General features: G+C 43.2%; 1 protein-coding gene across 1 annotated transcript; it reads right to left on the bottom strand.

Moving 5' to 3' along the window:
* Positions 1–47,694: 47,694 nt before the first annotated feature.
* On the bottom strand, positions 47,695–118,486 carry ABCG1 (ATP binding cassette subfamily G member 1). The gene is made up of 15 exons (XM_006262215.4): positions 118,366–118,486; positions 114,521–114,764; positions 79,301–79,418; positions 78,348–78,480; positions 74,866–74,916; positions 68,966–69,111; positions 67,897–68,020; positions 65,890–66,004; positions 65,153–65,301; positions 64,123–64,224; positions 61,001–61,169; positions 60,122–60,222; positions 59,455–59,613; positions 58,563–58,681; positions 47,695–57,648 (listed from the first exon to the last, which is right to left on the bottom strand). The coding sequence occupies exons 1-15, from the start codon at positions 118,405–118,407 to the stop codon at positions 57,420–57,422; spliced, it is 2,001 nt and encodes a 666-aa protein (XP_006262277.1). The 5' UTR covers positions 118,408–118,486; the 3' UTR covers positions 47,695–57,419.
* Positions 118,487–144,179: the final 25,693 nt, after the last annotated feature.

Here is a 144,179-nt window from a genome sequence, read left to right as displayed (position 1 = left end):
TTCTTGTTTCCTGCTGTACAATCATCCTCATCAGACAGGCCACTGAACAAGTCAAAACTTTGAATTGCAGTACCTCACAGAAAAGAAACAAATACTGTATTTCCTTACATACAGTATACCCTAGAATACAATAAGCACCTTCTTTTTGAAAGGCAAAATGAAGAAAAAAATATTTTTCCAGAGTTATGGCTACATAGAGCTGGGACAGAGCCCAATCTTCACCTCCATTTCTTGTTTAGACTGTGAAATAGGAGGAGAAAGATGAGGAGCATCTATCAGGCAGCAAAACTGCCCAGAGAAAGTTTGGCTTGATTAATGGAACATCAAGACATCTAAAAAGAGAGATGGTCATTAGCACCTGTGAAGAACAAGGAGCCATTCAGTCAACTTACTCCCATAGCTGCCTGAATAGTAATGCCACAGCTGCTGGACTGCAGAGAAGGAATCAAGGCAAGGTGCTTCTATCCTGGGCAGAAAATTAGCTTCCCCACTTAATATATACACTCCAGGTTTGGGAGGCTGATTTTGAGGGGAAAGATGCATTTTGTATGTGAGAAAATACAATAACCCAGGAGAATGTTTTCACACCAACGTTAGACGACTGAGCTGCTTGCCTTTCTGATAGAATAGTTCAATCCTTTACCAAAATTTATTTTGGGTATTGGCCTGTGATACTGAAACGGTCTTACTGGATATAATTGGGTAAAATGTCATGTCCCATAGTGTCAACTTGTTTTGTCACATACTTCTGAAACTGTTTCCTTACGGTAGACCTAAGGAATTTTAAGATCTCCATCACCTGCTCTTCTAGTTAATGCAAAGATATTAAAACATTCCTTTCCTTATTTTTGAAGAAAGGACAGTTAATTTCAAAGAAAAGCAAAGAAGTTGCATCTTCTAGATATTTTATCTGCTTGTTCATTAACCCCCTCAAGGGATTTCTAAAACTACAGAAAAATAGTTTTTCCTGTATTCTAGCTCTCTACTCTATCATTTGTATATAACGGGTTTACATTTCTCTCCAAACATTTTTAATTGATTCAGTACAGAAACATTTTCTTCCTGATCTGTATTTTAAATCAGTCCTGCTTGAAAATAGCAACCACATTAGCTAAACTCCGGCCACTTGTAGAGTAGCTAATTTCTCTTTTAAAGTGCAGATTGTTATAATCCGCTGAGCCAAGTCACCAACAAATCCATGTCACTAGTTTCTCTCTACTTTATCCCATTGTTCCAGCGTTCACACACCAACCCCATCTTCAGAGCTAGATTCAGAGCTAAAGTTTCAGATCCTGAGGTGTATGGATTCAGATTTTGGGATGACTTCTACCTTTGTGGTATATATTTGATTAACTTAAGGAACCTATTTTTTTTACATTGTATCTTACAGATAATTGCTTTTCAAGGATGATAATAGCCTCCACATTGTTTCAAAGACTCTGAAAAACCCCGTGATGGACCACCTATTATTATTAAGAGGGCTTCCAAAACAAGTCTACAGGGTCAGAGTTAGTCGGTTTGGATACATCTTATGCAAGTACCCTTACCTAAGAGATTGCGCGGGCTGTTAACCTGTTGGAGTATTTTTCTTTAAATGTTCATTTCTAGGTTTAAAATGTGTGGGTATTTTTTTATCTGTATTGTTGCTCTGTATATATACATACAGAACCTGAACAGACAAAGCCTCTAGAACATTAATTCTTTTGGGGTAAAAAATATACCCTCACATGTTTTCTCAACTTAGATCAGGCACTTCAAGCTTCCCCCAGCAATCTCTGCAGTGTCAAGCTTAGGAGCATGGTAGTGCCCCCGGCTTCCCCTGCCCATGTTGTCCTTGATAGCCCATGAATTCAGCAAGGCTCCTCACTCCTCCCCCTAACCACTGTACTACAGGTTTTAGTTGCCCTGCTTCATATTTAGGTCTGATCTATACTGTGTTTTGACAACCAATCTATGTTGGGCAAAGATTTGAAAAGTTTGCACCCCAGAGCTAAAACTGCCTTTGCAGACAAATTCCCCCATCTCGACATAGCTAAGCTAGCAGAATAAAGCAACCAGTTTTCAGGCAACAAAATCTGAGATGCAGATCTACGTGCTCTGAAGCAGGCCTCTGAAGCAAAGAGTAGTGGACATCACTTGCTGTTCTGGTTACTGTAGACACTATGCAGTACTGCGACACATGAATTGTTTCTGTTGAGAGGCAGAGTTAATTATCCTAAGTGCAGTGCCACTTGAACACTGCTGTGCTGCTTTCCATTCAGGCAGTAGCCTGTGCCTACTTCTCAAACTGGAAGCAGTACGTATATATTCACATAGCATCAGACACCATCACCCTGCAGCCTTTCTGCAGACACGGCAGGAAACTGCTTGGTACTGATTTGGGACAAGTTTTTCAAATATTCATTTGTGTTCCAATATATACCCATGATATTCCCAACAGGTTTCTTTTAGTCACCGGAAACTCCCATTTCTAGATGCATTCAGGATAGAAACAAAAAGAGAAGAAGAGAGAAACTTCTGAAGGACAGCAGAGAAGACTGGGAACTAGTGCTTCCAAAACTTGAGGCATGCCTCCTGTCATCATTAGAGTTGCTCTAACTTGTACCCAGGATCAGGGACAGAATTAGATATGCCTGACCCACCTCCCATCATTAGTTGTGGAATGGCTGTCAAAAATGTATAGGATGTACCCATTAACATACTTAATTATAAAGAGCTGTACTCGTTCAAATTATTAACAATAGAAGTGAGAAAATACATCCCCTCAGAGTGATATATAGTATAAGTATAAGCCATAAAGAAAAAACATGGATACAGAAAACACAAGCAATCCAAGAGATATCCCCAAATGTGATTAGAAATCTCCTGGACTTTATCTTGTACCCTATGCACAGCAAACAAAACTCAGAATTAAGGTCATGGCATGTGAATAAATGTTAGCTCATCTACATAGCTCTGTCCTTGGACCCATACTGTTCAACATCTTCATTAACGATGTGGACACTGGAGTCAGAAGCGGACTGGCCAAGTTCGCCGATGACACCAAACTTTGGGGCAAAGCATCCACACCAGAAGACAGGCGGGTGATCCAGGCTGACCTGGACAGGCTCAGCAAGTGGGCGGATGAGAATCTGATGGTGTTCAACGCCGATAAATGCAAGGTTCTCCACCTTGGGGAAAAAAACCCGCAGCATCCTTATAGGCTCGGCAGTGCTGTGTTGGCTAGCACTATGGAAGAAAGAGACTTGGGGGTCATCATTAACCACAAGATGAACATGAGCCTGCAATGCGATGCTGCGGCTAGTAAAGCGACGAAAACGCTGGCTTGCATCCATAGATGCTTCTCAAGCAAATCCCGGGATGTCATTCTCCCCTTGTACTCGGCTTTAGTGAGGCTGCAGCTGGAGTACTGCATCCAGTTTTGGGCTCCACAATTCAAAAAGGATGTGGAGAAGCTTGAGAGAGTCCAGAGAAGAGCCACGCGCATGATCAGAGGTCAGGGAAGCAGACCCTACGATGACAGGCTGAGAGCTATGGGGCTCTTTAGCCTGGAAAAGCGCAGGCTCAGGGGTGATCTGATGGCCACCTACAAGTTTATCAGGGGTGACCACCAGTATCTGGGGGAACGTTTGTTCACCAGAGCGCCCCAAGGGATGACGAGGTCGAATGGTCACAAAGTACTACAAGATCGTTTCAGGCTGGACATAAGGAAGAATTTCTTTACTGTCCGAGTCCCCAAGGTCTGGAACAGCCTGCCACCGGAGGTTGTTCAAGCGCCTTCATTGAACACCTTCAAGATGAAACTGGATGCTTATCTTGCTGGGATCCTATGACCCCAGCTGACTTCCTGCCCTTTGGGCGGGGGGTTGGACTCGATGATCTTCCGAGGTCCCTTCCAGCCCTAATGTCTATGAATCTATCAATACTGATGTCTATATTAACTGTCCCCACCCCTACTATAACTAATACAACATCTACAGTTCTTGGATAACCACTTATACATAAACACTAGTTGTACACTTCCATCATCAAAACATTATTTGTTCACTGTTTCTCTCTGTATAGGTATATAATGAACTGCGTACCAAGTATATATCTTCCTATTCACCACTGCTACAAAGCCACAGATAAACTGTATCTCCTTTCTCCCCTCCACACGCATATATGGCAGGGGGTCAGTGTAGATACTGAAAAGGCATGGCTGTAGATTCCAGACTACTTCAGTTGACACCTTTGCTTTGGTCTGTTTGGGACTGGCTGAGTAATACCTTCCACAGGGGAAAGGAAGATGTTGAAGCCTCAACATCTGCCCTGTCCTCCTGCCATCCCAAGTGACTTCGTGCCAAGGTCAGTGTTCCACGTATAAATTTCATATGGCTGAACTAGAAACTCCTATTCATTAAGTATCCCACATCACTATTTCTATTGACTAGATTTTTATATCCTTACTCATGGCAAGTAATTTCCTTTGAGTTCAGTGGGATAACTCATAATGTGTTATTATGGAAAGGATATCAATATCTGGTCCTACAAGAAAGGAAATATTATTACCAGTGTCTTGGTCAAAATCTAGCTTGGGTAATTGTACTGAAGCTAAAATTCTCAACTTCTCTTCTAGATAAAATGCTGATGTTCATTTTTATTTAAAATTGCAAAGGCGAGAAGCAGTGTTGTGTTGGCTCTTATGATGAGAATACGGGATCTATTTGACCACGACTTGAGTCAGGTTAGTAGGATGAGATGTGAAAGCTCAAACTGAAATTCTATGTAGCCCAAAAGTGGAAATGCAGACACATTGCCTTAAAGCACCCTGCCCATAGGAGTACCAGGCATACTGCTACTGGCCTTCTGAAGGTGCAGCCTATTCTGCTGTATGGGCCACCTGCCCAATACAATAAGAAAAACAAAACAGAACAAATGAAGCAACAAAATTATGGTTCTCTTTCTCCCTTCCTTTCTCACTGTTGTCTTATAAAAGGATCCTCTTCAGTGAATACTTTAACACTACCAAAAGTGAAGCTCATTCTGTGTATATTAAAGCTGGCTAAATAATAGACTTATCAGTTTGTCACCAATATTGAAAAAAAGTGGGGGTGGAAAAAACAGATTAGTTTGAAACTCAGAGTATTTTGTTTTTAGCCTATCAGGAAAGTTGGAAACATTAAAATATCAAAGTCAAACTTTTTGACAATGTTGTAAAAAAGCATTATGATCTTTTGTAGCCCAGGAAAAAAGACAACTGGTGATAGTTTTGATTTTGAGTTCCTTTGCTTCATACTTCCATGGCTATATTACTTCCAGTGCCCAAGCTAACTTGTTTAAAGCTAACTTGGATACCTCTGCACTGCAACATACAGCACGATAGACTTAAGGGTATTTTTCCTCAGAAAGCCAGTGTTTACTCATTCTGATAAATGAAATCTTCTCCAAATACATGCACCTCTCAGAGACTATGGCAGATACACCAGACATTCTGAATATGTTACTTGTTGAGCAGAGAGAGCGAGGGCCAGCTCATGTCATGCTACCCCACACATCCATCTTCAGATTACTTACAAGAGGATGTGAACTGATGGGCACCAGCCTCCTATCCGGAAAATATCCTTCCACTGTTATGTCCCCTGCAGCAGCAGCAGGCCCTATCTCCTCAAGGTTAAAAAAGGCAGGTTAAACGATACATTTTTAATGGATGCCTTTTACTGTCTCCCTCGGGGGTACTGAAGCTGTTACTCTGCCATATTGCCTCCCTGTGGAGATGACAACTCTAATGATGCTGGGCAATGATTTCAATCACCGGTAAAATCAATGAAAGAGTAAAAAAGATTGTCTCGGTCTCCTTTTCAACTGTATTATTCTCGCCTCAATTTTCCCTGATTATCAAAGAGAACCTACAGTACCTTCAGATTGGGAGACTAGATATCTCACCGCATAGCAGTGGTCCTTCTCCCTGATGCTTTCCAGATGGCAATTTCCTAGCACAGACAGCATGGCTCACCCCAGTGATGTCTGTCAACCTGCTTCTAAAAATAGGTCTGTATGTGCTTTAGTTTTCTCTTCAATCCCTGCCACATCATCGTTGCAGATTAAAAAAATGCATGGATTTGCTTCTACATGGGTGGTCACTGGGCAGGTGCAGTTTAGAGACTAGTGCCTGACTGTGCTTGCATGGACCCAGGAAGGCTGAATGACAAAAGTAAGTCTCTGTCCCAGCATCGTACATCGTGAACTTCCACCTGGACAACCCCAGCTTCATCACTCACTTGTGTAGCAGGTTGTTTTGAATCTGGTGACATGCTGCACAAGCCTGCCATAAGTGACTGCAGATCTTCCTGACTGTTGCCAGTAGTTCTAGGAGCCACCATCATGAACTTTTTTTGTAATGTATGCTCTGTTGCCTATTGCCACTAACCCGGCAGAGAGCATTAGGCTCTTAGCCACACATCCATGACATCATGCAGTTTGTCCAAGAAGATACTGGCATTTTAATGTTTTCCAAGGCAACACAGGCCCAGGGTGATGCGCTGTTGACTGCAGCTGTGCATGTCTCCACCGCCAATGCCGCTGGTGACCTTGTGGGCTGTAACAGATATGTACTCAGTCACCTGACAGCTGATCCAAATGTCAGTGCATCCTCACCTCTGCAGCTATGCAGGCTGTGATTTACTGCATCAGTTCCCACAGCACACAGGTAAGGCATCACGTGCTTAGCAGAATAAGAACAGCTGGGGAAATCTCTCACATGGAGGCAGCTGCAGCCACAAAACATCTGAAGCCCTCATCCTGTGTTGGAGAATGGACACAGATCCAGGGCCATCATCCTTGCACGTTCTGTGGCGAGTTTCAGATTAGGGCATTTGGCTGCTCTGAAAAGACTCCATTGAGGTCCATTGTTCTGCTGCTGAAACCATGGAAAGGGCTGGTGGTGACAAGCTAGCTCTCATAGACTCAGTGACCATTAGCTTTTCTCCTGACCTCCTCTATTGTGAACTCTTTGCCCTTTAATTGTGTTTCATGTGTTTTATCATGACAGACACTGCCAGCCTTCTGCAGTAACAGCCCAAACTAACTGAACATGTACAGAGCTAGCCAGTAGAACTGTTCCCAGCATCAAGTAGGAAACGGTTCCAAACCCAGGAGCCCAGGTTTTCTTTGCTTTTGGCATTGCAGCTGGTGATTTAAATGCAGGGTGGGAACACTACCAAGCGTGCATCTAATTCCCTGCCGTCTCCCCCAGGCATCTCCAGGTGAAGCTGAGACAGTGACCATTTGGAAGCTCTAACAAACACCTGCTGTCCAAAGCTGGAAGCCTGTAGCTATAGCAGCTGAAGGTAAGTTAAACTCTTCCTCTTCCAGTTCACTATCATCACCACATCCTGCACCCAGAGTAATCAATTGTGCTCCAAGGTCCTCTTCAGAAGCACTATGTGCTTTGATCAAACAGTAGCTGCAGCGGTGGCAGTAGGCCTGAGTGGACTGATGCTCTGGGAAAGCCAAGATCCTGGGTACAAAGTTGCAAGCAAGCCTGACACTCACCAGCTTCTGCACTTACCAAGGTTTAAGGAGAAGGGGACTATATTCCCACTCTAAGGTGCCCAAGAGTCATACCTCAAGAATGGCCTTGCTCTACAGCTCCACTAACAGGCTCTTGGGCTGTGGTTTTGGCTGTGATGTGGCAATAGTTACTTGAACTGGTTGCGACATCAGAAACATGTTTTACTTGTCCATGACTGAGGAACTGCTTGCTTCCTTCATGTGCTGGTGGGGAAGGAGAGGAATTTCCATGTGGGAGTGAAATTAACTCGTCTGAAAACTGTACTGCACAACCAGCATAAGTATGGGAGGAATCAGAGAAAGAGAACACATCACCATCTGGCCACTCCTAGAAAGACTTCTCCCAAACCTGCTGCTTCATATGCGTTTCCAAAAACTTCCGTCTGCTGTGATCCAGAGCTGTAGACAGGCCCAGCATCAAACACGTGAACCAACCAGTCCCCAGTCACACAGAAAAGCTGACTTGAAGTGTGACACAAGAGCCAGTCAGAAATAATGCACAAGTGACAGAAGCAGAATATTTCAAAAGCAGCCTGAAATGAAATGGCAAGGTTGGCATGAAATAAACTTGCAAAATCTAAATTAAAGCAACACTTGATATATTTCTCAAGTGAAAACCAGTTTTCCAAAATCTGCAAGTATTTCTCAGATAATTCAGCTTTCATAAGTCAGCATTTTTCAGCAACAAATGGATTTGTCAAAAAGAAACAAATGGCTTGCTATAATATACACTTAATCTTAGCACCAATAGGACATAAATGTGCAGCATGAGTTTAGTGCTTAGAACTGAAAGGTATAAAAGTTTGAGTACTCTCTCCACTCCCTTTATGAAACTACACTATATAAGCCAGGGTATTTCTTGAGAGTTAATACAACTTTGGGCCTAAAACTATAACTAATAAGCCATCTACATGAATTTGTTTCTTTGATGAAAGGAAAAGTCCTTAAATGAACTATGAGATAACTTACCTGATATTAGAACAAGGAGCATAAGTAAGGATAATTAATCAACGCATTTGCAAAAAAAAAAAAAAGATTAAAGCCTGTTTCTTTCAGGCTGTTTGTATAACAGCCTGAACCTGTGGTCTTTACATAGTGAAAACCTCATTGTGAGATTTGCCCATTGAGTGGTATTGGATCAATGGGCGATGGCTCAAAGATAAGAGACTAAAGTATTTATTAAAAGGCAGGAGTGACAACTTTTGTTGATAATTTTTATGAGTCACAGCAAGATCTAGAAGTTTAGGTAGAAGTTCTGCACGGCTCTGGAGGCAGCAAAGTTCTACAATTTGGATATATTTTCTGCCTTATAAAATGACTGTTTCAGATATCCAAATCTTTCACATAATCCAATGCTGGGATTGGACTCATGGGATCTGTATCAAATTCTGAGATTACATTGGCAAAATTGTGTATAAGAAAGACCATTTATTTGACAGGCAGAAGGGAGGGTAGACTGGCATAACTCTTTCAGAAAGGCATAAGCTTTTGTAGGTGACAATCTACTTCATCAGATGCTATTTATTTGACACATGAAGTGTAACCCTAGCTACAGTGCTACCCATGGCCACGTCCAGATTCAGGGTCCTGGGGTGTCAAGTAGCCTTGGTCAACCTCCCAGTCCCTAAGGCTGGGGCCACTTCTCCATGGAGTGCTTTCTTGTGGTTTCTCCATGCACTGGAATACATGCAGTTTAACTATTTGCACAGTTCATCATTTACAGGACAGTCCACATATGAATGAGGTTAACAGCAGAACAGGATATCAATAATCTAATTGTCAAAAGCAGGTATCAATGTACACTCTGTACAAATTGAATCAAAGACACCCTCAGTACATCTCCCCAGTTTAAACCTTGAGACTGCAGTGCATTTCAGCAGCACACAGGGGTAACAAGACATCAGCTCTCCTTGACACTGGCAGTACAATGGCTGGTGCTGCTGCTTTAGAAAGCCCTGCTCACAGCTAGAGCCTGCATGGGGAGGAGCAGCTCTCTTCTGCTTTAGCTGTCTGTGATATCTGCAAAGAAACACACACTGTCCCCACTCCCCAAAGCACCTTTCTCCAGTTCCCAGACACGGCCCCTTGTGCTGATAACTGAAACAGCCCTGGGTTTATCACCCACCCAGCCCCAGGCTGGTTCTCAGTTAACTCTCCCCAGAGCCTTCCCAGATCAACACCCTGCCCTCCTAGGCAAGTCTACCGCACCACCCTTTTTCCTCCACATGGGGGTCCCTCTGCCTCACAGAGGAAAAAAGGATATCGGGTTATCTTCTCCCCATCACTAAGGGCAGGTTCACTTCACAGGCGGACTGCAGGGTGGTTCCTCCCCAAGCTCTATGGTCCCCTGACCCCTTCCCTTCTCTGAGCCTGCTTGAGTCCGTGGGGCTCAGTTCTTGCCCCTCTCCTTCCTCAGGAGCCAATCAAAAGCATGCATATGCTCTTGAAAGCAACAACTTTCCGCAAATTTTCCTGCTCTGCCTTTGCAGAGATCCTGAGCCCTCCTGCAAATCTAGCAGCAGCTGTTACAGAAGTTTTCTCCATTGGGAGGTAGGAAGACAGGTCTCTCATGGATGTTATATTGCAATACAATCTACTTCTGTGTGCATCTAGACAATAATAGACAATAATAAACAAAGCATGTATAAGAAGGTAGTTAACTGAATCAACAAGGAGCATGACTTCCAGTGGATCATTCCATTAACACACTGAGAGTGAGCAAAATGAGCTGCTGTAGGCCTGAACACTAACTGCAGAATCAATAGCATTTATCAATTAATGTTTCCCTCAAAACAAAAGTTGCTCAGTCTAGAAGAGTGTTTTGTTTTAATTCTGACTTGACAGGACTTTGTAGAAATCAGTTGTTGCACAAGGCAAGGTATCATACAATAAGAAAAGATATTATTATACTAGGCCAGGGATTTTAAAATTCACTTACCAGTTGCTAATGGCTAGTAGAAAGTATTCACTGGTGAGCAGGAAAGCATGGGACATAAACCTGTGTTGTAGTTAAGTTGTCTTAAACAAAATAATGAAGGCGGCGAACATGGGCGACTGGTGCCTCTTGAGTCGGGGGGCATGTGCCCCCCCCTTACACCAGTCAGCAACTGGGGGGCAGGGGGCAGGCCCCAGCAGCCGATTGCTTGCGCTGACCAGGAGGGGGGGGGTTCCCTTGGCGGCCAATCTCACTGCCCGGGGAGGGTCCCCTGCAGGCGATCTCACTCACCAAAAAGTGCCTGCGAAGGGGGGGCACCAGCACTCATGGGAGGGGCACCAGCACTCCCTCCTGCCCCCTTGCTCATCACTGAAACAGGGAGCATGGCCTGACAGGGGGTGCATCAGCACTCTCAGGGGGTGCATGTGCACCCCCGTGCATCCCCTATGCATTGTCACTGGCAGCTAGAGCTGGTCAGAAAAATTAGAAAACTGACATTCAATGAGTTAAATTTTTCTTGAAAAAGCATTGCTTCCCGCAGAGAATTGTCCCAAAAATGGAGGATCTGAAAACTAAGAAATGTCTGATACACAGAAAAGTTTTGATTCAGAAGTGCTGCCATAGTGCTGCACGGGAGCTGCAGTTCAGCTACTTCATGTCCCCCTGCCCCTCCCAGCCCTGCAGTGTCTTCCAGCCACCCCCCCCCCCCCCCACCACACACACCCACCGGCAAGCAAGGGCACCAGCCCTAGTGCCACTGGCTGGGCCACACAGCTCCCTGCTGTCCCCAAAGCCCCCCCACCCCCCCACACTCTTTCCCCACTAAAGGGGCAGGCACCTCCCCTGCCCCACTACAGCCTCGGCACCCAGACAGCTTCCCCCAGCACAGGCAGACACCCTGCCCCCCCAAACACACACACCCATTCCCTCCACAACCCTGCCACACACACACACACACACACACACACACACACACACACCCCTCTGCAAGTCCCTAAGCCCTAGCTCCCCAACCTTGGCCCCCCCCCAGACTTACCTGTATCCAGCTGCTGGGTTGCTCCCATGCCCTGCCTGGCTACATGCTGGCCACCCGTGTGTGAGTCCTGCCTCCAATCATTCTCCCCCCAGCCACAAGCAGCTCCTTGCTAGGGCAAGCCAGAAGGTGGCAGGAAAAACTTTGAAGCTGAGCTGACCAAAATCCTGGACATTTGATCATGTTTTAAAAACTTCACAGACTGAGATTGAAGGAACTAAAAAAGAAAATATGTCTGGGAAAACCCGGAAGTATGGTAACCCTAGCTTACATTACATTTATGGAATAGCTAACATCAGTCCATCAGATGAGCAAGTCTTCACTATTATCCAGTCGCCCTACATGAGCTACATCTATCACGATATGCAGGGTGCGAATTACGGGGCAGGGGGGGCCTTGGGAGGGCTGAGCCCCGCCCCCGCTTCCCTACCCAAGAGACAAGAGCCCTCCTGCAAGATTTGGAAATCATAACAGAGGAATCAGATTGCTCCTTCACTGAACCTGTTTAATATTTTTGCACCCTCCCCCCGCCCCAGGAGTCAGTGTAATTCGAACCCTGATATGTCCATGGCTAGGGCTCCCGTAGTGCACAGTAGCAACAGCAAAAGGGGGAGTGATGGTGTCTGGCAGGAGATGTAGCTCATCCATATTCTGACCAGCTTTACTTACCTTGTGGCAGTGGAGCTGCACTGTGGTGTGGAAGAAGTGCCCTGCCTACGTGCTAGGGTGAGGAGGGCATTCTGCCTTTGTGAAGCATTATGCATCTTGAATTGTTGGATGAACTTTGCAGAATCCTACCCAACCTGCCAATGCCTCCCCTCCAGTCTCCCTTTGGCAGCAAGATTCCCAATCAAGCCTGTATAGTAAGGCTGATTGGACTAGCACTTGCCTTTGCTTAAGCTCAGCAGAGTGATTGAGAGTAGGAAGGCGAACAAGCCAGAACAAAGAAACACGGAAAGCTGAGAGGTTGCCAAGAGAATGGGGGTTGCTAGAGGGGCAAGCCAGTTCCTTTCTGCTCATTAAAAAGGGAATCCTCTGCTTTCCTGCAAAAAAGAATGTGAAATGAATATTTTCCTCCTCAAAAGGTAATAATGCACTTACTGTAGAGACTGAACTCAATATTTTTTCTAAAAACATGATCTCCAATTTGCCCAAGATAAAGATTTGGGTTATATTCTCAGGTACAGACTAACATAATTCCACTGTCTGAGTACTGATCTACCTCCTAATCTACTTTCTTGGAGGCAGTAGCAGGTTCATAAATCTTTTTCTGTGGTCCAGCCAACTAAAAAAAAAAACCAAAGATCCCCATTCTGTCGGGATTACAAGTAAGCAAAACATGATTTCCCCTTGGCCACTAAAGTAGCTAGGTGAACATAAACAGGATAATGGGACTTTTTTTTTTTTAATAAGCACAGGTATCAGAAGATCTGTTTAACTCACGCAGATAAATCCACAAATATATTACACAGATCATTTCAAACAAATGCCAGTAAAAACCTTCTTTGTGCCTATTATACACCACAATGTTTTCTACCCACGCCACAGGTTACATTAAAATATTTACTTCTTTTTACTGCTACGAGTTGTGTATCTTTCCACTCTATACACGTTTGTATCCTATTCAGTAATACTGATCTCAAAGACAGTGCATACGAGCAAATTTCACAAATTCTAAAAATGGTCTTGAGTAGAAGAATTTCTACAAACAGCAGTATAATCATTTTAAGTTTTTATCATGATTCGCAAGCATCACTCATTCCAAGGTACATCTATTTAGTCTCAAAGTCCCCTCTGTGCGTCTCAGTTTCAGCATCTTTGGAGCAGAGGATACTGAAAGGGTCATTAACTACAAATGGATGAAGTCAGTAGTATGCCACATATCAGAGTTGGAAACAAATTACTTTTTATCATTTGAAAAGTAGAATTCTGCTAAATAACCAAGTTTTAACAGACTTACCCCAAATCATTAGTTCAATTGTTAGAAAACAGATGAAAGTTCATAAAGTTCAGTTTTCTATATTAATAAATGTTAACAGGGAAAGGTACAAGAAGGAAACTGGAAGAATGGATTAGTCCAAGCAGAAAGTTCTGCTCTACTCAAACAACCTAATTTCCTCATATAGGAGATTTTGGTACACAGAATAAGGGAAAACAACCTCTCAGGTTGAAAATTGTCCTTGTGCAAAAGCCCAACAAGGCTTTTCACCTGGTTAGGAGACCACCTGCACTATGCAGCATCCACACAATGAACTGGGATGCCCCATCCAAGTCTACCTGGTCTAGAAAAGAAACGAGCCCTGCCCAGGCAGCAAGATGCTATCCTAGACTAATCACTGCAGTGTCCACCGTGCCATCCACAAGCATTTCTGTGAGTACTTTGTGTCCTGAGAATATCAGCAAAAGATGGATTTCTCCAATCTTTAATTTTCTCTTCTCCCTGTTATGAAAATCTATTTTGCCACAAGGAAGAAAACTTTTTGCAGAGATCAGCTGAATAATCTGCAGCAAGACAAACCCTTTCTTCCCAGCTAAGAAGAATTATATGGCAACATAAGAATATCTGTTGGAATCTCTTTCTTCTGGCTTGGTTTTGATTCTTTTAATTTTCCATAGCCTAACTAACACATTAACAAACATTGTTCTTAATTTTCTAGTGTGCTTGTCATAGGACTAAGAATGCCAAAGTTGCTGTACTCAAAATCTTTAACCATGCTAGGCTCTTTAGTGTTTTAATGTGATGCCTCTGAGTCTCTGGGGCCCTCATTCCACTTAGTACAATAGTTCTGGGCTTCTTAAAGTTATACATTTTCTACTTCTATGGCATTTGTAGGTTGTGAGATAGCAGCTTTGTTCAGGACAGATTATTACCCAATCTGGGCCTTGGGCCAGTGATTATGAGACAGAAATCACATATGTGGAAGGAAAACATATATTTGGCAGGCTGATTTTATTTTAAAAAACATAGCAACACCTAAAGCTGCTCAGAGGTTTGGAATGCCACACTGGATATGAACTTAGGTGAGGTAGTTAAAGGTCTATGATAACGCCATTTTTCACAGGGCTTTCACTGTGAGAGATGTGGAAGACACATATTTACATTTTCTAATCAAAAGAAAAAGGAAATCCTAGGTGGAGCATAATTTGGATAAATGTTATCTGAGCCTACTGCACAAACATAAAAGCGTATAAATTGAGTCCCTCTGAGTGTGAGAGCTACTTACCCTAGATCTAAGTTCTCATTCTTCTTTTCCGAGGACCAAGGCTTACAAGTCAGAATGGAGCAGAAGGGGTTCTGGTTACTCTCCATCATCCTCATTGTCGGACTCAGTGGCCTGACTGAAGGAGAAGAACTTGCATGTAAGTATACTTCTTCGCTGTTGCATTTCAAAGTGCTTATATAGGCATGATCTTACTGGCTTCCATGGCAGAAGGAAAGGGCTCAGCAGCCAATATTTCACCCCAAGGTACTATTCTATCCAACTGAACCTGCTGAACTCAGTTATAACAGTCCTACTGACTTTGGTGGGAGTAAGATTAACTCTTATAGGCCATAAACAGACATTGCAACTGATGCAGGTCTGATCATCCTGGGGTTTGACACGGATCAAAATGGGCATGGAAGGACTACACTCACCACCCTTCAGAGGTGCATTGCTGCTTCTCTACCAATAGATGACAAGCATGAGAACACATCCAGGCCAGCTTGACCCTGGAATACACACAATAAATTTACAGACATATACCACAACATCCCAATAGCACATTGTATCCCACTCACTTCAGAGGGGCTTGAAGCAGGACAGCGGACTACAAGTCCGCAGGGTCACAAGACAAAATGCTTTCTTCCAGGAGAAAGGCAATGTCTATTTGCAAGCATAATTTTAATTGTAGAATAACCAGCAATCAGAAAATACGTAGTAATGGGGAAGCAGATACCCTGAGGGTGCATCCACACATGTGCTTTAATGCAGAGTAGACTATTTTACTGTGCATTGAATCATCACGTAAAAAAGTGACATTATGCTAATGTACAGTAAAATAGTCTACTGCTCATTAAGCATCACTAAAAAAGCATGCAAATGTACTATTGCGCAGTAGCACAGCCTAATGCACATTAATTTGGTACTTCCAATGTGAGACACTAAATTTAATAAGCATTAGAAAAGGAGCATTAAATTTAGTACTTGTGAGGTATGAAATTTAATGTGCATTAGAAAAGGCACAATAATGCGTATGTAGACATGCTCTACTATCTATTGTAGAACTAGAACTAGAAAGATCTTTACTCATACTATCCTACCACAGCTAATTGCACCTAAAAAGCACACTGTAAACCAAATTTACATCACTGTTATGTAAATGCAAGCTAAAAGGTGTTCATTCTGCATCATCGGACAAAGATATTTAATGAGACACAAGAATGGATAGATAATAACTAAGTATAGTATGTTTTGGAAGCGTTTAGTTGAGCTGTTACTGGTACATCTGCTGATTCAAATGTTTAAAGTACAGCTATTATGATTTGTATCTAATTCTACTACTTACCAATAACTTAAAAGTTCTGCGTTGGTTTTACCTCTTCACACCTATACTTATCGGACTGCTAAAAATGCCAGGAGGAATGAAAGGAGACAAGCAGTAACTTCGCTATTTTTGTATTCTCATCAGCATCCTGCCAGTGTCAAGTAGATCCAAAAATGAGAGAGAACTGTGGACAACCAGATATCACTGCTGAGCAGTGTGTGGCTCAAGGATGCTGTTTCAACTCAGCAGTCGCTGGTGTTCCCTGGTGCTTCGTTCCTGAACCAAACCAATGTAATGCAGCTCCTTGACATATACCTGATCTTTCTCAGACTTAACTAGGCATAAATGTGTACTGGTGTGGGGAGAGGGAATAGCATTGTATAAACTATACAAATGGCGACCAAATGGGTGCAGGATTCCATAAGAACACTGTAAAGAGTAACAACAAGGATATTAGCAGACTTGGGCAGCATTCAAGCCTTACTTTCAGGTCTCCTATATCTCTTTTTCTTGGACTCCTTACACCAATCATTTGCTTTGCCTTATGAGTGTCTGAGTCATAAGGTTAACAAACACCCAACTATGGTTTTCTGGCTAAGTTTAAGAGTATGTTATGGTTTATGTGAATTTGTTTTCAGAAGCTATACGGGACTTCAGATTTTGCATAGGAAACAGGTCAAAAACTCCTCACAGAACACGTTCAATGCCTGCTATAAGAGATCATTCCCATTCTAGGACCTTTTGGTCTTTTATTCTCCCCAGTCTCTCCTGATTCCAACTAATTATTTCCAGTGTCACTCATTTCCCCCTGTAGCTACCCGCTCTTGTTCCCCACTCCCCGCACCCCCCCCTCCCCTCCGGACTTGCATTCCCAGCACTTTCCCTGCTTGTGATCTTCAAGTAAATTCCCCATATGTGGAGCCTCAACTCTATTAGCTTCTTCCTTAAATAAATGATACTAGGGGGTCTTAGATCTGCTAGTAGTAGCTGTAGTATTTCCCTAAAAAGATTATCCCCATGCTTTGTCTCTAAAGGAAACCAGGCATCCATGAGTGAAAAACATAAGACCATGGCTCTGATCACACAATATTCAGGCACCCTGCTATGCTCACCTGCAAGACTGGGGCCATGGGTGTAACTCAGAGCACTAAGGATATGTTTGAGGAAACTGTTCTGAAATGATTCTGAGCTGGGGATAGTACCTACTACAAAGAGTTTACTCCTGTGCAAAATGTATGGAATAAGTTTGGCTTCAAATAACCTGTAAAATAGTCTGTTGTACCCTGTATCCTAGATTAGGAGCCAAATATTTACTTAGTAGTGAGGAGGCCAGAAAAAAAAATGTTCAAATAGAAAACCCTGAAATCTGATTCTGTTCTGAAAAGCGAGCAGACCAAAAGACATCTTCTTGGCAGAACTGTTCCCCAAATGTCCTTAGAGTTACATTTGTTGACCCAAAGGAAAGAAGAAGCCTTTATTCCCATTACCACTGAAAAGCCACAGGTGCATTTCATTCCTGCTGGTGCATCATCAATAACATTCTGTGTTAAGGGATGGATCCTCACGAGGACTTAGGGGTCTGACAGGCCACTGTAGACATGAAAGGACTCAAGCACAGTGAGCAATGTAGAATTTTATAGGCATCTTACTCTCACAGCAGAATGCACAGTCCTTAGAGAGGCATCTAGGCTCCCTATACAATACAGGAAAAAGATAGGTACTACAGAAAGTGGTCCACTAAAAGCAGTGCATTAAGGAGGGAACTGGTATCCAACGGGGAATACCAAAGAGATGGTTGTGTCTGATGTCCCTCTGCTTCTTAGGACTTAGGCACCTTATTCAAGGCTACAGAGAGAAACTACCCTCCATGTGGGAGTCACAGTCTGGGATCCTCTGTGGAGAGCAGACACTTTTGCCTGTAATACAGAAAAATGGAGCAGGGGTCACTCCTTTTCTTCAAAACCCGGCCAGATGAAAACAGAGAGAGCTTGAGTATGAGTCTAGCTTCCTGGTTAGGTGTTTCACCTTGAACAGTAAAGACTTTGGTTTCGGTCCCTGCTCCAAGGACAGTTTATGTAGTCCAAGGGATAAAGTATATAGACAGCCTTTGGAGCAGGGACTTGGGCCCAGGATACCTCTGTCTCCCAAGACAGTGTCTTGAGTACTAGGCTACAGTCATGTTCCCTCTTGCATTCACTTTCTTGGGACAGTCAGTCTTTAAATAAAGTGGAGCAGCTTCAATAGGAGGGAGTAATGGTACCTTCCTTCCTTCCTGCACAGTTTATGGTCTAGTGGTCAGGTTACTCCCCTGGAAGGTGAGAGATGGAAATTTAAATCCCCTCATATAGAATCCTCCTCTCTCACATCCTGGGTCAATGCTCTAACCACTTAGCTTTCAATAGACCCTGTCTACCCCTGGCAGCTATGTTTGGAAGGAAAGCAGTAACTTGCTTCAGCAGCCACACTCTGACAATGCCTTGCAAAGTGAACTGTTGAGAAGAATTGGGCAGAAAGCCTAATGTCTTGATTACAGTTGTGTACAGGTGTACATCAGGCACCCATGCTGATCAGCCTTAATGAGGCTGAGGTGCTTCTAGGCATTCCTAGAAGCAGGATCTAAGGTGCTTCAGTAACTGTTTAAACCCAAAACTGAGGAGTCTATAAACTAATGGTTCGTCCAGGGTTCCTCGGCAAGGGACTGAGGATTTTGAGAACCAGAAGTTTGGATTTAGATCCCTAAATCCTTCCTAGCTTCCATTTCAAGGACCTGGGTTGTTTGTGGATCTGGGTCTAGGTGCCAACATTTGGGGTTGAGGATTTTGCTAGCTGTCAAAGTGCCTTAAATTTAAGCACAGAAACTCTCAGCTTTTCAGAGTCTGAGTCCTTTTGTGGATCTGGCCCCGAGTCCCAATCAGTTATAACCAGTGCAAACACACTGGTGGCTACTGCAACTACATGGCTGTCACTGAGCACATCACTGAAGAGAATGGGACTGCAAAGCTGTGACAAAGAGCAGTTATCTATCAAAAACTTTATCAAGGGCTATGCAATACACTAGCTGCAAAGAACGCAGTTTAGCTGCCAGGACACTTTTGCCTGGCACAGTTTATGGTCTATTGGTTAGGTTACTACCCTGGAAGGTGAGTTTAAGGAACTCTGTGAGTGCACAGAGTTCAAGGAAGAAAAAAAAATCAATCTTCTTATAGACAGAATACATTCTTTGGAATGTATCTTCTATTTATAGGAAGATTGAGCAACTGGAGAACGAATCTGGAATTTACCAAAAACAGCGCATCAGTTAATTAAAAACATCTCCTCAATCTCTACCTACATTTTAGCTCATAGATTGAGCTTGATTATATCCTAAATATACTTCCCATGCTTGAAGGCTGCATCCAGACACAACTATTTGCCCCGAGCCTGATCTACTTCTGCCCTTTGCCTTTCCAAGTGAGCTCTTGAAGCTCTTTCACTTAAGGTAAATCTAACACCCTTGTTGAAGAACCAGCTTCTGTGGCACCCTAATGTTAGAATGAGTGGGGAGGGAAAGAATCTAGTCTTCCCCACTTCCACGCTCAATAATGATTGAGCAGGATTTCAGGCCATGTGATTTGGAGAGCAATAGGATGATCATCCTGAGGGGGCCTGGGGTACACAGTAAGCATGGAGATGGGAGGCATTAGAAAAGTACCTCCACCAGCCACTCTGGTTTCCACAAATCACTCTGCTCTTGTTTGCCAGGTACTTCTAGGAAACATTTCGTCTCCTGAGGCACAATTTTTCTCTCAGACCCATGGGACACCTCCCCCTTTTCCTTCATTATGCACATTGCTTAACAAGGAAAATTAAACCCCTGGGAACCTAGTGCCTGAACACTATTTACAAGAGCTCAGCATGGTTGTTATATTCAGTAATTGACCAAACTTTGGTGACTTACCATGCATCAAAACCTACTTTATGCTGCATCGCTATCATGTTAAGCATGTCCCACTAACAAGAGTTTTTAATGAGACAAGTAAAGACCACTGTTGTAGCTCATAACTTTTACCTTACAGTCATGAAGGTCTTGGCTTTACGATTCCTAACTCCTTTATATACTTGGAATATTTAAATTGGGCAGTGCCTGTGATTAACAAAGTATGGAGGAATCATGGGGCAAATCCTCTGCTCCCCTGAACTCCCTTTCCAGTAGGGCTGTGGAAAGCCTCGCGTGCTGATTCAATTTGGAGGAGATTCAGCACAATTCAGTGGCTCTGAATCCAAATTAAATCAGGGCACCATTAAAAAGGTCCAAAACGATTTGAAGCTCTCCAATCTTTGGAAAAGATTTGGAGAGGTTTGATGATTCAGGCAGCCCCCAGTTGCTGCAGCAGGGAACTAGAGCTGGACTCGGAGCTGGTAAGTGGGGGGGGGCACTAGAGGAGGAGGAGACCATGGGGGGGGGGGGAGCCCTGCCAGGCCCCATCCCCTGCCTGGTCCCCCAGCCCCTCTGACCCCTGCCCACTCCCCCAGCCTTCCCATGGCTGCCCCCCCACCCCAGCTACTGGCCTTTTAAAAAAAAGCCCCAACTCACCAGGTGCTGCCGGGTGGGGGGGATCCCTGCTGCCCCCTACTGCCACATGCTGCATGGGGGGCTCTGCATGAGCCCCCTCCAACCCTATGGCTGCCCTGCCCGCCCCAACTCCGGCCCTTTAAGGGGAAAAAAAAACCCTAAAAAAACACCCGAACTCACCAGCTCCTGCAGCAGCCTAAGAGCTTTGGGGGGCTCGGGCCAGTGGGGGGCAGCGAGGATTGTCCCTGCTGGGCAAGAACCTGTGAGTCTGGGGTTTTGGGGGGTGGTTCCTTAAAGAACCGGAGCTGGGGTGGGTGGGGCAGCCATGGGGGGGAGGCTGAGAGAGCCCCCCACGCAGCGCAGGGCAGTGGGGGGCAGTCGGGATCGCCCTCCCACCTGGCAGCACCCAGTGAGTCAGGGCATTTTTTTTTCTTCAAAGTGCTGGGACCTGGGGCAGGCAGGGCAGGCATTGCCATTTTGATTCGGATATTCAGCAGCAGCTGAATCTCTGAATCAGATTTGGCTGAATTGATTTGAGACAGTGATTCGCATCATCAAATCGAATCACTGTTCCCCAATCGGCCGAACGCAAATCCGAAGCAAATACTAGCCACTTTGCACAGGCCTATTTTCCAGTACTTATAAATTCATAGATGTTAGGGTCGGAAGGACCTCAATAGGTCATTGAGTCCGACCCCCTGCATGGGCAGGAAAGAGTGCTGGGTTCCTGGCTTTACTCACCAAGGCGCCCTTGGGGGTTACAAGAAATAATGGCCACAAGCTAGCAGAGTGCAGATTTAGACTAGACATTAGGAAGAACTTCTTCACAGTTCGAGTGGCCAGGGTCTGGAACGGGCTCCCAAGGGAGGTGGTGCTCTCCCCTACCCTGGGGGTCTTCAAGAGGAGGTTGGATATGCATCTAGCTGGGGTCATCTAGACCCAGCACTCTTTCCTGCCTATGCAGGGGGTCGGACTCGATGATCTATTGAGGTCCCTTCCAACCCTAGCATCTATGAATCTATGAACTTGGGTCTGAGGCAGATGGGGAATAGGACTCCAGCTGCTGCTGCCACTTTTCCCCACCTCTCAGCCGCAGGGTAGTACAACAAAAGCTCTCCTCCTCCAGAGCCCATGCCACATGACTGGCACAGCATGGGCAGAGCACCCCTCCACTGGAGACTGGAGGCTAGATTTTAGGGCACCCACTGAGGATGGGGGAGACCCAGGTCCAATTCCCATTCTCCTCCTGAGAAGATTTCGATCTGTAGCTTCCACCTCCTACAATCATCAGTACTGGCTATTGCAGGAAGGCTGTTCCCTCTCCCAATGCAGTGCCCTCACCACCAAGTTTTATGGTGATTATCATGCTCTTTCAAATGGACCCAATTAATAAGTTTGTTATACAAAGTGACAGAGTTTCATGAGGAGGAGATGAGAGGATGTCCGTTCACAATACCCAGTAGCCTCAGGGTAAGGACATTCTTTCATTAGGTGAAAGACCTTTGAAACGTGCAAGAGATTTGAATCTCTCTCTTCCACATTCCTGCCAAGTACCCTAACCTCTGCAGTGTAGGAGGGTTGCTATTTCTATCTCAGTTTTGTGAATGGTGGCAAAGTCTCATTGTGAACCTAGCCTAGGCAACTGAAAACTTGTGTTTCAGAAATATTGATATGAACCTTTTAGGATTTTGATGACTTTGCTTTCCCTTTTTTACTCTCTAAGCTGAATCAAATTTACACAAATTGGCAAATACTTATGGGTGATCTCAAATTGCAATTTTTGTGAATCTGTTATTCAGCAAAAAAATAATTTACCCAACTGTAATGTTAATATCTAGGCAATATATATATATATATATATATATATGAAGAGAGAGAGAGAGAGAGAGAGAGAGAGAGAGAGAGAGAGAAACAAAATGGCATGTTGAAAAACTGCTCCACATACATTTTAATATCTGCAACATCAAAATTCTTTGCATCACTCGAAGTATTTGATAAAAAATTTCAACTGTTCACCTGATTTCCTTTTTCTCCTCCTTCCTAGGTTGCTAAAAATGAATCTACCCAGAAACTGGAACCAGGATCCCCTCTGACAATTGAATCACTCAAGCAAGAACGTAACAGTCCTCACATCTTGAACTTTGTGATAATTTTCATTTCCAGGGCATTTTGCCTTGGATTTATTTCTTTTCAATGACATGGTTAAGCATGGCATATACTTTTCTTAGTAGGTTAGTACCAGGCAGCTGTTCAAAGAATAAAAAAAATATCAGAACACAATTTAAAACTGTTGTGTTGTCCTTTATTTTTAAATGGTACCTTGATGCCTTCCTTCCTGGAAGGTACATACTTTTGCACCTTCTAGATGTTTTATCTGCTTGTTCATTAACCCCCTCAAGGGATTTCTAAAACTACAGAAAGATAGTTTTTCCTGTATTCTAGTTCTCTACTCTATCATTTGTATATAACGGGTTTACATTTCTCTCCAAACATTTTAAATTTATTCAGTACAGAAACATTTTCTCCCTGATCTGTATTTTCAGTCAGTCCTGCTTGAAGATAGCAACCACAGTAGCTAACTTCCAACTACTTGTAGAGTAGTTAATTTATCATTTAAACTGCAGATTGCTGTAATCCTCTGAACCAAGTCATCAATGAATCCATGTCACTAGTTTCTCTCTACTTTATCCCGTTGTTCCAGCGTTCACACACCCACCCCATCTTCAGAGCTAGATTCAGAGCTAAACTTTCAGATCCTGAGATGTATGGATTCAGATTTTGGAATGACTTCTACCTTTATGGTATATATTTGATTAACTTAAGGAACCTATTTTTTACATTATATCTTTTAGGTAATTGCTTTTCAAGGACAATAATAGCCTCCACATTGTTTCGAAGACTGTGAAAAACCCCATGATGGACCATCTATTATTATTAAGAGGGCTTCCAAAACAAGTCTACAGGATCAAGTTAGTCGGGCTGTGTACATTTTATGCAAGTACCCTTACATAAGAGATTGCATGGGCTGTTGGAGTATTTTTCTTTAATTGTTCATTTCTAGGTTTAAAATGTATGGGTTTTTAAATCCGTATTGTTGCTCTGTACATATACATACAGAACCTGAACAGAGAAATCCTCTAGAGCATTAATTCTTTGGGGTTAAAAATATACCTTCACTTAGATCAGGCACTTCAGCTTCCCTCAGCAATCTCTGCAGTGTCAAGCTTAGGAGCATGGTAGTGCCCCCAGCTTCCCCTGCCCATGTTGTCCTTGATAGTCCATGAATTCAGCAAGGCTCCTCACTCCTCCCCCTAACCACCTTACTACAGGTTTTAGTTGCCCTGCCTCATATTTAAGTCTGAACTATACTGTGTTTTTGCAACCAATCTATTTTGGGCAAAGATTTGAAAAGTTCACACCCCAGAGCTAAAACTGCCTTCTGGACATAGCTAGGCTAACAAAATAAAGCAACCAGTTTTCAGGCGGCAAAATCTGAGATGCAGATCTACGTGCTCTGAAGCAGGCCTCTGAAGCAAAGAGTAGTGGACATCACTTGCTCTTCTGGTTACTGTAGACACTATGCAGTACTGCGACACACGAATTGTTTCTGCTGAGAGGCAGAGTTAATTATCCTAAGTGCAGTGCCACTTGAACACTGCTGTGCTGCTTTCCATTCAGGCAGTAGCCTGTGCCTACTTCTCAAACTGGAAGCAGTACGTATATATTCACATAGCATCAGACACCATCACCCTGCAGCCTTTCTGCAGACACGGCAGGAAACTGCTTGGTACTGATTTGGGACAAGTTTTTCAAATTTTCATTTGTGTTCCAATATATACCCACGATATTCCCAACAGGTTTCTTTTAGTCACCGGAAACTCCCATTTCTAGATGCATTCAGGATAGAAACAAAAAGAGAAGAAGAGAGAAACTTCTGAAGGACAGCAGAGAAGACTGGGAACTAGTGCTTCCAAAACTTGAGGCATGCCTCCTGTCATCCTTAGAGTTGCTCTAACTTGTACCCAGGATCAGGGACAGAACTAGATTATGCCTGACCCACCTCCCATCATTAGTTGTGGCAACGGCTGTCAAGAATATATACTTAATGAAAAAGAACTGTAATTGTTCAAATTATTAACAATAGCAGTGAGGAAATACATCACCTCAGAGTGACATATAAGTATAAGCCATACAGAAGGAAAGTGGATACAGAAAACACAAGCCATCCAAGAGATATCCCCAAATGTGATTAGACATCTCCTGGACTTTATCTTGTACTCTATGCACAGCAAACAAAACTCAGAATTAAGGTCATGGCATGTGGATAAATGTTAACTCATCTACGTGCTGATGCAGCCTGGGTACACCCAGTGGGGTGCCCTGTACTCCAACGCCAGTAGTGGTGGTCAGGCAGGGTGCTGATGCATTTTCCTTTCCTCTCTACAGACCCAGGCCAAGACCAAGTGCTTAACTATATACAATTTATTACTATAATAAATACATGGTGGTGGATGGGTCGTACTCAACCTGGCGGGATGTGAATAGTGGGGTCCCCCAGGGCTCAGTCCTGGGGCCCACACTGTTCAACATCTTCATCAGCAACTTGGATGAGGGGGTGGAAAACACATTGTCCAAGTTTGCCGATGACACCAAGATGTGGGGAGAGGTGGGCATGCCCGAAGGGAGAGAGAGGCTGCAATTGGATTTAGACAGACTACAGAAGTGGGTGGATGGTAATAGGATGGGGCTCAATGTAGATAAATGCAGGGTGCTGCACCTGGGGAGAAGGAATCCACAGCATACATACAAGCTGGGGAGCTCCCCGCTTGTGAGCACAGGGGTGGAGTCATTATTGACTCCAAGATGAACATGAGCCGCCAATGTGAGACCGCAGCCAGAAAAGCCAACAGCACCTTGTTGTGCATCCAAAGATGCATCTCAAGCCAGTCCAGAGAGGTGATACTCCTCCTCTACGCGACATTGGTCCAGTCTCAATTGGAGTACTGCGTCCAGTACTGGGCACTGCACTTTAAGAAGGATGTGGCCTGCCTTGAGAGGGTTCAGAGGAGGGCCACCCACTTGGCTGGAGGGCAACAGGGCAGGCCCTATGAGGAGAGGCTGAGGGACCTGAACCTGTTCAGCCTCAGCAAACAGAGGCTGAGGGGGGATTTGGTGGCTGCCTACAAACTCATTAGGGGAGATCAACAGCAAATAGGAAGGGCCCCAGCAGCCTTCAGCCTTCATCCCCCCAGCAGCACCTGGGGTGATGAGAAACAATGGCCAGAAGCTGCTGGAGAATAGGTTCAAGTTAGAGATTAGGAGGTGTTACGCCTCAGCTCGGTATTCTTGGGCAACCCTGGCACAGGATGCAGTCTGTCCAACTCACAAAGGACTCCCCCCCCCCCCCCCTCCCTCCCTCCTCTACATAAACGAAACTGATTAAGATGCAGTGAGAGACGCACCTAAAACTCTCCAGATAAGGGTGATAAGAGTGAACAACTGCCCTCGGTCTCATTTGCATCTGAGATGGAACCAGATGACCATTCATTTACATGAGAGTTGGAAAACAGAAAGCCTGAAGCAGAGACTGCAGTGAATTCTGGGACCAGAGAAGCAGGAGAGTGCTGCATGATGGGGAATCTGTGCTTCCAATGTTAATTAACCCATGTTCACACACACCCAGCTCAGCATTTATCAGACCAGTTCTAATCTGGATTTGCTAAGGACTTCCCCCCCCCCCCCCCCCCGACACACACACAGCTCTAAGTTTAATAGGCATCTCGGGCCGTACGTTCCCCGGTCCCACTATGGGAGGCCTATTTAAACTTGATTGACTAAAACTCGGTTGCCGGGTTAGGGAATGCTGAGGCAAGAGACCGAGTTAGAGGGGGTATGGGCAACATTTGAACAATGGTTAAGGGTTCATCACAGCATCCAGCCTGCTGGAGCCCTAATCCCAGGTGTTGTCGTATCTTTCCCAAGACAACTGGTGGAAGTCCTCTCCACAAAAGGTTATGAGCACCCCAATAATTGCTTTAGATCTGGAAAAGTCATGCTAAGCTGAGGCTTGTGCACAACAAGTAAAAATCCAAAATCCTGATGCTGCAAGCTATCTATTGTTCCTGAAGAAACCATGAGATATCCCATCAGGATATCTGCCATCCATAGGAATCTCAAGCTGGCTCCCAAGTATTTGGGTTACTCCCTAATCTTAAGTGTTTCCTGATTATCAATCAGTTTCCTGAGATGGTCCAAACCAGATAACCCCGTGTCAATAGAAAAGACAATGATTTACACTACTGAGGGTGCTTCAAAGCAGCTGAACTGAGGGTATAAAAATCTGTAAGTGTGTGTGTGCTTAAAAGAGAAAGAAAGAAAAAGAAGAAGCAGGAGGAAAGAGGGAGAAAAGAAAAGAAGAAGAAAACTCCTGTGCTGACACCATCCCCTGTCATTCTTGGGACGCTGGAAGAACAGATCGTCTCTCTCTTCAAAGATTGTGCTACAGACTGTGCCTGTCAGCTTTGCAGCCTGAGTACCGTGGACTAGGTGAGATCCCAGCGTTCTCTCTCTTCTGTCTAGGCATAAACTTCTGAACCTGAACTGTATTAGTTAAGCTTGAGCTAAGTTTCCCCAAATACTTGGTGAAACCAGGGTAGTATTGTCATTGTTTGTGTTTGTTTTTCTTTTGCATGTCTATTACTACTAGTACTATTATACATTTCATATGCTTAGCAATAAATAACTTTTATAGGCAAACTGGTAGTAATTGGGTGTATTTTTCCTTCTCTGCTTCTTTTTCCTCCCGTGCTTTGCAGCAACGCTTCTTTTACCTATGCTAAAGATCCCTGTGAAGCCTAAATTATTGTGGGGTCTGCTCATCAAGAGGCCAAAGATTGGGACGTGCTGAGTTTGAAACACGTAAGGGGATCAGCTTGTACAGGCTGATTGACCCAGTTTGACTCAGACGTGCCCTTATGAACTGAATGCTGGCCCATGAGGGTGTCACAGCTGGACACCCAGCCGGATTCAGAGGGATTCTGTTTACCTGTGTGCTTGTGTCTGACTGCATTTTATTGTTGCTCTTATGAACTGATTCTTGGCATATGAGGGTGTCAGCCTGTTCATGCTGATCAGCCCGGCCAGATCAGGCGTGTCACGTTAATTTGTGTGTGTTTGTGTGTATGACTGATTTGGTGACTGGAGGAACCCAGTCCCATCGAGATTGAGTCCTGCAAGATAGCTCCACTGGGGACGAGGGCTTGCAGAAGGGAGAGATACAGCTCTGTATAGTAACACAAGCAGCACATTGACAGAATCACCAAGACCCTAGAAACTATTCCTAATAAATGAGCACACCCCAAAGTAATGGGCAAATTTGGTAACAGAGGCACTATTTCACTGTCAGGGTAGCTAGGATCTGGAACCAACTTCCTCGGGAAGTGGTCCTCGCTCCTACCTTGCGTAAATTCAAAAAGAGGTTGGATGAACACCTGTCTGGGGTTGTGTGATCCCAGCATGTGCTCCGGCCAGTGCCAGGGGTCAGATTAGATGATCTATTTAGGTCCCTTCTGACCCCTAACTACTATGAAACATATACTTAAGATAAAACATGAAATATTTACAATAAAGCTTAGCATATGACACTACGTTATCATGAACATTTAAACCGGGTGGGCTGGCAGCATGCTTGATGCGTGCATGTTCAGAAACTCCCCTCTCCTGCCCTCGTGGAGAAAGGACACCATGCACCTGGCATGGAGGAAACAGTGATCTGCGGTGTCACCATTCCCCCAGTTATATTAACAGACGCTGCCTACCCCCTAAAGCTCTGGCTCATGAAGCCTTATGGAGGGAGCATCACCGACCCGCAAAACCTGGTTTTTAACTACCACCTGACCAGTTGCATTTGGCCAACTGAAAGGACGAGCGAGGGCACTTACATGCTGGCTCAAGATGAAGCAAAAAAATATCACACCCTTTGCAGTGGCAGCCTGCATGCTGCACAATATCTGTGAGAGCTGCGGAGAGGTTTTCAAGGAGTCGTGGGAAGAAGCAGTGCAACAGGCAGTGGCCAGACAACGGAGACATGGGGCAGCAGCACAGGGACCGAGGCAATATCCTCAAGGAGAGGCTGGTCAGGCAGCCCTTGTGTGTGATTGTCTGGCAGGATATATTGCTGACTAAACACCTAGTGCTTTGTTCTAAAATAAATTCAGTTTTTTACGCTTTAAATCTGTGTCTGTCTGCAGAGGTGTGCAGTGTTGCGGACAGGGAGTGGAAGGGAGGAAGGTCAGGGGAAGGGGGAGGAAATCTGGACTGGGCTGCTGCTTCCAGACTGAGTGGTTTGGGGGAAGGGGGCATTATGCACCATCACCTACATCTGAATGAGCCCCCCCCCACTGCACGTGGGTAAGAAGGAGGACTATATTATAGCTCTTGGCAGGCGAGATGGATGGAGGAACAAGCCAAACAGCAACCCACATTTTTAAATACATTACAGAAATATTTATAAAACAATTCACAACACTCCTCCAAAAGCTGCATGTGGCACTACACACACAGATTGACGGTGTACTTGAGCAGGGAACAGGAGGGTTCCAATGAGAGCCCCCATTGGAAACTGTATGAAGATCAATGAGGTCAGGAATGCTGGGAAATGTAGTCCAAAAACAAACAAACAAAAAAGCCAGAGACCTCGCTACCACCAACAACGATAGCAATCGCCAATCGACCAGGTGGCAACACCCACCTAACCATCCACCAGCTACTCTTATGATATCATAGCATTTATCATGTCAGTTATAGTAAATGAAAGAAAAACACACATATATTTGTAACATGGTGGGATGGGAAGGGAAAAGAATGGGAGGGGAGGATTAACGCAGCTTGTCTTTGGGATCAGGATGGGGTCTTTGGGATCATGTACTGACAGAGACCAGACTGACTGAGGATAGGCAGGTGCAAGTGACAAGGATTTGGGGGTGACCATGACCGTGCCCAGGAGAGACTCAGTGCGAGTCAGGACTGCCCAGTAAGAGTCCGGCCATGGGGTTGGGCAGCCTGGGTGGTTTACATGTGCCTCCTGCTGTAATACATTAGGAAAGACATTACAGGGGGGAAATTAGTATTTGACTCCCACTACTGAAATCAGCGGGGAATGGTACACGAGGCTTAACTCACTTGAAAGCACTGTTCGTGCAAACACAAACGCTGTATCCTGCAAACAAAAATGCACCACACCAAAAAAAAGCTGCATTAAAATTTTCAGGCACTCTACATTAATTCCCGTGTCATCTACACACGCCCTTAAGTGATACTGATAAAAATCCATTACCACTTATATAACCAAACTATGAAACATACGTGCCTTCCTAAGTTCTTCCATAGGGAGAGGAGCAATTATTATGCAACTGCTTACTAATTGCTTACTAATTATAAAATTACTAATTCACTTGACAAATTACATCATGTCTTTACAAGTAGATCTAGGACTCAACAAGTCTCAGACACATTGTTAGCCCCATCTAGTGGAAGACAGAGGAAATTTTTAAATGATCAATTCTTAATTATTATATTATTTAAGCAATCCTAGCAAGGTTCTTAAGCTAGCACCTGAAGCTAAACTAGCACCTTATTGAGTTAAATATACTAGGAGAAGGGTGATTTTAAAGGATTTACCATAGTACTGTTGTGATTCTACAGGAGTTTTCAGAGTTAAGAAAGCATGAAAACAGAACTTGCAGGCCTCGCTAGAAGTTATGATTTTTGATTGTGTGTGTTTTGTTTCAATAAGTTCCTTTTCTAATGGCCTTGGGAATTACTGAGATTTGACCCGACACTAAGTCTCACCACTATTTCCAAACAGTATCATGGAAGCTTTTACAGTTATAAGTTATCAGGATATTGGTTAATACCTCTCTGCAGAATTTATATGGTCCTGGTCCAATTACTATACCGTTTGAATACCTCACAATCATAGAATTATAGAAAATTCAAGTTAGAAAGGATCTCAGGAGGCCATCTAGTCCAACCCCCTGCTCAGAGCAGACTACCCCCAACTAGATCATCCCAGCCAAGGCTTTGTCTAGCTGAGTCTTAAAAACCTCCAAGGATGGAGAGTCCACAATCTCTCTGGTTAACCTGCTCCAGTGTGTTACTACCCTGGCAGTGAGAAAATTTTTCTTAATATCTAATTTAAACTTCCCTTGCTGCAACTTGAGACTGTTGCTCCTTGTTCTGTCATCTGCTACCACTGAGAACAGTCTGGTTCCATCTTCTTTGGAACTGCAGGTAATTGAAGGCTGCTACTAAGTCCCCCCTCTGTCTTCTTGTGACAGGATGCTGTTGGACCCAGGGTTAATTCCCTATTTAGGGACAGCACCTCCCTTGTCGCTGGATATCTAACCTGTCATACCTTGATGGATTTATTGGAGACTAGGAGAATTGTGCCTTTGGGGAACCCCTTCTTTAGCTGGTCCTCTCTTCAACTCTACCTCCTAGTGTCAGATAACTCTTTGCCAATCCTGGAATGCCGTTTGTCCAGGGCTCCTCCACCCCAACACCCCTGTCTGTCACTCACTCGGATGACCCCATCAGCAATGGCAGTCCAAGAAGGAACATGAATCTGTCTGCCTCACCACGTGCACTTCATGTACCATGAGCAGGAACAGTTGCTAGTCCCACTCAGTTCGTTTCATTCATAAACAAAAATGGAAACTACAAAGTCAGTAAAGTCTAACATAGTCCCCCGTCATCTTCCTTATATGCCCTCTGCTTATCTGGGACCTTCTTATCCTCAGAGTTGCTCCTCATTTGGCTTGCCCTCTACCCTGCTTGGCCTTAATGATAATCTTCACACACCCCAGTCCTAGGACAGCTCATCTATTCATTGCTGATATGCTCTCTTCTTGTTAGTTATGAGCCACCTTCTCTCCAGGCAGCTGACTCCCAGGGCAATTGGCCTGCTGGTTGTGCAGATGCCTCTTGATTTACAAAATTCAGAGTCCTTCAGTTTCCAGACCTAGTATCCAGAGATGCCTTCTGATTGACTACAGCAACCCTGTGTGCTGGGGGCGTCAGTCTATTCAAGCATGGACCACATCCTTCCCCCTATCCAGCTACAGGGGCGGGACTCTAATTTCCTTTAAAGGGGTTAATTCCCTGTCCTTGTAATAGGGTCCCCATTCATTACTCACGGGTCCTCCGTCTCAGTCCTCTTCTTTATTTTGCAGGAGCAGCAGCTTTGCCAGACTTCTGCAGTCAGCGACAGCAGTGACACACAATGCCTCTTTCGCCTAGCTGCTGTGGATTTCCCCATCTCGATCTCCCAGGCAGCTTGCCAAAACCTCCATGACAGTTCCAGGGAAGTCTCCTTGTCATTCTTCCCTTTCTAGGGGATACTTTCTTCCTGTGCCCTGACAGGCTTCTCTACCTCCTAATGGCCCAGAACTCCTGGGGTCTTCTGTGGCTCTGCCAGCCAGTTTCAATCCACCTTATAGTCCACTCATCCAGCCCATGCTTCCTTAGCTGGCTTGTGAGAACGTTGTGGGAGACCATATCAAAAGCCTTGCTAAAAGCAATGTACATCATGTTCACTACTCTTCCCACATCTACAGAACCAGTCATCTCGTTGCAAAAGGTAATCAGGTTGGTCAGGCATCACTTGCCCTTTGTGAATCCATGCTGACTGTTTCTAATACCCTTCTTCTTCTCTGAGTGCTTAGAAATGGATTCCTTGATAACCTGCTCCATTATTTTTCCAGAGATTGAGGTGAGGCTGACTGGTCTGTAGTTCCCCAGATCCTCCTTCTTCCCTTTCTTAATGGTAAGCACTATAGGCATTTATACATGTGTTCTGGCAGGGGAGGGGGGACTTTAATTAGAATGGCTCCACTCTAATTAAAATGCCCGGCGGGTCACATGTATCAGTGTCCCCACACTGAAAAATGGCGGTGGAGCCACTTTAACTAAAGCTTGTCAAATGAGCTTTAGTTAAAGCACCCCCACTGCCATTTTTCAGCACAGGGATACTGATGCACGTGAGGCTGGAGTCTGTTGGAGCACAGTAATTACCATGTTCCAGTAGACTCGATTAGTTGAGTCTGCATGGACATGCTTTAATAATAGCACATCAGAGCAGCCTTGCTACACATATATAGGCACCCTATATTTGCTCTTTTATAATCATCCAGGACCTCTCCCAGTCGCTATGAGTTTTCAAAGAAAATGACCAGCAGCTCTGCAGTCACATTGGCCAACTCCTTCTCCACCATCAGGTGTATCACATCCAGTCCTATGTACTTGTACACATCCAGATTTTCTAAGTAGTCCTAACCTGTTCTTTTGACACTGTTGGCTGCTTACCTCCTCCCCAAACTGTGCTGCCTAGTGCCATAGTCTGGGAGCTGACCTGGCCTGTGAAGACTGAGGTGAAAAAGGCATTATTTCAGCCTTTTCTGTATCATCTATCAGTAGGTTGCCTCCCCCATTTAGTAAGGGGCCCACACTTTCCCTGTTGTTCCTTTTGTTGCTGACATATCTGTAGAAACCCTTTTTGTTGCCCTTCACATCCCTTACTAGCTGCAATTCCAACTGCACGTTGGCCTTCCCGATGTCATTCCCTCATGCCTGAACAATAATCTTATATTGCTCCTTGTCTTTTGTCCAAATTTGTCCAGAATAATCTTTAATTCTGTTGCTTATACTCTGAGGCAGTTAACTGCTGCGTTAACCTCATGTACCTAATGCAGATGTATTTGCTGTGTTTCTTTTCTCCATTGCAGCCATGCAGCCAAGAAAATAGGCCATGCCTACCCATTCCCTTATCATGTGCATTGATCCTGGAAATGAATCAGTGAGGATGTCCTAAACCTCATTGAAATCAGTGAGAGAGAGGCACTTCAACATCTTAAAGTGTCTGTGTCTCAACAATTCTCCAAGGGTGACACAGGCAGTCTGGAGCAATACAGGGAACTGAACTGGGTTTCCTGAACCTTAAACTTGTGTTCCAGTCACTGGGTCATCCTTCCTACTGCAGCCAGATACTTCCACACAATCACAAATACTATAAGTCATGTTTATTCAAGTGACAAGCCCTCTATTTACTATGTTTCAGTGATTAGACTGTAGGATTTAGGCAGGCCAGCGGGAAAGAAGACAGCTATTCCTGTAAAGAGATTAGCATAATTAAACATCTAAACTAAATATGTGATCCAGGATGTAGATAATTTCAGCAAATAAGGCTGGCCAAAAAAACTGTAATGGAAAAAATAGGCTTCCAATATTTGATTTGGTCTTTAAGTATATGTAATGATTACGTGCTTTAGCAATTATGGAAAGATTACTGGAACAGATTACTGGACTATCCACAGCATGCTTTGTAATTTGGAGTGATTTATCACACCATAGGTGCATTTATGTTATGGTAGCTATGTTCTTGGGTAAATCAATTAGTTATAACAAAGTAGTTACAGCATTTTTAGCAGAAAGATGAGGTCCACACATTCTGATCAGAAGCTTTATGGTAAATGTGGGCTTGTGGGTAAACAGAGGTAACATGAAATCAGACATCTGAGTTAGATTGAGTTACCCTGCTTAGTTGCCCAGCAGCACAGAACTAATCTCCCCATGCAGCCTGGTTATCTGTGTAGGTCCCAGCTGCAACCTCTGCGCCTTTGGCGTCTCAGATCTAGGCCTGCCCATCATTTGGGAGGTGAGGAAGCCAAAAAATGATCTGGGGAAGAAGCAGGTCTGTTACTTTGTTCCATCCCTGCCTCAGGGAATGTTCTTAACGTTGTTAAGATTTACAGGAGATTCCTCATCCCCCATTCATGAGAAGTAACCTTGGCAGAGTCATCTGCTATTTCAGTTACAGTCTCTCTGTTATGACCTTCTACCACATTCGTTCTAGCATTTTGGCTTCAAAAGTTAAACTCTATCCTAAAGAGCCATCTGAGGAATAAATGTACATGTAGCCCAGGTGTACCCAGCGTATGTACTCCCCCTTTCTGATGGAAGGGTATTGGCAACAGGCAGAGGTGCTGTGGGAGAGAACTGCAAGCTAAGTGCAGTCTCCCCACTCCCTATAGAGCCAGGCCAGGACAATATTAAACTATATACAAATGTATTAATATCTACATAAATGGATTAAAATAGACATAAATATAAATATAGGTACATATATATGTATAACAGTATATATATACTCAGACATATAGCTATAGAATATGACTATAAACCTTATTCTCTACAATGTGTCACCCCACTGGGGTTTCAGGTAAGTGACAGGTAAACACAGGTTAGTGACAGCAAGGGGTCCCAGCGGATTTTGCAAGCAGGGTTATAGACTCTACTAAACTACTAATACACAAATAAAGAGCTACACAAAATATAAGGCACAATATTACATAATATAATAAAAATATAAAAACTAATACATATTTACATCTCTATGCCCAGTTCTTATGTGATGCTATATCCCAAGGATCTATGCTACCTAAAAAGGGCATCAGGGATATATATATATATATATCATGGGTAAATGGTTGAACTAAAACTGATAAACATAGGGGAATACAGGAGGACAACAAATAAGTACAGCTATATGTCGGTAAGTATAAGGAAACAATCACTAAATGCAAATAGTTGGTACAGGGTCCAGCAGAGGCCCAGCAAGGATCTTATAACTATAAATTTACAAATATAATAATATAGAAAATATGAGGCACAGCAATATCAGCAACCCATAACCCTTCAATGCTTCCCTAGGCCCCAACAAGTTCTCTAGGGAAGCCGCCCCAGATCACTCCTTGACCTAAGGAAGCCTTCCCCAGTCTGGGCTTCCCATTTGGTCTTACTGCCCAGGTAACTCCCCTTTCCCCTGTGGGAATCCCTTTCCCCAGGCAACTCACAATTCCAAGGGCCCTAGGTCGGTGGTTTTCACCTCAGGCACATTGCTTCTATCTGGCAGGAGTCTCCTGGGTCCTCACACCCCTGTGGCCCCGTACACCAAGGGCTCAGCCTTTTGTTCAGGGTCGGAGGCTCAAGCCACGTTATGCAACACTGGGGCTTGGGTCCCTTGCATGGGAACTAGCTGTGCACTGCTCATCCGAATTCCTGGCCACATGACAGGAGTGAAGGACCCAAGCCACCTCGAAAGGCTCCCAGGGTCTTAATCCCCACTCGGGATCCACCATGCAGAGCTGCCTGCACCAGGCCCTGGCTGCATGCCAAGGGTCAGAGGGCTGAGCCACATCATGTGGCTCCCAGGGCCTGGGCTCCATGTGCTGGCCCGTGCACTGTGCTCCTGGCTGCTTACCAGGGGTTGCAGACCCAAGCTGCCTTGAGCAGATCCCAGGGTCTGGGCTCCATGCACCAGCCCATGCACTGTCTAACCCCCGTCTGGAGCTGGTACCAATTGCTAAGTCTCTCTGGTGAAGGGGCTTCTTTGGGGCAACTGGAAATGCCCCCTGGGCAGCTTTCCCCAGGTGTCTCCAGGGGCTCCACCCCCAAATTCTGTCGGACCTGAAAAGTGCAGTTCACAATCAGGTCCGGACTCTCAGACAGGCTCCTCCCCATCCCTTCCTGATTGGTGGAAATGATCCACCAATCATGTTGCAAGTTTTCAATCTGTTGTTGGAAATGCTCCACCAATCATATTGGAGATTTCTTGAGCCTGACACGCTGGGCTCTGTTGGCGAGTCCACTAGACACAGCAGCACACTTTTCTTCAAACTGTGGGGAAAAGCCATATCACCTTGGATGACTTAATCTGGCACAGTTCCTATTGTGTTTACTTCAAGAATTGCAAGGTTTTCCCTCTTCATTGGTTTAGAGCTGGTCCAGCAGTGATGATGATATGGGAGTGGTTTGTCAACTCGCTCAGGGATTATGGTTTCTCTAAAATATAGTTGCTGGAGCTGGGAATCTTTTTTGGGGGGGTGGTGAATAAAAACCCTTCTACAAGCAACCCCCACTTAACGCTGTTTCACTTAGCACTATTTTGCTACAGTGCTCATTTTAAATTTATACCCGATTCTACTTAGTGTTCAGCAAGTTTCGTTATAGCACTCATGGGCATTGTACAGCTGGCACTGAAACGGACACTAATCCTGGCAGCCCTGATTCTGGTTATTTTGGTGGCTTTAGAAAGTGAAAAGTGAAAATGGGTTTCGTTTAACGCTTGGTTTCACTAAGGGCCCTTGTCTTTATCTATCTATCTTTAGCGACTAAACACTTGGCATTTGGTCACTAAAAATGTTCCTGGTTTAATTTTTCTTTCTTAGTTTAAGACGGCTAAATAAGTAATATGGATGTGATTTACCATGTAAGGGCTTATTATGCTATGACTAGCAAAAAGCGCTAGAGGGCACGTCAGAACAATTTTACCCTGATGCCCTTTCAGTCCTATCTTACTGCCAGGCAGGGCTTCTGGACAAGAAATGCCTAGCCACAGCACTTCTGCTACTCTCTCTTCCTGGGTGCAAGTTGCATAGGGTGCTTGGGGGGCTGAGGCACAAAATGTTTGTGTGCAAATCTAACCCCCAAGCAGGGGGCACTTGGGGGCTTTTTTTTTTGGCACCAAGCCTTTCCGTGCAAAGCCCCGCAGGGCTCCCCAAGTGTACACCAGTATCTCCCAAGGCTATAGTGCAGCTTCTTTAAGAATGCCCATTCTATCCTGTTCCCTTGGGTGCTTTCCCCATGGCTGGGGTCTCCCTCTCAGCATTCCTGGTTGGTGCTGGCAGATGCGCCCTCTCCTCTCACTATGGCTAAGTGCAGTTTTTCCAACAACTTGGAACACAACTTGCACAGTCCCTCCAAGCTTACTAACCACTTGACTACCAGGTATTTATTTCCTTTAACACACACACACACACACACACACACACACACACACACACACACACACTATTATCATTGTTTTAAAAAGCAAAACTGCCCAGTTGTCGCTGTAGGCCCATGCCTGACTTGGCTCTATATTCCACCACGAAGGTCAATGTGTGGGCTGCATGTGCTACCTCCCTCCCTCCCTCTTGCCTATGCTTCACCACTTAGTCCAATGGCATCCCAGCTTGCCCACGTGCGTGCACGCGCACACACACACACACACACACACACATGCATGCACGCACGGACACACACTTCCTTGCACTGCAAGAAATGCTTTCCTCAGGTCTGAAATCTGGTAAATCTCTTCCTCCAGCTGCAGACACACACACACACACACACACACACACACAGCACCCTGCTTCAAGCTGACAAAAAATGGGTGCTAAAAATGCTCAGTTCTTCTACTGCAGAGAGCAGCTTTCTTTTGTTTTTCAGGGGTAAAATCTAAAAAAAAGGGTTTTCACTAAAAATCAAGACCAAGATTACATGCAGGTTTGAAGAGTGTTGGTTGAAAGTAAATTTTGTGATATAATGTTATTCTTTTCACAAAAAAAGTTTTTTCAGCCAGTTTTTCACTACTAAGGCCATCCCAGCTTCCCCACTCCATGGTGGGCCTTCCACCATACAACTAAGTACCCACACATGCATTAACATTCCTGGGAGCAGTTTGCAGTTGGCAAGCTCTCTCCTTGCCTCTTGCCTTCTGGCTGGGGCTCTGTCGGGGGCAAAAAAACCCTTCCTCTGGGGTTGTTTTGGTGATATAATATAGCAACTTTGTGATATATTTGTGATCTATCTATCTATCACAAATATATCACAAAGTTGTTATATTATATCACCAAAAAAACCCCAAAGGAGGTTTGTGATGTAATAGTATTCTCTTCACAAATAAAAAAGTTTTTCAGTCAGCTTCACCACTTGAATACCGACAGCTGCTTCCCCCAGGGGTGGGGGCTCTCTCTTAGCACCCCTGGTTGGTGCTGGCCTACATGCCCTCCCCTCCTTGGACAGGCCCTCCTATCCTCTTCCCCCTGCTGCTTCCCCCATGTATGTAAAAAACATAACTGTCAATGCTTGGACTTATAAAAATGTAATGCAAAAATGTAAATGTAAAAATGTAACTCATGGTTTATCTAAAGCCTTAGTGGAAACAGTACTACATACAGTTGTATGTAAAACAGAAAGAATCCTGTGTCTTCTTTCATTTTTATTGTGTCAAACTGTAAGGAATTTTGCAGTGGTTGGGCAGTTGTTGTTATCAAGTATCATCAATTTCCTTGGTTACTGGGGATCCCCTTGCCCAGGACAGCTTCCCCCAAAGCGGTGTTCCAGTTCTCCCTCCCCCCTGCGATCAACGCAAATGGCCAGCATACCGTAACACCCCCACCAAAGTGAAGAAAGAAAAAACTGCCCAGGCACAATGAATTTCCTCCACCACTGCCCCCCCCCCCCCCCCCAAATCACCACATACTCAGTGGCCAGAATCAAGAGGCTGGATTCTGGGGGAAGGGGGTGGTGTTTACCAGGCTATTGTCAAATCAATTAATCTATTTGCATGTGAATCTTATTACAGTTTGCAGTCATGTCCCCAAACTGTTTTTAGACCTGCTTGTCTTCCCCAAGTCACCTGCCACCACAAATCCACGCCCCCACCACCTACCCAATGCGCCCCCTCCTCTCCATCCTGCATCCCACAGAGAGATCTCCCTGAGAAACTGTTATGAACCCTTTATACAAGGCAACTTTTTCTAAGATGGGCTTTATTCAATGAGAAATTAATATGAAATGGAACATTAATGATAAAAAGGATCAATTCACACAGTTACAGAGCACATTCCCTCTGCAGAGCAGCACCTATGTGTGCTGCCAGACAATTTCTGATCACAGCACCCCTCCTGTGTGGTGGCCAGAACCAGAGGGGTTACTATCATAAGCAATAAATATATGCTCTTGGAGACATCCAGGCAATTGTCTAGCAGTGAAGATTAGCTAATGCAAAGCTTGCAAGTTTGCAACCCGCAAGTGGATTTTGTCTGTCACAATTTAACCGAAGTGTTGAATCTAACTGTTTACACTGATCATGGGACTGATTGGGCCCCCAAAATAAGCAAAACTACAAGATTAGCTGATCTAACAGGTTTTTTAAAGGTCAGCCATAACAAGATCTGACTACCTAATATAATTAGCACGTTCTAAGGAATCCAAGGAATAAGAAACCAAGGGGTTGAGCTTGGGCACAGTAATGCTAATTTCAAACCTCAAAGTAATGTGGTGCAATTTGCTGATTGGGTGAACCTGAGTTCAGGCGGTAACCTTTCATGATAATTTCTAACACTTTTTAATCCCATAGGGTAACAGCTACAGATTGTGAGTGGCTCTAAAACCAACAGATTAGCATATGATAAGGCATAAAGGAATGCACATGTCAAGTAACCAGTTTGAAGGACGGGACAGAAGGACCATCGCTGTACCAAGCCTGGACCCTGGATTCCCAGTGTGAGCGAGGACCGGATCTTGACCAAGGGATCTTCCAGGTGACCCCTTGGACAGCGTTGATTGGGGATACTTGACTTCGCTGGAACAACTTGGCGCGCACCTGGCATAGAGGGACAGCCGATAAGTTGCAAACCCCATGTAGGAACTCTTTGTCATTTTGTCTGTCTGTTGTTATTATTTACTATTAGCTCTTTATTATTGTACTATTTGTTTGTTGCATTAACCTTTCTGTTAACTGTTGTATGCTAAGTTATAAGTAAATTTGCCTTTACTTCACTCCCAACTCACCTCCTCGATCCCGAACCTAGCAGCCTTATGGCTGATACACTCACAGCACCTCGCTGGCCTGTAACACTCCTGCTATTTGCCTGTATCTCTAGCCCCCGCCACGCTCAATTGCTTCTGTGCTAGTGAAGATCATGGCTTGTGTCAATTCTCTTAACTGATCTCTCCAGAGGTACAAACCAGAGGTACATCAAGTTGCTGAATCCCATCAGTAGAACCATACATCTGCGATGTGAATGTTCGACAGCCTTCAAGATTAACCTCTGCTTTCTCCTTAGTCCCTCAGGATTTGAGGGAGACATTGTCTTTAGCAAGAATTTGGCCTACTGAGTGACCTCTGTCTCAAATGTCTGCAAAAAGTCACTCTCCTAGATTAGCATGAAACCACTCCTGTCACTTACATGTCAATAGCTACTGAAACCATGTGCTCCCTGCAACTGAAGGTTGCAAATCACACTTCTTTTATGCCTCTCTTGATAAAAGGTTCACAAATCAGTCAAAAGAAAAGAAGCCCCAGATCATGATTTTTGCAAAAGACACCGTCACTTTTAGGCCTAATACTGCAGCCCTTATTCTGTCAGACTTCCAACTCAAAGCCTACAAGGAAGTTTATCATCTAGAAATTAGTAAGCCAAAATGAGAGCAAACACAAAAACCCAACTGTTGTCAGCTCTCACCATTTCAACTATGTACTTTCCCTAAAGCTGTGGTCCTGGATAAACATCACTAGAGAAGGAACATAGCTTTCTTCTGTCTTAAGTAAACTGCTAGATTTCCTGGTTGCAGGGGAAAAATACATGACGTTTGCATTGTGTTCTCAAGTAATATCTCAGAACCGAGAAGGCAAAGAAGCACCCTTTTTTAAATTTTCAGATGTTTTGGTTACTTTAATGAGCTTTTTACAGCCTAACTAGATTTTTGAACATCTAAGCTGGATCCACACATGCAGGCATGTGTGGCACTGCAAACTTCTTTGCAGCACCACAAACTGCACAAGTTGCACATTAATCAAGTCAGGTACCCAGGTTATAGCCATATTGGTCTAGTGGCAAAAGCAATCAGGACTTGTGGTAAAGGTGAATTCTTTTATTAGACCAACTAGATTTTTGCAAAAAAAATTCTTTAATTGCGAGCTTTCAGGCATAAACACCCTTCATCAGGCATGGGAGAAAAGATTGTAAAAGTTCTCCTGGGTAAAAATGAAAGTTCACATTTTATAGGAGAGTTGAAGGTGTGGTAAAATCTCTTGTTTGGAACAGGTTATTTTATATGCAGATTAGGTTCAGAGAAAAGTTGGAATAGTCTGTTTACCTTGAAGTTGTTTGTTGGTAAGCAGGATGTAGTCATATTTCCTTCTGGTTATGGTGTTTCATATTTCACAGAGGAGTGAACAGATCCAATGCTCTTCTGGGCAGGAATTTCTTACGTAGTGAGGAATTGCTTAGGTAGTGAGATGTCATAAATAGGGCTCCACCTTCCTTTCTTTTTGGTCAGAGCAACTGAGTCAACCCTGCACTGGGGACAAGGGAAGGTATGCACCAGAAGCAAGAGAGAAATAGAGAATAGATCTGTCTCAGCCAGGTGTTACAGAATCACAGTACCTCTTAGGATGATGTTTACATGGATCCAGGCAAACCTTTAATATTTTTCCTTTCTGGAGGAGATATGGTCTATAACTTCTTTTTCAGACTTCACATTCACAAAATAAAACTGTAAGATAACAGAACTGCAGGTGGACAAAAGACACACAGCCAAATGGTAGCAACACAAACATTTTGCAAATATTCTGCTTATGTAAATGTGCAAGGAACAGAAACCAAATGCAGAGGCAAAAACAAAGAGAGAGAAACTCATGCAATTAGGTGCTTCTGAATAATCCAGGGCTTTTTAAAAATAACAACATTTTACATTTCCCAGCCCAAATCACTTTTATGAAATCAAGATCAAAATCAAGTACATTTCCCAGAAAAAAAATCACTTTGTGCCCGCCTCTGCTCTATCAGGTGTTCTCTTGCAGCCTTAGCCTGGACTATCGATCTTGTTTGTCCCGGGCCTGCAAGTGGACCCCAAAGGCTACCCCGGCTAACATCCGGGGGTCCCCTTAACTCGCCTGCCACGACTTTGAATGGAACCTCAGTGGAGGGGTTCCCCTTTGAGGCAGCCTCCAGGGCCGTCACACCTCTCGGCAGGCACTCACGGGGCTCCGACCTCCCTACACCCTGGCCACTCACCACCTTCGGTCGTGGGTCTTCTGGCCGTTTGGGGTCCCTGGTTCCTCTTGGTCTCTACCCTGGCCTCCCGTAGCCCTCCAGCCATGGGCCCCGGTGTCCCTGGGCCGTGGCTCAGGCGTGAAGGCTCCGAGGCCCTTTGGTCCTCAGTTAGCCTATCCTGTGTCCCTAGGTCCCTATTCCAACCACACTGTGACTCAACGTGCGATCCCCACCATCGTGACTGCCGGAGAGATGTGACTGGCGGGCCAGGAGGCCACAAAAGAATATAGAGTGCCCCTCAGTCTATGGGCCCTGTGTTTTCCCAGTGCCTCAGTGCCCCAGACCCAGTTGCTTGCCCCACACGAGGCTCCTCTCTCTCCCCTAGGCTTGACCCTACTCAGAGGATGGCGTCCCAGTCAACCCAGATCCTATGGGTCGCGGCTGACTCTTCTTGGGGATGCTGTGGGCCCGTCTGCTGGCTCCCTTACTCCGTTAACCGGCCCTGCTTGGGGTCTTCTGCTGCTCACCCCACAGCTATCCCAGTTGGGGTTCCCTCCAGCCCCGCCCTCGTTACCTCTACTCTGGTCTTCCCCATAGTTGCTCCGGCTTCCCCGGCACTCATCTCCTCCTCAGCTCTCCCCACTCACCGCTGCTCCCTCCGTCAGCTTCCCTGCTGGCTCTTCTGACGGCTTCCCTGTTCTCAGCTGGCTTGCTGGTCAGCTCCTCTGCCAGCTAGCCAGTCGGCTTCCCTGCCGGCTCCTCTGCCGGCTTGCCAGTTGGCTCTGCTGCCAGCTTCTCTGCCGGTACCTCCAATGCCGGCTCCTCTGCTGGAGCCTCCGCCGGCTCCACCCCCACCGTCCCGGGCCGCCCAACACAGCGGCTGCGCCTTTCGGTCCATGGGCTTCCCCGTGGAACCTCCGCTCACTGGCCTCCCTCCTGCGCCCTTGGGGCCGCCTTTTGTTTCCGCTGGGTGGCGTCTCCAGCTGACGTCACCCAGCCCCAGCTGGATATGAGTGCGGCTGACGAACCACGTGGGCGGTTTCTCCATGTGTGTTTCCCCACACCTGCAGAAGGTAAGTTGGGGCTTTCTTCTATTTTGGCCTGGGGTTCTCCTGTAACCCCGGCACCCCTGGGACACACTTTTATGGAATTTCTCAACTAAAACATCACTTTGGGGGCTGTATATGACACTAAACTACTTACCCACTTGATAGCTGTGACGGGGTCCATCCCCAGGCCTGTCTAAAGTAGGCCTGACCCTGTCTCTGGGTTACCCACCCACCTATCTCGCTTGCCACGCCTTGATGGAAAAATAATTATGGTGTTACTCAGGTGGGAGGCTGCCCATTTACTACCCCAATGAAAGGGGGTCACTATGCACCGCTCCAAACCTCTCCTACACAGTGGCCCATGCCTCACAGATGGTATATAACTGTTGATCTGCACCCTAAGGCATTGGGTCAGCTCACTCCCTGTCGCTGTGCCTCTTAGCACTGTGGTCTGCCCCCTGTTCTCTCCGCTTTCTGGCACTGTGCCCCCGGTCTGATCATACCCTTTGTCACTGTGCCTCCTTGGAGCTGGGGTCCGATCACTCCCTTGTTGCTACATCCACCCTGGCGATGGGGCTTTGCACAGTAGTGTGCCCCAATGAGGCCTCCTCCTCCCCAAATGGCCTCAGCCCAGTCCACTGGATAAAACAATAACATAAATATGAGCCCCTGGGCTATAACATAATACAAGTCATAAAAGCCACACTCTGGCTCCTTAAAAACCCCAAACTGCTCCTCATGCATTGAGCACCCCCCCACCCCCCGCCCCAGCTCTGGGTACCTTGTTGACTCCTAGAACCTCATTAGCCACAGCAACAGTCTGGCTAGCAGCCACAGCGTTCCTGGGTACTTCTGCCATGCAGGAGCTTTCTTCCCCTGGCCGCTTGCTAGAGACCTCCTTCTGCCAGCCTTGGCCCTGGGGTTTATGTGCGCCCAGAGGCCTCTTCGCTTCCTGTCAGCTGACTGGCTTGGGTGTTTGGGCTATTAACCCCTACCCTCCTGGAGCTTCTTGTTCCTGTAGACTCAGGTCTTAAAGGGGCAGCCCTGCCTCTTAGTAACAGGGCTAAGGTTCCCTGTTACAATAGCAAAAGTTTCAGGACAACTATTATAGTCTTCAAAATGATTCTAAGAGATATGAGTTGAATGTTAACCACTAACATGACAGCCACTTCCTTCAGCTCTTCTGCTTTCTTCTCTGCATTATGCACCAGAATTTAAATAGTTAATTAATAGAAAATACAGCAAAGATGAAAAGCACAGAGAATCCTTTAATTAACATTCCCTTTGTTTTATTAATCTATATTAAATGAGTTATAAATGTAATGTAATTTATATTACCTCTTATATAGCTGCCATTGGCAGATTTATGTTTTGCCTTAATTTACAGCACTAAGAATAGAATCTGATACTGCAGTGGTGAATTTAGGTTGAGAGGAGAGCTAGAAAATGTTTGTGGGACCTCTTTTTCTTCTCTTCTCTCTTTGATTGGTAAAGTAATTGGTGGGGGAGGGAGACCATGTAAAGTCTATGATCCCTAAACCCTTACATTTTGTAGGCCTTATCTAGGATGTGCCATTGGGACATCTACTCTTGCTAACTGCTAGAATTGGTTAGGCAGAGTGGAGGCAACTGGGTGGGGCTTGAATCTCATCAGCAGGGTCTGGCTCATCAGGAAGGTGGTATAGACATTAGGGATGTGCAAAATGGGCTCTATTCAATTTGGATTTGGCCTGAACTGGGGACAGTGATTTGATTCATTGATTCAGATCACTGTCCCCGATTCAATTTGGCTGAATCCAAATCTGAAGATTCAATCCTGATTCAGAGAATCGGGGATTCAGCCATAGACACAGCTTTAAATGTTTTTTCTACAGACGTCGAGGTAGCAGGCATGGCTTGTGAATGTTGCGATGCTGGGGTGGATGGAGCATTCCACAGGAGCGCACCCCCCGCCCTCCCCCCAATGATGTGCTAGGCAGTGAACTTGAAAGTGGATCAGAAGTACTTCCGGTCCACTTCCGGGTCTGCCGCTGAGCATGCTGCCCCCCCGCCCTGGCTCGGTGGTCAGCTGCGAGGGGACCCTGGGTGCCCCCTCAGACCCTGGAGGCACCAGTCACTGAGCCGAGGGGGAGCAGAACCCTCCCCCCCAGCATGCTCTCCGGCAGCCAGAAGTGCTTCTGGCTCACTTCTGGGTCTGCTGCCCAACATGTTGGGGAGCCCCCCGTGCTTCTGTGGGACACTCTATGCACCCCAGCATTGCAGCATTCATGAGCTGCTTGCTACCTAGAGGTATGTAGAAAAACCATTTAAAGCTGTCTCTGCGTCCAAATCTCCGAATCTCTCCGAATCAATTCTCAGGGTTGCGATTCAATTCAAAGAGATTAAAGGGTCCTCCAATTTGATTTGGATTCAGAGATTCAGCCACTGAATCAGGCCAAATCAAATCTAGGACCGAAGCTTCGCACAGCCCTAATAGACATACCCTCAGCAACTTGCCCAAGATCATACAAAAAGATTCTGGAAGATGTAAGAATTCCAGTGTCAGGCCCACAAGACCATCCCTTTCATCTTCAACAGAGATAGGCTGAGATGCACTAAGATTTGTAAAGCAGAACTTTTTAAGTGCTGAAATCACAGAACATGCATGAACTAGTTTAACTTCTCTCATATTAAAAAGGGCAGAGTGTAGGCACAATGACATAGGTAAACACACACAAGGTGCTCAGCAGCCCGTCCTTCTCTAGCTTTATTTATCCCAGACAGGAGTTACTTGCCAGAGCTTCCCTTAATGCCAACCTGGGACCCCTTCCATACCACACCCTGGCAACCCCATCCTTTCCTTACCTTGTACTTTGAGGGGTTTTTATCTCTGTACTGCTGTTCTGCTTTCTCCTAAATATATTACCTGGAAAAGTCCACCTAATGAGAAGATTAATCCTGTGCTAAATTGATCATAAGGAAAAAAAAAAAAGTAATACGCATGCTTCATAAGATGGGTTACAGATATTTTCTAAATGAGGAAAGGAGAAGAAACAACAAGGAGAAGAGTCCCTCTCTTTGCTCCCCAAAAATATTCCTTTTTGGAGGGGGAGTTGCCATCTTAGAACTGGAAAAAAACAAATCATACACTAAAAATAAAACATCTGCTATAACATTTTAACTTTATTTCAAAAAACTATTTTTGTCCTGATTTGTGTGCGTTTGCATAGTGTATACAGAGGTGATTGAATAATAGTTCAAAATAAAGTCTTTTGTTTGAAGAGATGCGTGGGGTGTTCTTGGGGGCGGGATTTGTGGGTGTGTATGTGGGGAGGTTTTGAAGGGTCATAGGGAATGTTGTTTGCATGTGGATGGGTGTGGAGTTTGTGAAGGGGTGTGGCTGGTGTGGGTTTTATGGGTGGGTGTGGGGCCCCTCCACTATATATCTCCCCCTACCATGATGCACACCCCCTGCCACCAGCAGCAGCAGCAGGCAGAGGGCCCTTGGGCCCCCTAGCAGTGTGCAGCTCCAGCTAAGTACAGGGAGCTATACCTGGTGGCACAGAGCTAGCCGGGCCAGCCTGGCCCAGCCCACTGGTGTGAGCCTTCAGGTCTGCCAGACTGGATCTATGCCAGCATGTGGGGATCCCAGCATTCCAGCCAGGAGTGTATTGCCAGGCCTGGCCAGGCTGGCTCTGTGCCTGCACATGGGTCTCCTGGCACTGCAAGTGGGAGCTCCCCTCCCCACTCACCAGCTGTCTCATCACACACTATCATGCTTTGTGCCTCCACCTGGAGCTCCTAGCTGGAGTACCAGGAGCCCCACGGAGATGGAGGCACACAGCTCACCCAATCCGATGGCACATGACCTCTAAAAACCCATGCCTCCCATTAGCTTTTAGAGGGGTGGCTGCAGGCCAGTAATAATTGTTATTTGGAGGGGCCCTGAGGGCCAGATAGAATGGCCTGGCAGGCCAGATCCAGCCTGCAGGCCATATTTTGCCCGCCCCTTACAAGATACCTATAATCAAACTAAAAGATATGTGAAACCAAACAAAGGGCAATGTTTACCTTGTGGCAGAACTACACCTGTCTGGTCTATATGTCTGTGAACTGTCTTGGAAATGTTCTGTTATGCACCAGTGCTTTGTTTGCAACTCTCCTTTGAAACTGAACAGAGACTAAGGCCGTTGTCTGAAAATAACACTTTATTTGATTTTCTTTATTACATCATCATAAATGTCCTCTATTCTCAGAAAACAAAGCCCTAATTTGGAAAATGATGCACATACAAATCTTCTATAGGTATTAACTATACAGAAATATACAAAGATTTCTGTTTTGAATGCATCATCAGAATGCCCCACATCCCAAAGTTTTTACTCAGGTTGATTATTCCAGTAAGTATGAACTACAAAGATAATGAGCAACCTGAAAAAGACAAGGTTTAGATAATATATATACACATATATATTACCTAATATATGTACGTATCTATAACAGTGCAAATATACCACAGCGTGCAGGCAGAAATAGTCTCCTAAAGAAGCATAACAAAATTGATTCATAGTAATGCACCTTGCATTACAGAAACAAGAGATAACAGTTATATCAGAAATACATAATATGCACACTGTAGCACGCTGATTTAAAATTTTACTTGCATTGACTCTTGCTTTTTGTTTAAAAAAATAAACATGTTAAATGCCTCAACAGTAGATTCCAGGGCAATATCACCACAAGTTCAACTGACTGAGATCAGGTATTGCACAAATCTAAAACATATCCTGACTACATTGTAGGACTATTTTTTTCTTTAAACATATCTAAAAATTATCATTTTCCTTCCCTGTCAGAGAAGAACACTACAAATGCAATGTACTAGCTTTTATAGCATATTTAATGAGCATTTTTTCCTGTCGGAATTTTTTAATTGCATTTTTTCCAAACCATTCACATTTGTAAGGTGTGAAGATCAACATTTGTAAAGTTTAACTACTGTTAAACCCAAGGAGCCTGGTTTTCTGTAGTAACAGAAAGGAACCATTACAGTATTTAGTTTTAATATGGTCCTAAAATGTGTATTAATGAGATATTCTCCTAGTGAAAAAAAACCTTGAGAAACATAGGAGTAGTTACTATTCTCCCTATTGTGTGCTTAAGTGGAGTTAGATGCTTCAGCACAGTCTTGGTCTGCCATGCTAAAGTCCCTGAAAACCTGTTCATGCAAAAGGTGGATGAATCCTCCTCCTCGCTGCATTTTTGAGTTAGTCTGAAGCCTAAGACGATGGCATATTACAGAAGTAGATGAGTTAATGATTTTTTGTGAACTCAAGCAGGATAAAATAGGGATACATTTAGGCACTTAAGCCCACTTGGGTATCTTAATAGGCAGAATAGGAGCTAGCCCAAAGATTTTGTGTCACCTCTGCAATATCTTTATAATATGGGTTAGTTTGGGGTGTGAGAGAAGGGGACAACATTAGATCCAGAAGTAGTTATTCAATGAATTTTACAAAGGCAACTAATATATTCAACTATTTAGCACTGGCATCAAAGGGGTCATTAATGTCACTTCTAGAGCAGAGGTGTCTAACCTGAGGCATAAAGTGCCACAGGTGGCATGGGAAGCCTCTGTGTATGGCATGCGGCAGATCAAAGATGGGGCAGAAAGCACAGCAGCAAAAAAGGGCAGGGAGCAGAAAGAAGAGCAATAGATTGGGCAGGGAAAGGGGATCAGAGAGGCACTCGGGGAGGGTTCAAGGCTAATTTGTGGTATACCTGCCAAAAAGGTTGGCCCCCACTGTTCTAGAGTGTAACACGACACACAGTGACATAAGATAAGTTGAAGTCAAACGGTGACGTTCAGTTCAGTATCATGAGGCCCATGGACCAATTAAATCCCAGTTAAGCCCCATTTTAAAGACTTAAATGGTACACAGGATTAGTATGGACTCTCTGTACCACCATGAATATCATCCCAAAGGATTATTCCCAGCTGTTTTTCACACTTCTAAAACAAAGTATGACTGTCTCTTGAAAGAAACTAAAAGGTCTACTACAGGAAGATCCCATAAATGAGAACTATGTTAAAGGCTATACACTAAATGGTATTGACAGCAAAAGCCAAAAGTTAGAGCTCATGTTCTTAAATACTATTATTAGGATGCATACAAGCACCATGAAATGCATACAAATAGAAGTAAAAAATATGCCACTGGATGCATAACATTAAAACAAAGTTGTTATGGCTGATGGTTCAAACTGTGACTTCTGAACAGGAAAAAAGTACAATGTGACATAAATACACAATATTTAAACTGATTTGTATGAAGTCTACATACAAAAATGGATTTATGGGCCGGACAGTGTGGTTTTGATCATGAAAGATACTGAGTACACTCACCCCAAGCCAATGAACCACTTAACTTTAGCAACACAAAAGTGGCTGATGGCCATTCTACAAAGTTAGTAAAGCCTGTTCTGTGGGTATGGCAATACCAACAGTGCCAACTGCATAACCAGCGATCCTAAGAGCAAAGCAACAGAGATGACATGCTGAGCCATCCCTGTCTTCCTATTAATTAGTTGCCAGGGGCTTTTGTCCTCAATATTATCAAGCTTTATGAATGGGACTTCACAATGGGCAACTGTGTCAGCATAATGACTGAGCAATTGAAAAGGAATTCCTGTTGGTAGGTCCATATATTTACATGGCTGTGTACAGTAATATCATCACAAGGTCTCATCACAGGAAAAAGGAAGTGGATAGTTTATATTTCTGCAATTACTGGTCACAGTAATCCCATAATTACCAACTACAGTTACTTTTAGAAGTCAGAAGCAGCCAGTGCCATTAACCTTAATCATTAAACATGGCTAGATTTCACATGACATTTATCAAAAGTAATACATTTAACTCCCATTTTGTATCAAGAGCAAGGAAGATCCGTCCCTAGTCCAAAATTAACCACTGACTACATGCGTCTTTCCTGCTGCTGAATAACTTCTACTGGGCAAGAAATAGTAATTGACAGCCACAAAAACCTGTGCCACCATGTAGTTACAAAAGTAGCAAGAATAGTAAAAGGCAAATTTAAGGCAAAAGTTTGGATCTTTTGCACACCTACTTTGGTGGGGAAGGGGGTAAATAAAGAAGAGTTATTTTACATACTCAGTCAAACAGGATACAATCACCATTCCTACGGGCCTGTTTAAGAATGTCAGCCTTAGAACTGACTTTCCTTGGGTTTGCAAAGTTTCATATCCAATGCACACTTTTACACATTTTTTTTACTTGTATGGTTTATGTGCTATGACAACAGAAATCATTCTGGCTAATTGTTGCTCTGATGTTGCACTGAAAGTTTTGCCATTAACTCCACTGAGAACAGGACTGGACTTAAAAGTGGCAACTATGCAGTTTGTCAAGTATGATCATAAAAGCATATTACAAAAATAGACAACAGATGGCTGTATGGAAGCTCTAATACCCCTAGGAAGTGCTAGGGTGGGAACTAAACCATGTAAACTTTCCACTGGTTTCAAGAGGCTTTGATCAAGCCTCTGCTGCATACAGAGGTTTATGGACCTCTTGAAATCTTGTCCACCTTTTCATATGCTGTTGCTTTTATTGGTAGGGCTTCACTGGCAAAATGATGCTACATACTGGACATCCCATCAGTTTGTATTCAAGTACTTTTGAGACCTCATAACTAGTTTTAATTGATTTTTTTTTTTGTCCTGCCCTCATCCACAGAAACTTTCATAGGTATTCAGCAATATAGTTTTATGTGAAGAAGTGGGAAACAAAAGTAAGAGTCACCAGCTGAGCTGATGCACAGAGCTCAGCAAACAGCTGATCTGGCAGGGCTCCAAAGTTCATCTACAATCTTTATAATCACTGCTGCCAGTGGGTAATAGGGAGCATTGAGTCAGGATTTATCAATGCAAAAGGTCATTATAAAATGCTAAGGGCTTAATGTCTCTGGGGCTTGTGCCAAGGTTATTAGTAAAGACACTAAAAGAGAATGCCAAATTAAAAAACAGCCCAACAACATGAGTGGAAATAAAATGAGTCCCAGCTGTGTGGGATGCCAAAAAGCATGAGCACTGATGGCAAGATTGATTCCTATGATTGACTGATACAGCAAATGAAACATTTAATATCTCATGCAAAACCTCAGAATGTAACCCCAAAGCAGTTTAGTTGCTGCCAGCATTAACCAAGAAATAAACAGAACCAAAGGAGGATAGAAAAAAATCACAAATGGGTTTTCAAACAAAGGCCTGAACAAGAATGGAGTTAGACTACTGGCATACTGCAGGAAATGACCTTGCTGCTGCTAAATTTGGAATCGAAGATACTTGCATCTTACTGGCAAAAGTCAGCACAGACAGTGGTTGAAAGCAGCCTAGAAAACATTTCCTCTAGCTAGAACTCTGGTTTCTAACTGCTGGTACAAACAGCAGCATTGATACTTTGTGACTGGGTCTCTAGGCTCCTTCTCATTTCATTGAAAATAAGTTTCCGCCCTCGGCTCCACTGCATGACCGCTTCCACCACCTGCCTCCCATTTTCCTATGCTCATGACAACTCTTAAGACTTGGTCTGAGCCAAATGTAGGTTTCCATTCAGGAAAGCCAGGGTCTCAATCCTATTCAAGGCAGTGAGACTTATGCATGTATTAAAATACTCCCCTGAGTATGGATACATTTAAGAATAGACTAAAGCAGGGTCCTACTAGCCAGACCAGGATAGCAAATGTTTAGGATTGAGAAATCTAATGAGAAATGTACAACTTAATTCTTATGGGCACATCTAGATGAGAATCACTTAGCGTCCACACGTCACTGGGAGTCATGGTTTCCATTGATACCAATATGCTTTAAACCAGACATCACACAAGCATCAGAAGTCTAACTTCAACCAAGCCAGTCACTTGTAGAAAACTAGTGCTGGAAGCAGCCTCCTGCATAGCCCAGTGAAGATGTACAAGATCTTCTCCCTCACTTAGCCATTGAGAGTGTGTCTACATGTTCATTAATGCACAGTGCCTACTATTTATTATATTTAGTACTTGCAAAAGGAAGTACTAACTAAATGTGCAATAGGCTGGCTAGCTATGCATTAGTACAACTGCATGCTTTTTTCGTGATAGCAGTTTTTGCATGACAGTGTATGCAGAGTCAATCAGTCTGCTGCACATTAAGCGTCTCATGTAGACACACTCTGAGGGTACCAGAAGTCACATTAGGATAACACTGTACCCAGGCTAATATATACTGTTTCTCAGCAGAGCTAATTATTCTTGGTGGAGAGTCATACTAACTTGCCTATACTGCTTCCAGTACATGAGCTACACCGAGTACCTCTTCATAGCACAGCATTGCTCTGTAGACACCCTGAATATGTCTGGAATTTCAGATAGGTGAGCAAATGGAGATGTTGGAGAAGAGAATTCAGTGGGCTGAGAAAGAGGCATGTGCATTAGGCTACATGGGCATTTGCCTTTTTTGAGGAGGGATTTTCAGTGGGCCTGTGTTAAGAAGTCCAAGCTAAATGCGACTGAACTGTCCCTCCTGCAATTTGCTAGGGTTCCAGAACATAAGGCTTATAGAGCACATGCTAGTAGGAAAATAGCTAAAACACATGCTTTTAAATATAACTAGCACTTGCTAGTTAAAAAAAAAAACCCAAACACCCCCTACAGAAGTTTTGGATTTGTACTTGTTATACAGAGAAGGAAAATATAAATACAAAGTCCATTTTTGCTTAGCAAAATTATGCAGTTAACAGAAACAACTGTTTAACAGTGAACACAGAAAAATATACATTCTTTTGTGTGGTTGGTTTCTGTTCCCCTCCCCCCCCCCCGAAAAGTAGAATATTTTGCATTCCAATAAACACTTGAAAACATTATTTCTAGTTTTATAGAGTGGCCCAGAACAGGAGAAAACAAATCATATTTTTCACTATAGCCTTTGAACGAGGTCAGGACGTGTCCCAGTTTCTTGTGCAGTATGGCCCTGACCCGGCAAAGTGCTTCACACTACGGGTAACTTAAGATATGAGTAGTCCCAATGACAACTCCAATGCATGCAGGTAAGTAAGCACTTTGCTGAATAAGGTCTACACAAGAACCTCATTATAACAGAAGGGATTCACTTAACAAGGGGGAGGCACAGGAGCCAATTTTGCTTTTTGTGAGAACCATCAAGATGGAATGGGTCAGCCTATTACCATCACAACTTTTGAGTGAAAACAAGATGGTCAATAAAATGTTCAGTCACACAGACATTGGTGCAAAACAGTAAAACTGTGCTTCCACACAAGCAATACCTCAGAGAAGTGTTTGCTATCTTGTATCCAAGCTATTCCTAACCTGCTATCCCTTGTTATCTTTTCTCTCTCAAGTTTTAGAAAAATATCAGTTTTGGATTCAATATAGAAAGTAATGAAGACATTCTCAGTTAGATATTTGTTTGTTTCTCTCTTCCTCTTCTCTATGAAGATGAAATGTCTCAAAGTTTTTTTTAATGTCAGTAGATCCGAAAGTTATTTTAAAAAAATCCAAAAGCTTTCAGGATTTCCTTGTTTACAGTCAGACTTCAATGAAAATAAAATATTTGAAGTATTTAATATTTCCATTGATACATACATGACCCAGAAATAAAATGACACATAAGAAATGTGTGTAATTGTGGCCTAGATAAAACAAATAACTCAAAAGAATAGTAAAATCTTCCATCTGCCATTCATGAATAATGTATTAGTTTTTCAAGAGACATTTCAAAACAAATATTGACATCCTCTCTTTTTATTTGGGGTGAAATCCTAACCTGATGCAATTTGCCACATTTTCATTGATTTCAGTTGATTTATAATAAATGTACAGAAGTTGAGGATCCTGCATGTTTAAACTCCAATTTGCCTCATCACTATTTATAATGAAAGCTTGGAAGTTTGACAATATTGGCTACTGCATTATCTTTTATATGCATGCTCAATTTGTTAAACCAGAGTTGTTTGTGAGTATGAAACTGCTGGAGGTTATTTATATACCAAAGAAAAAATGAAGTTATACATATATAGAGACTTTGCAAACTGACACACTATATGAAAATATAGTTGGGACAAACTTAATTTAACCAAAATGAATGCTCAAAAGAGAGAGAGAGAGAGATTTCATTTGTAAAATTAAGGGGAAATGAGCATCTTAAGTATAACATTAGCTAGTAGAACAAATTTATTTACTGGGATCCAATAGTATGAAAACCATTCTTTAAAGTAATGGCTTTTAGCAAACTATTTCCCAACAGACAGTTGGGGGGAAAGGAATGAAAAAAACCTAATGGAAAAGGGAATGAAAAACTTGTTTTGGAGTAGGTATTTCCTTCAGAACACTAATGGAGAACACACTCTTTTTTAACATAACAAAGTATGAAGTTACAATACATGAGGATGTGACAAAGAGGCTAAAAGTATGTATAGGCACAGATAAGCAGGTAGCACTGCAGAGCTCTCACATTCCTACACTGGACTGCCCGGGACAAATGGAACACACTTTTATTAGAATACATTAATACTGTTAAAATGTCAAAGGAATATAGTTCATAAAGTTACCTTTCATGTTAGTTTACAACTGATAAATCATAAATTAGCTTCAATTATATATTTGGTAAATAACTGCTGATGGAAGCACCATCTATACCCTGAATACAAACCTATTTAATGCCACAGATGCCACACCCTTTCACTCAGGCTAGTGTTGAACAGTTTGCAACATATGGATAATTTCCCAAATATAGCCCTTTGCCTGTTTTGTTAAAATATTGCAGGCAATATTCATACTGATCCTAATTCTGAATGGTTTGAACTGTGCTCTCTGGGGGTAAATTTCAGTCTGCAAATTATTTGCATGAGTACTCCTTTGAGTACTCAACATTCACAAAATTTCCTATATATGTTTTGCTATCCAGGCCCCAATCCTACAAGTGACTGTACACACATGTTGTGGGGCCCTCTCAGACCTCCATTGACTCCAATGGGGTTCTCTAAAGGAGGAGCGATTTGTTTGCATAGAAATGACTCATGAGGGATTCAGTATAACTCATTTTGGTGGTCAAAGTTTTCACAGACTTTGAGAAACTACCTGTACATTTCACAAAAGAAAAGGTGACTCTACTTCAGTCTTAAAAAAAGAATAAATTAATTAATACAAAATTCAGGCATAACTCAAAGCAATTTGGGTTTAGTACATATACATTTTCTTCAAGCCTCCAAAAATAGTCTATGAACTGTGGCTCTTGCTGGTTCACAGACAAAAAATGCCTCTCAGCAACTATTACACTAGCTTTGGTCACTGAGTACCTGAACGGCCTCCTGACACTGAAACACCTTTGATCTCAGTAAAGCGTTATCTACTTGTATAAAGCACCCCCAGACTTGGTTCCTCACTTGGATCACAGCTGTGGGAGACAGTGGAGCTAATGCAGCTGCCTACAAGCGTGAAAGAAATCAGATCTGGCACAGTCTGTTCTTTCAGGGGAAGTCCTGGTCTCAGTCAATCAATGGCAAAAGTCCTATTGATTTCCACTATGATCAGGATTTCACCCTTACAAGTTATGATGAGCAAAATTAATGTATAACATGTATAAAAAAAAATCCCTACTCTTTAAACCACTTAGCTATTAATCCCCAGGTAGATTTGGACAAAAACAGAATTGGTTGGCAGTGTTATTCTTGTCACATCACACTGCCTCCACCTATTCATATGTAAATTCATTTTATGATGAATGCAGAAATTTTAAACAATTCCATGCAAACTGTCATGAGTTCTAATATAACCTGCTAAGCTTTCAAACTCTGAACAAATGATAGCTCTTACTTTCAAGCCAACTTTTCCATTGTCCTTGAGCATTCTCACAAGCATTGGGGATAGATTTTACTTTCACTCATTGTTGGGGAAAATAGCCTTGGAGACTTGCTTTTGCATTCACAGGAGGTAGTTCATGTGATAATGAACAGAATTAGCATTTTCCATATCACAAATAAAGTGAGTTTAAAAGACACTGAAAACACAGGCTGATTGTTTAATCATCTGTGGACAGTTTTAAACATTCCTGACTGACTCTTCTCTATTTTCCCCCCACAAATATGATTAACAGGTTTACAGTGCTGAGTTGGAATTTCTCATTTTCCATTCCTATTATAATTTTTTAATCTGAGACCAGCTCATCAAATAAAGCACCAGAATTCTAAATTTAGACACAAATAAAAATAAAGAGACTTATTACTATGATCTTTTTAAAAAAATGTTGCTATCCATCCATATTAAAAAGATAGCTTTTCTTGTGAACTAATACATTTACAGAATTTTGGCTTACCAGGGTAATTCTTGTGGGAAAGAAAAGTGATAGATAGAAAACTGCAAAGATGAAGTTCTGAATTCAAGGACAGGACATAATCCTCCTCTCTTTGCATTCCCCACTTTGTGTTTGAGTATTAATCAATATTCCCCAGCTGTGTAAAGATGTCATTTTACCAACTCCGGCTATCAGAACTAAATTTACCTTATCACAAAGAAGGTTTACATAAAGGAAAGTTCTTGTAACCAGTTATTGTTATCGTTACACTGCCTCAGAGTTGATAGTCTACATTGCAAAATTCCCTTCTATTTCTTCTTCCTAGTTAAAGCTAGAAAGTGTAATGAAAACATGACCCAACCCAGCTGGACTGATTAGCTTAACACTATATATCCACTAATCTCATATGATTCTTTATGGGCTAGGTCATAACAGTGTCTGTAACTGGGCACTGAACACTGGCCTGCCACATTGAGACAATGACAAGTGCCCTCTACTGCAAGTCTAATGTTCTTCCTACTGGACTGTTCTGTTTTGTTTTCTTCCTTTACCTCTCTGCTCTGATTTTGTATCTGAGAACAAAATAGGCAATTAGGCGCAGAGAAAAGAAGAAAATTCCAAGTACGATGAAGTCCAAGTAAAGTTTGGCATTCTCTACATCCAGTTCTTTCAAGATGGCCTCTGATTTTTGAAAATGACAAGTATCATCTTTGTCGCAGTGAAGATCTTCTCGATCCAAACCATAGATGGAGAGAATGACTCCCTCAAAACCATACCTGAAAAGGAAAGGATGGATTACAAGGTAAAGCTATATATATAAAAATCATATTTTCTTTTAAAAGTTCCATTATAGAAACACTGAAGAGTTAAATACTACCCTCAGATACAAAGGATTACATCCTCAGTGACATCCAGACAACTCACATAGTGATTGAAGGTAGAATTGCATCATTATTAAAAGAAACACAAAATCAACTCTCCATTAAAGAATATTTTTTTTAAAGGATATCAGGATATAATCTGAGACAAAAACCAAAACAGTTCAGGTATAAGGCTCCTATTCTCTTCACATCAAACTGACTTGGCAGCTAGGTAAGATACACACAAAATGTGTTTAAGTGGACATTTCCTAAACCCTCTTTGCTCCCTCTGCAGTGCATCTCTCCTGACCTTTTCACTTTGGAGAAAACCTATCTGACATCTGCAGTACTATCAGTATTGGGTAAACTGACAAACATGACTTTATCCAGTGAATCTATTTGGAAATATGCAGTTTAATGCTAAGCAGCCTTCAAAGTGAAGTGCTGGCAGCCTCATTAGAGTACTGCTATGGACACTTTGTCCTTAACATTTGTCAAAGCAGCCAGTCCAAATTTTAAGCAGGCTCCCATAGTGTGCAATCCTATTGCATTTAAAACAACTGAACAGGGCATAAGTTAGCTCAGATTCTTGCCCATTGTATATTATGTAGGTCAAAACTTTTCATATTTATTTTATGGTGTTATATTGCTTTCTAATGTGAAATAAATGTGGTATTTCTCTTCTTTCCAATCCTTTTTATATCTATATCTTTTTGGGTACCTAATTCTGCACTGCTGTGCATCCTAAAAATGTGCACTGTAAATGGGGTAATGGAGCACTAGAATCCAAAAAAAAATCCTAAATCACTAGGCCCCTTTCCTTCCTGTACCTGACATATGAGATGTAGGACATCCATTGGAGGTAGGCTGGGATGGTATCAAAGCTGACAAAGAATCCTGAGAAAAGAAGAACAGGGATCGCTGTGACAGGACCCACAAATGTTGCCACCTGGAAAAAAGAGAAACAGAGATGCCTTTACAGACAGCCAAAAGCTACATCTGGAAGTGAGGTGCATCCTGCTTTTGCCTTTGTCATAGCGACTGAGAAAAGGGGGTCTTGAATTCAGCAGACATTCCCTATAGACAACTCTTCTGTCTTGGGACAAACCCAGAGCCACAGTTGAAGCCCCTCTTTCCAGGATATGGTTTAAGCCTACTTTGTAGTTAGGGCTTCATTAAGGTAGCAGTCAAGCCAGTGGCTGCTTCACTCCCCAGCCCCAGTGCAGATGGTCTGATTTATGGGTCTGACCCTGGCCCTGTGTGGCTTGTTGCCAGCTTCTATGTGGCTGTGGATGGGTAAAACCACTGCTGAGCACAACTGCAGGTCTCCATATCCCATCTCTCACTGTATTGTAGAATGGCATTAGTCCTATTCCTTGTATAAGAGACTGGCATATGATGTGCATTCACAAGAGCAAGATGAGCAGCAACTCACTCAGTGCTGAGGCTCAGAAAAAATGAGCTCATGTTAATAAAAAAAAATCCCCAACCAAACAAGAAAGCCAGGTTGTTTAGCTGTGTCTTTAATATACAATGTTGTCAAGGAGCCAACACAAAGAATTAGCTCCTCTTTTCTTCTGTCCCTCTGCCAGCGCGTCTCTCTTAGATTAACGGAACAAAATTGGCTAGGGAACCTGTAACAGCAATGGTGACAAGGTGTTACTTGCCAATGCCCAGGAGAGCAGGGTTCTCATGAGATCATGAAACTTAAGATGTCAGTACCTGAAGTGATGTGGAGGCTGCACCAATTAGAAGACCCAGTGACTGAGCCACCAATGATGTCATTGTCCCCAGGGCTGAGAACAGGACAAATCGAAGCGCATCAGAGGGCTGTGAAGTCATCCAGTATACAATGCTGCAGTAAGCTACAGGAAACATAATCTGCAAAAAAGATACTGTGGTTACTAAAGTACACAGTTAAATCAAAAGGGATGCAAAATGTTTGCTGTGGCCAATATAAATACTTTGAAAATCTTACATCCTAGCTACCCACATCTCTTAACCTTAAACACAATATTCAATGGAGATCGTGTTCAGAGGAGAGTTAATAAATCTACCCTATCTATTAAATCCAGTTCCAGGTTTTTATAACCTCCAAGACCCCTCCATCCACACCCACAAAAAGGGAAAAGTTTTCACATTCCATGAATATTAATTTATTTATTCAAGAAAGCGCAGGTCAGACATGAGGTCATGATTTGAGTGGGGTCCTGCTATTTATTCAGAATGGAATATCCTGGTTTGAGCTGGGGTCTCATAAATAAACCACATGCTGTTTTTCAGTACTTATGAAATCAGATAACACTGATGAAATATGAATGTCTATACTGCTGACAAAGTAAAAAAAACAAACAAAAAAAACCACTCTGTGGCATATTGAATAGCTTACCTGAAAAGGGACATCAGCCATGGTTTTAGCTAGATAGTAAGCCTTCAGACTGTACCAGTAGTTCAGATGTTCCCTAAGAAATACTCCCATCTCCAAAGGAACTGCATGGAATAAACACTGATTACTTATGCTGTTAAGATTGCAACATTTCTGTACATAATGATATCCTCCCTGTATACAACTCTGCAGCCCCACTGTGTTTCTGGAACTCTAAAACAGTTGTTGGATCAACAATACACTGAATCACCTCTGCTGAGGCATGGGAGATGTGTCTTGAGAGCAGCTCACAGCCTACATATTTGTATGCTCCTCAAATCATATGACTCGCCCTTGTGCTGACTTTCTTAAAGAAAAACTAAGTTAAAAGTTTAAAGCCAGAGGTATTCCATCCGATCACCAAAGGAGTTTAAAATGACTGCATTAGAGAGTAGCTATGGGACTTCCAAAGTTCTGTAGAATGGGATCAAGCAAGATCTGAATGTCTCTCACATGTTTTTTGATCACAGCATTACTATCAGTCCAATGCTCAAGAGCTCAGAGTCATCATTCTACTCTCCATCAATATGGACAGGACATAATTCAACATCATTAGCCTCTTCTACATATGGTAAACTGTAGCCCAGAACTAGAACTGCTCTAGTGTTACAAGTCAACACTGAGAATCACTGGCAGAGCTGTTCTGAGGAAGATATGACTGGATGAATGTCACTACGTTTGTGTTCATCCAGAGCAATTAGTGTTACAGTTGAATGAATACAAAATTTAGCCTCTCACTTCAATTAAAAATTAAGACAAACTCGAACAGTTTTACATGAACTGGCAAATCCCAACATGTCAAAATAACTTCCTTACAGATAATTGAACACGGGTAATACTCACATGTAAGGACAGTTGGCATGAGAGCAGCAAACATAAGGAATAACATGGAAAAAAAGAGGAAGCCAGAGTTGCTCAGGACTTTCTTGGCTTCATTTCCAATCCCTAAATAGAGCAAGCCTATGAGAATTCCAATTCCAATATGTGATGTGATCCGTAAGTGTGTCAGGACCTAGAAAACAAGGGAAAGCAGTTGATCTGATCAGAATGCTTGGGTCTCACACACAGCTTTCTGAATGTGAAGTCATTTACTCAGTCTGAAAAAATCTTAAATATACTCTGGAAGGAAATAGCAATTTCCTACCAGCATGTTGGGCTTCAGATATACCAGGATAATGGGTTTACTAATTTAATCCTGTCAATCAGGCACAGGGATAAATGGAACACAGAGCATTTTGCCCTCCAGGGCTTTGAAGGAGTCAAGGTAATTCAGGCCGAGACAAATGTTACACAATTACTCTGATATTGATTAGCTGTTGGTACTCTCTTTGCAATTCTGTATTTCTACAAGATATGGCACACGGCACTGAGGCAAGAAGAAAACCTGGAATAATCTAAACCTTTGTGTTTAAACAAGAAGAAAAGTCTGTTAGTAAAAGCCACCAAATGCCCTGCACGAACACTTGGAAGTCATATATGTATGAGGAGATTATTATATGATAAATAAGATATCATTTAAAGACCTCTGTGTAGTAGTCTCTGTGCATTACCAGCAACATGTTAGAGGAAGACCAAACTCAATGACTGAATTTCCCTTAAAATGATTACTCTCTATAAATACAGTAAGGCTTCTCCTATCCTGGTGTTTAGCCTCTCTTGTAACTAAAGGATGGTGGAGGCAGAGAGATGAATGGATATGCTAGCCGAGATATATAAAAAGGTTTTTAATTAACCATTGAGGTTCTAAAAGAGTCAAAAAAAGAAAAGAAAAGAAAGAAAGAATAAAGCTTACTATTCTTAATAAAATGTCATTTTTTAAAGGGATTAAATCAGGGGTGGGCAAAATGCGGCCCGCCAGGCCATTCTATCTGGCCCATGGGGCCCCTAAAAAAATTAGAAAATTAATATTTATCTGTCCCTGGCTGCCTGCAATACCTGAGGATTGGGCTCAATGATCCAAGAAGTCCCTTCCAAATCTACGTTATCATTACATGCTGTTTTCATCCCCAATTCCATGAAGAGACATCAAAATGACATGAGTTTTGTTTTGTTTTCCTACAAATAATCAAATTACTTTCAAAGTATTAAAAAGACAGTGAGGTTAAAATCTGCTCCAAATAAGCCTCCTAAAATTAGCATTGATGCCTCTCTGCAACTGAGAGCAGAATTGAGCCATGCTCATATACCACAAGCTACTGTAAATTGCGAGAGGAACAAAGGTCACTTGAAGCCCAGGTGAGAGAGACTGCCACTGACAGAAATCTGAAATGGGGAAGTGGTCCTGGCTCTCACATGCACAGCCTTCAACTTTTCCAAGAGTAATCAACATCTCCAAAACAGCAGCTCAAGAATAACAGAAGAAATTGTCTCAGTTATTGAAAACTCTTCTAAAGATTCCCACTTCTGTGCAGGTCACATGTACCCAAATATGTACATGAAGCAAACTGAGGCCTTGCACCAAAATTGTATCAAAAATCTAGTTACGTAGAGCTCAGCAACACTTTTTGATCAAAACAGTTTTTTCCCCAAAGCATGCAGATTTGGGTTGAACAAAGCATTTAAGAAATTTAGGTAATGAATTGCTTGAATTGGTTTGGCCAACCAAAAAAAAAAAAAAGTTAAAAAAAAAACCTTAGAAGTCAAATTATTTTGTTTTTGTTTCAAATCAATGTTTTATTAATGCATGTATTTCAATTTATTTTTTAAAACTGAAAAAGCTAGAAATAAATTTTAATATTTTTATTTACTTTATTGTTTCTTTGGACAGCACAAGTAAAAAATATTACAGTTCAGGTCAATCTAAATTTTTGCCTTGTTTTTCTGGTTTGGGCAGCAAACCAAGAGATCCATTATATGCACATCTTGACAGTTATGTCTACAAGTGGAAAATCTATCCCAATATTCTCTTTGTGACATGGCAAATAATGTAAGCCCAAGTGTTCAGATGCTACACTTCACAGAAGCGTTTAGGGTGTGAACAAACATCTCTGAAGCACTTCAAAGGCTGAGCAGACAGATGTACACAACTCTAAAAGTGCTCCAAAAATGGTGCAACAGTTCCAAAAACCCTGTATAAAGCAACTACTATGCAGATGTGCTTCAAAATGAAGTGCTTCCCACTATCTATGAATGCATTACTGAGCATGATAGGAAGGTTCAGTCATCCAGCAACCTCAAGTGCTCTGTGCTGAACTTCACCTTCACCATGGGGTAGGAGGGTGGGGAGAGTTAGACACTATGTTAATAGGAACACTCCTGCTCACTCTTCCTCTGCTCACCCAGAGCATCCACCCTACTGGAACTGGAAGAATGGAGCCCCTATGAGCCTTACCAGAATCAGAAGATCCCAGAACTGGGAGATGGGATACAATGCTTCCCCACTGGAACTGAGATTTATGCCATCCATACCCCAATCCCCCCATACCTCTCCTTTTCTGGTCTCCTGGTTCTATCAGGGTGCTGCTCTAAGAGTGCAGAGGCAGAGTGAACGGCAATGTGTTTGGCCTCATTCCTGGGAGACTAAGGGCTGCAGAGATACAGGTAGCAATGCTTTGAAGAGTTCCAGCTGAGAGGTGCAGGAGGGGTCCGCACACCTATCTGTGGCTGAAATGCTGTTTTGAAGCATGCTGCTGCACTTGTAAGCACTTCAAGTGTTACATCTGTTTATTCACTTACATTAATGCAACTTTGCATACATTTTGCACTACAATAAGTGATGCCACAGTATATAGGTCAGCAGAGATTCAAGCCTTAGGGGTGTTGGGTATGATTTTTCAGACAGTTCTGAGTGCCAGCAAAAAGAAATTATTCCTAATTATAGCTCTATAATTACAGTAAGAATAAAAATATCCAAGTTCTGTAGCAATAGGCACCATGCTTCCTCTGAATGCTTTCAAACGTGTTCTGTCACATCACAGAGATGAAAAGTGCCCTTGGCTACAGAAGCATGTTAGTAGGAGCCTTACCGAATCCCTCATGATACTGAGGAAAGTTCTTTTAAACAAGATGCAGAACTGAGTGAGGCAGCTGGCTGAGAAGCTGTGACAGCCTTCTGTGGATGAAGAATCCTGAGGGAACACACAAAGGAACAAACTAGCTGTTAGGGTAGCTTGTCACCTTTAGCTTTAGTTGCACCTGCTTGAGTGCTGAATTATAGTACTATTTAAACTTTTCTTTTATATTCAGCCTTATTTAACTACTGCTTAAGTTTTTGTAATACCTCATTATTATTTAAACTTTTCTTTTTTCATTTTGCCTGTGTCTACATTATCAGCTAGCCTTGAGTTCACTTTCACAGGCAGCTTATGTTCCAGCATTATCAACATATGCATGTGAAATGTGGGCCTTGTTATTAGCTCTAATTAACATAACTTGGCACAAACTGACTAAATCAGAGGGATGACATGATTGGATATGTTAATGAAAGGTGATAAGAGGGAACCAACTGGACAGTGCCCAATTGTAGAGCTTTTGGAATTTCTAGTTTTGATGGACAGATCAAATTAGGAGTCCGGGGCATGCCCTAATTAAGACACCAGTAATAGACCAAATTAAGAAGCGTGCATATGATGAGTTTGTTGGAACAAAGGAATATGCTGACAGGATAAAAACATGAACAGTATGGTGATCACAGGGAAATCAATTAACGATACCTGGAAATGAAGAGTCATCAAAGGAAAAAGCATAAAAAGGGGGCAAGAAGGAAGTCATGTGTGTCATTGTCATACAACATCTGGACTGAAAAACAGCCATTACCCACAGACAATCACTGTGTGAGGCATATTCCACATTAAACTCTGGGCTGATTATGCTTTGGAGATCCTTTAGTGCCATAGGTGCATAACATCGCCTTCTCACAAAAAAAAACTTATTTACTGTTCATCAGCAAGCGCCAACCCCACGCAGAAGATGAAGAGACCTTCCCCTATTTACTTAAGATTTAGGTTCTTCCTTTCTACCCCAAATTTCCCTGCTCAATTTTTAGGCAAGGTTTACCTCTTCAGACGGTCGGTGCCATAAGAAGGGGTTTAATTCATTTTCACCACCAACGTCTCTCTTGTACTCAGTGTCACACATCCTCTCCCCCACTGCTCTTACAAGCCGACTGTTCTGGTCACCATATTCACCAGATGCAACCTCCATCACTACATAAACATTTGAAAGAGATATTAATCTTACATTAGAAACAGCAATGATAGGCTTGGCTATTGGGGCCCCAACCCCACAACACTGAAATCAATAGGAGTGTTGCCAGAGCCAGGCCCTAAGTGCACAACATTTTTACGTAAAAGTCTTACATAGTCCTCCAGCTATTGTCAAATATAACGTTTTAGAGAAAACACGGAGAATATGTCTGCCTTGATACTCATAAGGGACACACTTATGTTTCTTGCAGTCCTTACTGTTGTCTTGAAGCACTTAATGTCACTATAAAATACTGACGTATTGTTTTCACAAGGGCCAGGAGCACAGACACAGAGTTTCATTAAAAACCAATGGCAACAGCTGTGACACTTGTTCTCTCTTTCATCTCTTCTGATTTGACCATTTTAATTTTAATTGGAAAAGTCACTAATCAGTTCTACCACTAGATGGCATTCAAATTACTCAGTGAAAATAGGACAGTCAACCTACAATGTAAAACAGCAAAAATATAAAAACAAGAAACACTAAAACCCATTGTTATTTCTATTTCTAAAGCAAAATAAGCAAACTGAAAAGTTGTTCCTTACCAAAATCTGCTGGATTGTGGTAGGTTGGACAATTTAAACCCAAATCTCTCAAGTAAGGGACTAGATTTAACACTTTCCCACGATAAATGCATTGACCTTGACTCAAGACATACAGCTGAAAAACAAATGACAAGAATGAGAATGTGAAAAAACAGTAGAGCATTTGAACCTGAGTTCAGTGTAAAATCCGATGACCTGCTGTTTGAACTAGGGAAAAGTAGCAAGAGATGATTGAAGAGATTTGTCATCCTTGAATGTGAACCTCCTAACTAATGGGAAATGTCTGGAAAATTAGAGGTATTTGAAATCCAAAATGCTGTAAAACTACCTCTTCAGGGCTTGCTGTGTACTCACACAGAAATACATTCACCCATTACACAGCAGGTCAGAAACTATACAACAACCATCTTATCACCATAAGTGATGCATGTTATTGGTATGAAGTCGTGGCTAGTGAATGCAGGGAAAGAATTTGGGAGAACAGGAAGGGAGATGCCACAGAGCTGTAGGAAGAAGATCGACTGTTCTTGGCTTTTTACTCTCTTTTGACTGTACTCAAACTCATTGCAAGACTGGCAGTCCGCAAGAGCTTCTTCACCTGCAGGAGAATGAGCTCTCTCTAAGCTCTCACAGTTTTAAATTTAAATCTCGTAACAAGATTAATATAAATGTAAAGAACCCTGAACATGAACTGGCCACACCCTTTGTACATTTAAGTACAGATTTTTCATGGACTCCATTTCTATTATTATTATTATTTTCTGGAGGGCATTTTCTTAATTTCTAGCGGCATAGCCAGGATAGTAATTTAGGGTGTGTACAGAAGTTGCTTTTTTGCCATTTAAAGTGCTTTATTGCCATGATTTAACAGAAGTGCATGGCTTTACAGAACTTTAAAAATGGGTACAGTGCTTTAAATTAACCCTAGTTAAATGAGGTATTAAATTTTACAGCACTTTAGCAACCTACAGTGTTTTAAATAACTACTGTACTCTGGCCAAATTTCTGGCAATTCCTCCAGTATCCCATGGACTTTGTGAGCTGCTACCCAGCCTTATGGCAGACATGTTGCGCATTCCCAGCTAAGGGGGGAAGAGGGGAGTGAAAGGAACATGCCACAGGTGAAAGCATCACACAAACACACATCCTGAAACTCTTTATGGATCTCACACACACACACACACACACACACACACACACACACCCCCCGCACCCTCGAGACTCTTCATGGCTGGAGGGACCAGATGCTTGGACACACCATGGGTGGGACACCCCAAAATTCTGCAGGGCTGGAGACCAGACGCTTGGAGCCAGGCTATCAACCTGAGTGTGAGCTGCTGCCTGGGCTTTGGCAGAAGTCATGCCCCAACTCCTAGCGGGGGGAGGAAGGGCAGGGAAGGCGGGGGTAAGATGAGAGGCTGAGTGACAGCCTTTCATCCCAGCTCAGCTTTCTCCACTAGCCTGTCTCTGTCCGTAGTCTCCTGTAGCCCCAGGAGGCTGCAGAGCACACCCTGTCTCCTAGCTTGGAAAGTGCAGGGAGGCTACCGCACCACACCAAACACTGCATTTCTGCCATGTTTAAGAGCACTCTAAATGTACAGTGTAATGAAGAGTGCTCTAAACAACAGCACTGTAAAATATGCACAGAGCACTTCTGTACACACCTTTATCTTGGCAGCAATGCAGACATTAATGGTAAACTACCAGATACACTATAACAGGAGTTTTACACACAAAACAAGGATGGGAAAGGACCTGGAATTTAGATGCATGATGACCATGACTTCTAAAATTTACCAAGTAACAAGAACAAAATCTAGAAACAAGTTCAGGAGTGAAAAATTCAAAGAACAATTGGATTTGTTCTGACCTATTGATTCTAGTGATATTGAGCTTGGACACAATCCATGGCTTTTGTACAGTCTAGAGTGTGCAGCAATACATACATACATACTTGCAATATATATATGTATTAAATATATAAAAATAAGAATTTCAGAATAGTACCTGATCAAATAGCTCAAACAGTTTTGCACTCGGCTGATGGATAGTGCAGATGATGGACCTGCCACCCTGGGCTAAAGCCTTCATCAGAGACACAACCTGAAAACAGGATGCACTGTCTAAGCCGCTGAAAATAAACAAAAAATAAATAAATAAATAAATAAATAAATAAAGCCTGTTAGATTTGTGGTTCTACATGCAACAGTTCAGAGATGTACACGTGCTTAGACTTGTGTTTTCAATCTTACATTGTCATCTTTTTACAGGTTGCGTCTGCATCATCCTACACGTCACTACACACTAGCCCCATACTCTTATTTCTTTTTTCCCTGTTTTTTTTCCATTACTTATATTTAATTAACATGGGAGCTGTTTTGAGGGCTACTTCAGAACACTTCCAGATTCTCTGACAGAAGTTTCCAAATCAAGATGTCCCCAAGTGTAGCATGCAAATTCACTTTTGTAGACCCTATGGAGCTCAGGTTGGTTACAGGCACTGAACAAACACTTAGGACAGAATGTGGCCCTAAATACATTACATTTAAAGAACATAATTCTCAAAAATGTTCAAGTCAATAAACTACTTTCATTTAAAGACGGACTATGTTATAAACTGAAGATTTTTTTCTGTCTCTTTTGGGCTGTTCTCTGGGATTTCTTGCCATCTCCCTCTTCCACTTTGTTTCTTCTGAAACAAACCATTGTAACCCCTTTACAACAGTATTTAATCAGCTAAGCTGCTCGTGTTGTATCTTGGGCCTATTCACCACTACATTGTACCACAATGTTATTATGCAAGGGTAACTCAATTGATATCTTCAGTATTACACCAGAGTAAAACTGGAGGAGAGCAGTGGTAAGTCAGAGCCTTTAAAATCATTAAGAAATGCCAGCTTTGCAAAAAAATACAAGATTACAAAGCCTGTTGCAATGAAAATTCTGGCACTTGTGCTTTAAAGGAAAGTCTTGGTTGTCTTCTGAGATGCTAAGAGGGACTAAAACATAAGTTAGTATTTTTACAGCATATACAGTTGTGAACAGTTATTTTTTTTAGTTTTTAGCCTTGAATTACCTAGTAGGTTCATCAAAGAACATAACAGGGGGGTTATTCACCAGCTCCAAAGCAATGGCAAGGCGCTTCCTCTGGCCTCCAGAAAGACTCCCAGTTCTTGTGTTGGCACATGAGAGCAAACCCAGAGCTGTCAAGATTTCCTTTACCTAGGGAAAAGATCAGCACAACATCACATATTCTTTAATCTGTCACCATAAAAGAACCATCTCAGCACAAGCATTGATTTTTATTTATTTATTTTTTGTTAGCAAGAATGATAACCAACTGATCTTATATTATGATCCATAAAATGAAGCCCTCCCCAGCATAATGTAAGGACAGATGGACTTGAACTTCTACTAGATTACTAAGGGCTCTGGAGCATGTTGTTTATGATTCTACCTTCAATTTTGCTCACTTTCCCCCTAATGACTATTCCCAGTGGGGTTCCTTGATTTGCAGTAATGACTAGCATTTAACCTCACAGCTGGATGTCAGAAGAACATTGTCAATTATGAACATAGCCAAATAAACATGCTTTCTTTACATTTGCTATCATTCTTGTGAGATGCTCCACCTGCACCTCCAAAATCTCAAAAAAAACTTTTCCAGGAAATCATATCTGTTCATTGTTGATCCTGTCTGCCTCCCGTCACTGGTTAAAGTTGTCTGTATCGGTTGCCTTTGCTCTCCCTAGCATCTCTCAGTGCCTCTTTCCCATTGTACCACTCCCAGTGGGCTGGCCTGCTGCTCCCACCACATCTGCTTCTTGCGTGATGTACCTTCTCCTACTGCTCCCACTCTGTCTCCCGGTCTCCTCTGCTCCCATCTTCCTTTTGGCATTGTCACTCTCATCGCTAGTGTCTCCACCATTGCTCCTGTTTTCTTCCTTTGCTCACCTTCTTTCTTCCTTTCTTCTGCACCTTTGTCTACTCTCCATCTGTCTCCAGATGTTCATTTCTACTCTTCAACTCTTTCTTCACTTCATGCTTACTTGCCACTGCTGCCATTGTTTTGAGCTTTGGGTCTCCCTCCTCCATTCCTTATACCACAAGTCTCTGTTGATCTCTTTCCCTGCCTTTAAGGCATAGCAGTTCACCCAGAATCCTTCCGTCACCCTTTCTTTCAGCCTGTTGCATATACTTAGTGTGGCCCTGCCTTCCATGAAGTGAAGCCAGACCAGCTTGTCCTGTGCCTCATCTGCATATACACTTTTGGAGCATTCCACGACTCATGACAAGAACAGCTGGTTCCAGTCATGAGTGGGGGCAAATTACCACATAGATTCTTTGTGGGGGGTATCTGAAAGTACACACATACTGAGAAGTGCTAAGCTGTGGGGTTACCATGGCTTGAAATGCTCTTGATCCAATGAATTATATGGTAAGTCACAATTGGTTTTGGACCAATATCATGCATAGTTTGTACTATATATAAGTAGATGTCAAAGTACTGTTTAAAAGTGTGCTTATGAAGCAAGTACCTGTGCTAAAAACTGCAGCAGTTTCAAAGCAGGTAAAAGACATCAATGCTAGATGAGCTAAGTCTGTGGGTAACGTGTGCAAATCACTACAGCTATGTTTATTTCAAGGTCAGTATTTTCAGATGTGCTCCTCACTTCCATAAGCTCAGGGAGAGCAGGGTCTAACCACAAGGAAGGAGGGGAAAAGGGACTTCAGGGGGAAAAAGTTGGGGGCAGACAGAGTGTGAGGGGTGTATCTGACCTCCAAGATTTATTTTCCCAGCTGTAGCAGAGAGAGGGGAACAAATTCAAGGCAAACTTCCAATAGTTAGATTCTCTACCTGGAAAATTATAACAAATGTATACATTTTCTATATACAGAATCTAATTGTTGGCCAGTCATCTTATAATCAGGGTCATCTTATAGTTTATAAATATGGTAACTTGTTCTAATTGACTATCTTTGCTCCTCAAGAGTTATATTTTAAAATGTGGCACCTGATTTCAGATGCTTACTTTTTCTTTGGTGCCCAATTTGAAAAAAAGTATGTATGTTTGTGGGGAAGGGGGATGGCCTTTCATGGGTATTATGAGGAGAAACTCAGAAATCCTACAAACTCTACATAAATAGTGGCTTCATGCAAAGTATAAGCCATTGGTAAAGCCAAAGGAAAGCAGTCTTATCTTCCATTTTGTATGGGCCCAGCCTTATAGCTCTTACTCATGCAAGCAGTTTATGAGCTACTTACACAAGTGCTACAGAATGAAAGTTTATATTGCTCCAGTTTGCAATGAAGGACAAGGCAACAACTACCACAGTATTCAAGAAAAAGAAAGCAAGCTTGTAACTTTTACAGCTAATAGCTGCTTGGCTGGAGTTAGTATTATGGAAAATTAATCCTGCCAGGTGCTGAACGCTTCAACTTGAACCCTGCTGACATCAGCAGAAGTTGCAGATGTTTGTCCTTCTGGATTGGCACTACTGACATGACACACTTAACATTAAAGAATAACAGTCTGTAGATGAAATAACATTTGAAGATAAACTTCCAGATCCTGGGTTCTCAATAGGTCAGGGGAGACTGTGATAAGTACCTTCCTTCTCTTCATGCACAGGAGGGGGATCAGAAATACTATGGGAAAAGGGGCTTATCATAAGTTTACAGGATATAAAAGATCGGGATCCACTGCCCTAGAGTGCAGAATTGATGAGCAAGCATACAGGGAATGGTTACAGCTGAGATTTTCCACTTGGCCCAGTCATTATATTAACAAATATCAGTATTTGTGCTAAAACTGCTTTAAAAAGCATAGAATTTGTTAACGATAAATATCTGCATTGCTGAGTAGCAATTAATAATTTATTACTTATACTGCTGTAGAGACTGTGAGCCTTCCCCCCTTCCCCACCCTCATCACGATCCAGACCTCATTGTGCTAGTAGTGTATAGAAAAATAAGACAGAGTCTCTTTTGAAAAGCATATACATGACAGCTACACTGGGAAGCTAAGCAAGTGAGTTAGCTTGCTGGCTTGACTGTTTACTGTGGTGTAAGTGATTTAACAAGGTTTTTAACATGAATCAAGGAAACCGTTCTCACTGCTGAGACATGGCTACTACAAAATAAAATAGAATTTTGCACTTGAGTTCTGAGGAGGATCCTGTTCAGTTCATTAAGAAATCCTGTTTCAGGGAATCAAAGAAGCCCTGTGCTATCCAACACTAACATATTCCTATGGATTACTCTCTCTAAAGAACCCCTCAATTTTCATTTAGATTCCCTCTGACAATTATTCAGAGGAAGCAGATACAGGAACTTATGCCAGCCTCTGCAGGAAACTCACTCCCTATTATGTTTCTAACCACTTCACACAGCTTTTGTTGTCCCTATTGCACCCACAGTTTGTACAAAAATAAGAAAACTACATATATTACACCAGCTTCTGCATCTTTGATTTTTGCAAATTTTTCATACTTTAGGCAGGATGCATAATGATATCACTGGGGGCCAGAAAAAGATTCTCTCTCTTTTCTTTTCCTTCTTCCTTCCTTTCCTCTTCTCTCGCTCTCTTTTATAAATAAACAACACCTCACACCCAGATAGACAAATTATAGGGTTTTGTGTTCCTCTTAAGCGTCATAAATTACCCATTGATGGAGTTATGTGTTAACAGAACAAGGTTCACATCTGTTATGGCAATATTGCATAAGCCAAATTCAAATCTCAGTTTGATTGGTATGAATCAGTCCAATCTGACAGAAGAAGAAGAAACACCTGAATTTCCTCTCAAGTTATTCAGTCAGCCTAAGCCACAGTAGATTCTCTAGAGCTCGGTGTGGAACCTGGCCAGGCAAAAGGGGTCCAGGACCATCCCAGCTGAGGGCCTGCATGTGTGCATACACTACACCCTCAAGAGGCATGGCCCAGAGCAATTTACTAAGGAATTCTCGTGCCCCCTGGCAAGTGCAAAAAAGGGAAGACAACTTCAAGTATCACTCCCTTTTCTCTCTAATCTCAGTGAAGCTGGGAGGAGGAGGACATATGTCCTTCCTCAACCAGTCGGTCCCCTTTGCCAGTCACTCAGCCTCCAACTGCTTTCCCCATGCAGCCACCTGAACCAGAAAACAGCCTCAGTTGGCCTCAGCAAGCTGGACTGTCCTTTCCCCTTCACAAGTCTCCATGTAGGTATCACGCGTCTGGCACAAGGGAGGTCCCCTAAGTGCAACTGGGGCTCTTAGAAGCACAGTATGGCCCCCCAGGATTTACACTAGATTAACTGAAATTAGCATCTGGCACTCCTTCCCATTTCTGCTCCTTGGGAAGTCATGGATGCCCCAAAATTAGAATCTCGAAGGAAAAAAAATGCATGAGTCTCTGCACATCCCATCTTAACAGTGGGAAGTCTTGCTCAGACTGATACAGGATGTCAGCAGCAGAGTAGGGCCTCGTTTGCTCAATATGTGGGCACAGTTACAGCTGCAGGATTGTACTGACATGTAATTCTCATTAGCATCAGGATTGCCTGTGACTACATCTTTGTAGTTAAAGCTGCATAAAGAGGCCTTTTTACTACTGGTACTTCCTTAAACCTGTAAAAATGACCCCAAACAAACAAAACATTCTAAATGAACATGACTCTCTCTCCACCTGAACTGTCTTTGCTTTCACCAATGCTAGGGTTTTTTAAATTTTTTTTATTTTTAGCCTCAGTCATCATCCTCCCCTCCCCCGATTGTGTTTTGTATTACAATGCTCTGTGCAGTGATGAATCGTTCTTCCCTCACATGTGCTGGCATGTGCTGGTAACCCCACCCACGCAGTGATGAACACCTGAGCTCCGTGTCTGCCTAGAAACACAAAGACTCAATGTTTTGAAGGCTTTGCCGTCACATGTGGAAAAAAAAAGTATGCGTTTCAGCCTCCGGAACCCACACTTACTGTATAGACTAGCATGTCTCAGGTCTTGTGTTAACTGGCTGTGTTTTAGCTTAGGCTCCTTACTGACCACAGAGTCAACTGAATAGGTCAGCCTGCATTTAAATGGGGCTTTTCAGCTGTATTAAGATAACTCATTTGGACTATATGTTTGCAAACCACTGCCTTTCTGACCATCAAGATGCATTCAACGACTCATACCTTAAGTGTGCAGCACTTGGCTAAATTTCTGCAACAGTTGCTACTGACTGTGTCCATGCACACTATATATTGGCCTGATTGTTGTACTGATCAACAACCAATTGTACTGATTATTGCCATGCACTGACAATATGTATGAACACATTAAAGAAAGGGTAAGCCCAGAGGTATGCATTTTTGGAAATAAGAGGTCCAGGAGGAATTTTGAAAAAGTCTCTTAAATCTACAAGAGACAGACAAGATTCCTTGGGTGAATTTGATATCTTTTATTAGACCAACCCAAATAGTTGGAGAAAAGTTATTAAGCAAGCTTTCAGGTTCAAAAACCCTTCATCAGACTAAGGAAGTTTCAGCAGTTGGTGTGTGCTCTTCCTGGATGAGCACACACCAACTGCTAAAACTTCCTTAGCCTGACGAAGGGTTTTTGAACCCGAAATCTTGCTTGATAGCTTTTCTCCAACTATTTGGGTTGGTCTAATAAAAGATATCAAATTCACCCAAGGAATCTTGTCTGCCTATGTCCTTAGACCAACACAGCTACAACCTAAACCCCTTAAATCTACAATGCATTTGAATTTTTTTTTTTAAGTTTACCTAATCAATAGCAACCTGAGACAAGATGAGTGCTCATTTCTATAGATTTGATTATCCACTCCCATGGTATAACAGCTGGTAACTTATGTTATGATTTAACTTATTTTTACCCATTAATATTCAATTGAATATTAAACCCTCAAGTTTGTAATTCTCACTCTAGCACCTTCGCTATGTACCTACTGGTACAAAAAAGAATAACTCAGTTTGGGTTGCAATGTACGTACCATCTCCTTTCTGCCCTCATCCTTCTCTTGAAGTTTCAGATGGGCAGACACCTTTAATAGAAGCATACAATATAATTCAAGTTAATTTCAAACTGATCAGAGTCAGGACACCATTTATAACCATGACAAATCTAAAACATTGTATTCAAGTAAACAGTTCAATAATCTGTTCCAGCATGGGACAGACATTAGAAAATAGAAACTGGAGAAGTACAGTCTTAGCTTATCACAAAAACAAGTGTATGTATATGAAAGGGTATGCTTGTGTGTAAATTGTGATGGGAAAATATTCAAGGGACTGAAAAAAAAAAAAATCAGTGCTTAGAAAAGATCCAAAAAACAAAGAGTCTGGTAGCAGCAGAAGTGGGTTTGGATGCAGACAGTCAAAGCTAGGAAATTCCCAGCTCTGCCGCTGATTTTTCTTTGTGGTGCAAACTAGTCAGAGTTGCTCTGCACTTTGGGTCCCCATCTCCAATATGAAAAGAGCTGTATTTCCTTACTTTACAACTGGTGGGTTGAAGAACTATTTGTTTCTGTTTGTGAGGCTTTCAGTTACCAGGGCAATGTGGAACATATAAGTAAAGAAATAAATAATCCCAAAGAAGATAGCATCTGCTGTCCTAAGAGATAACTCTCAACAATTCTACTCTGCAGTTATTAGAAGTAATTACACTGTTAACTAATTAACTTTTGTCAGTGTCTTGAGCGGTCATTTTAGACAGAGAGTATATTATTTGGACCCAATTTAACAACAATGGCTCTGTTTTGCAGCTGTAATTTAGGCAGCCACTTTGAAAAATTTGTCCCTATTGGTCTTTGACTTCTTTGTACTCAAGAAGCAAATGAACCTGGAAAGCCTTCTTGAAGAGAAGAGCCTTTACAGAAATCTGCATAATTAATTATAACTCTGGAAAGAAGCAAATAAAAGGTATAGGCAAAATTAGATGATAGTTGTCTCTTTTGGCCTTAGACTCTGTTAATTGACAACAGCATCTTTGTTAGTGTCCTTATCAAACAATAATATTCTTAAACAAAAGACTTTGTATCTTGAAAGTTTGGTGGGTATCATGAAACTGATGGGTTGACTGAATTAAACTGCAGAAGTTTTAGACTGTCCCTTCAAGCTAGCCCTCAGTAAACAGACACTATGCCAAGAGATGAGGCAAAGAGATTTTATTTTCTTTAAATTCTAGGAGGCTTCACAGGAAGTACAGGGGAAGAAAGACAGAAGAAGACTGTATATAAGTTCTCCTCTGGCCAAGGAAGAAGACAAAAGATCATCATCAGCAGAGCCCTGACTCAGAGCAGCACCCTGCCAGACTGCTCTCACACTATGAGAACACAGAAGACAGGAGGAGACAGGCAACCTTGAAATCCCTTTCTAACAATTTTCTAAATCAGAGCTGGGCAATTATTTGGGCTAGAGGGCCATTTAATGAGTTTTAGTGAGCTATTGAGGGCCATGCACATGCACACTAACACACACACACACACACTCCCAGCAACCTGGGCAGAGACTGGGGCCAGAGCAGCAGCAGGAGTAGGAGCATGAGCCTGCCTGGTAGGGTGGCCATCATAGAGAACATTCCAATTTTCTGCTACTCTGTCCTCTATTGATGAAACCCAATGCCTTTATGTCCTCTATTTTTCTCTCTCTCTTTAAGAGAAAAATAGAGGACATAAAGGTTTCGGGTTTCATATCAATAGAGGAGAGAGGACAACCGGACTGTCCTCTATGATGGCCACCCTACTGCCTGGGGATGTAGTGTCTTAACTCCACTTCTCCCTGCCCCACTACCCTCGCTGCTTGGGTTGTCTTACACTGGCAGACAGAAATGGGGCTGAGAGCTGCTCTGTGTCAGGGCCAGGACTGTGGCATTCACAGCCCAGCAGATCTGGGCTTGGGGGGGTAAAGGCGGGGAAGAGGGAGAATGCCCCTACCTCTTGGCCTCCCCTCCCAACCTGCTGTGCAGACCCCAACTGGGAGGTCCAGGCCAGGGGGTTCAGTTCCCCAACTCACCTGTCACCCTGCCATACAGTGCCAGGTGGGTGGGTGCAGCTCCAGCTGCTAGCACAACAAGGGACACTAGGGAAGCAGCCCTGCCCTCCCAGCACCACAGAGACCAGACTCCATCTCCCAGGCTGCCACATGGTGCTGGACAGGTGGGCAAGTGAAGCTGCTTTTGCCCACCATCCCCTGCCATGCCAGCAGAGGCTGGAGCCTGTGGGCCTGCCACTTGCGGGCCTCCCAGGTGATTCTATCTGGCCCATGAGTGGGCGGTGTCTCTAACTCTGGCCTCTGCTGGCACCATGGGCCAGACAGAATCAATTGGCAGACTGAATATGGCCCTCAGTCCATATTTTGCCCAACCCTGTTTTAAACAAAGGGAATCACAGAGCTGATCTTCAAAATACTTAGTCTGACCACGTTAGCTATGACCAGCACTTTGGGCTCCAATGTTTGGGATCTACTGGAGAATGCTACCCTAAATTTTCCTGAATCCTAACCATGATTTCAAAAGAATAAGGCAACAGAAGCTGAAGCAAAGCATGGAAGGGCAGGGTTGGAGACACCCTCAAGAGATCACCTATCCCAGCAGTGCCCCTTCAACTGGCCTTACAGGTCCAATCTGGTGAATGGAGTCAGTTCAAGGGCCCAATCAGGCACAAAGGGTCACATCATGCAGCTCCTGGGACTCCCCAAGGGTCCAAAAATTTGGTGGCAGGATAAGACCCTTGGCTTCTGGAGCCACGGCAATTAATGCTACCACTGCTCTGCTGCCACCAAATGTCCATACCCCTGGGGAGCAACACTTGCTGGATGACAGTGTCTGTGGGCCGAATCCGGCCTCCAGATAATCTTGGTCACTCCTGACCTAGTCTATCCCCCTGCATTGGGACAGGATTAATTATCCCTAAATGATGGCTACATAAACAAAGGAAACCCAAACAGGAAACCTGAGCTACCACAGGACAATTACACACAGCTCTCACAGAAAGAAGATACCTTGCCCTGGGAAGAAATTACCCTTGAGTGGAACCTGGTAAAATTTTGCAGGTGAGGGCACAGTAGCGTAACTAAGGGGGGCATCTGGGATACCAGCCCCAGGTGGCAACTTAGGGGGTAGCACAAAAACAGCAGCTGCTGTGTTGCTGACCCAGCCCCTCCTGCTTTCACCAGGAGCCTGGCTGCAGTTGCTGCCCAGTGTGCTACTGTCACCTCCTAGGCCACAGAAGTAGTAGTTACACCTCTGTTAGGGCAGATTCACCTTGGTTCAAGGAGCTGAACCAAGTGACCAAAATGCTAATCTTCTCCCATCCATCCACCATGTCTGCTGGGGCTTCCTAGGATATCCTGTTTATGTGTGTATGCCTCCATAACCTAGAACTCCAGCCAGTAGTAAGAATGCATGCTCTCATCGGAAGGCAGCCTTCCTCCAGTCCCCTGCTCCAGTCCCATCAGAATCAGCAATTAAGCTCACCATCATGGCTTCCTGGACAGTGAGATGAGGGAGCAGCATATCATCTTGCATGATGTAACAGGACACTTTGCGAAAACTGCGCAGGTCACGTGGCTGTCCGTTAATGAGAATTTCGCCTTTCATCCCAGTCTCTCTGAAATGAAACAAGAGCACAAACCACAGTGGCTCTTACTATCCCAGGCTTTCTTATACATCCCAGCAAGCAGGCCTATAGGGAACTCCTAGCCTTCTCTTACCTTACTGGAAAAAAAACACAGCTGGACTTTACAGTACATGAAAGTGTACTTATTCCATATGTGCATACGTGTGTTGTATGTGTGTTACTGGCTGAGAAACTTCACAGGTTGGCAAAAATTTTAATTCAAGTTGGTGAAAAATGTGTTTGCCTTTCTGGATGTCCGCAGAAATACAGGACCATTTTTTGGAATGCTTTTTCTTTGAGGTGGGGTGTGGGAGGAGGAGGGGAAAGAGGTCTCTGCCCCTGCTCCCTCTCATGTGATGACAGCAGCAGAAAGCAACTCTGTGCTTCTGCTTGTGCAGGCAACAGCAGTGAGAAAGAACTACCAAACTTTCCTGCGCTTGAGGTTTAAAATCAACAACTATTCATACACTCTAAAAATATAGATGGAACAATATTTGCAAGCGTTTACAAAACCAGTTTTAAAATACTGTATATATAAAAAACCTTAAGCCAAATTCATTAGCTGGCTACTAAGCAGACATTTTTCACTTTTTGGATTTAAATGAATACACTGCACTCTTATTTACTGATCTCTTTTTGCATTTCAGTGGTTAAGTCAGAAGCCTCCAATGTATAACACAGGAACATGACGATGATGACAAGACTGTAACATGTCATGTGAAGTACTTATTTTCCCACAGATACTAGGTACGATTCCTCTGCTTTTGTCAACATAAGTCAATATTTCTTTCTTTTTTTTTTTTTTACTAACCTGTATCCTGCCAAGATATTCATGAGAGTTGATTTCCCAGCCCCAGAAGGACCCATAATTGCAACAAGTTCTCCACTGCTAAATTTTCCTGAAATTCCTTTCAGCAGGGTCTTGTAACCTGAAAGAAGAAAGCAGAGATTATTAAACAATAAGCCTTCAGCAGTTGGCTTCTGCGGACAGAATGTACTTTGCCTAAAAGGAGGCGACAAAGATGGCTTTAAGCGGGAAAAGGGCAGCAAGTGGAGAGGAGGAGCCTGCTAGTCAGAGCAGCACATCATAGTCATTAAGCTTATCTATGGACTTCAGTAGAGGTTGCAGCACAGTGGGGTTACAATAATCTATTTTTAAATGGATCCTAGTGCTCCGCTCCTTACTCACTCCAGGTAAAAATTTTGTATAAGTGATTTGAGGTCTAGCACCCCCTTTCCCAAAAGTTTCTCATTGTATTTTAATGGGGTGTCAGCATCCCAACTACAGTTCTTAATGCCCTGGAGTTAATGCTGTGGGTTTGAAATACAATTCCAGGCAAGAGGACCAGGTTTGAATGGCCAATTGCTGCCCAGCTTTAACAAAGAGTAATTTTAATTGTATTTGGAAATCTTATATTTAAGAAACAAAACATATTTTTCATGCCCTATTGAAGGAGACAATGCAAGAAACGTGGCAAAAGGAGACATGCTCTACAAAAGATACAGCTTTTTTTCATTGTAAAGATGGGAATTAGCCAAAACCCCAAGATTTTCACTGTACTTTGTGATTCACAAATGTACCTTAACAGAGTGCTGGGATTTAAAAGAAGTCACTTCCTTCAAATGGCTCTGCAGATCCACTCACTGGAGTGGCTTATATTTGAATATTTCATGAACTCCTCCCTTCTCATTTTTAAAAATCAAACAGAAGTGACTGACCCTTTAACCTGTCTGCCAAAGGTCAGGTGGTAGGGAAGTCATCGACCATTTTTATAATTAAATGAAAACAAAAGTGGGGTTGAGAAAAATGAGCCCTCCTTGCCCCCCTCCCCATATCCTCCTCTCCTCCCCAAAAAACAAGCTTTAGTTGTGCTACTTATGACATAAGTGTGAGTCAGTGTAAATAAGGTTTGTTCAATCTGGCCCATAAAAAATAAGCTCAGATGAAACACAGAATTGTCCATGGTGACTTTGTTACATCAGTTTCTTTTATATGGGGTTGTTCTGATACAGATTTCTACTCTATGGGATTGTTCATCATGAGCTGGGTCTCATAACACTGCATAAGCTTCATAATTATCTTTATACCATAGCAAAAATCTTGGTCAGTTATTAATATTTAAAGAAATATAATCCAACGTACGCATTCAGAGCCTGAAAATATTCATTCTGCCCATGTCTACACAAGATGCTATTAAGCAGTGGTTACCGCAAATTTATTTAGTACTTGTAAAATCAAGTACTAAATAAATGCACAGTAACCGGAGTTACGGAACAGTAGCACCAGCAACTATCTTTTAAGTTGCGCTACTGTGCAGTAGCCTAATAATACTGCGCAGTAGTGTATTAACACTGTCCGTGCTGTAACGCGCTACTGCGCAGTCAGTGTCTCGTGTAGACATACCCACTCCGATTATATATTCATCATATAAAAATTAATCCTTTGTTTCAGTTGCTAGAAGGTAAAGAGAATTGGTTACAAATACAATACCTCCATTATTGCCTACCTTATAACAATTTTTTAAAAACTTGTTTTAATTACATCTGTTTCAAACTAAAAACTACATTTGATAGTAAACCTGGCAGTCAACCAAAAAATCAACTTTCAATCCAAAGAGAGTTTTGCCACTGTAAAACAGTGCTTAAATGGGAAAAAAAGGAAACAAGAAGAGGAAGAAGAAGAAATATTCCATTAGACAGAGTTAGACATTTTAATCTAGGCACTACCGTATTCAGCAGGATTGTGAAATTCTTCCAGCCACTTAAAGCAACTTATACATTATCCTCTAACTAGAGTGTCCCAAGTTCCCCCAAAGGTTAATTTACCAAACCAAAGAGGAGTTTTACAATGTAATGGTAGCATTGTGCCCTTTATAATCCCCTGTCAAGAATTAAAAGCCATGAGTAACTACAGTCTTCTGTTTCTGAATATTAAAGCTAATCTTCAACAGAATCAGTTGACCTAAAAATTCTATATTGGATCACACGTCTTTCACAAGGAATGGATTATGCGTTTGGGAAAGTCTGCATTTCTAAAATACATGGACTACTTTCCACTGATCTACCACTTAGAGGAACATTTATCCTCTTTCACCCCAGTTCAATCTCACTATATTTATGCAGGTTCAGTGCAAAGACTGGTACTGCCCTGACAAGAATTTAGGAAAAGATTGTATTTAAGACAGGTGCAATTCACTCTTAGCACTGTAGTGTTTATCACTGGTCACTATAAGTGCTGGTATTATAAGTGGAGTATGTCTATGCACTTCATTACACACAAGTGTAAGAATGACACCAAGGCTGAAATTAACCATAGGACTTAAAATGCTTTTACCATAATTATTTTAGTTTTACAAACAGGAGAATAGCCTTGATTGTGAAAGGCAGAGGACCCCTCTAAAGTGTCCCAGGAAGTTTTAAAGCCCAAATCCTCAATGGTATTTAAGCACCTGGCCCTCACTGAAATCAAGTAATCACTGAAATCTAATTTCCTATGGCAGTTTACGATACCAGGTTCCAATGACAATACCCAATAGAATATCAATAACCAATTGAAAAGTTACCTTTCGTAATACCAATCAACAAACCAACTGATAAAAGTAAAAAACCTAAAATGAAACACTGGTTTTGTTAAAATTAAAATATCTCAATAAATGCAAAATCTTCTTTTTTAATTTCAAGTTTCTTGTTCCAATTTGGAATGACATTGCCTTTTGAAGGTCTGAATCTCCCACAGAATGAAAATTTCAAGTCCAATCAGTTCTGGTAAACAGAGTAGACATAGAATAGATTGATTGTTAGAGAATCATAATTGCCTAACAGAAGAACTCAATGCATGTACTTTTCTAGCACTTTAGTTCTAGTATGAATCCTAACCAGCCCTATGTTTCCCACATAAATAGGTGACTTTCATAAACTGAATGAGGGAGATTTCCCTAACTTATAAAGAAGAAAAGAAGGGATGGGGGAAAGTAAGGTTACAAAGAAGGATTGTCTTTGTTGCAGTCACCCTGTAGCTGGATCCAGTAACAAACAAAGTTAGCAGAAAATTAAATTTGCTTTCCTTGTATATTGTATGGTGGTTTCTGGGGATTTCTCCCCTCCCCCCAAATTTTCCCAAAGTTAGAAAGGTCCCAATGCAGCACACGATTTTATAGTGAACAGTTCTACTTGCATGTTTAAAGTAAAGCACGTACTTAAGAATGTTGCTGATCTGGTGTTAAAAGTCATTAACTCCCATTTCTATGGTGGACTGGCTGAAGTAAATAACATATTAAGGTTACATTTAAAGCAATAGATTAATTTGCATATCATTGGTGGTAATGCATTCATTTGATATTCAGAGAGATGTCACATAGACTTTTCAAGTTTCCACGAGTTCCAGCAGAATTCTGTAATCATTATTAGATCAGCAAAACTTGAGGATCTGGACAAACATACATTTTAGACGCTTTAAAACAGGAAGGGGAGTTACTGCTCAGGAGCATGTATCAACTATTACTCCATAACTTATATCTGCATGATCCTGTAGTAATACAAAGGAGTTAAATCATCCTAACCTGGACCCTGAGTGTAGGAGGGTTGAAGATGGAGTGCCTTTGCTACACTTGTATTCCTGCAAAATCATGCAGAAGTGACAGCTGAATGGTACAGGCTTATATCAGTATCCTGATGCTTATAGTTGTGTCTGTCTATACCCTGACTATACACACATTTAAGCCTATTGAAGGTTTCCTAATGACTTCAATGGAACAGGGTTGGGTCCTCAACCTACACCTTAACTGTTTCCATTGTATTGCTGGTCCTTTTAAAGATACTGAATAGATTATGATGCTATTTATAACACCACTGTAAATGTGCCACTAACAATATTTTCTGCTGAAACTTTTTCAAAAAACAGCCTGAGGCAAGAATTTGGCATAGGAAATTTCAGCCAAATGGCTAAATTTGTAAAAAAAAACCCCAAACCTTATAAACAACTGAAAACAGGAACACAGAGTTGGGCAGTCTTAGGCATCAGAAACAGCTCTACCTATATAATAAGCTTCTATCTTTCTGCCTGCAGCCTTCAGTGATTTTAAAAGCCTAAAGAGTTTTGAAAACACACAAGGGTTCAGCTCTGTTGGGCAACATTAACCATACAACAAAATTTATTTGAAAAGTTTATTTTTCTATTTTTGTGCTACTTACTTTTCAGATGGGATGTCATCTTCAGAGAAATCACTCAGCAGTAAATGCAAAAAAACTTGCCTGCACTTAGGAAATTACTGATAAACTGCTCTAAATAACACCAGTCAGGCCCCTTATTCATTTCTCTTTGCCAGGTAGACAGAGGAGCTGTAAGGCTCCTGTTACGGCACATCTGTGAGATTATTGTTATCCTGAAGCTCTATAATAGGGGTAATATAGCTGAGCTGTGTTGTCCAGTCTGTGAGGCTCCCCACAGGTTCAAAAATGTGGCAGCATTAATTGACGTGCCCAATATAAATTTCTGGACCCAATGGAGGCCCTGCAGGCTGGATAACATTGCTCTGCATGCTAGGTCAGGCCAGTGTATGGCACCAGGTTGGCACGTAAGCTCAGGCCCCATGCACCAACCCCACATGGGATCTTGCCTGCAGACGGACCCCACACCACTCAGCTGGCCTGAAGGGCCGAAGCGTTGGGTGCCATTCATCTATTATGCCCACAAATCGTGACCAAAGACCTCTTGGATGATTACTTACTATGGAACAAGGCAAGCAATCACCTAGGCAAAACAGACCAGCCTGTTTACATTTCTTACTAAAAATCTAGTTAGTGTTGTCTTGGATAATTCACCAAGTTATAAAAGCCTACCCTGCAGAGGAACATTTTTCTAAAGGATATTGTGAAAATATGTACAGAATCTCTTTATGCCTGCAGCAGGGCTGAAAAACATTGCGAGAAATTCTACAGGGAAGCAGAGACCAAGAAACAAACATACATAATAGCATAAAGTCAGGTCTGTACTATAAATTTTTACTGGTATAATAATAATTAAAAAAAAAATTAGGTAAGTTTCCATTTTTAATTATATTTATTCCAGGAAACAAGTTCTTTTGCCTAAAAATCTACGTCATTCAGGGAACTGGTATAAACTATACTGGTAAAAAAAAAATCAAAAACACTTTTCTGCTGAGACCTCCTACTAGAAATGCAGCTTTTCTGCTAAAACTGTACCAGCTAACCCTTTCTACAGTCAACAAGGCTTGAATTCCCTGCATCCTCTCTTTCCTGAAAAATTATATCCTCTCAAGTATGAGTCATTTGAAGCGTGTCATTCCAATTTCAATTTTTTATTTATGTCCAGGGATGGAAACCTATGGTCCAGAGGCTGGATCTGGCCCACAGAGCCTTTTGTTCTGGCCTGTAAATGTGAGGCTTTGGCAGCATTCAGCCACAGGGAGCTTCAGTAGCAGGAGCTCTCACCATGCCACTGTGGAGTAAAGCAGTGGCTGGGGGAGCTCTCCCCATGTTGCTATAGGAAGTTGAATCAGTGGCAGTAGCAGCACTGGCTGGGTCCTAACACCCATCCAACCTCCAGCCCCTGACCTGAGCTGGCTCATTCTGGCCCACAACCTGAAATGTTTGCTAACCATTAGTTAGTTTATGACATAACAAATATAAAAATAATGGAAAAATAAAAATGTTCCTTAAAAAAAAATAAAATCAAACCCAAATGTTTTTATCTTTATTGGAATCTTCTGTTCCTTTTTTCCCCGTAATTGAAATGTAGTCAACCTCAACATAGTTCTGCAAGATGTCTCACTTCCACTGAACTGGTATTTTCTGAGAGAAACAGTTCTCCAAGAACACTTTTCTGTAGCTCTACTCATAATGATTGAGTACTGGTTTCCTCATTTACAAAATAAGCATTAAGTCACCACACAGAGGTATCATAAAAGGTTAATTACTTTATTTAACCAAATCTAAAACAACTTCAAATTTAAGGGGCTTGTCCAATAATTAGACTCTATACATGGAAAATTATAAATTTGCTATAATTTTCCATATATAGAATCTAATTATTGGAGTGTCATCTTAAATTTGTCCTCCCCCCCACCAATGCTGTGGTGGGCAGAGCAGCAGCAGGTAGGGGGCAGGTGACCAGACCCACAACCCTTGCACCCCTGTGCCTATCCTCTTATTCCCCCTTGTCCTTTGCTCCCCCCCAGTGCCTATCCCCCTTCCCTTGCATCCCCCATGCCTATGGCTGCCTGTTGCCACCTGGTCTCCCTTCAGTACCTACCCCGCCACTTCCTGTCACCCTGCTGCTTACCTTCCCTGGTGGCCCTGGCTCTGGGGCAGTCAGCAGCATCAGCCTGAGCCCCAACCCAGCCTGGCCAGGCAGAAGCAGCAATGGCAGCTCCAAGCCAAGCCAAGCCAAGCCAAGTTGGGGCTGGAGCTGGGACCCGAGCCAAAGGTAAGTGGCATGGCAGAGCAAGCAGCCAGCGAAGGGGGCAAGTAGCAAGGGGCACAGGCTGTATGGTCTCCCTCATGCTTCCCCCATTCAACCCAGTCTCCCCCACACGCCTTCCACCACATGATCTCCTCCACTCCCACATCACATGCTCCTTCCTCCACTGCATGAGCTACCCCAGTCCAGGGCAGGCAGCTGCTGCAGCTCTGTCTTGGCTTCAGGCCTGGAGCTCAGACTGCAACAGTCACCTGCCCTGGGCTGGCACCCAATTCCAAAATGAAGCTTTTTTCCCCCAGGTTGATGGGGAAGGGAAAAAAAAATCTCATCCTGGATTTGGGGAAATATGGTAATTCTTTATAAAAGGCTTTTTAAATCCTTGGGTGAAAAGTGTTATAGATATTGTTTCTAATAAATTAAACTTTGTTTGGAAATTGGTCAAGTAGATATTTAGTCTCTACGTTTCTTGCCAAGTTCAAACAAACTATCGCCAGTTATCAGTACATACATTTGAGGAGAAAAATATACATCTTAGTTTCAGGAAAATAAGTAGGACAGATGCAGCTTCTGAGAGATGTATAGAAAAAAATGTATATTATATACTGCTACAATAATAATAGGAACTTTCATTGTAGAAGAGATGTAGTTTGATATTTACACACAGTTAGAAAATATACAGGTTGGGGCTAACAAATGTTAAGGTAATTATCTACCAAAAACATTGTTGAAAATTCATAGATCATTGGTCAGTGACTTCATCTACCATTTGCAGGCTCATTCAAATACGACATTTCTGAATATTGTTTCACTTTAACACTGAAAAAACAATCCATGTTTAGATTTCACCCACATGATTTTTAGGGATGTAGAACTATAATATTTTCCACTGTCTGCGCTCCAAGCCCCACTTCAGGGCAATTAAAGGAATTTACCACTGTAACAATGGATAGTACCTTGCTTCAGAGCAAGTGACATTCGTGATGTAGATAGCTGTAAAGCAGAATGCGATAGGGCAAAAACATCAGGAAAGCAAAACAATGAATCCATCTAAGTGTGGTCAAACCAAACCCCTTTGTGTCAGGATTGCCTTTACCCCTCATTTGGGGATTCTGTTTCATTCAGTTTTTCAAAATTAATAATTTGTAAAATAAAAAAGAGGAGTGGAACTCATTTTGTGTAGAGGGCTGAATGCATTTTTGTAGAGGGCTAAATTGCAACTCTTACTATACTCCATGCCTATGGTCATACACACCTCTCCATCCACTGTAGATCTCTCATCTAATAACCATGGACAGAACTGGACAGAGCTTGAGGCTACCTCTCTATACACTTCTGGTTAGCAAAGTGACTGTTGTATTACACATATCTTAGTGAGACAAAAGCCATGCAGAAACTAGGATTATTTCTGTCTAAATGTATTTGGCCATTTTATGTTCAATTAAATGAACTTGTGCATGCAAAAACTGTGCAAATTAAGCATACAACTCATCACTTCTATTAGATTGTTTCTTTAGACCAGCAGTGCTCAACCTTTCACTCCTGCGGGCTGGATGGATCCCTCCTGGGGTTAGCATATGGCATGAAAGCCCCATGCATCCATGCCACCCTGCCCCCACAGCCCTGTGCGCCCATTTCAGGCCATGCCTGGTCCTGTGCCAGTCCCAATGCCATAACGCCCCAACCCTGTGCAGCCAATCTAGCACAAAGAGGTACAGAGGGATCCAGATCACGTGGCTCCCCACAGATCCAGAAATCTGTCAGCAGAGGAGCGATTAATGCTGTCACTGCTCCCCACATTGCAAAATTTTCAGATACATGGGGAGCCCCATGGCTGAGATGTGACTTGCAAGCCAGGGGTTGAGTGCCCCGGTCTAGGCACTTTCTGAACACAGCAGCAAAATGAGCTCTGACCCAGAAAATATAATCCTAGCAGTTTTTTTAAATATCTGATTCTTAAAAGATCATAATTAGGCTTTAGAATTAATATCCTGCTGAGCTGGATGGCAAGAGTTCCCACTTTTCATAAGTGTTGTTGAGGTTCTCAGCCGACTCCACAATATAGCTCTGTAGCAATTCTGCTCTGTTCCAACTTCAAGGATAACTTCATCACCACAAAACCTTACTTAAAAAAAAAATAAAAAAATAAGCAAACAAAACTTTCCAGCATACAGGATCTGAATAGGCTATAGAAGGGCAGATCTCAGGCAAGGACTGGGTGTTTCAAACCAAACTCTAATACAAGTCTTGAATTGTCTTTGTGTAAGTGGTAATAATGCGGATAATGTGGTAGCTCTCAGATTGCTAATGTAAAAAATATGAACTAACTTCTTCCAATGCAGTGTCTAGAAAAAAGAAAGGTAAAAGCACAAGCTAGTCAGAAATGACAAGCTCCAAAATTCTGACAGAGACTTTGGCATGAAATCCCTGGCTACTACATGCAATTTTGCTTAATGAAAAATAACAGGCCGGTGAGAAGATGGGAGCTGAGGTGAGAAACAGAGTTTAAAACTGGTGCTGAGGGAGAATTTGAAAACAAACTGTAGTTTATTAAGGGTCTTTTCATTTTATTGTTCTCTCAGATCCCTGGATTAGTTGTTAAACTTGTGCAAGACATTGGATCTGACAGTCTACATTGTGCCCTCAAAAAAAAAAAAAAAAAAAAGCCCTGACTAAGTAAAGTTTTTAGTCTTTTGAAACTTCAGAATAAAGATTGTGTATACCATGTTCCTTCCCCATTATACAGCCTGTTCACTGCATAATTTTAATATCTGAATAACGCTTTTCTTCTGGGTAAGTAATTAGATGTGACAGCCTGCTAGGCAGCAAGCCCTCCAACACCACAACATTCAATTGCAGAGTTTAGCAGATGGTGTGACCTCATCCTTCCTGTTGGCCTGTATAACATCTGCCGTCCATACATTGTCCCTCCTGAAGTTTGTACATGAACAAAAGAGTGTAGGTGGATTTCATCTCCACTGAAACCATATCCTCAACAACATTCAACTAAATGCTCAAGCAATGAATTTGACCCCTTCTAAAAAAACCCAAAAAAAACAAAAAAAACACCCTTCCTGTAAATTGCTCTATACCAGTGCCCAACTTGTTCATAATTTTATAGAAACCCCACAATGCTGCAAAAATTGAAATGCAGATGGATCAAAAGACACTTTTGCTTTATGAAGGCATGACATTTGTAACAGTTCTTCTGTTGCTTCTGTATCATTAAATTTCAATGTGTGCATCTTATCTTTCATCAACTAGTTATTATAGAGCAATAACAAGTCCAAATACAGAATCTTAATCTGTACTGTGCCTTTACGTTCTTAAGCACAAACCCTACATGAAAGATTTTGTTTTCAGACTTCTGTGGTCTGTCATAAAAGCAATCTATGCACGTATCCAGCATTCTCTATCACAGAAGGAGAGAGGCCCCAGTTTTGGAAAACAGTAGACAAATGCTTAAGCCCCATTAGGACTTAAGGACATGTTTAACATGAAGTTAAACATTTTCCTGACTAGGGCTGTTTTGCTCCTAAATTAGGCTTTAACTTATATTCTTCCTTCATTGTTGTGGCTTTTTCTTTTACTTTCTAAAACAAAAGTAAAAGTAATACCAAAAGTATTTTTCTCCATTTACCCTGTGTATGTAACACATACAGATGAAATGAGAGAGTCCTTCCCTCTTCCACAGCTAGACCATGTGGAAGTGAGTAAATCTGTTGCTGGCTTTGAGCTAACAGAGGTCAGTCATTAAGCTCATGCAGTGGATACTTATGTTCTTCGGTCCAGGGATTCAGTCCCTGCCAAAAAGATTACCTTGGACAGCCCACTTACAGGCACTGGATACGTGCGTATCAACAACTTAACACTAGCACTGACCTATCAATGGGCACATCCAAGATCAGCCTTGGAGTAGTCTAATTTTGGAGGGGAAGGGAGGATGTTGAATTTGCTTTAACTTAGCTAAGTCTTCCTTCCATCCTCCCAAAATTGTATAACCCAAAGGCAATAACTCAGCCTTATCAAGCAGTTTTCAAGTAGAAGGACGTTGGATTTTCAAATCTTAAATCAATAATATGACTTCTATTTGTATTTATCATTCTAACGATAATTTCCAAATTTCAAATCTTTACAGAAACTTAGCCCGTATAGCTAGGTGGCCTGGCTTATGTGAAGTTATAAATCCTGATTTATCATTACAAATATTCTCTACCTACTTTCAAGTTTTAAAGTGCTAACCAATAGGACTGTCAATTATTCATTATGGAGCCTTCATATCCCATCACCCTTTACTCAGTCAAACTCCCTACATTTGTAACTATTATTTTATAACTTAATCACCACTACCGCCACCCACAAGGTACCATAGAAACAAATAATGACACAAATCAAAGAACAGGTTCCTGCAAACACTAGAGAACACTGGAAAGCATCTCTCCTCCAAGAGGGTGTTTAAGCATATGTTTAATTTTGTTCCTCAGGCAGTCCCTTCATCCTTACAGCCATGAATGTTTTCATTATGTGGTGGTGCATGTTGGAATTAAGCTTAGTGTAACTGTTTGCAAACCCGGGATCTAAGCAGAGATTTAAGACATGTCCAAAACAAGCAGAAAGGCAAACCAGGGCAGGTTGATGACAAGGGCAATAATTGCATGTGTTAGCTTAAAAGCCCCAAGCGAGCAATTTTTCATGTCTCACACCACGTCCATTTCATTTGAATCAAAGACGTTCTTACCCAAGCCCTACAAACATTGTCCAAATTATGTGCGTGAATTCTCTGCCTGTCAGCTCAAGCCTATGAACGTGACTGAGATTATGAACAACAGACAAACATCTCTGCAAACGCACCTTCTTTTCCAAATCCCCCTATGCAAAAGGGTACAGTTGACCCAAAATACACAGACAAAGAAAACATAAAAAGGCCTTCTGTCCTTGTAGCTATATGGAGGTGGGAGCAGCGTTAACCATACATGCCAACTGCTAAGAATTCACTCCACATTCTCCTGTGTGCTAGAAATCTCCTGCTCTGCCACATGCAGTGAGTCACCAGCCAATGTGACATTCAAGTTGTTTAAATGGAGGGTACCAGCTCATGACATGGCAGAACGTAGGCAGAGTGCCAGCTTCAGGGGGGAGGGGAGCTTGCCTTATGTATTCAGAAATCTAGCAGTAAGACTTTATAACCTTGCTCACCTCAGTAATGCTGGCAATCAACAAACCCCAACTGTTGGGTAGGCTTGCAATATGAAACACCTACATACTGATGTTGATAAAGAAGAAGCAATGGACACAGGCCAAAGCAAGGTTAAACCATGAAGAAAGAGCTTTATTAAAACCGTTATACCCAGGAGGCCCCTTCCAACCTAGACTTCCATTATCCAGCAAGGAGCACACCCACACCAGAATGAACCTGCCGGGTACTTCCAAGAAGTTGACTGGGCACCAACAGCTTTGGATTCCACTCACCTGAGGATGGGTATGCAGTAGTGCCTGCTCTGCACCCTAGGTCTGCTTTAACTCCTAAATCCTCATTCATCCTGGAAGTAGGGAAAGTGAGAGGAGGGAACTCCAATGCCATGTGACACACGCAGGCAAACCCTCTCACTCCAATATCATGCCCAGCCCCAGTTCCCTTCTCCCTCTAAACAAAGGGTGTAATGCACCTTTTCACCATCTCCAAATCTACCAGCAGCAAATGCTCCTTCACTAAGAGAGAGAAACCCTTCACCAAGGACAGACAACTAATGCAAGGGTAGAACAACCCCACAATTCTTCTTTAACCCATAGTCAAAGAGGCTGTATTTTAGGAACCAATGCTCCTCTCCTATCATCCCTGAAGACCACGCCCAAGGAGGTAATAGCAGCCTCTTTGTTGATCTCTTTGGTTTCGTCCGCGTACGGACAGGGCAGGCGTAAGTTGTTGAAGGAAATAAGGTTTAGCAATTGGTTGCTAAGCCCTTTTGGGATTCTACAAAAGATAAATAAATAAATAAATAAATAAAAATCAATTTTCTATAGCTAGGCTGTATTTCTCTAGTTATGAGAACTTGTCTAGCAACCTGCATGGGATTTTCATGCGACTGCTAGAGGCAGAACATCTTCTTTATCACACATTCCTTCACAGGAGAGTTAAAACTAAAGTTTGCCCTTCCGATGCATGCCACGCAGCCATATGCCTGCATGTGAGGACAGAAACAGCTGCTTAAATGGGTCAATGAACTGTAGTAGCCTTCACTCCTGCAAGCAAGCATGCAAGTAAATCGGTGCTGGTAAGTAACCTTGTTGGCCTCAATGGCATTACTCACATGCTGGGAAAGTTGCAGAATTGATGATATAGCACACACTGTGCTCTGACAGACAATATGCTCCTCACCTTTCTTTTCTCTCAGCAAACAAAGGATTGGGGAAGAGATTATGTGTATAAACGATACACACCTTCACCTTTCCTATGAAAACATCATTTCAAATGAATAAACTCTCTGACAAAAGTTTGCTTGATAACTGCTTTTTTTTTATTTTAGTGCCTTTTATTCTTCCATGAGTTTCTGTTGCTTAAAAAGTACAAGAAAGGATTTTCCTAACCAAGAAAAGCTGTCACATGTTGAAATGACACATTCACAGGAATGGCAAACTGTAGTCACGAGCACGGTACATGCGTTTGGAGATGAAAGCAGTTTAGGGTTGCCAGTCAAACAGAAGGCAATTTCTCCATAATTGCAGTAACTTTATACTACAGAAAGAACAAACATTATTCACTAACAAGAACCAGATAAAAACCAAAAGGTCTCCAACTCCCCTTTCTTCCCTTCTTCATGGAGACCAGGTAGGGAAGGAGTACGAGGGGAGTGGGTGAGCCTTGGGAACATTTTTTTTCTTCTCAACATACCAGCTGGAAAAGACAGCCAAATACTTCCTAGAGCTACTGAGGAGGTGGTACAGGTTACATGTGTACTGGCACAGTTCAGCTCACAGTTTTGTTTGAAAAAGCTTTGTCCCCAAGTACTTTTCCCTTTGCTCAGTGAAGTTTTGTCTGATTCTCTAAGATGAAGAGGTACACAGTGGCATAAGCAGGGTATGGAAACTGGAGCAGCTGATTACACCACCGGTCCTCTTTTAAAAGAAGTATCAAGTTACAGGTTCGTTGTAACATCTCAGAGAGGTATGATGGAACACATTTAAGGCATCTCTCTCTGCTTGAAGAGGTTCAAGGTCAAGCCTTGCTCCAGACTTATGCCAAAAGCCACCAAAGCTCGCTACATGTTTCCTGCTCACCATGCATAGGTAGCAAGTATAATTAGGGGACTCCTGCAGAAGCAGAAATATTCCTTCCACCCATTTCTCTGCCCTGCTCTATAGAAATGCAAAACATGGGACAACCATATCATTGTACTATGAATATCATATTAGTATAACAGCAACATCTATGATTCTGCATATGAAAATATAAATCCAAAATGTGTAGAAATAAATTTGGACTTCCTCCAGCTCTTGGTTTTGCTCAGAACAACTGTGTTTTTATAACTCTCTCTGAATATTTACACTAATGAAATCTCCCATATGAAAATACTTTCGTTGTCAGCAAACTAAAGATAGAGTCCTCTAAAACACCACTGAACTATTCTAATTATCATCATCATCAGAAGCATTTCAGTGCTGAGTATGTACAGAAGCCTTCTGTACAGTGCACTGGTGGTTCTGGAATGAAAATGAGTTACAATAAGCGGATTTTGGGAGCTGTTTTCTGCAGTTTGGAACTGGAGAAGTTGGCAGCCTTGTGGGGGGCATCCATCCATCGAGCCACAGTAAACTACTAAATTTCCATCTGTTTTAAAAAGCTCTGGTTGACCTACATTTCAATGTTATGGATTACCTAAAGCTGATAGGGTAACATGCAGAAAGGTCTGATTCTTGCTCCTATCTATAGATATAGATATCTCTCGCTCTCTCGATATACAGATAGATAGATATCCTGGGCAATTAAAGATGTTATCATTAATGTGTTAAACATAACAAGAAAGCTTCAAAAAGAATAATTGGGTGCATGAGCAGTAAAACTAAAGCCAAGTTATATAGTCTAACTGTAAGCACATTTATAAATATGCTTAATATGATTGTTTTATTCTGTTGTAAACAAAAAAAAAAGAACTAGCCCTTTTGACATTTTTGGAGGGGGAGAAACTATCCTAAACAAGCCCGCAGCCACTCAGGTGAAATACGGAAAAGCAAAGCTCACATCCTTTACTGGCCCAACATGGAGCATAGACCAGAACACAGACCTCCCACATCCCAAGAGAGCACCCTACCAATCACAGCAGTACTGACCATTCTGGAATGCCTTGGTCTCACAATCTTTTTCCAACCAGAAATTTCACTCCAGGATCCGAGAAGCTTTGTCTAAGGAAAGTTACCCAAAACCCAGATACCTCTGCAAAAAAGTGTTTCAGTGTTTTTGTCAGGAAAAAAGACCGTTCATCTTAGGATTCCTTATTGACTCTAATTATAGGTCCAGCAAGACATTTTAATTCATTCCTCCAAGGAATTCTTTTGATATCTTTTGTCCTACTCTATTCACACTTCAGCAGAGGACAGGCTATGGACAGAATTGGGTTAGATGCTGCCTGGCCTAATATTACGCCTAAATGTTAGCACTGAGATAGGAAACTTTCTGTCAGGAATAGGGATGCTTCCCTGGCAGCTTGGATAGCCACCAAAAGAAACTTGTTATCTTAAATTGCAGGGTGACATATTCATAACACTTCTTATTAGACACTTCGGCAAGCCATATTACTAAAGTATATTTTCTTCACTTTCTTCTCCCAAAGACTAGGCAACATGCTGCCAAGCATAGCCTGGCTACCGACTAGATTATCTGGGGGTGCCATTTTGAAGTATGGTAGCTTGGATAAGTTAAAAATGAAACCCAACTTTTCCCCCGAAAATGTGTTTCTCTTACAGCACAATTTTGTCACATGCCAGATTTATGTTAAAACTGCCCCTTAGTTCAAATCCACTAGCGACCTCAAAACCAGAGGTATTAACTTAAGGTTGCCAAGATGTTTTTCATAAAAAGGCACTAAACATCAAGGAAAAAAAGCAGCATTAACACCCATGCCCATCTTAGCGCACACATGCACTCACAGAGCTAGAGTCTCAGCTGGTGTAGAGCAGCACAACTTCATTTAAGTCAATGGAGCTGCACTTGCTTACATGAGCTGGAAGTCTGGATAGAAACACATGAAACTGAAGTGCTTCTACTGGAGCTTTGATATTTGGTGGCTGCAGGTAGGTCTTGATGGCTGTGTAGGGATAAGAGTCCTCTGTGATGTTCTTCTAAGATTCACAAATCTAGATGATGGGATTCCTTGATATGAGAAGTGCAAACAAACTCCAGGAACTGGCACTCACAATACTTCCAGCATCAGAATGATATATGTAGGGGAAGCCCAGGCCATCATCTTTTAGATATAGCTGCTCACTAATTGACCTCCTCTATGGGTGACTAATGTACCCAAATATAAATTAAAACTGCATCATGGGACAAATGTATTACTTATGCATAGTTATCTCACGATCACATTTTCACTTGTGCCGGGTCATTTCTTATATTAGCAATGTATTTAGCCACTATGTTGGAGAAAGATAAGTTTAAAGCTGTTATGGCAAATTGTGTTAAATGTGCAGAAAAGAGGGGAGGAAAAGTTATGAGAGTTGTAAAGTGCATAATTGGAAAGTAAGCAGGCCTCAGTTAATGGTACTCCAGTTTCCAATGAGTGCCACTTGTTTGTAGCCATTATATTTAGGCTGTAAATGAATGAGCTGTACTTTTTTTCCTGGCAAAATAGGAGTACAGTAGGTTGACAGAAAAGGAGTTATAACAACTTCAGCAATGCGTCCAACACAGCATGTTATTCAATCACTGGATTACAGAATTTATTTAATTTCTGTACCTCCTATTAACATTGAGTCACCACTAGATTTAAAGATCTGTGTGAAGCCCAAAGATAACAGTAAATTACACAACTTAAACATAGCAATGTAGGAGATGTAAATATTGTCTGTAAATATACATTTGATGCTTATAATTATATTACAGTAGCACCTAGATGCCTCAGCCAAGCTCAGAGTCCACCTGTCATGTGTGTACACAAACACATAAGGTTGGTCCTGCCTCAAGAACTTACCATCCTGCAACCCCTGTTCACCAGTGACATGGGCCTACAAACAGGGTAAGCAGTTTGCAGGCACTTCGCAGACCAGTTCCCCAGCCAGTTCATGGGCCCTCCCCCGCTTTTTAGAAGGGCAAGTCTTTCAGCTTGGGTGAGGAAGCAGAGAATAAAAGGAACCCTTTGGGACCAACAAACCCAGTTCCAGGCGAGTTTGCTAGGGATGGTCTGCTTGGAAGAAGAGCAGTAAGAGAAAGAAAGCAGATTAAGAAACCCAGGGAAATAGCTGGAAGATGCTGCAATGCCAAAGCCATTGCCACTGCTTGCACCTGTGAGGCTTCTGTCCAGGCAGGACCGCCGACAATCAACGCTTCCACCCAGGTCCACGTTTAGTGCTGTGGAGACTGTAGCTTCCTTCCAGTGACGACCAGGTTGGGGAGTGCCTGCGGTGCAGGCGGTGCCTCCTAGTGGTGTCTCTCAGGGAACAGGCAAGAGAACTACAGGAGGAGGTGGTGAGGCTTGAAAGCATCCTCTGCCATGAGGCGTTCATCAGTTCAGTGCTGGAAGAGACCACTAGGACTTTGAAGGAAGAAATACCAGACACTGCGCTAGAGAAGAGATAGGACATGGACACCCAAAAGGGTAGAAGCTGGAGGCTTGTGACTTCTGGCAGCAAGCGGAGATCTTCACCTCCACCTGCAGTGGTTCATCTGGAGAACAGATATGCAGCCCTAGCAGCAGAGAGGGAGGAGCACATTCTATTGCTGGAGGAAGACAGGCCAGGCCTCTCCAAGGTGGGAAGGATCAAGACGATCACCACCAAAAAGAAGCGATGGGTGGTGCTTGTTGGAAACCGCCTTCTGGAGGGGACAAAGGGAGCCATCTGCTGACCTGACCTGTTGTCTTGGGAGGTCTGCTGCTTTGCCAAGAGCCTGGATCCAAGATGTCATGGAAGGACTTCCAAGGCTCATCCAGCCCTCTGACTACTACCCCAGGTAGGCACCAATGATACTGCCAGGGGAGACCCTGAGCATATCAAAAGTGACTACAGGGCTCTGGGTGCAAGGGTGAAGGTTCTGGGGTTGTGTTCAGGTTGTGTTCTCGTTGATCCTTCTGGTCAAGCGAAAGGGCCCGGGCAGGAGTAGGTGCATCCTGCAGATCAACACCTGGCTACACAGGTGGTTTCGCCAGCAAAGCTTTGGCTTCTTTGGCCATGGGATGATGTTCCAAGAAGAACTACTGGGAAGAGATGGGATCCACTAGACAAAGAGAGGAAAGAGCCTCTTCACAGACAGGCTTGCTAACCTAGTGAGGAGGGCTTTAAACTAGGTTTGCCAGGGGATGAAGACCAAAGCCCTGAGCTAAGTGGGGAAGTGAGAGACCTGGAAGAAGAGCAAATAGAAAGGGGCAACAGCGGAGGTGCTTTCATACTTCCTGAGAAATCAGGGCAATCAACTAGCTACCTCAGGTGTCTGTACACAAATGCATGGAGCCTGGGAAACAAGGAGGAAGAACTGAAAGTCCTTGCAGTCATGGAACTATGACATGATTGGAGTAACAGAGACTTGGTGGGATAGCTCGCATGACTGGAGCACTGTCATGGATGGATGCACACTGTTCAGGAAGGACTGGCAGGGGAGAAGAGGTTGCACTTTATGTGAGAGAGCCATACGATTGCTCAGAGCTCCAGTATGAGGCTGGAGATAGGTCTGTTGAGTCTCTGGGTTAGGGTCATGTCATATTGAATGAAATAGTTTGAATGTTTGTAATGGTTGCCCATTAGCCAGTTTCAGGAAGAAGATAAGATTTATCTCCTTATCTAGGTCATTGTTTTGGACTACGTGTGGAAGATCCAGACTTTGCTTAAAGTTTTAACTCTTGAATTTTATCTTTAGAAGTCTTTTACAAAGAGAACCTAACAATGATCCTTAAGCAAATATCCCGAGTTCCGAGAGATCAAACCCTAGAGCCTTTTGACCAGATTGGTAAGAAAAGGTCACTTGCAGTGGTATGGAAGTTCCCCAAAGTAATTCAAATGATCAACAAAAGAAACTAATTACTAAGCAAAAGAATCTGTTGAGTAAGATCCGAGCCCAAATTTGGGGGTAATGACAAGTTTGAGTAGGAGGAGCCCAAGATGGTAACTCACTCAATAAAAACTGTAACTTACTCTCCCAAATTGGAGGTGACTATACTTGCAGAACAACGAAGGAAGAATCGCAAGTGTAGGCCGGATCAGACTGATCACCTGAACCACCCTCTCCGTGAACACGAATCTCTTAGTTCACGCTGAAGCCGCGGAGCACATGAAAGGGACTGAAGGAAGGGGACTTAGACCTATCACTGTTGAGGCCAGCCCATTGAATCGTATTGCTGAGGCGAGCCCATTGAACTGTACTACTGAGGCCAACCCATTAAATTGTACTACTGAGGAACGAAACCATATTTAGGTGTTTGGCTTCTCGGAATTCTAGGATTGTAAGTATATTATGAAAAATAATAGTATTGATTCAAATTTAACTTTTAGTTGTAATTGTAGTTGTTTTTGTAATACTAATTCATATAGCATTGTTTGGGAAGGAAGTGCATTCGGAGCATTGTTTCTGATATATGTAATTATTGTGTTCTTAATGTTTGTGGTGTTTCTTAAAGCTAAGCAGTGTTATATACGTAGCAAAGAATTTTAAAATAACGTTGTGTTGTATAAATTAAACTTGTAATCATTGTGAAATCGTGCAATCAATACTCCCCCAGCCAGTGCATCAAAACGAATCAGTAAATTGTGTGGGATTTTCTCTATTCCATAACCCACTAGAGACAGGTCAGAAGGGAAAGCAACAAGGTTGATGTGATGGTGGGCGTCTGCTATAGACCTTCAGACCAGGAGGAAGTTGTGGATGAGGCTTTCTTCAAATAGCTAGCAGATGTTTCCTGATCACTAGCTCTGGTTGTCATGGGGGTCTTCAATCACCCTGACATCTACTGGGTGGGCAATACATCAGCGCACAGGCAATCCAGGAAGTTTTTGGAGAGTGTTGGGGACAACTTCCTGGTGCAAGTGCTGGAGCAGCCAACTAGGGGCCATGCTCTTCTTGACCTGCTGCTCACAAACAGGGAATAATTGGTGGGGAATGTAGTAGTGGATAGTAACATGGGCAGCACTGACCACAAGATGATTGATTTCAGGATCCTGAGGAAAGGAAGGAAGGGGGAAGCAGAGTAAGGACCCTGGACTTCAGAAAAACAGACTTCCACTCTCTCAGGGAATTCATAGGCAGGATCCCCTGGGAAGCCAGACTGAGGGGGAGAAGAGTCCAGGAGAGCTGGCTGTACTTCAAAGAAGCCTTATTGAGAGTGCAGGAACAAACCTTCCCGATGTGCAGGAAGACTAGCAAGTATGGCAGAAGACAAGACCAGCTTGGCTTAGCATGGAGCTCCTCAGTAAACTAAATCACAAAAAGGAAGCTTATAAGGAGTGGAAATGTGTAAATATCTAGGGAAGACTATAAGAGTATTGCTCGCGCATGCAGGGATGAAGTCAGGAAGACCAAAGTGCAGTTGGAGCTGCAGCTAGCAAGGGATGTGAAGGGTAACAAGAAGGGTTTCTACAAATATGTCAGTAGCAAGAGGAGGATCAGGGAAAGTGTGGGTCCCTTACTGAATGGGGGAGGCAACCTTGTGACAGAGGATGCAGAAAAGACTGAAATGCTCAATGCCTTTTTTGCCTTACTCTTCACAGGCAGGGTCAGCTCCCAGACTACTGCACCTGGCAGCACAGTTTGGGAAGGAGGCGAGTAGCCCTCAGTGGTGAAAGAACAGGTTAGGGACTACGTAGAAAAGCTGGATGTGTACAAGTCCATGGGGCCGGATGGACTCCACCCAAGGGTGCTGAGGGAGTTGGCTGATGTGACCGCAGAGCCATTGGCCATCATCTTTGAAAACTCATGGCAATCAGGAGAGGAGCCAGATGATTGGAAAAGGGAAAACTTAGTGCTCATATTTAAGAAAGGGAAAGAGGAGGATCCAGGGAACTACAGATCAGTCAGCCTCACCTCAGTCCCTGGAAAAATCATGGAGCACATCCTCAAGGCATCCATTTCTAAGCACTTGGAGGAGAAAAAGGTGATTAGGAACAGCCAGCATGAATTCACCAGGGGCAAGTCATGTCTGACCAACCTGACTGCCTTCTATGATGAAGTGACTGGCTCTGTGGATGGAGGGAGACCAGTAGATGTGGTGTACCCTCATTTTAGCAAGGGTTTTGATACGGTCTCCCACAACATTCTTGCAGGTAAGCTAAGGAAGTATGGGCTGAATGAATGGACTGTAAGGTGGACAGAAAACTGGCTGGAACATCGGGCACAGAGAGTAGTAATCAATGGCTTGATGTCTAGTTGGCAGCTGGTATCAAGTGGAGTGCCCCAGGAGTCGGTCCTGGGGCCGGTTTTGTTTAATGCCCTCATCAATGACCTGGAAGATGGCATAAAGTGCACCCTCAGCAAGTTTGAAGAAGACACCAAGCTGGGGGAGTAGAAGATATGCTGGAGGGTAGGGCTAGGATTCAGAGTGACTTAGACAAATTGGAGGATTGAATCTAAAGAAATATCATGAGGTTCAACAAAGACAAGTGCAAAGTCCTGCACTTAGGATGGAAGAATATGAAACTGAATATGAACCAGCAGTGTCCCCTTGTTGCCAAGAAGGCTAATGGCATACTGGACTGCATTGGGTGGTGGTGGCAGAAGATAGAACAAGGAGCAATAGTTTCAAGTTGCAGCAAGGGAAGTTTAAATTAGATATTAGGAAGAATTTTCTCACTAGGAGGGTAGTAAAGCACTGAAACAGGTTACCCAGAAAGGTGGTAAAAGCTCTATCCCTTGGAGGTTTTTAAGACCTGGCTAGACAAAGCCCTGGCTGGGATGATCTAGTTGGGGATGATCCTGCTTTGAGCAGTGCGTTGCACTAGATGACCTCCTGAGGTCCCTTCCAACCCTCACTTTCTATGATTCTGTCTTTTCTACATATATTCTTCTTCTTATGTGCTGTTGAAAACAAAAGAGTATTAGCTGCTGACTGACAACTCCACTTATCAAGGCTTCCTCCTGGTGTACCTATACTAATACCAGGGGAGCAAAGCTGCATGACTCAGTATCTAATTAAATAAAGGATACACACTCAGAAGTAGTTTAGACACCTCTCTGCACACAAGGCACAAAGCCATGTCTACATAGGGTGCTCTCCAGACAAGTGAGGGTGCAATCAGGCCCAGTAAACCCAGTTATGCAGCTACCTTCCCCTATTGTTCTGGGTAGCATGCTTTGAGGCCACAAGAAAATCAGTTACAAAAGTCTGTACTGAATAGTTGTTCTTCAAGCAACTTTTACCACTGTCTTTCTGTAATGGTAATTATGCCACATAAAACCTTTGCATTTTCCTTCTGCTTCTACCCCAAAACATATTTGTGCCATCAATAAAGAGCCATTCAAAGAAACTGAAGCAAAACTGATTTTATCTAGTATGTCTGCTTGTCTTCCTTATACGCAGCTTGGTAGCAAGTCAGAAGGGAGCTCACTTAACACAAAAGGAAACTCCACATGTTGGCAATAGCAAATAGAGATCTAATGTTGTTTTAACATGCCTGAATTGGATTCTCTTGTGATAAACTCTGAAGGGTTCCATGCCATGTTTCCATATAACTACTTAAAAACAGATAATATATGAACCATACAAGTACAAGAGAAGTTACAAAGAGCAGAAAATTGGCCACCTCATGGGACATGTTTACACATGTTTTTATGCATGCCTAAACTTAATGCGCATTCGCCTAAGTGCACTAAGGCAATTTAGGCATGTGTCTACACATGCCCGCACTAAAGTGCATTAACGTGGTCTGCAGACCAATTTGGGACTAAAGCTAGTCCCAAATCAGTCAACATATACAGTGTTAAAGTGCCTTAGCACGTCTGCATGTGCATTAAGGCGCTTTAGCTATTTACACCTAAATTTCATATCTGCTTTTGCAGGTATCAAATTTAGGTGCAAATGACCTAAAACCACCATTTTTAAGGTGCTTTAAGGGCACACACATGTAGACCCGTGCCCTTAATGAGCCTTAAAAATGGCTAATGAACCTTAAATCAGCATGTGTAGATGCACCCATACAATACAAAAGGCACCTATTGAGAAATGTGTTCTTTTTTAAGTTCTCATTCTTTACACTGATGGCATTGATAGGTATGAGAACACTTCCGTTTCACAGTCCCATTTCCTTCCACTTTAGCTTATTATGCAGTGAATCCACTGGAAACAGACTCAGACCATTTAAGCATTTCTGGGAAACTGCTTTTCTCTTGGTGCAGGTGGGAGGGAGGAATTGATAATAAAAAACAGATAGCTGTTATTTTTTCATATCTTTTAAATATCATGTTGCTACTCCAAAGAATTGGGAATGTACATCTCCATACAAATATTCTATCCATTATCTCTCTCTCAGTTTGGATGATATATAAACAGATGTTACTCTGCACTGTTTGTAATTCTCCTAATCAGCAGGGGACTTGGAAGCCAGGTCAGGTCACATTGGTTTATATCTGAGGAATGTATCACTATCTGGCTTATCATCAAGCAAGTCTGAACTCTTACCTGGCCTTGCAGAATGTATAGCTTGACTCTAAACAGATAGCATGTAGATATATATCATGGACTTTATCGTCACCCAGCATAATTAATTACGTTAATTATGCTGCAATACATCTGCACCTACACTTTTTAGCATTAGAATGAGCTAATGAAGGAAGAAAGTAAGTGCCTTTTAGGAGGTAGGCCAATTTTTCCTCTGATCAAATTCTATTGCTTTCAAATGATTTATCTCAGAGAGTAATTTGGTCCAGAGTATTAGGAGCTACTACACTTAGACCATCTAGTGTCCATTCTATGGGTAGATGGTATCAGGGCAATGAATTCAGATTAATTTAGTCTTCACTGTAAGAGGGTACACACCCTGTCCTGTCTCCCAAGTTAGTTTTATTACATTGTATATATCTTCTCTTCCTTCCTCATTCCCCTGACTTAAATACTTTACTTAGCCAAGTTCATTTTCACCATTTAAAATTTATCAATGAAAATCAGGCAAATAGCATTACAAAGCTGTGAGGAGGTCCTGCATAGCAGCAGCAGCAGATGCTTTGGCCTTTTATTTGTATATTTGTACTCCTGCATATTAACAGTACTCAAAATGCAGAAAACAGATATTCATGCTTCTGTTTAGAGGATGAGCATAAATGTAAATCATAGTATAGTACAAGTTACCTGAGAACATGTTTCTTTTGCTACCCTCCAAAATCCTGCGCCGCTACTAATTAAGACATAATTACACTGTATAAGTATTCATACTTGCAGTAATACTATACTCTAAAACTCAAGACTTAACCCTGCTTCAGATAAGTAATATTGCTTGCCTTGAGGTTTAATATTGCTTGCCTTGGATGTTAAGTCAAATGGCAAAACTTCTTGGAGAATGCCTATCTTCCTTCTCTGCCCTCAGATTTCTGGCTGCTCATAATCATCTGAAATTTTCAAAATTGTGTTGAAAGTTTCCACACAGAAGGTTTCATTCCATGCCTGCTTAATTCAAAGAAACTTTCCACTGACTTGGGTGGGTGCTGGACTAAGGCACTCATCTCTACTCAAGTTCATACAAAACTACGTAAGGCATTTGGGGGGGGGGGGGGGGGATGTTAAAAAAAGCTTTACCAGATAGTAAAACTATTTCATTCTTGCAACCCTTTCTGGCAACTCTTCCAAAGCTACTGGGGATGTTTATTTGCACATTATTATCTGTGCATTGCAAATGTGTTCACCTAAAGAATTATGAGGCAGGAATAAAACCCACCCCTAACCCCATCCGTAAATGAATCAACTTTCATGCAGTCTTACACAACTGTAATTCCCCTTGTGTGTGGAGGCTCAGTGTTCTCTGGCAGCAACTCATGACATTCATTTACCTAAGAGAACAAGGGCCATGTTACCAACCAGCCACTAGGCAGGTTTTAACAGCAACTAATTCAAAGCACGTTCCTTGCAAAAGTTGGGCCTTTAATAGGCTACAGTTACAGGCAGATCTAGACAGCTAGCAAGTTGGGCGGATCGGAATCTGATGAAGTCCAACATCGAGAAATGTAAAGTGCTCCACTTCGGGATGAGCAACCCCCAACACACCTACAGGCTTGGCAGCACCAAACTGACTAGCACCACAAGTGAATGGGACCTAGGGGTAATAACAGAGCACAGTATGAATATGAGCTGGCAGTGTGATGCTGTAGCCAGCATTGTTTCCTCTAAGCTGCGGGGCATGCACAGCCACGCAAGCAAACCTGGCAGCGCATAAGCATGCCTGTGCGGCCACACATACCACACAGCTTAGAGGGAACACTGGTAGCCAGTAGGGCAAATAATACTCTGGTATGCATTAATCGATGCATCTTTAGCAAAACCAAGGAGATGATTCTTCCGCTTTACTCAGCACTGGTGAGACCACAGCTGGAGTACTGCGTCCAGTTCTGGGCACCACACTTTAACAATGACATGAACAAGCTTGGGAGAGTCCACAGAAGAGCCACCTATATGATCGGTCTTAAAAGACAAACCATACGAGGAAAGGCTGAGGGATCTGGGACTCTTCAGCCTGAAGAAAAGAAGGCTGAGAGGAGACCTGATAGCAGCTTACCGCTACATCAGGGGAGTACATCAAGGGCTCGGTGAGCAACTGTTCACCAGGGCACCTGAGGGGAAAACCAGGAGCAGTGGCTACAAACTCCTGGAAGATCAATTCAGGCTCAACATTAGGAAAAAATTCTTTACAGTCAGGGTGTCCAGACTGTGGAATAAGCTCCCTCCAGAGGTGGTGTAGACACCTACCCTGGAAATCTTCAAAAGGAGACGAGACAGTCACCTTGCTGGGGTCATCTGACCCCCAGTTATCTTTCCTGCTCGGTGCAGGGGGCTGGACCAGATGATCTTCCGAGGTCCCTTCTGGCCTGAATCTATGAATATTAAATAAAAGTGTTAGTCCTTTTGATTTTACACGTTCATTGCCAATTAACTATGTTGCTTTGCAGGTCATTAGTAATTCAATATCTCAAGGATTTGGAGAAGATTTTGGTCCACTGCTTGCAAAATATCTGTGCTGGACCTTTTCAACCCATCTCATTTAAATGATTTGACCGGGGTGATAGAGATGTCACTCAAAACAAAATTTTGCCCAACCACTTTAAATCCAATATCACAATCTTAAGGTAATATTTTCATATTAAGCATCAGTATACATTTTCTATATTTTGAAATTCCTCTCTCTTCTTCCTCTTGCTCTAAATGCTAGTCTTTTAAGAGGAGCAAGGGATTGAGCAGAGGCCTAATTTTCTAGGGCTCTGACCATTTTTTCCCTTTACTGTAGCAGATGTACTGTAATTGTAAACAACATTTGTTGTTATTCTAAACCAGTAAAGCATCAGTTGGTATGATTCTTATACAAAGGAGGCAGGGTATAGAAACTAGATGGAGAGGCAGATGGTAAATTATCCTATAAAGCCTGGGTCTTTGCCATTTATTTTTTCTGTAATAAATACATATTGAATAGTGAATGAGTGGCTAACATACTGTAAATTCTTCAATCTTCCTGATGGTAAAACTAAGATGAATTTGCTGAAAGCCTAAAATAACTGAGGGACAATGGAAGACATGGGAGCAAAACCAAGTAGATCCTTCCAAAAGCAAGTAGATTTCTACAATGGGCAGTAAAAATTGAGACTTTTTTTGCAATATGGGATTTAGTGCTACAACCAGAGCCAGCCTTAGGGGTGGGTGTTGTGGGCAACTGCCCAGAGTGCCGTGGTCAGGGGGACACCCCACATACCCACAGAAGCAGCAGCAGCACCCAGTCCCCACAGTTTAGTGGTGCTGCTCCAGGCAGCAGCAAGTGGGCACGGGTATGGGGCACAGGCTGGCAGGGAAGCGAAGCTACCCACACTGCCCAGCATGCCCCCCACATCTCTGCTCAAGAGAAGCCAGGCTGGCCAGTGCAGGTGGCCCCACCTGCCCAATAGACTGTGCCCAGCACCCTACCCATTTGTCTCTGCCTGCAGCAGTGCTGCTGACTTGGAAGAGGAGGACACCAGGTGCTACTTACCACAGAGATCAGTTATTACTTAACATGGCTAATTCTATAGCATGCTATAGAGATTTAATCAGTTACTGAAATAACATTATCTTAGAGGTCTCATCTCTCCTTATGGCTGAGCTCCCGGTAGTTCAATTTCTGTGGTTTTTTTACCAGTCATCTTGTTTTGTGGGGGAAGTAGGGGGAGGTAGATGAGCCAGAGAGCCTACTGAAAACAGCACCCTTTTTCAAGAATGTTGTAATTGTTTCCCTGCAGTTTAAAACAACAATGTGTAGCATGTCAGGGGAGGGTCACCTACTCTTCCTATTTCTCTCCCTCCCTCTCTACACTTTGTCATTTAAAGGGGAAAAAAGTGAGAAGATAAGATGGAAGAAAACAGAAGGTAAAAAAGTTGCATTTTTAATTAAATAGAGTTCCGAAAATTACCTTTAAAAGGGGGGGGAGGGGGGGGAGAAAATTCTTGCTGAAAAGTCAGTCAATTTTAGTAAGCCATTTTTATTTCATTAAAGGCAAGTTACAGATGCTCCATTTATACCAGAGAGATAGATTGTGCCTTTAAGCACAACTAAAACAAGGACTGGTACCTATGCTAGTGAAGGGCAAATAATCAGACCTGTAGCCCGACTTACACCTAGATCCAGGCTGGAAAGCCCATTAGTAAAAAAAAAAGTTGACACGCCCTATACTCCATTGGACAGCACAAATTATCATTAGCATGTTATGAACTGTGGGCTAGATTGTAATCATCAGTATTTCTACTTCATGCATAACAAAAGCCTCATATCAGCCTTTTCGGTCTATGTATTGCACTTTGGAAGCAACACAGCCCAAAATGGCAATTTTCTGCCCCCTTCTACCCTGAGACTGCTGCAACTATAGGCAACATCATCCTACATGCCTGTATTAGACCAAAATAAGATAGCTTGTTCTCAACATGAACAGTGCTGTTCAAGTCTCCAGGATGTGGCACACTGACTTGAGGCCTGAAGTTATTTTCATCCAAATGCAGTATAAGATTATTAGTTGGTTTAATTTTGGGCATGGAAATAATGTGCTAGCTACAGATAAGTCAGATACAAAGTACTGAAGTTGTGGCTAACGAATTCAAGTTTTGCCTCAAAGACATTACATTCTGATTTTCACCACCAGCTTTATCTGTAATGCTCTCATTTTAAACCTAAAACGAACAGTCTCTTGGGCAAAAATATTGTGAGTATTTTGTTGGGATTCTCCTTTGAAGTTCTGTTTTGGATTACCGTGAAAATGCTAATTTTTTCCAAGTTAAAATCAAATATTGGGGGGGGGTTGTTGTTCTTTTTTAATAGAGTGGAAAGTATGCTGCAATTTAGAGAGACAATTCCAATCAGCATGACCTCCATGCTAGAGTCTGCCATGCTGTCCATGTGCGGGGGGCTGGACCCGATGATCTGTAAGGTCTCTTCCAGCCCCCAACATCTATGAAACTATGTTTGCTTCTGTTGGTTGAATAGTGCCTTGTTTTACAAGCAGTTCCTCTTTAGGTCAGCTCACTTGCTGGAAAGAAAACTCCAAGGTTATACCCTTCCATCTTCCTAATTCAAGCAAATTCAATGAAAATAAGTGTTTTGCCTCAGTAAAAGCAGCAAGGGTAGGTCCTAAGCTCTCAAGAAGTTACATTTCAAAACTGTCCTATTAATGCAATGATCAATTATACTAACTAATAAAAAAAATGTTTACTATTGAGCCAATTTTTGTGCTGAACTGCCTTTATGGGCCCCTCCTCTGGACCCTCTCAATGCTACACACACACACACACACACACACTACGCGTTTCTTGAAAAGGGTATTTCTCTCTCTCTCTATATCTATATTTAGTGTGTGCGTTTCAAGACAGAATTTGACTCTCAGCATACAGAAGGTACTTTTCAAAAAGAGTGTGCATGCTCCAGTTCGGGATTGAAGACAACAGTTACCGTGGAAAAGCATTGTCGTGTGTGTGTGTGTGTGCGTGCGCGCGTGTACACATACATACACACACACACTCACACGTGCGCGTGCACACACACTATATTTGTTTCTTGAAAAGGGTATCTCTCTTTCTCTCTAGACAGACAGACAGACATATGCACACCTGTATGCCGATATATAATTTGAAAAACCAGCACCTCTGTAGTCTCAACGAAAGACTACCAACCATAAGCAAAATTTCAAAATGTCTTTCAAAGAACTAATTTTTTATAGTTTCATAGTGCTTAGGGTCGGAAGGGACCTAAACAGATCATCAGGTCCAGCCCCCTGCCCTGGGCAGGAATGAGTGCTGGGGTCATAACACCCCAGCCAGATGCCTATCCAACCTCCTCTTGAAGACCCCCAAGGTAGGAGAAAGTACCACCTCACTTGGGAGCCCATTCCAGAGCCTGGCAGCCCTAACTGTAAAGTAATGTCTCCTGATGTCCAGCCTGAACTTTCTCTCTGACAATTTGTGGCCGTTATTCCTAGTAACTCTGGGTGGTGCCCAGGGGAACAAAGTCTCACCCAATTTCTGCTGGTCCCCCCTGGTGAGTTTGTAAACAGCCACCAGATCCCCTCTCAGCCTTCTCTTGTGGAGGCTGAATAGGCTCAGGCCCTTTAGCCTCTCTTCGTAGGACCTGACCTGCTGCCCCTTGACCATGCGAGTGGCCCTCCTCTGGACCCTCTCAATGCTAGCCACAACCTTCTTGAAGCGCAGCACCCAGAACTGGACACAGTACTCCAAATGCAGCCTGACCAATGGTTACGGTTATTCATGTGGGACTGCCATGCTTGGCCTGTAATTTAAGCAACAACAAGAAAATTGTGACGTTTGCTATTTTAAGACACTGAGCAGAAGTTATTTTAAGAGCAAAATGGTTAAACTACTTGCATGAATTTAAAAAGAAAAAAACAACCCAGAAAAGTCCCCAAATTACAGGCCAAATCTTACTCACCTTCCTCACAGAGACTCAGTGACTAAATCTCATTATACCAGATTCTGCCATGCTTAGCCATATTAAGTAATAACTGATCTCAGTAAGGCTGTTCATGGAATAAGGTAAGTAGCCCTATTAATTTCAGTGGAATAAGATCATACTTAACATGAGTAATAGTGATGGAAACTGGGCCACAGCACTGAGCACGAGCTATCCCTGCATCTGCTACTGTAAGAAGGAAAAAAATGCAAAAAGATGAAGAGGGAATTATTTTTAGGACCACCTTATGAAATGCAAGAGCACTGCAGCAAGTGAGTTCTCCATGTATTTTCACCATCTCTGCCCAGTTTAACTGATAGAAAATGCACTGCATGCCTCTCATGGATGTTACCTAAGTTCAGACTTTAACTTAAAATGTACAGTTTGTTACTTTATTTTAGTGTGATTGGGCCTTGTTAAGATCAAGGTGGTAGAAAAATGCATAGCCATAAATTTCACTTACTAGTACTAAAGTTACTGTCTACCAGTTATCCATTTGTTAGAGCAAATACATCACCTGATTTGCACGTGTTTTGCTCTCCAAGGTATACAAACCCTCCGAAAATACCACCCATCTGTTCTGAAGGAAAGGGGGAAAACATATCCCCTAGCTAGGGTTTTGGTCCTTTCGGTTCTATATCTTTTTCTCTCATCTTAGCAACAGTACATATAGCAGCCAATCAGGATTCACTTCCTCGAGCATCACAGTCTGAGGTTACTATAGTGCATTGACCGACAGTAACCGTAAGAGGAAAAGAGAAGCAATTCATGCGGCACCTCTACTGCAGTGCACCTGCTGGGATGAGGACGGGCTTTTTCCGACTACTTTAGAAGGGATTAGCAAATAATTTAGGGCAAATCCTATTTTTGATCATTTAGACATGAAAATGTCTTGAAGAAGGTGAAATCTTTGCGGGGTGGGAGATGGAGCTTACACAAACACACCCAAACACAACAAAATGTTTTGTTCCAATAAATGCGTCTGAAAGAATCTCTAGCAGTACATCAGGAAAGCATTAGAGAAACCTAGCCCATTTCAATCTGTTTTGGCATTCTGACAGTTGGTTAAGTTTCTATCTTCTTATTTAAAGGTTCTAGCTGAAAGGTAGGCATCTACAAGCTGTAATGACATCATCTCAAACTGGGATGAGCACTTTGTTTTTAATAAATAAGCATCAGCCTGCCCAAGATTCTGCATTTCCGTCAGACACCCTGGGCCAAATTTAATTAAGCTGGCCCCTTGTCTAGGTGCTCACATGTGCAGGAAGAGGGATTTCTGTCTTGCTTGATCTCAAGATTATCAAGCAGTCTACAGTCTTGCAAGAATAGAGAATGAATCTTTTTATTTTACAGGGATTAAAATAAAAACAAGTCGCATTTCATGTAGAGCATGGATTTCATTATTGCCATTAAATCAACTCAATAAAAGTGAAGAATTTAGGAAGATTACATTTTGACTGGCCACAATTAATTTCTTAAGAGATTACTAAAGATCAAACTCTACCAGAACCTGAATTCTAATTTGGTACAAATGGGTTATTACAGTACCCAAAACAATGATGGAGAAAGGTTTACAATTGAGATGTTGCCTAATTACCCACAAATACTGACAAAATACTGAAAAAAGTAAAAACCATTTTGCCATTGTACTCTGAGAGGCAGGCTGACAGTATTTTGGATGTACTCATAGGAATGGCATTTCCGTGAGCTCTTAAGTTATAGCAAAGGCATCTAGAAACATATGGATGACTGGCTCTTCTAGTACAAATACAGATACAAATTGGACATGGCCATAGGGTGATTTAAGCCTCTTGCTACAGCTCCAGAGGCCCAAGTCCAAGAGTCACGCTACTCTACACTCTGGCTGAAGGCTTCCCCAAATCAAAGCAGTTATAAACAATACCTAGTGATTCAGACCTAAAAGTCACTCCCTCATATGCTGTTGCCTAGGAAAACTGGTGTGGCTTCATCACACCAACCTGATAGGCTGTTTGGTTCAGGTACAACTTTGACTTCTGCAACACAGGGTGAAGGCATGCAAGTTTTCTGCATCCTTTTTGTGGATGTTTTGCGATCCACTGCCTACACACCCCTGCGATGAGCACAGGTTCACTGGGCAGGGTCATGCAGGCAGAGGATCATGGCTCTGTCCCAGCTCCAGCCCTGCGCTGTCACCACTGCAAGATCCTGGCCCTGGCCCCAGATGCAGCTCCCCACCCAACTGTGTGCCCTGCAAGTGCTGCTCGGGCCAGTCTCCATGAAAACTCTGAGAGCACGAGGCCATGATGACCCTGCGCTGTCACGGCCCCACTGCTCCTGGGATGTTCATGGAGATTGGCCAGAGCAGCGCAGACAGGGGCTGTTGGGAAATGGAGTCCACCCACCAGCCAGACCCCTGGTCTAGAACAAGGATGCCCAACCTCTGGCATAGGCAGCTTCTCTTTGGCAGACAGCAAATTGGGGGGTACATCCAGCATAGCAGCAAACAGAGCAGAAAGCAAAGCAGCAGAGCATGCAGGGAGCACTGGGTAGGAAGCAGAAAGCAGAGGAAAAAACCCCAAAAAGCTCACACAGAGGAAGTGGACCCAAGTGCCACTCAGGGAAGGTGCAAGGCTAATCTGTGGCACACCTGCCTAAAAAGTTGGCCCCCACTGGTCTATAAGGTCTTAATGCTCTAGCTGATACCTAACTAGCAGAATAAACCTTGAGATCATTGGCAGCTGGAATAGTTTACAGTTCTTCCGAGGCTGCTCCAACTTATACCAGGGAAGGAATCTGTCCAGCAATTGGTCTATGCGTTTGCAAGATGGGGCCCTATGTTCTAATGTTTCCTCAAACCAATCATTTCTAGGTAATTAAAACTTGGTCCATTACCCAGTTCATTGTACAGTTAAGTAGACTTCTCAGAAACTAGCAGTAGATATTGTTAAGCAATTAAGGGAAAGCTTTAAAAAATGGATGTAGTCAGAGATGTGTAGATTAAGTCAAAATAAAAATAAAATGTCAGTGACAGCTTTTTGGAAACAATGAAAAGGACACAACCGGGCCAAGTTTTGCTACTAGAAACTATTCCTTGAAGAGTAATTACTTCTTTTAAGTACATGAAGCTCTCCTTAAGAACTTAATATTTTCTCCTGGGCATATTGACTTTCATAAGGATTTGCTCCTGGGAATCTATAACTCTTCTTGCTCTTCCCCTCCAGAGAGACTGCTAATATGAAAACTACCAAACTGCTCTAGAAAATGCAGCACAGTTCTTCCTCCTCTGCCTTGTGTAGCCCTGTATAAAATAAATGCAAAATAGATGGAAAGTGTTACTGGATTTAATTGCATATTACACCCACATCTAAGTTCAAAAGACCTTAACAATAAAAAGCTATACAGAGTTAGGTCCATTATGACTCAGTTTCTCTCAGTCCATGAAATGGGTTTAATGTATTTCCCTACCACCAAAGATTATGATTGGGACTCAATAGGCTGTTTTTGTTTGTTTGCTTGTTTGTTTTGGGTTGTTTGTTCTTTTTCTTTGGAGGGAGTGAGGTTAAGCAATACTTTGATTAAGCAAAGCAATGTATGGATACTGACTTAAGGTAAAATCCTGGTGCCATTTACTTATGTAGAGTAAGCAAAGCTACTCATACAAGCAAGTATTTACAAAGTTGTACCTAAAAAATGAGAATCCTCACAGACTTCCGTAGGGTTCTGAGGTTAAGTTCTTAGGAAATGTAAATGCTGCAACACTATCCACTTTGCACTGTTATTTCTAAAGTTTTTGCAAGTGCTACTATTTCCTCCCAAAGGAGCCCCACCAAATTGATAATTGCCAACAACTAAAAACACCTTCTAAAAATCAGGGGGGAACATAGAGAATTAGCTATACGTTACTATCATTTTTACCTGTTTTGTCCCATTTCACTGCCTCCCATTTCCTAAAAAAATTAGGAAGACTTTTAACAATGGAAAATCATGCCTGCTGTGACAATGCTTTTGAGCCAAATTCTCACTGGATTAACAAGATTACAAGATATTCAGATGCAATGTTTACATTCTATAGTTCACTAGAAAACAATATTCATGAAGCAATATAGCGTACCATTCAATTGTGTTGGGACCCAGCTCTGTAGCCACTCCTCATTCAGGACTTGAATGGAGGTAAATGGGTGTCACAGGGAGGATGTTCCCATTATTGGGCCACCTTAAAACTATTGGTACAATGGATTTAAAGAAATAGGAGCTACGGATACTCAATCTGGACTTCGTACAGAGTTATGGGTGCTTGGTACTTCAGAAAAAGAATCCTAGATCAGATGGAATCTTTGCCTCACTGAAGTCATGGGAGCCTCGCTATTCACTTGATCGGAGCCACTGTTAAGGCCTGCCTGCCTGGCTGAGTCAGTGGGATTGGTGTCTTTCCATCTTCACTTTGGGCACAGAAGTCTCTTGTTCCATGGCAGAGGCAGACTGATTCACAGAGAGTGTCAGGAGATTTACTCTGTGTTCCCAGCACTGCTATAGATTCATTATTTGACCTTGGATCAAAGTGCCAAGTATTATTGTTTTGGCTACTTCCAGGGAGCGCTTGTTTTGTACCAAAGTGAAAACCCCTTATTTTAACAGTCTGTTTATATCTATCATTACAGCTAAACTCCCTCAAACACTAGAACTGATTTGTTAGGCTCACAATAGCTCAAAATGGGACGGTCATGTGGGTAGCCCTAGGAGAGACTGTACATCTGCAGGCACAATCCTGTCCCTGCTTACCAAGAGAGCTATAGGAGGAATGCTGCAATACCTCTGGATGGGAAAGCCTGTGCTCCCCCATTTGCCAGGAGGTAGAGAAGTTCTTCCCTGCCCACCTTTGAGGTGATATGCACACTCAGCCATAGTATGGGGGAGCCGTGTTTCTGCTCCCTCCAAATCAGGATAGCTATTGTGCCTGGCCCATCAACAGAAGGAAAGAAGACAGTAGTGAGAAAGGTTCCTTGAGTCTTCCAATCTCTACCTGCCCATGTTAAAGTTAAGCACAACTATAAATTAACAAAGACTGCAGACCACACTAGTATAAAGAGACCTATTTCCATGCTCTTAGGGATTTCTTCTACCCAACAGAAAACTTCAAAACTCAATGCAAGTTGGGGTGAGTGCCCCAGCCAACAAGACACGGGATATACCTTAGTGGATTCCTCTGCTTTATTGCATCCAGAAAGCTATCGCCACATAACCCCCAGAGTTGGGGATATAAACAACTATCTTATATTTTCAATAGAGGGACATAAAGCTTTTCCTCACCCTTCTTCCTCCACCACGGTCCTTCTTGGATAGAGTATGACAGTTCCTTAAACACAATGTTCACAGCTGGTCTCCGTGGTAAGTAAGAGAAACGATGGGCTTCAGTCAGCATGTTGTCCACCTTTTTTAAGTGCCCATTCAGGAGCCGTGCCTCTTGGCTATCCATAGCATTGGAGACCACCTCATCCACTGAAACGCACACTGACTTTGGCTCCATCACAGCAGAGGCAGAGTTGCTGGCATTCTAGAAAGCAGAAGGAAGAAACAGAAACACCTTTGACAAACTCTTCTTTGGGAACACATTTCACACCGTTTGCCCAAAGGAATTTTAAAATATTAATCCAGCGCACATCCAGAATGTAAAGCGAAATTCCCAGTGGTTCATGTCCTGCCTGTCTCTAAACAGGTGTGTGAGGAGGGAGTATAGTGTAGGAGTGAAAAGAGGCCAGATTTCCCCACTCTTTTGCTACCTTTTGCTGCAACCTCAAGACTCTTTTTTTGGCACCAGTTTGCCCATTGCCTGTTCTTCAAGGCTACAAACAGTGTGCTAAGACTTTAATGTGGCACTCAACTTCACAACAAACAAACATGCCTTTCACTAAGTAATATGGAAATAAAAAATATCAAAATTAGTGAAATGTACTAATAAGAGATGTTTTTAGGTGTGCTAGGTAGTTTTAGTTTAAAGTTTTTGTAGAAGTCAAAATGTCATTGCATAATTGCCTACTTAAAAGAGCATTATTTCTATGTTTACAAATTTCTGGTGGTACTTCTGGGGGAACGCACACAACCTGGAATCCCACACCTGCCTATCTAGCAGCCTATCAGGCAGACAGAATACTTCCCACAAAAATTTGTCCTCTATCCTTCTGAGACAAGGCTCAACTGAAGATTGGCCTTGAGCAAAGAGGGATGTGTTCCATCAATTATATACATGTGTAAAACAATTGGTCTAGATCTTGTTCTCCTACATGGGTATTGTAGGAAGGATGTTTACAGTTGCACTTCCACCATACATTGTCTATACAACCAGGTTCTATGAAGCTGATTTCAAGAAGAGGAAAGAGCAAACCATTGACTACTCATTGACATTTTTCACTGTCGCTCAGAATGATACAGAGAGGCACACACAGAATTGGGGCAATTTGCATTCATGTGACCTGAATGAGAAACAACCAGTGACATCAATGGGAATTGTAGGAGACCTCATGAAACTCCTCCTTCTCTCTCCCAATTACAATTAAGCAGAATTTTGGAAGGTTCAGAGGATCCCAACATCTAGCTACAAATACACAGCAAATTCCCCAGCACAGTTTCTATCCATATTCTTACTTTTTTTAATGTCACCCTGGTCTGAAAAACATGTCTGTGTTTGGCCAGGAGTGCTTATTGGGATTTTCAAGGTATCTACATCAGCCCATCAACCTCAACGACTGTGAAAATATGAGCATTTAAGAAGGAAGGCACCATACCAGTGTTCAAAGCAATGATTCATTGCTCGCTGAGAAGACGACCTCAAACAAGAAGCTGTGGGTCATGCCACCATTTCCTCCACCCCCTCTTTCCTCCCTAGTTTAGAAGTCACACTGCTTTCTTTTCTTTTCTCTGTCATGTTTTGGTGCTTTTCCCATTCATATTGAATGAATGGTGCTGTTCATTACCAGTCACCTGTGAGGAACCTTGATGAAACAGTCTATATATAAAAGTCCAACCACCAGCAGCTAGTCACTCATTAGCTCATTTCTTCATGTTAAGAACATACAATCTGCAGTTTTGGAGATAATTCATTTCAGATTACCAAATATCCTGCAGGGAGTGGTTTACTTATGCTCTCAATTAAGTAAAAAGTTCAGGTGTCCAAGAAAAACTTAACTTCTTAAACTGTATGACAACAACAACATGCCATTTGAGCACAGTTATATGAAAGACCTCATAACTAAACTTATTAGCTTGACTGTGCTTCCTTATTTCGCACAAAAATAAAAAGGAAGCAGCATACCAACAATAGGTATTTCTGTAAGTATCTTCCGGACATCCTTTTTCACATGATCTATCTTTTTCATAGATTCACAGATGTTAGGGTCGGAAGGGACCTCAATAGATCATCGAGTCTGACCCCCTGCATAGGCAGGAAAGAGTGCTGGGTCTAGATGACCCCAGCTAGATGCATATCCAACCTCCTCTTGAAGACCCCCAGGGTAGGGGAGAGCACCACCTCCCTTGGGAGCCCGTTGCAGACCTCGGCCACTCGAACTGTGAAGAAGTTCTTCCTTTCAAGAGACTTGTTTTGAGTACCCACCCTGACACCCTTTTAAAAAAGGGGCTTGGATTACAAAAAGGGACAAGCACTGAGATTCTCAAACTAAGACCATTCTTCTTCCTGCCCCCTTTAATCACTCCAAAAATTTTAGGCCCACCTCTTCTCCAGACACCTAAATCAGCTTATCAGCTGATACCCAGTATACCAAAATTCAAAAGCAAGTTGGGATATTTAATCATCCTTGAAGACAGCTGTGCACTGAGTAGACTAATTGCAGGCATCATGCTCTCACATCTTTTAGGGGCTACTTGTTGTGAGCAAAGACCACTCATCTGAGTAAGGATTTGCAAGACTTTGAGCTGCAGAGCTATTTCAGCTTTCCAAGAGAAATAGGCTTGATTCTCTTGGGGTCCAATGGCAGCAAATTCAAATGAGCCCTATATAAATCCATCATTTTGCATTAAGAAAGGGCTGTGACTAAACTGAAGCATATTTGTATACCCACTGATGAAAGTAAGCAAGATAGGACATACATTTCAATTTGTGCCTATATGGCACAGCTATAGAGACCAAATATTCTCAAAGATTCTGCTTACACCTTTCATCGCTTACTTTCACACTGGTTACTTCCCTGTGTCTCTTCTGAGGTTTTAATAGCTTGGTGTTGTACAAACAAGCAGAGCGAACACATTCCCATTCAAAGCAGGAAAAAAGATTACTGCCTCTCTCCTCCCAACCAACTTCATCCAAAACACCTCTCTTTTGTTCTGTTCTTTCCTACTTACACCAAATGCTTTATATAATGAGCTAGAGAGGTTATATGTTCCTCGGCAAATCTGTTTTGAAGTCACAGGATGCAGTTGTGGGGAACAGAGCATGCTCAGAAAAAACCCGTCTAATCCCCTCTTATTAGCTCAAGGCAAGAGGTAACTATCGGTCAACCCTGGCTGGCTATGTGCAGCTGACTTCAAATCTGGGATGCTATGTATGAGCATAAAAAACCCCAACGCACCCTCGACTCCAAGACAGCTTTTACTTGTGAAATGGCAACAACCAGGTTGCAAAGAATCACCCCACCCCTGAAACACACACACACACAAACAAACGCCCCCCTCCTTGGGCAAATTGTTTATACCAATCCAAGCCACAACGCACACTTGTGTGTCGCGTATGTGCTTTAGACACAAACCAAAAACCACAGCTACCCAGCTGCTTAAGACAAACACACATGCACGCAGGCACAGACACACGCAGGCGTGTTCGCACACACGCACAGGCACAGACACATGTGCACAAGCGCCCGTGCACACACACCTGCACAGACACGCGTAGACATGCACACATACACAGACATATGTACACGTGTGCAAGACGCGCACACACATGCAGACACGCTTAGACGCACGTACACACATGCATACACGCACAGACATGCTCCGAGACACATACGTGTACACACACAGACACACACCCCCGTACAGTACAGAGGCGCGCGCGGACACACATGCACAAATGCGCACGCGCACATGCAGCCGCCCCCCCGGCCCGGTCTCGCCTCGCCTCGCCTCGCCTCGCCTCGCCTCACCAGCGCGCTGCCCAGGGAGAGCGCGGCCGCCAGACACGCCATGTGCCCGGGGCCCTGCAGCCGAGGATACAGAAGAGGACCAGGCGCCGCAGCGGGCTGGGGCCGCTCGCTTGCCCGGCCGGCACCGCCCGCACCCCGCCCGATTGGCTGGGAGGCGGCGGGAGGCGGGCCCCGCCTCGCCGCTCAACGTGCTCTTGTTTTCCCCCGCCCCGCTGGTGCCGGCCGGGAGCCAGGCAGGTCCCCTCTGCTGCATCCTCAGCGGGGTTCAGGCCTGCCGCGCACCCCTGCGCCTTCCCAGATCGTCCCCCTCGAGCCGGGCAGCAGATGCAGGTGCCCGCCGCCCGGAGGAGACTGGAGCTGAACTAGCCCTTGGCTACCCCTGGTGCTGGCCTTGGGGCTGGCAGAGAAGCAGCTGGGGCCGCGGCGGTGGGTCACGAAGTCAGCCGGAAAGGTTCAGCCCCCGCCCAGCTCTGGGGCCGTCAAAACCTCGGGCTGCAGAAGTCGCCGCGGGGCTCCTCCTTTGTTGTTGTTTTCCTCAGGATTAAAAGCTTCGTTGTAAAATGAGCAGGAGAGCAAGTGCAGTGCAAACAGCACTGTGAAGCCTAAGGGTCTTTCTGTTACGGCTCAGTTATAACCCCTGAGATACGCCGCATTGCTATGCCGGTGCTGCCGGCCAAACCAGAGATTGGCATAACCACCTTTGTGTGCACATAGCAAAAAGCTCTGTACTGCACAAGAACTTGCTCTTCGCTGAGTCAGACCATAGGTCCATTTTGCCCGGTCTCTCACACAGGCAGAGCAGGGATGCTGAAAGGGAGAGTGAACTGGGTATGACCAGGAGTGTAGGCTGTAGCTGTGTTGATCTAAGGACAAGGGTCTTTGGTTCAATCTGATATCTTTTATTAGGCCAAATCAAATAGGTGGAAAAATTCTTCTTTGCAAGCTTTGAGCACAACCACCCTTTGTCGGGCTGAGGAAGCATCTGCAGTTGGTGCGTGCTCCTCCTGGGTGGAATGAATAATAAAGAAGCCAGAGGCAGGTATGCATGCAAGAGAGGCAGTATGACCAGGTGGGGGGGTTTTGGGGTATGACCAGGGTTTTTGCCACTGTTCCTCTCTCACTTGCAGCTACTGATGCCCCTTTCCTTCAAGCATTTGTCCAATCCCTCTTTGAACTGGCTAAAGGGTCACCTTCTACAGCATCTGGCAGCAATGAGTTCCATGCTTCAGTTCCCCACTGTGCGAAAAAGGACTTCCTTTTGTGAGTTTTAGACTTGCTACCTACTTGTTTCTTTTTATGACCCCTTAGTTCTTGTATTGTGAAAGAGTAAATAATAAATCCCTACCTACTTTTTCTTCATCATTTACTCAGGCACTGCTTAAGGTTTAGAAGGCAAGGTTCACAAAGCAATGTGGCACATCCCACGCTGGCACAATCACACGGTATAAACTTCTCCAAAGACTGTCCACCCCAGGGGTCAGGGCCAGACACAGGAGTGGGTGGGGCTAAAAATGGGTGAGACCAAACAGAAAGGGTGCCCAAAAATGGAATTTTTTTTGTCTGTTGTCCGATGATTATTATCATGATTAGCTCAGGCAAAGGGGTGCCTGATACTAAAAATTCAGCCGGGGCTGTCAGGAGTCTAGGTATGGTGCTGAGTTACTGCAGAGGAGCTTGTGAGTTGTAAATTCTCAGCTTAGCTTACTGAGCACTATATGCAGTACGCAAGCCCTTAGGCCCTTACTCAACGTAAAGCAAGTGAACGGGGCTGAAACCTGGGAGTCCCTTATTCCGAGCCCTACTTTCACATCGCATCTCCCTGAGGTCTTGATGACACTAGAGAAACTGAGTGGAGCCATCACTTCAGTATCAGCAAAGCTGAAGATCCTGACCCTGTGCGAGATCTAGATATGCCTGTAAACCCTTTGGGTCTGGCTTCTATTTTATGCTAAGGTTCCCTTATACTTCTCTGGAAATGTAAGCCAGCCTTAAAGGGTACATAAGTGATTGCCAGAGTGGTATAATTCATGTCAATGAGAATCAGACCCAAAATGTCTACAAAGCATTTTATAATGAAGTTCATAAGCTGTATGAAATCTCCTAAGAGGAAGCTTGTCATAAGACCTAGACCTTATGCAGGGCTGCACAGACATGGAGGTAATCTTCACAAAGCCCCTGGGAGGTACATGAGTATTATATCCTGTTTTTAGCAATCAGGAGTTTCAGGGCAAAATCTAACCTGGTCCCTTAGACACCTCCAACTTAGGCTTCAGCATGCTTAAAAATGAGATGCCTGAACCCAAGACAGTGATTACATCTAGTCAGCTAGAACAGGGATGGACACAGGCATTGGCAAACTGGGCGGCCGACCAGAGCCCAGACCGAAAGGGGGCTCGAAAATGGTAATTTTTTGCTTATTATGATCATTATTTCTAAAGGGGGACCTGATATTAAAAGTTCACCTGGGGCCACCAGGAGTTTAGCTATAGTGCTGACCTAGAATCATAGACAGGTAGAGCTGGAAGGGGCCAAAGGAGGTCATCTAGTTCGGCAATATCAAACTCATCAGCTCCACAGGACCAGATGAGTGGTGCAGGGCTGGTCCACAGGCTGAATGAATGGCGTATGGCAGGCCCCACAGGCAGGATCAGGCCCACAGAGCTGCCCCCTGCATGCTGGATCCAGCACACATTGCACTTGCTCTGGCTGGTCCGGGACTATGCTGCATATGCAGGGCCATCCCTGGGGGGGTGGCGAATTGAGGCAACCACCCTGGGTCCCACACTTTGGGGGGCCCTGCGGAGCTGGGCAGAGCAGCCATGGCAACTCCATGCTGCCACTGGCACCCCTGCCACTGAATCGGCTGCAGAATCCAGCATGCCTAGCCACTCATACTGCGCCCCACCCCCCGCACCGCCACCAAATCTTCTGCCGGCTTCCTTGCATCTAGGGTTGGGGACCCGCACAGGCTGATTTGCCCCGGTCCCTGCACCGTGCTCAGGTCATCTCTGTGCACATGGTACCTGTGGGGGGCAAATCTGGGGCATGTGCCACATACAGCATCCACTCCAGCTGGTCTAGGATCCATGCTGCAGGCAGCACCTGCCCTGAAGTGGCCAGGGGGAGCACCACATGCAGTGAGCAGCACCTTGGGTCCCAGTCCAGCAGGCATTGTGTGTGGTGGGTGTTCCAGGCCAGCTACAGCAGGAGCTGCGTGGTACATGTGGTGTATGGGTCAATTCTCTGAACCCAGGGGTAGCAGTGGGAACAAGATGATGGGACTCCCTGGGCTGGATCTGGCTAGCAGGCTGCACCTTTGACACTTGATCTAGTCCAACCCCCTGTTCAAGGAAGGATCATCCCTGCTTGCTCCACCCTTGACAAGTGTTCATTTAAACCCTTCTTAAAAATGTCCAAGGAGGGAGATTCCAAACCTCTGGGTAGCCTGCTTCAATGCTTAAACACCCTCACAGTGAGACTTTCTATACAGACAAAGTAGAGTTAAGTTCCTTCAAAGAGTGACTCAGAGAGCCCCAGTACTGCATAGAAGTCACCTAGAACTAGCCAATAAGAAACATGAGACATAGAGCTATGTCCAAACTCTTGCCCTTTCTTGGAGCTTAGGCAACTTCAAATTTTCAGGATCTAGAGCCCAGAGTCCCCTCCTGAGAAAAGGCACATAAGTAGGTAACAGCAGCACCCAGATCTTATATAAAAAGATAGTGATTATAGCTCTCCTGCTGAGGATTATATCTAGCTTTTATCTAATGACTTAACAATGTAAAATGCAGAGGTTGTCCTGGCATCAGTGCCCCATTTTCCTCTTTCCCAATCAAGCACCCTAAGCACAAGGATGTTGAGTCAGGCTCTCTTTTGTTTCTTTTCCTTCTGGCCCCATTACTCTTGTAATCTTGGCTGGGCCATGGCCCAGCCTCAGCAGAAGGGGTGCTCTTTTTCATTCTCAGACTCCTAAAAAAAATTGAATGGAGGTGCAGACCCCTTTGGAAATTTCAAATGGAGATACAGATGCCTTTGAATTTTAGGTGTGGGTATTCACATACTTTGATTGATCATAGTCATCTTTTGACAGACTTTTCACATAGTCTGTGAACCCACAGGGGTCTGAGGACCACAGGCTGAAAACCACTGGGGTAGCCTACCCTGGCATCTACTTTACCTGTATGACTTCAAGTGCTTTACTGATGGCCACACAACAAGGCAGTCCTGGAAATGGGACTAGAACATTTGAGTCTCTAGCTCCCAGTCTTGCATTAAGTCAGGGGTGGGCAAAATGCGGCCTGCCAGGCCATTCTATCCAGCCCACGGGGCCCATAAAAAATTTAGAAAAGTAATATTTATCTTCCCCTAGCTGCCTGTCATGTGGCCCTCGATGGCTTGCCAAAACTCAGTAAGTGGCCCTCTGCCTGAAAAAATTGCCCACCCCTGGATTAAGTCCTATATAGACATCAGTCTGTTTGGTTCTAACACACTAAAAACAGGAAATCCCTGTCTACACCAGACTACCAAACAAACTCTGTACCTACTACAAAAAGCTACAAACTTGAACAAGGTTTGAGCAAGGATCTCATATGTGATCCAACCTGGATACCTGACACATGGAAGATACTGAATTTTAGCTGATTTTTTAAATGAAATCTTCATAATTTTACAAGGAGGAAGCAAGCTTAACTACCTGAAACCTGAGACCCTGCTCCTGCCTTTGTTTGAGCTATTTTGCATTATCACAGAGCCTCATCACAGAGCTCAGAGACACCTCACTACATAAGAAATGCTGGCTCAGAAGAGCCTTCCATCTTTTTACTCCTCTGTAAAATATGAAACATCATAACCAGAAGGAGATATGACTACATCCTCCTTACCACCAAACAACTTTGAAGTAAACAGACTATTCCAACTTTTCTCTGAACCTAATCTGCATATAAAATGAACTGTTTCAAACAGGAGATTTTACCACATCTTCAACTCTTCTATGAAATATGAACTTTTATTTCTACCCAGAACTTTTACAATCTTTTCTCCTATGCCTGAAGAAGGGTTCTTATGCCTGAAAGCTTGCAATTAAAGAATTTTTTTTCAAAGGTCTAGTTGGTCTAATAAAAGAGATCACCTCACCTCGAGTTCTGAGTCTGTGATTCTAGTAATTTAAGAGCAGTTTTCCTGCACTGTTCTACTTATGATTTCAGCTGTACACATTTTTGGAGCTATGGTCAGATAGTCTGCTAAAAGTCATTTAAAATGCCAGTTTTCAAGTAACAGCAAGTAGCAAGAAACGGGAGGAGACATTACTGATGATTACACAGGATGTAACAACTAGTAGTCTGACTTATGTGATGGACGTAGTCTTTCTGGATTTTAGGAAGGCCTTTGACACTGTTTCTCACCCCATTCTCATTAAAAACCTAGGCAACTGTGGCATTGATGCCTACACAGTCAAATGGGTGACAAATTTGGCTAGAGGGCCGCACCCAGAGAGTGGTGGTGGACGGGTCATTTTCGACCTGGAGGGATGTGGGCAGTGGGGTCCCCCAGGGCTCGGTCCTTGGACCTGCACTGTTCAACATTTTTATCAGCGACTTGAACAAGGTGAAAAGCACCTTATTCAAATTCGCTGATGACACTAAGATGTGGCAAGAGGTGGGCACACTAGAAGGGAAGGACAGGCTACAACTAGATCTGGACAGGTTACAAGGGTGGGTGGATAAGAATAGGATGGGATTCAATACTGACAAGTGCAGGGTACTGCACCTAGGGAGAAGGAACCAGCAGAATACCTACAGGCTGGGGAACTCCCTTCTTGTCAGCACAGAGGCAGAAAGAGATGTTGGAGTCATTATAGACTCCAAGATGAACATGGGCTGCCAATGTGAGGGCGCAGTCAGTAAGGCTAACCGCACCTTGTCATGCATCCACAGACGCATCACGAGCAGGTCCAAGGAGGTGATCCTCCCCCTCTGTGCGACATTGGTCAGGCTGCAGTTGGAGTACTGCGTCCAGTTCTGGGTGCCGCACTTCAGGAGGGATGTGGCCAGCATTAAGAGGGTCCAGAGGAGGGCCACTCGCATGATCTGGGGACAGCAGGACAGGCCCTACGAGGAGAGGTTACGGGACCTGAACCTGTTCAGCCTCCATGAGAGAAGACTGAGAGGGGATCTGGTGGCTGTCTACAAACTTACCAGGGGGGACCAGCGGGGAATGGGAGAGGCCCTGTTCCCCTGAGCACTACCCAGCGTAACTAGGTCTAATGGCCACAAGTTGATCGAGAGTAGGTTCAGGCTAGACATCAGGAGGCACTACTTCACAGTCAGGGCAGCCAGTATCTGGAACCAAGTTCCAAGGGAAGTGGTGCTTGCTCCTACCTTGGGGGTCTTCAAAAGGAGGCTAGATAATCACCTAGCCGGGGTCATTTGACCCCAGCATTCTTTCCTGCCCATGGCAGACGGTCAGATTTGATGATCTGTTTAGGTCCCTTCCAACCCTATCAACTATGAAACTATGAAACTATGAAATATATGCAAGGCCTGCTCAGCCATCCATCACTTGTATTTCCCCATGACGTCTAAAAGTAGTGTGAAATAAGGAGGCAGTTCAGGAAACTAAGAATCCTGGTACTGACACTTGGCTGGAAGAGTCTAAGCTCAGTCTTAATAATATACCATATTAAGGGCTGTACTGTGCTTCTCCTGAAAATGCCCTGCAATAGGAACTGTATAGCACTGCTTTGTGCCAGGACCTCCCTTAGCTATGCCATCTGGTAAGCATGGCCAAGCAGGGAAACATTTCACAGTTACTTCTCAATGGCAGACCCGCACAAAGGGAAGGCACAATTGAGCACAAAGAAGAAAATGTGGTAACCCTTTGCCAGTCATGGGTATGGTACCAACACTTACCTTCTGAAGTGACAAGCTCCTTACAAAGGTCACAGATGAGATAAAAAGAGAGTGGAATCAATTTACTTTTGAATCAACACTGAAGAACATTACTTGTGGAAAAGAAGTTGGGAGGCAAGCTCCCTTCCCCTGATGTATTCCCCATCATCTTGTACTTTAGAAATACTAGTGTTCACACAATCATGTTTGGTACAACATATGCATAAATAGCCCACAGTTTGCAAGAGGTATAATTCAACATAGTATGGCCTGATATTACAGGGAGTTTTTATTCAGACAAAACTTGAATTAACTTCCATGGGAATTGTTTCCAAACAAAGAACACAAGATCAGGTCCTAAGTATTCATTCTTCTGCATAGTCACTGAAAAGTCAGTATCTATATCTGCTTCTTGTAGAACACTTTGAAATGCGAATTATGTCAGGTGCAACCAAATTCTATTTGAGAGATACCTCAAAGAAAAAAAAGAGTATTACATAACATGAGACATGCTAAAAATAGCAGCGTCTCCTGTGTTTCTTTACATTCCCTCATTAACTCTTCCATTAACTTCACAGATGGTCCCAAGTCCCTGCAGGGGCAAATCAAGAACAATGCTAGGAAGAAAAAAAATGTTAAAACATTGAAGCCTGTTAAAAATGAGGCCAAAAAGAAAGTTGCACACAAAAGGTGAGTATTAACAAAAGGGAGAGACCCAAAATAGATCAAGAAGCAGTAACAGATTCTGGATTTTGCAGTTAAGGATCACTGGATCATAGAATAAAACACAGAAAAGAGAAAGAGGTAAGAAAGAAAAATGAAGAAGAAAGAAGAAGAAGCAGGGAGAAATTTAAGGCAGGCAGAAGAGGTGGTATGTCTATAAAAAAACATTTATAGATGTACCAGTATCTTAGTACAGAATACTGAAGCTGGCTTTAAACCAGCAAATTTGGGTACCTGGTAGCAATTTAGCTATGGCAGCAAAGAGCTCCGTATGGGATGATTTACCCCGCTGAGAGAGAGAGAGAGAGAGAAATATTAAATATAGAACTGGATGAAATTTCAAACTTAACTTTTTTTGGCCAAATTTTGGCATCAAAACTATTTGTAAATTAATGCAGAATTTGAATTTGGGAGAAATAAATACCAAAAAAGTTTTTTTCAAAAACAGTTTCATTTCAATAGTTTAAAATCAAACATTTCAAAGCAATGGTTCATTTAAATACTAACCAAATTTTAATTTTTAAAAAGCAAAAAACTTGGCAAAGAAAGGTAAAAAAACTCTTGTGTGAGATCCAAACTCTGAAAAAAAAAAAATATATATATATATATACACACATATATATAATCAATGCAGGTCAATTTTTGTAATTCTTTGGTTCAACCAGCAAAATGAAAAACAAAAACAAAACAACCAACTTGTTAAATAGAAGTGAAAGGAGTAACAGATTAGCTAAAACAGGATGGAGAAGAATGTAAGACAGAACTTAAGGACTGATCCTGTGAAATACTAAGCCCACTCAGTTTCCAACAACTGACAATTTTGAGCTTTTAATATGGAAATTGAATACGGGGAAAGAAGAAGTATGGAAAAGGGAAGCAGAATGACAGAAGGCCACTGACTCCCAGAAAGAAGAAATATGGTGAGCATCACTGAGCTTCCTATTCAAGTACAAGCAGGAAAATACTAGACCTGTGTGAAGCGGCTAGTATTCGCTTCAAATTCAGATTCGGCCGATTCGGGGGACAGTGATTAGATTTGGTGATTCGAATCACAGTCCCGAATCGATTCAGCCAAATCTGATTCGGAGATTCGCCTGCTGCCAAATCAGCTGAATCTCTGAATCACACAGGCCCGATCTCCTGCCCACTCTCCCAGCCCCACCTGGCCCCAGCTCCTGGCTCTTTGGGAAAAAAAAGGGGGTCGGGGGGAAGGCCGGGGGGGGATCCCTGCTGCCCCCACTGCCCCACACCACATGGGGGGCTCTGTCACAAGCTCCCTATCCCCCACCTGCTCTCCCAGCTCCCTCATGGCTGCCCCGCCTGGTCCAGCTCCCAGCCCTTAAAAAAAAACCCACAAAAAACACATGGCTGCTGCCCAGTGGGAGGGCGATCCCCACCGCCCCCACTGTCCCGCACTGCATGGGGGGCTCTTCCATGAGCCCCCAGAAGCTTCGAGGCTGCTGCAGCAGCCAGTGAGTTGGGGTATTTGTTGGGGGTTTTTTTAAAGGGCCAGGAGCTGGGTTGGGCAGGGCAGCCATGGTGGGGGGCCAGAAGAGCAGGCAGGGGCTGGGGGGCTCGTGGCAGAGCCCCCCCCTGTGACATGGGTCAGTGGGGGGCAGTGGGGATCGGCCCCCTGCTGGGCAGCACCCGGTGAGTGGCAGCTTTTTTTTTAAACACCTGGGAACTGGGGTGGGTGGGGCAGCCATGGGCGGGGGGGAGCTGAGAGAGCGGGCAGGGGTTGGGGGCACTCGGAGGGGCTGGGGGGAGCAGGCAGGGGAAGGGGCCTGGCAGGAGTGCCCCCATGGTCCCTTCCCCTCTCCTCCAGCCCCCCTCCCCCACCCCCTACTTACCAGCATGGAGTCCGGGTCCAGCTCCCTGCTGCAGCCAGTGGGGACTGCCTGAATCACTGAAGCTCTCCAAATCTTTTCTGAATTGATTTGGAGAGCTTCTAATCGATTCGGACCTTTTAATTGGTCTCCTGATTTTAGATTTGGAGATTCAGCCATGGAATAGGGCCAAATCTCCCCTGAATTGAATCAGCACCCGAAGCTTCACACAGCCCTAGAACATACCTCTAATTTTTTTTCTCGTCTTTCAGGGTAATCTATCAAGCTCAAACATAAGTACAATAAGAAGCAGATAGACAGTTTTCAGCCAAAGACACTTTATAATAAAATTAACTTCCCTTGTAAATTTTGGGTGGGGCCCTTATGCCTTCCCCACTCCCACAGTTCGTATTTGGCACCCAGAAATATTTCCTCTCCCCTTTTGAGTTTCACTAGTGATAGAATGAGTCATTATAAGCAGACTTATAGAAGATTTCCAGGGGAGAACTGTTTTCCCATCTGAAAGGGGCCTAAAACCATTCTCTTTCCTATAAGATCCATTACAAAGTCAGCCCTAGTAGCTGAAGCAAGACACAGACTTTTATAATTAAATGGCCCATATGCCACTATGGCAGACTTCAGCTACAAACAAAATACAGATCAAGAGGTGTAGTATACAGAGCATAGAATATCCTTCAGCTGCATGCCTGATTTTTTGTCTGGTGAAAGGGGTAGAGTCTAAATATCAAGACAACTTTCATAGAAGTCCTGTATGCTTAAGATGCTTCAAACCGTGTACTCCTTCCACCTCTCATTTACTTTAAATCAACTTCTACAGTACTCACTTCCTGCCCAGCTGGAGAGCTGCAGAGTAGGAAGTTGATTCATATAACTTCCATCCGCTACAGTCCTCAGTTTTAACCAGCTTCTTGACACTTGTTTAAATATCTCTCCATAGCTTTAAAATAGAAATAAAAACTTGCCATCTTTGTTCCTCACTTACATCCAGAGTACTCCTAGGAACATAGGATTGTAAGGGGCCTCCAGGGATGATAGCCAGGGACTATCATCTTGTGTAATTCTTTTCAACCTTATTAAGATTAAAATCAGCTGAGGGTCTTAGGGTTCTTGTGTTTTGGGGCTGTTTTTTTTTTTTACCCTAAGCACTTTAATGGCAAGACTGCTCTAGAATCTCACTGCTGTCATGGTGAGCAACCTGTTTGTAATTTCCAACTTAAATTTATTCATGGGTAGTTGGCAGACAAAGTTCTTTGGGTAAATGTGATATCTTTTATTAGACCAACTGAATAGTTGGAAAAATGTTCTTTGCAAGCTTTCGGGCACAAACACCCCTCTTCAGGCATAGAGAGGGTCTGCTGGTATGTGTGTATTCTACTGGGTGGAATAGAAGCCAATATGCAAAATACAGGTCTGTGAAAATGCAAATGCCTGGCACTGAAGATCAGAGGGGATGGGAGACAATAGGTGTGAGACAGGTAGGTGGTGGGGAATGGGGGAGGAGGGATATGATAGAATGTAGCTGATAAAATGTAGAGAAGTTACCTGGGGTTATTGGATGGCAGACTGGTTCCCATAACTGTGCTATAAATCCAATGTCTATATTTAGTCCATGATTTTTTGTATCTAGTAGATCTATGAAGTGAAGTTTGTAGGTACATATATGAAAGGTGCCTTGAAAATTCCCTTTGAAGATTAGAACTGACAGATCAGAGAGAGAGTGGTTATCTTGTGAGGTGCGTGCACCCACAGGTAATTGGGTATTCTTGTCTTTGATAGATTTCCAGTGTGTTTTCATTCTGGTGCACAGTTGTTGTTTGGTTTCTCCTATATATTTTCCATCAGGGCATTCAGTGCACTGGATGAGATATATAGCATTTCTGTAGGTGCAGGAGTAAGATCCAGGAATGGTGATGGTTCTGTTGTGGGGTGTAGTTATTGTGGGAATGGTGGAGATGTGTTGGTATGTTTTACAGTTCTTGTCCTGGTGTGGTCTGGATCCATTCGGTGTGCTTTGGGCCATAGGAATTTTGTTCCTGGTGATGAGGTTGAAAAGGTTTGGTGCTTGTTTAAAGGCTAGAGTGGGTGGTTCTGGAAAGATCTCTTTAAGAATTGGGTCATCTTCTAGTATGGTTTGCAATTGTTTGAGAATTTTCCATGGTTCTAGGGAAGGATGGTATGTCATAACTAATGATGTGCAATTGTTATTTTGTCCTGCAGCAATTCTTCATAGTATCCAGGTGGCTCTTTCAAAAGCGAGATCTATCTCTCTGGAGGAGTATCCTTATTGAGTGAAAGCCCTTTTGAGATTTGTAAGGTGACGATCATGGGCAGTTTACACCCATTTGTTCTTGGGTCATAATTGTCCTTTAGCTTACAAAGCTCTTCTCCTTCCCTGCTGTATACGCCTGATATGCTTAGATAACATCCTATCCCCTCTAAACCAGTGTTTGGTGAGACTGAAAAAGTAAAGTCTTCTCATAGTTGCCTTGATAAGATGTCCCTCACCTTCATTCCCTTCCTCTCCCCTCCCCAACACCTGGCCAGAAATATATTCCACAGTATTCCAGAAGAGGTCTCAACTCCATTACCTGTACCTGTAATAGTACCTTCCTAGCTCTACTGGAAATCTCTCTCCTGATAGATCCTTTCCAAATAGCAGTTGGTGGCTTGCAGATCTTCTTCAAGAGTTTGAATTATTTAATCATATACACTTGTTGTGAAAAATGACAGGTCTCATCAAATTGGAACCAAACTCTTATTTTACATTATGCTATATGTGCTCTTACTCCACACTTTTTTCTTCAACTAGTGTGTTTACTTCAGTAACGCAAGACATGTCCCACTTGTATTTTTCAGCTATCATATTTTTCTACATACCACACACATTTTTCCCTCAAAATCAACTCCTAAAATTAGGGTGCATGTATTAACCAGGAAGCTGATTTTTCTGCACCCTGCTTTGATTCCTGCTCCACTGTGCACCACTATTATTATTCAGGCAGCTGAGGGAGTCAGTTGACTTAATCACCTATTGTTCTTCATTCCACAGGTGTTAACAATCATCTCTCCCCTTTAATGCTTTTAATGTTCCACTAATCAAGCTAACCTTTCTTAGGGAAATTTTGTTCCAGTTAGCTTAAGTAAGAAAAAGAGGTGAGTAAGCTGAAGATTAGTTCTGTCCCTGGTCTGTACAGGCATAATTCTGAAAAAATCTATTATGTTCATTCTGCCTTTCTAAAATCAAATTGTGTATTATATTCCAATGTGTGTTATATGTAAGACAATACAGTATTTAGAGGTATCCTCCTCCCCCTTTTATAAGGGCCAATGACAAGAAGAAGAAAAAGAATGAAACCAGGGATTTCATCTGCAGGCCAAATGAGTGGCACAGGGATGGTCCATGGGCTGGACCAGGCCCACAGACCCCGCTCCTGCATGCCTGAGCCAGCCAATGACGCAGCCAATGTGCCTGCTCTGAGATACTGGTCTGAGCAGGTGCCAAATTCAGCACAGCTCAGGAATGCCCCTGCAAGTGCCATGGAGAGTGTAGCCCAGGGTCTGGCCCCAGCAAGCACTGCAGGCAGTGCAGCCCAGGACCCAGCCCTAGTGAGTGTTGTGAGCAGCACAGCCTGGGACTTGACCCCAGCAAGTGCTGTGTACAGTAGGCCTGTGCAAATAGGGAAGTATTTGATTCGGATTCGGCCAATTCAGAGGGTAGTGATTCAATTTGGACCACTGTCCCAAATCAATTCGGCCGAATCAGCTTTGGAAGATTCAGCACTGATTTGGAGAGACTCGGTGATTCAGCCATAGACTATAATGGGGAATCACTGAAATACCTATAACTTTGTAATTTTTTGGCAGATGTGGATGAAAACAGCAGAAATGGTAGCCCCTTCTAAGGGCATGAAGCCTGCCAAGTTTCAAGGAGATAGGCGTTTCTGGGAAGCTGTACCTCAAACTGTTCAAAGCAAAATTCGTGACGTGTGACTTTGTGTGTGTGTTAAGGCGCAGTGGGATGAAAACAGCAGGCATGGTAGCCCCTTCTCAGGCCATGAGGCCTACCAGGTTTATAGGACATAGGTGCAGAGGTTTCTGGGAAACTGCACCTCAAGCTTCTGAAATCAAAACTCGTGACATGTGTGACTTTGTGTGTATATTAAAGCACAGCGAAATGAAAACAGCAGGGATGGTAGTCTATAACAGGGGGCCTTCCTGGTGCCAGCTAGATCTCCCCCTGCCCTCCTGTTTCTGGGCCAGCTGCCCACCCCTCTTTTGCTCAGGCAGAAACAGCTCACAAAAGGGACAGGAAGCCTGCAGACAGAGGCTTATATGCTGTTTCTACATCCCTCCCCCAGAGCACTGTGATTGGAAGGGGACTCAGGGAAAGATCACAGTCACTGGCCAGCTACAGATGTCAGTCTTTCCCCCCTGCTCCCCCTCCCTCTTCTCAGTTTCTGTTCCCCTGCAAGACTGCCTTCCAAATTGCCGAATCTCCAAATCTTTTTCTGAATCTTTTCCAAATTGATTCAGAGGGGGTTTTTGTCTCCCAATTCAATTTGGATTCAGGATTCGGCCTCCGAATTGGGCCGAATCTTTTCCAAATTGAATCGGTGACTGAAGCTTCGCACACCCCTAGTATGTAGTGCATGTCCCAGGCACTATGCAGAGGGCCGGTTTGGCACAGGGTATCGGTTAATGGGGCAGGACTAAGGACTGTATTATGGGGCTCCACAGGCCAGATTCAGCCCACGGGCCAGCCTTATCAGCTTCAGGTTTTCAATTAAAACCTAGGGTTTGTAGCATTCACTCCTTAGGCAAGAAGGCTATGGGTCTGACTCCCACTGCAGGAGTTTGATTTGCAGCCAGCAATAGCACAAGAATGCATTGCCAAGAGATGCAGTGAACTGGATCAGATCTTAAACAGGCTTCAGTGGCTGTCAAAGTGGAAGTCAGAAATCTTTCAATGTGTACTATATGGCTCACATTACTGTAATATCCAATACTGGTGCAAACAGCAGAAAAAATATTCCAGTGTTCCATCAACAATTGTTTTTCTCATTTAAAAGTTTTTTTCCAAGACACTGTATCCCTGCTAAATGTATCTATAGCTACATAACTACATTTTATAACTTGTGTAAAGTGTTTGAAGGTAGCGATGAAATGAAATGTATGAAATATATGAATGTTGCATATGAAATGACATGAATATAAAACTAACTAGTTAGTTTCAGTTCATTTCATCAGGTACTCCCTATAGGAAGCAGGCTTTGCTTTTACTCATGAGGGGATAGAAGGTTAGAATTTGCCTCTCTGATATGACTTTGGCCCAGATAAAAGCTACAATAGCTCATGGGAGAATTTCCCTATTGTAATTGTGTAAGGCTTAGTTTGGCCCCTTGTGGGAAGCTCCACCTTGCAGCCACAAAGATCAGTGTGTGACCACAGCAGTTGGTGGATAGCCCTTCCACAGTTCATAGAGGGAAGAGGCTGCCACGGTTTAGACCTTCAGAGCCGAAGGAATCCAAGAAGCAGACATGGCGTAAAGCCATTTTTGTCTACACTGCCTCCTGGGCTGCATCTTCTGCTAGACCATCTGAGATCAATAAAACAGACATTAGCCAACAGAGCTTGTCTCTGAAGCACATGCAGCTATGACCACAATGATACCCGAAGTGAAGAATGTGAAAGGTACTACTGCAGTTTGATTACAAGTAGAAAACACTCACACTCAAGGTTAAATGCACAAAGGGACTTAGCAGTCAAATGCTGTCCCAACTGACTGGTGGAATCCTCCTCTTCAAGCTGAGCTCTCCACATCATACTTAGGGAGAGTTAGACCACTAAGAAGGGGTTTCACAGAAGTAAGCAAGCTGAGCAGGGAGAGCTAGGCAGTAGGAAGTGCTGAAGAGAGGGACAGGACTTAACTCTTTCTCAGCAGTAGTTAGGTAACATTTTCCACTTGGATCCTCAAATGTGAACCCTACTCTGGACAACATCCTGTCTCAGGAAAAACAGAGACCCACTTCAGTATATTCAGTGGCTAGGATATACCTGTGAGAGCTAGGACAGCTGTTTTTAAAACCTTACTGTGCTTGATTTAGAGAATGGTGGGCTTGAGTAGTGTGCTACCTATCCAAACTATTAGGTATTCTGGGGTGAGGTTCTTTTTAGTCTCTTATGTTGAAGATGTTCAACTTTGAATAAATAAATATTTGTTGACACCATGAATTGGATCTGACTCTTCCTCATTAATTATTTACACAAAGTGGACCATCTTCAATAGAAGACATTGAGAAACTCATCCCAGAGTACCCAAGAGCCTGGTGGTTGAGATAGTCTGCAACATGGGAGAGCTTGGGTCAGTTCCTTGCTCAATTTGCAGTAGAGTGGGTATTGGGCCACAGTTCTCCCACCCCCCTAGATTAATACCAAAACCTTTGAGCTATTGGGAAAAGGCATTTCTTCCCCTAAAATCCCTCTTTCCTCAGCTGTTTTTTATACAGGGACCAGTCCAGTAAGCGGACTCTGAAAATACCCAACAGGGGAGATATGCAGGGAAAAATCTCATTTAAGAACCCCAATCTCAGCAGGAGCCAGGGATCTAAGCAGGAATTAAGAAGTTTTTTGCTGGTGCCTATGTGCAAAACTGGATATAATGCCTCAGAACACTAGAAACTAGAGCACTGGAAAACAGCTGAGCAGGCACTTACTGTAACAGATGAGAGACCTTAGAATAATCCATGGTTCTGTTCTTCCATTTGGTCATGCCATCTGCCATGTCTCAAAGGCCATTGTGTCATCTTCATAATTGTTATATATGTTTTTTAATAGCAGTAACAGGAGGGTACAGCAGTTTCCTGCAGGAACTTAAAATCATTGGGAGATGACTAAGGCAGGTCTGGAGAAGCCTCATGCCTGAAGGCAAGGTGGATATTCTGATCTGAATGGGTTAAAGGAAAACTGCACTGAAAACTGAAAACATATATATATGGTCCGTTATGCTTAACACCTCAAAGTATGTTTTCTGAAACCTTTCTGGTTACTGGCTAACACTCATTGACCCTCAGAGAGATCAGAAAGTGAGTGTCAAACCAGCCAAGGAGCAGAGAGAGGATGTTAACCTTGTTAGTCTGAAGTCAGGCAGAAGGCAGGGTAGAGATGCACCTTATAGACTAACTGGATAAGAGATACATAAACTTTTGTGATCAAGAACTCACTTCATTAGATGCTATGAAAGGACATACACCAGACAGGCTACAGAAGCTGATAAAGTAAACTCTTGCTGACAAAATCATATGCATCTTTGATTTAATCAACCTCACCAATGTTATCACAGCTAACTGCAACCTAAATCCACAGAATGGAGGAAGAGTCATGAGACTCTGCCTCAAGACAGGTGACAGCTCTTGGAGGCTACAGTGGGGTAAAGGTCCAATTAACTCCACAGCTGTAACACTCCGTGGTACCCATGTTCCTCAGTCTGCAGCACATGGGAACTAAGTCAGGACAATCCTTTTTACATCTTTTTCAGCAAGTCAGGAATTCACATCTTCCAAATAACCAAAGATTGATTCAATACAGGTTATGGCTGGACAAGACCATTAGAACATCTAATTTAGCCTCTTGCATGTATCTGTGCTTGATCCCAGTAACTTGGGTTTGGCTAAACTATCACGGAAAAAAGCATCCAGTCTTGATCTGAAAGTATCAAGAGATGAAGAATTCACATGTCTTTTTTTGGTATTTTGTTCCAGTGATCAATCAACTTTACCATTAAAAATCTGCCTCTTATTTGAAATCTGAACTTTGACATCAACCCATTTGTTCTTGCCATGCCTTTCTTTGCAAGATTACAGAATCCTTTTGTCCCTGGTATTTTCTCCCCTGGAAAGTACTTACACACCATAATCAAATCACATCTCAGTTTTCTTTTTGATAAAGAGCTCAAACTGTTTAATCTGAGTATTGCTGTAAAGCATTTCCCGTAGCCTTCAAATAATTTATAGCTCCTTCTTGCACCCACTCCGATTTGTCAACCTTCTTTTTGAACTAGACACCAAACCCAAGTTCACTGTTCCAGTATCAATCTCAGTAATGCTACAGAGGTAAAACTTCCCCCTCCCCACTACTTCCCTGCTTATACATTGCTAATCCAAGTATCCCATTCACCTCCTGCTTATGCATCTTTGCATTTTGATATATTAAAATGCATTTTGAGTCCACCCAGCTTATCAAGTGGCCAGCTCAGTATATACAACTATCCTACACTTATTTATCACTTTGTAATTACAGTGCATTGGAACAACCTCACTGCACCTGTATACAAGCCCTTTGTTGCTAACAGACTGAAAGTGTTTCATCTTCTATGATAAAAGCATATCATCTTGCTCTTTCCCAAACAAGAGAGAATTGTTAAGCACTTTTGCCTATTCTGCATCCAATCAATTTTTTTCTATAGTTTTATTGTGGCTGTGATAAGTTCACCCTTTTGAAGCATCAAGCATATATATTATTAACTGAGACTGTCCTCTTTGTCCATGTTGAATGGAATCAGATCAAGATTGCTGGCAGCCACAAGCTTCCAGTGCAATAAACGAACTCCTAAATAGAGTTACTTTGTGCAGTACTTTTAGAAACTATGTTTTGCTTCTAGCTATCTGAGGCCTCTAGCATGTCTCCCAAACTGAGTGACCGAATGAGGTTTTTTCCTTTCTGCATGCTACAGATAGGCGCTTAGGGAGTAACTCATTCTCTTCTCTAGTTTAATTTGGTGATCTGCAACAAGCCTCCAGGCAACACAAAGCATCTCCTTGGCTTTGTAAATTTGTACTTTGATCCAAGTACATTTAAAAGTCTGTAGAAAGCTTTACGTTCAAGACACCATTGTTTGTTTAAGTGAGTGCCACCCTCTCCCACCATCTTTTACTCTGTTCTTCATAAGCAGGTTGTAACCAGAGGTATCTGCATTCTCATCATTTGAATTGCCCCATCAGTTTTCAGTCATGCCAATTATATCTAATTTCTCCTCAGTAAGAATCTCCAGCTTCTTTTGCTCATTCCCCAGACTCTTTATGTCAGTATATAAGCAAATAAAATGTATTCTGTCCACAATCTTTAACATAGGGTTTCATTTTTTTCTACAACTACTCCCTTTTGATTTGTATTTGAGTTTGCCAAGAAACATAGTATCCTTTCTGTCTTAAATGAGATTGAAATGCTTAAATGATTTTTTTCACCACAGAAGGAGGACAAAAACCACAAAAAATACCCGCCCCCCCTCAGCCTTCCATAATGGAAATATTTTAATATTTGTGTTGCCTGCTGGCTAGCACTGGCCAGTTAACCAACCAAGATCCTGCTGAGTTCATTCCTTTGTCAAGCGATTTACTAAAATTATTAGACTGCTCAGACAACCAAACACTGAGCGTTGTAAATATAGGACTAAGAATTCATCACTTCAAAAGAAAGAAAATATGCTTCCTTTTCCACCAAGTTCTGCATCTAATAGAACTTTACAGGAGAGGTATTAGTAGAGAAAAGGGGTGAAGTTTTGGATTACTTTATTCTTGGAGCTTCCGAAAAACAATCTAAGCCAGGGGACTCTTGGAAGGTGTCAGATATGATTTAACATTGACAAGTCTTAACCAAGAAACTTCCTTATCTTTGCTAGACATCGGGCTCCATAAACTGGACAGTGCTCAGTGACATATGTTTGCTTCGTTCTCTACCCAACACATTTTATACTAATGGGGCAATGGAGGCTTCTGGGAAAGTTTAGTCAAGAGCCTTAGCACTGTGTCAACTACATACTGCTATGCATGGTTGGATCTAGGATTTTGAAAATGGGGGTGCAGATGGTGAGGTGCATCATCACATATAACAAACATATTTTTCTCCGGTTTAAAAAAATTAGAAGCTTTACTAATATGCCAGGGGCCTAGAGCTGTATTATTCAGTGTAAGATTGAAGCAATAACCTCATTGGAATTAGTTGAAAACAATTTTCAGGGCTGTGAAATATAGGAATTTCATTGCCAGGAGCAGCTAGCAGACAGCAGAATTGTGAAACAAAGGTGGAACATCAAGACCATTCAATAGGAGAAAGGGTTGTTAACATCTGTGGAAGGACAAATTTGGAAGGGATCATTTGATTATAGTATTATAATGAACCATGAACTCATGTTACTTCCTCAGCACTGCCTGACTAGAAATGCTGCTGCCACTGCCAGGCAGTTGGTTTTAAACTTTGGGTGGAGCAGAAATCAAAGGGGAGTGCAAATGCACAAGCACCCCCCGAACTGAATCTGCCCGTGATGTTATGCAGTTCAATGTGCTTGTCTAAGGAAACATAAATAGCTTTACACTCTGCTCCGGCCTACCAAGTGGGCTTCTGAGAAGAAAGGAGTCTGAAAACTCTGGAAGGTGTAGCTCAGTGACAGACCTCCAGACAAGCTGCTGACAACCTGAGACGACCTGGCTCCCAATCTTCCCTCCAGCCTAGCTGCTACAGAGGCTGTAAGTCAGGGCTCCCCAACAATCCACCTGTCTGGCTGCTAAGCAGCCAGGATAGTGGAAGGTTGAGCCTGCTGCAAGGCAAGCAGGTTCCCATTAAACATGTCATTTTGGCAGATTAGCATTTTCTGACAAAAACATTCTGTTGGAGGTTTTCCAGCTGTCCCTGTTATTTGAGTCTATGTCACAGCTGGTTCTTAAACTGAATAACTATTTCACTTTCAATCACTGCATCTCCATACACTTTCTTAATTCTAAGCAGCCAGCTAAAATTTACTAATAGTTTATTTTTACCTGCAAAGCAACTTTAAATTATTAAATCATGGAGTACTTACAACCTGCATTATATAATCCAGAAAGAAAAGGGAGAAAATGACCTGAGAGTATTTATGGAGAAATCAATAAACAAATGAAGAAAACAGCTCTCGTGGAGGCTGCAGGGTCTAGTGGAAGACATTTCTTCCTCACTTCTGAGGTATCAACATCTCTGACATTGTAGGAGTAGAGTGAGATCCTATTACCTTGAAAAGTGACCTGCAAATTGTTTTTACTAGATTTCTCAGCTGTAGCAATCTATACTGCCTTATCCCACAGCCAGGAAGAAAAGGACCTTATCTTCCATGTCAGTCCCATTACGCTCCAATGGACCTTAATGACTAGCATGGTCCTAACAAATGCTAAGTTATGTTGCAGCAAGAATTAGTTTTCAGAGTAAGGCTGAATAATGCAAGACCTAATAAAGGAACAAATGGAGGAGTTCAAACCGAGAAGGAACTGAAGCTACCTTTTGGGTATTAGGGATTTTTCAACACACACTCCCAGATTTCCAGGCATGTCCTAGAAATTATTTTAGAGCACTTTAATTGCATTACTCTTGGGTTCATGACAAACCATCACTGAACCCCTAGTCAGGCACAAAACTTCAGAGGGTTTTTATTTTTTTTCCCTTTGCTAATGATACACTTTTAAGCAGCTCCGGCTGGTCACCTCTGCTTGGTTCTTAGCCCTAACTCAGAAGGAAAGCGAAAAATCTGCTTTCCCTCCCACCTAGTGCCCAGGCAGATCTCTCCTCTTTAAAGCCTTTTTTTCACAGCCCGATGCCAACCCAAGAAAATAATTTTTACTGGCAAGTTGCAACCTTTCTACTGACAACCAAAGTTTTTGACTGACACATTTTTATTGATTGACAGGTTTTACATAATGTAAATGTAATGCTTCTGCCAGACCGTGGACAGCAATAAGAAGGGTTAGGTTCAAATTTAGGGGTTTAACATCAACTTCCTACCTCTGCTTGAGCCCCTACCCTGAAACCTGGGGAAATAAATGTTAACTGGGTGCTCTAAAGTGAATAAACTTCTCCACTTGCAAGAGGCCCTCTTCCACATGCTCCTGCTCCTGGGCCAGCTCCCCTTGGTTTTCCCATGCCACCTTTATCCCCCTGTTCCCTTCTTACCCCTCCATTCTGAGGCTCCTGACCGCACCCCATGCCACATTGCTCCCAACCCCAGCCCACCCTCCCACTCTTACCCCTGCTGGCACCATTCCCTCTATCTTGGCATGGATCCACATCCATCACCTCCCTCCCCTCCCAGCCCTATGTCTCCATCCTGACCTCACTCCCTCACCCCATGTCCTGCCCAGGGTTGTGCCATCCTGCCAACCTTTGAAGCAGGCACCTGTTACAGGCAAGTGATGGGATGCAGAAGAAGCATATGGCCAGGGGGCTGGGGTGGGGAAGAAGAAAACTACAGAGGTTCCCATGGTTAACAAAAGTCCTGATGGAGAGCTCCCTGCAGGGGACAGAACTGCACTCTTGCTCCGACAATGCAGCGTTGCTCTACTCCGTCTATCCATTGAAACTTGCATCCAGCCATGTTTTGACAACATCTTTAATCAAGTTCACACTCTCTTAGTTTTTGATGAACAGACTTTTTTGGGGGGGGGACAGACTTCCTATGAAAATAATACTGACAGTTGGCAAGCCTGCCCGATACTGAGTGCAGGTGTAGCAGGGCAGGGCTGACTGAACCCACAGCAACTCAGTCTTTACTAATAACACGTATTCTCCATCATGTGTCCTTCCCTTCAAGACAGCCCCCAGGGCCCTGTTAGTTCATGCCAGCTCCCCACCCCCCATTCCTGCTGCACTTCAGATGTAGCTGGAAAGATAGGCACCACTGCATTATGGGAGATTCAGGGTTTTAGTGCCAAGGGACATGATCCATGATCTGAAAGTGCAGGTTTCCAAGGAGATAACAGTGCTGTAAATTCACAGCCAAGCCTTCCTTTTCAACAACAGAGTTTGCCTCCCCCCAGGGTGCTAGTTTCTGGCTCATGCCTAGTACAAGGTATCCCTTCCTATTGATCTTCTATGATAAAATCTTGGAGGCATCAGCCCTGAGCAAAGCTGTCCAACTTCTGAGTTGCTGCCCCTTGGCCACACACTGCTTGGGGCACACATGCCCCAGGCCATATGCTGCACAGGCTGCAAGCCACATGCCCTACCACATTGCCCACCCCCCACACTGCACTGGTGCCCCTGCACCTACCATACGACTCCCCCCACTGTGTGCTGGGTGACCCTCCACTGCACCTCACTGGCACCGCTGTGCCACAGGGCTTCCCAGAGTCCCCAAAGCCCTATGATCACAGACTCTCTCAGCCCCGTGGACCAGACTGCACCCATCCCCCCACCCCCAGAGACAGGGGCAGGTAGTGGAAGCTGGACAAGGGAAGGGACGCTTGGAGACTGTGGTGTCAGCAGCAACAGAGCAATGAGGAGAGAGGTTCTCAGATGCCATAAGTTAACCCTTTGGGGGCTCCATGGAGCTCACAGGCCACCAGTGGGACAACTCGTGTCCAGAGGACAAACTCTTTTGACTAGTCAGGCTAGTCTGTCAGGGTTTAAAAGACGTGTGAAAAAGCCTCCGACCACTGTCTTTAGTGAGGCCCCTGAGGGAGCCATTCTGATAAGAATACCCAGGCACAATGCAATGTAGCACTTTAAAAGTCCCAGGAACCTTCTTATTAACTTCTTAGGGATAGGAGTGTGCAAACTGAAGGTCTGAATCTTAAAGAGAGGAAGGGCTTAGTTCTTCCCTGTGTGTACCTAACAGAGTATTCATTTCCTTCTATTTGATCCTCTTGTCTTTTGCATTTAGCTGCTTCTGACATCAAGCCACCTTCCCCCAGAGACTGGAGAACAGCCATCTCTTGTTTTAGCGGAGTCTCCTAGTCCCAGTTGTACATGACCAAGTCAAGCAGGTCAGCTGCAGCATACTGGTCGTATGGCCAGAGGACCTAGTCTGTTAAACACTACAAAGTTGCTGGCACTTTTCAGAGAACAAAGGACATGGGCTTAAATTGATACAGCCCACAAGGTGTAGGAAAGAGTCTTTTTGCCGGATTCTGGCATGAGAGCTGCTCCTGTCCTTTTCTGAGGCTCAGAACAGTAACATGTTAGACCCAGTCCAATGACTCCAGCAATTTATCTACTCCCCAAAATGCTCAGGTATCACATTTAAAGATAGCATTGACACTCCTAAAAATCAGTGCAAAACCATGAGGTGTGGTCACCTTTGTTTACCAGCACATTACGGTCTCTCCATGTGCTATATGGCTCCTATACTTCAAGCTCCAACTCATATGGAGTTCCTGTTTTCCTGCCCAATACTTTTACCTAGAAAGGCAGTGAGAAACTTAGTCCTGACGGCCTAGGGTGGTTGGTTAACCACAGTCACCCACACAGGTGCAAAACACTGTGCAAAGAGAGGTCATAAGATGCTCCCTTTTGGGGGGTGGGGAAAGGGAGGGTTCTCTCCAAACAGGATGTTCTCCCAAATGTGTGTATCCCTGTTGCAGAAAGGTGGACATCTGGGATCCTATCTGGCTCAGTGAGATGAGGGGCTATGAACAAACCCTTCAGGTCTTCCAAGTATTCAAGATGGTCACATGATAGATGTGTGTCCCCTTATTTTTATCAAATGCAAACTGCCATATAATTTTATGGGCTCCCTGCCATTGAGCCAAATCTCGGGGTCCTTGATAAAGAACAATACTAGTGCTCAGTCCCCCCATTTAAACTCCCTTCTATGTCTGCTGTTCATTAAGAGAATTCTCCCTCTTGGAAACATCTAGGTCCTTGAGCCTCCTGGGTATGGTGCGGGGACACGGGGATGACTGGTGCTTCCTGGGTCTGTGGGGGGCACCTGGGGTCCCTCCACAGCCAATCGCCAAGCCAGAGGGGGCACGGGGGGCGGCACACTCCCCAGCAGACCCACTTCCAGGTTCATTTCTAGTCCACTTCCAGTCCACTTCCGGGCTCGCCGCCGAGCATGTGGAGGGCCCCTCCCCCCCCGACTCCTGTGGGGGGTGATGCACCCCTGCATCGGAGGATTCACAAGCCACACTGGTACCTTGAGGTACGTACAAAAAACAGTTAAAGCTGTGTCTATGTCCGAATCACTGATTCTCCGAATCATCATCGAATCTTCAGATTCAGATCTAGCCGAGTTGAATCAGGGACAGTGATCTGAAACAACGAATCAATCATTGTCTATGATTTGGGCGGAATCCAAATCTGAATCAAATAGGACCCACTTCTAATGGTAACCAAATTGTCAGATAGCAGAGTTTGGGGAGAGACAGAGATGATATTCTGCCACATCACAATCCAGTTTCTTTGGGTAAACCACTCAAATAGCACCAGTTCTGCAAACTAAACCCCATCTGGGTCTCTTGAATTCTTCTGCTGCCAGCAGATGAAGGTTTGGGCTCCCCATCTACAGCATCAGGGCTCTGTAGTATACAGGCAGCCAAAATGATGGTTTTGACTTGTACATGGTCCCAAGCAGTGATCACATCATGGCCCTTGCATTAACCCATGCCAGCCCTGCAGTGTCAAGAGACCACAGTGCCACCACAGCCACCTACTCAAGAGTGAATAGAAAAGCTTCAGGATCATTCTCCAGGTACATCTTTGTAAGCCTTGCAGGCACAGTTGATGTCACTGAGGCTGGGCGCATGGCAAGAAAGAGTGATCTGGAGATCAGGAGAGAGATCTTGTGTCATCTTGCTGTGCCAGCCATTGTTGCTTCTTCCTCTACTGAGCCACTAGTACCCAATTTAGCTGCTGCTGTTGTTACTGACCTAATTGATGATGTTTTTGGGTTGCCATCTGCTGCAGAAGCTAGTGCTGGTTCTTCACCATCCACTTCTATATTCAATCTAGGTTCATGTTCCCACAGAACTGTTGACCTGGCTACCCAAACCATTCTTTTTTCCTCCAGAGAAAAGGGAAATTCATGTTCTAGCAACAGACTATTACAAAGCCCCCAGTTAGGAGCAAAAAACAAAAGGTTTATTATGTAGAAGTCAGCCCTCCCCCTTCAGACAAGGCACCAGCTGCCCCTGTCTCATTTGGCAACAAGAGATAAGTCTCTGATAGCAAATCAAAGGAATAGCCCCCTGAATAGCCTTCCTTCCTTCAGGGAGATTCAAGTAGGCAGCAGCCCTTCACCATTTCTAGCCTCAGCTAATCCTGTGTCACAGAAGTCCACTTTCCCAAAGAGCAACCCCACTAGAGCCGGGTTTGGTGCTCTTCACCTCTCTCTCTAAAGCTGACACATACTGCTGTCATAGTGAGGCAGGACTGTTTCATCCCACAGTAGCTGGCTAACTTTTAAATCAGGCTTGTCCAACATACGACCCGTGGGCCACCTTGCAGCCTGCCAAGCTGTTTTCTATGGGCCAAGGTGCTGTGACAGGAAATGAAAGTAAACACGGTTTACTTTCGTTCCCACCCCTTGTCCCTCCCCCAGCTCCTCAGCAGCTTCCTAATGGCT

The sequence above is a fragment of the Alligator mississippiensis genome, chromosome 1, assembly GCF_030867095.1.
Source record: "Alligator mississippiensis isolate rAllMis1 chromosome 1, rAllMis1, whole genome shotgun sequence".
NCBI classification, from domain to species: domain Eukaryota; kingdom Metazoa; phylum Chordata; order Crocodylia; family Alligatoridae; genus Alligator; species Alligator mississippiensis.
This window is presented reverse-complemented; position numbering and strand designations above follow the sequence as displayed.

Coding starts and splice junctions, on each gene's coding strand:
- ABCG1 (XM_006262215.4), bottom strand. CDS start 118,407: ATGGCGTGTCTGGCGGCCGCGCTCTCCCTGGGCAGCGCGCTG. Junction 114,765..118,365: donor TCTCCCTGGGCAGCGCGCTG/GTGAGGCGAGGC, acceptor TCTGCTTTCTAG/AATGCCAGCAACTCTGCCTC. Junction 59,614..60,121: donor TGGCTGATGTCCCTTTTCAG/GTAAGCTATTCA, acceptor TCTTTTTTGCAG/ATTATGTTTCCTGTAGCTTA.